This window comes from Adiantum capillus-veneris, chromosome 2 (assembly GCF_014529385.1).
Source record: "Adiantum capillus-veneris isolate H3 chromosome 2, ASM1452938v2, whole genome shotgun sequence".
In the NCBI taxonomy this organism is placed as follows: Eukaryota; Viridiplantae; Streptophyta; class Polypodiopsida; order Polypodiales; family Pteridaceae; genus Adiantum; species Adiantum capillus-veneris.
This window is the reverse complement of record NC_140932.1, coordinates 102,249,064-102,393,242: the sequence shown is the minus strand read 5'-3', so window position 1 is coordinate 102,393,242 and position 144,179 is coordinate 102,249,064. Positions and strand designations below refer to the sequence as shown.

General features: G+C 40.6%; 1 pseudogene; it reads left to right on the top strand.

Moving 5' to 3' along the window:
* Window positions 1-24,281: 24,281 nt before the first annotated feature.
* LOC147463295 (4-hydroxy-tetrahydrodipicolinate synthase 2, chloroplastic pseudogene) lies at window positions 24,282-119,660 on the top strand (annotated as a pseudogene).
* Window positions 119,661-144,179: the final 24,519 nt, after the last annotated feature.

The window sequence follows — 144,179 nt, the reverse complement described above, 5'->3', positions numbered from 1 at the left end:
ACTTGTAAATACATCATGATCTCTCTCATGGTTATGTTAATGATCATTAAATCATCTTCAAAAAACTTTCAAGTGTCGCAATTCGTGATGGTTAACCAGCGTCTGTCCTCCCCTTAAAAGGTGTGCGAGAAATCAAGTAAGTGTTCTATTCTCAATTTACCATTGGTTTGTTTCTCCACACTTATTCAATTGGTTTAAATAAATTTCTCACTCCAACTCTCTTTTGTTTCATTACATATGCATGTGGCTACCTCTCATGGTGATTTTATTTGTGTCACGGCATTGCATAGATGGAGATGAGCTCGCTATGCAAAGTGTGTTAGTTTGATGTAAGTGATTCTCTTGTGTGTTTGAGAGGCAAGTCTTGTGCGCATGATTTTTTGATGAGTGCTTGAGAGAGGAGTTTGGATGTATTATGGGTATTCTTATGGGGAGAAGGTGAATGCTATTCCACAAATTGCATATTTCATTTGATGCACGGCATTGGGTTGCATAATGGTTGATGGTGTTCAAGTGTCCAAAGTGTAAATAGAGTAAGGGGGTTTTCAAAGTGTGTTGCTTGAGTGGGTGAGTGCAAGTGTTATTTTGATTGGTTTCCTTCTTCACTCCCAAAAGAAGGTGGTGCCCCAAGTAGTGTGCGTACCTCTTTACGAACATTTTGTGAGGGTAGGCCCATTGGTTTGGGTTTAGAGGCCCCATTTCAAAAATCTTGCCCTCACTAATAACTGGCATCTAGCTCAGCTACACTCAAGTGACTGAAATCACCAAAAGCCAATCGCTCATCGGCAAACAAATCACATCGATAAGCATCAAATGACATCCAAACATAACGATACTTCTAGGACATGTTTATAAGATCTAAGCACACATGCTTACGGTCTCAAACCCCACTTTAGGTCAAGTTCTAAAATTGCGATGATTAACAGCAGTGGATTTTTGACCTAGTTGTTTTCAACCTAGAATGCATCTAAATCCTGAGCAATGATGCCCCAATATCCCACCTATGCTTAGTTTTTTATTTGAGAGTATAAATTCCTAGTTATGATGAAATTAATCTAGGAGTCGACGATGCCAAAAGCTACAAAATATTTTGATGTGTTTATGTCAATTCGTAGAGCTCTTACCTGCGATTGCAATGCAATGAACTCGACTGCAATGTGACAACCGGTGAGGGAGTAGGAAGTGCGAGAAGGAGATGAGTGAGCGTCGTTAGCTCACGCTGTGTATTTCATTATCCAAAACTTAATAATAACTTACAAAAATTGGCTTTTATATCTTAGCCAAGGTTTTTGGTGGTCAAAACTAATAATATGAGAGTTCTACCAACGATGGGTAATGACAGGTTGATACAATCTGGAGGCTTGTAGCTCCGACTCATTAATTACAGAGTTTATCTGAGAAAATAGGAGTTATAATATTCTCGATTTATCAAAATAATAAGTGTTTTACAAAGAGAACTTCGAAAAATGTTATCAGTGTTAGCTTGGTGCTAAAATTCTCCCCCTCCTCGCCTATGTCGTCCCTTGACACAACTTTATGGGCTGAAGTAATCTTTGGGCTGGTGGTGGCTGGGGAGGCGGTCTTTAAGCGCACTTAGTGCCTTTTGGTATCTGATCTTCCTTTCTTTATCTGGAACTTGCAAAAATTTCATAGTTACTCTGCTCTTCAACTCCACTGTTGAGTAGACTACAAATCTTGATGTGAGGTTGTTGATCACTGGTGCAAATTTCTTCGTTCGCAAATTGAAGAATCTCGTGTAGAACTCTTTCTCAAACGCTAGCATATTGTGTGAAGGTAGAAACATGCATCTGGCATAGAAGCCATAGAGGAATTCTTTGGAAGATTGGCCATTGAGATCATAGCACAAACCCTTATTACCCTCAAGGAATGAAATCCAAGGGGTGCCTGCTTGCTCTGGCTCATTGAACACTTTGATGCATGTGAACAGCATTCGGCAGATCTTATATAGCATAGCACATGACAAATCAGGTAGACTTTTAAAGAATGACATGGCACCCTTTAGGGTTTTCACCATGTATTCTTCAGTCGCTGGTCCCTTTTCTGGAGGAGGAAATCTGGGGTACTTTAGCCAAGTTTTCCGCTTCTTGAGTAGTACCTCATTTGCTATCCATGTCCTTACTCTTGGTACCGGACAAAAACTCGGATCTTTTGTAGGGCAGGAGGTGCTCTTGTGAACAAAATTAAGTATCTTGGGTTTTTATTCAGCCATCTCAACCTCCACTTTAGGTGGTCTTTATCTACGCCCTCGACTTGCATGTCTGCATAAAGCCTTTCTTTTATCTGTAGTAACTCAAATTTTATCATAGGGTACGACAGGGACTGTTGATGCATTTGCGCATTGATTTGATTGGAAGTGAGTTGTGTAACTTCAGTGCATCTTCTTCAGCCTTTGAGAGCTGGACCATGGGCAATGTGTCTTTGTCTGTAATGGCTACTTGAAAATCTTCCTCACCAGTTAGCTCTACTGTGGACTGTGTCTCCAGTTCAGCAAATGACAATGAGGGTATTTCTATTTGAGGCTACTCTAAAGTGCCTGCCTCTTCTTGCGTTTCAGGCTTTCCCTCTCTCAGTAGCTGGTTGACTCTTTTGAGTTCAGATATCTCCTTCAACAATTCATCTTCTCTTTGGACCCGCATCAAGGCCCGGTCTCTGTGCTAAGATTTCTCTAACTTTAGTTCCAACTTGAGGTCCTTGTTCTCTTTTTCCAATGCTTCGTAGACCTCATCTGCTCCTTTGAACAAGGCTACGACTAGATTTTTGCGTATTTGCCGCAAGAAAATTTCCTGATCATTTACTCTTTGTTCTGAGTATTGTAGAGAAGCATTCACGACATCCAACTGCACTTGAGTCTTTTGAGCTTACAGGGTTGTCGTTAGAAGTTCGTTTGTAACTTCTCTCACCTATTCATCTTTTGCTTTGCAAGCATCTGACAACTTTGTAAGTAGGTCACCTAACTCCTCCATCTCCTTCTGCTCTTTATCTCTTGCTAGCTGATGTTGTTCAGCTTCAGCTTTAATTTCCTGCACTTGCTTTTGTAGATCGTTGATGACAGTTAATCTATCTTCTAAATCTCCTTGGAGAGAGTCAATCACCATCTCTAGTTCTTTGGCCTTTGTGCTGCGGCTAAGTGCTACTGATCGGAGTCTTTTCATTATATCCTACATTGCCTTCCATATTCGTTGACTTGCACGATTACCTCATCATTTGATTACCAGTCTTCATTTCTTGTTATCTTGCTAGATGTCTCAACAGTCTCTTGTGTCTCTCTCAGCTGCGTCATGGTGGCTGGTTGTTCTTGCCCTTGAGGCTGTGGCTGGCCTTCTTCTGCTTTGTCATCCTGAGGCTTTGTGGATGCCTCAGCCTTTTCTTGTTGTGTTGAGGTAGAAGGTGTTGACTTGGAATTTGTTGTGTCTTCTTGTGTAGTACTTGTTTCCTTTTCTGACTCGGGTTCTTTCTCTTTTTGTTGCTCTTGTGTAGCAATAGCCTCTTGTGCAGATTATTCTGCTTCTTTTGATTTAGATTTTGTCTCTTCGGTGGGCTCAGCTTCTATGGCTCTTGTTGCTGGTGATGATGGTGGTCTTGGAATAGGGTTATCCTGCTGTTCCGTACGCAGTGAAGTGGGTCGGGGAGGCTCGTGACCTTGGTTGTGTTGTGCCTCTTCCATTGCCATTTCCTCGGCTTGTCTCTGGTCCTCCACCTCTTTTGCTTTCCTCGCCTCTTCTTGGGCTTTCGATCAGCTTCAGGACTTCTGCTTCTTGATACATTTTTTCCAAGAACTCTGTTGGATCTTCAGCTTCTTTCCTTGTGTGATGCTTGATCCTTGGTCCCTTAAGTCTAGCAGGAACCCATTTGTTTGGGTCCTTTCCTTGTGCATTTTTCTCTCTTTCAAACCGGGCTTGCTTTGCACGGGCTCTTCTTGGTGTGCTGCCATGGATTTTCTCTTCATTTCCTCTCTTCATGCTCTCTTTTCCTCATTATCTGAGCTTTCCCTGCTGTGTCTTTCCGGAGAGCTTTCATTCGACTCTTCATCAGATTTGTAGGATCTCTTGAGTGATCTTGTAGCTCAAGGATATGGTTGAGCTGGCAATATCCAAGTGTTTTGGTCTGGGACAGGTGGTAGGTTGTCGGCCATGCCGATGGCATGGTATGTAATCCTTGTCAATACCTCTCGTGCACCCAGGTAAGTAATCTTTCCTTCTTTCTTTGTACCTTTCAGAGTGGTCAAGACATATTGTGCGTGGTCCACTGGCTGCCTGGTTGTTGACTTGAGGACTTGCATGAAAGTGGTGGAAATCGCATGATTTGGCGTGGTATACCTTGGTGGCCTTTTAGCCAAGAAGTGGAAGTGTTAGTGGTATAACCTGGTCAGCTCTTCCACTTGCTTGTGAATTAGGTTTGCAAAGGTGGGTACAACAGTTTCTTTGGTGAAAGTACCTGCCGTTTTCCTGTCTCTTGCCCTCATCGTCATTCCTTCTATGGGCAGTCTGAGTGCTTTTGCCACTTTTTCCTTGGTTATTACCACTTCGAATTTATTCCCCCGAGGGCCAAAAATCTGGGCAGTTCCATCTTCTTTAATCATGGATAAAAGCTCATAAGATTTTTGGAAATCCACACCGCACGGCTCTTGTTCATAGAAATCTCTGAGTCCTACCCTGTGATTGGCTTCTTTGGTCTTAGGCTTCGCGACGACATCATACAATTATTTTGGTAGGAGTTGCAACTCTACCTAATGTCCCTCCTCGTTCTTGAATCTATCCGTGAACATTGTGGTGTGATGCTCTTCTAGTTGTTCATTTGAAAGATAGGCTTCCTTGGTGGCTTTGAGTGAATCTGGATCCAGTTGGTATGCGAGCAGCTCTTGCAACTTTTCTTTCTGGTTGAGCTTCTTTGTGGCCCTCTCTGCTACTTGCATGGATCCTCTTAAGTGAATAGAAAGTCAAAGTTAGCAGATTTGTTGGATTTTTATCTGAAATGTTCTTGAGTCTAAAATGCTGACAATTTTGGTCCAATTTTCTTCAAATCAATTTTTGAGCAAGCATAGATGCATAAAAACATGCAAGGAACAAAATTGTAAAGTCCAAACAAAATTTTGCAACCAAAGTTAATAACCGCGATTATTTACAGATGAGTAAATTTTTCAAAATTTTGCAAACTTGGCATCACAGGCTTGAAGTATATACCAAATACATACTATGAGTGCAATATGGGCTATTTGGATGCATAGGGTGAAAATGGTACCAGATTTTGACTTTAGGTCTCAGAAACAGTAGATAGAATGGAAATTTGAGATTTTGAGCTCCAAATTGGTTCAAACTTGGCTACTGGGCTTAACACATCATGTACTTTGGATGTATGATGGAAAAATATCAAAATTCTCCCATTTTGGCTAGAAAGTAAATAATCACGATTATTAATATTCTTACCAAAATCAACATTTTTTGGTACAAATTGACTCTAAGCATTGTATAGACCCTGTGTATGTGATATGAGGTGATTTGGATCAAGAATTGTGGTCCATAACCCAAAAATTTGCTTGCAAAGACTTCTTGGCGTTTTCTGACAATTTTCCAAGTTACAGATGCTCATTTTGGTTCATACTTGATTTTTGGCATGTAATAGGTGTGTACACATGATAGGTGAGGTGATGATACAATTTCCAAGCAAAAATAGTGCAAAAGTAAATAATCGTGATGTGTACAACAGTCACAATTTTTTTACAGAACTTAAAATCTTTGACCTAAACATATTCTATACACCTAAAACAAGTCCTAAATTGAATTTGATCAAGTTTGGTCTTGCCGGCATGACTTTGTGCTTTGTCGACTCTGAAATCACCGATTTCTGTGACTACACTGCCTGTTGAGTTGGTCAGTCAATTTTGAGGCTTTGGACTTGTCCGCAACATAGTCATGAATCAACTCATCCAATTCGGGCTCATTTGGAGTCACTTTGACTCCGTATGTCAAATTTAACGCTTTGTAGCCTTCGAGCCATTTTTTGCTTTTCGAGGGGTTTGCTTGATTGATTTCGCTAAACCAATCATATACATTGCACATGAACCTCATAGGCAAGCTGTTTGTGGAGTCAGATTGGAATTCTGGCATCTTCCAAAAACCTAGCTTTTCTACCGGGGACCCCCTTGACCCTTGTCGAATGGTCAACTAATGATATAGAAAGGTTTGAGATTTTTGTACACTAACTGTCAAACTCTACACCAACTTGCCCCTAACTAGTACTAGAATAATACTAGCCACTACCATAAGGGAGGTAACCAACAGAAAAGTGATGACGAGTAGTACCAAAACTTTTATTGTAGCTTTCTTTGCATAAGCTCATGTACCAAAAGGGAGCTAACGAATACCAAAAGGGAGATAGCTAGTACCAAAGTGATGACAAGTAGTATCAAGCTCAATACTTTATAGCTGGAGTTTGATCTTGAATAGTACCAAGTTTGGCATTGTGCTAGCACCAAATTTTGTACACTTTCACCATTTTATTTACACCAATGCATATTTTCACCACTATATTTACACCAATATCAGGGATTTCAAAAAGTATGCTTCAAGACTACAAACTACTAGACATCACAAGAAAAGACACTAGAGATCAAGATCCTAAGGTAGTGTACCAAAAAAGTGGGTTTCCATTATATATTATGTGTCGTGATACAAAATTTCACCGAGTACAAGAGTTCAAGAGTCTCCTAGGTCAGGGAGATCAAATTTGTAAGGGTAACCCTCCATTTGTATGAAGTAATCAAACAACATATCCAGAAATATCATCAGATTCTATGTCAAAGCTTGGGTTCTTACAAGTGTACGCTGTCGGGTACTGATTGCGTATCCATCCAAGCAACCATGGTAAATTGAGGTTCACCAAAAGGGTATTCTTGGACTACCACCACAAGGTAGTATGATCAGATTTCTATTATGAAATAGGATGCAGCTAAGTAGATGTTAGAGTAGTTTATTTTATGGAGAGAGATAATTTTCACACATGAGAGATTATAGATCGAGAGAGAGAGAGAGAGAGAGAGAGAGAGAGAGAGAGAGAGAGAGAGAGAGAGAGAGAGAGAGAGAAAGAGAGAGAGAGAGAGAGAGATCACAATATACATGGTTCACCCAATATGGGCCACGTGCACAAGAAAGTAGCCACTCAATGGTTTTAGTACTTGAAACTAGAAGTAGGTTACAAAAGGATTATACCCTTAATGAAGCTCCCACCTTCATTTACTCTTACCAACTCACATACACCTTGTTTCATCAACTTCACATTGATTTTTGTGTGTCAAAGAGGCCTCCTTTTATAGTCCAAAAGGGTTTCCCTCTCTCATGAGAGACAACTGTGTGTAGCCGCCCCTGTGTAGACAAGTCCAACTTGGACTCTCCCACGTGCCCATGTGTGGCTGCCCTTGAGAAGACAAGTCTACCTAGAAATCACCCAACGACCATTGAATTTGGCCACATGCCATCAGCTTGAATTTCAACCACCACTATCGGCCATTGACTATTGACCGCTGGCCAACTGGCCAACTGATTAAGCTATTTTTTTACCACTTTCTGGCCGCCATTCGACCATAATATTCTGACAAAAAGGGAATATTTTGATGAGTGATTTTTCTTATGTAGGATGGATTCTCATCATAACGGGGGCCTTATAAAATATGAATTTTTAGGCTAAAAATTACAAGGGGTAAATCAGACTCTATGCTTAACAATCTCCCACTTAGAAACTAATCTCCACACCAAACCTGTGACTGATTTTGATCCTAGCTTCTTATCCTTGAATGTCAATTGAAGATGACCGAAGACTCAACTTCTCCTTGTTGACCACCTTTGCAAACATGTATGCAGGATTTTCACTTGTATGCACCTATTTTAGCTTTAGTTGTCCCCCTTCGAGTACGTAGGAAGTGATATCTCACCTTGATGTGATTTGTTCTTGAGTAAAAGGCTAAATTCTTTACAAGATGAATAGATCTTTCACTATCATTGTACAAGACACAATTGTCTTTCTTGTATCCAAGCTCCTCTAAGAATTAGTGAAGCCACATAATTTATTTGCTTGCCTTCATAATTGCTACATATTTGGCTTCCGTGGTAGAAAGTGAGACCACTTTCTATAGCTTTGAAATGCAACTTACTGCTGCTGTGCCTCCAACTCTGAATAAATACATAGTAGTGCCCCTTCAAGTACCTTTTTCACCTACCATATTTGCATCAGCATACCCTTGCAAGAAAATATCAATGCCTCCAAAATACAAAGCATTTGTTGTCGTTCCCTTTAGATACCTAAGTATCCACTTCATAGCTAGCCAGTGCTCTTTACTTGGATTGTGCATGAATCTACTCACAACTCTCACTGCATGTGCAACATCTGGCCTTGTCCAAACCATAGCATACATTAGAGAACCTACCACTGCAATGTATGGAACTTTAGACATATAGGCTATCTCCTCTTTTGTCTTTGGACACTAATACTTGGCTCGTTTAAAATGACTAGCCAAAGGTGTAGAAATTGACTTTTCATCATGCATTGCAAACCTTTCTAGTACCTTCTTGATGTAATCCTATTGAGATAGCTTTAGTATCTTCTTTGTCCTATCCCTTGATATCTTCATACCAAGTAGCCGCTTTGGAGCACCTAAATCTTTGGCATTGAAAAATATTTAGACAACTCCTCTTTTAGGTCTTTGATATCCTGCATGTTAGCACTTGCAATTAGCATGTCATCAACATACAACATTAGGATGATGAACTTCCCACCTCTCAAATTCTCAACCCTTGCTTGAGAGGTTGAGACCTTGTCGTAGCCTTGCTAAGACCTTTATATTGAGAGTGCTCCATGCCAAAAGATATGGCTTTCTCATTGGATTGCTAACGCTGCAATTGCAGGGTATGTGCCTGGGGTGGGCATGCACCCTTAGATAATTTTATGGTAGCCAAGGTTAAGGCCAATGGGCACCCATGTATGAACATGAATCCAAGAATTGGCTATGGCTTTGCGTAGACAATGCACTGAAAGGAAATCCCAAGAGATAAAGAGAGAGAGAGAGAGAGAGAGAGAGAGAGAGAGAGAGAGAGAGAGAGAGAGAGAGAGAGAGAGAGAGAGAGAGAGAGAGAGAGAGAGAGTTGGGTTGCTTTTCGTCCGCCCTCTTCCTTCGCTGTAAGGGATCCTACACATGGTGCTTCCTGACTTTGTCATCCTTGAGTGAGGCAATCCTACCATGCCTTGAAGAGGAGAGAGAGAGAGAGAGAGAGAGAGAGAGAGAGAGAGAGAGAGAGAGAGAGAGAGAGAGAGAGCATGCATCACCATGCACAAGCACCACAACCCTTCTCGTTCCCTGCCATGGCTACCCTGAGCCCCTGAGACCCTAAGCTTTGATACCAATATGAGACTAGAGGGAATTGGACCATGCAACTCACCACCCAACCATGCCCTATATAGGCCCTTGGCCCTACTAATAATAGTACCCCCTTTATCACATGTCCGTCCTAGCGCTCGGCCTACTCGGTCTTACCCTAGCAGTCTTACCCTAGGCCTAACATGAAATCTCTCTTTAGTGACCTCATGTTTCCTATTGGTGTGCAAATAGAGGCAATGAAACCCATCACTCGATCAAGCTCATCTTTGATCAGAATCCATGGGGCTTACGAAAGCACAATCTTCCCATTAGAGGTTTGACATTGTTGGGAAAACAAGAGCCAGGGGCACCTCTATAGAAATGTATTCCAATAGCACTCAAGGAAAAAATCAACACCACAAACCGTATCAAAAGAACTCCCACAGTATTGCAATACAAAGGTAAGTGATCCCTTGGGAGGTTACAAGCACATGCCAACCCAAAAGACCACTATCAAAGCTATGAAGCACCTGCCATGGCATGGATTTACATCACACACTAGCCAATGCACTTGAGAAATAATACTTCCAATTTCACCAAATAACTCTTCAAAGCCACACATTTGAAGTGTAGATGTACCACCAAACAAGAGAGCTTCCACAACCTACCATACATCAAACTACCTATGGGCTTCCATATCCTACCCTGCTGGAAATAGACTGTATCTCTTAAACAACAACTCCAAAAGGGATGATTTAAAGCCTCAAAAATTCTTTGAATGTTTTGCAAAAAAAAAATTCTGGACCACAAAGTTTAAATCTATGCACCTCTATGTGCAAAATTGGTGCGAATAGCAAGCTGCCATGGCCTGACTACACAAAGGCAAGGCTAGTCAAGGGAAAAAAATTACTTGAAAAGGCATGAAGGAGGAACAACAAGAAAAAAATTGAAAATTTGTGATATTTTATTGAGAATTTTTTTAAAGCTTTTACATGAGTTTGAGTTATATACAAGTGACACTTAAAAAAACTCACTTACGAGCACCGAAGGCAACCTGACAACTGACGCTAGACCAATGACTTGCACTGTATGTACACGTGATTCCTAAAGGAAGCTAAAAACAAATCCACACACTATTTTGACATTGGCCATCATGTCCATATGTACAAAGATACAGAAAATGGGGTGTTGAAACATGTGTGCAACATACTTTGCCAAACCCCCAATCTGCTAGAGCATTCATGCTCAACAATAGAGGAGATTTTATATTTGTGAGATTTTGTTTTTGAGCTTTTGGAATTGAAACATTATTTTTGAGATTTTGAACGCTCATATTACACTAATGATATCTTTAAATATCAGTATGGCATGAGAAAAGTATACATTAGATTTTACAATTCTTCAATCACCAAACAATCAAATGTAACATGCACGCATGGCTTTGCTTGTGGGAATGTATGCTCATGCACATCTCTTATTAGCCTAAGATGTAACTTTAAAAAAAGCACCATTTCTAATTAATTTTGATTGAACATCTTAGTTTGAAGAATAGCAAACAACATACTTTAGAGATCATTTTGATCTTGGCAATATTTCAAGTGAATATCATGCTTATTATTTTTTTCAAAAAGAGGGGATATCAGCCGATTAAGAGTTTGAAGTCGTAGGGGAAGGGAGGTCGGGAATGAAGAGGGAGGAGGGATCTAGCACAAAGTGGAGGTATGAGGGCCAAGAGGGCATTGTGAAATTCTAGAAGCCGTGACTCAGCCTTATTCTTGTGTGTATGGTCAAATGTCAATACTGAATGTTTTAAAGAACTACAAGGTGTAAAATGCACATCAGATGTTCCAAAGGGGTAATCTCAATGCATGGAAATGTTTTGAGTAGAAGCTACTAGCTATGACATGAGGGCGGAGTTTGACATGGAGCATTTCTCTTGTTGCGGTTTATTGAAAGATGAATTTTATGAGCAACATGTTTTGGAGATAGCCATATGGTGTGGCAAGACAGATGGAGGGAAAAGGGGTTGTTGCCTGAAGAGGCTACTAGTCTTATATGCTCTAGCAGTCCAGGGGGAGAAAAACCAAAAAAAAATATTCAGATCTCTATAAGAAGCATGTCCATAGTTGGTGTACAAATTAGGGAGGCGGCCTTGTGATGTAAGGTTTTACTTTAATATTATTATATATGGTCTGCCACATAAAAAATCTTACACCAATCATGATGAGGTGTCTCAAAGGCATAGTAAGCTATAGATAAGAACTACTTGGAAGTGATGTAGGGCTGGGCACTTTTTCCAGTTGACATGTATGCCAATTTCCAGTTCATGAATAAATTTTCAGACAAGAATTTCTAGGAAAAAGTTACTATGCTTGGCAACATAATAGTTTATATGTATATGAGATGTCGTTCTCTAATAAAAGCTCAACAACTTTTCAAGGAGCTGCCTAATTGTAATGTGGTCCCTTGGTCTAAAGGGATTGTGGGGTATGCCCAACATGGAAAAAATTAAGATGCTTTAAAATGCTATGTGCAGATGCAGTGCAATTCAAAGAATCTTGATTCAGTCACCTATGTGTCACTTCTGAAAGCTTCATCTAGCATTCAACCATCAAGATCTGTTGGGGGAGGGAACCGTGCTTGGCAATGCTTTAGTGGATATGTATGCCAAATGTGGTGCTATAGTGAAGACAATAAACAATCCTTAATGTCGAGCTTCTTGAGAGAGAGAGAGAGAGAGAGAGAGAGAGAGAGAGAGAGAGAGAGAGAGAGAGAGAGAGAGATGAAATGACATGATATATTAAACGTTGGGATGGGAGAAAAGGGTACAACACCCGGTACACAATATGACTGCCTCTCTATAGCCCAGGGATCTACCCGCACCCCTACCCATACAGAAACACACACACAACTTCCCAATCAGCAAACAACTACTGCACACACCCGGTCTCAAACAACCCCGACGCCCATACCCAACCACCCAGCATGCAATCATCTCAACACACCTCAACCTGTAAGAGCAAACTTCGCCAATATATGCACTTCAAGAATGACCAACACATCTAGCACGCACAACACCCACCAATATGCAATCCCGCTTTTGATAATACCGTTGGATGCTTGAAGATCACCGACTGGCACAATTTGACCAACAAGCTCATATCTTCATGGCACACACCGCTTTCATATAGAAAGCGCCCATTCACTCGACACACCCCATGCCCATGCACACATATCACACTTGCAAAAACACTCGAATCCACGACACACTCATAGACATAAGGGCGAGAGAGCAGATTGACACCAATTCGAGAGTAGAATGGGAAGATATCATAGCGAAATCTTTCAAAAGAAGATGTACAATGAGGATCACTTCTTCTGTATATGCAGCCCAATCTGGCCTGGAGAGTCATCTACCAAGACTCATCGAATGGAATCCTCCCGGCCTTTTGTAGGCCTTCTATCCCTTGCCTTCTTGTATAGCAGGGCAGGATCCTCTTGGCTAGCTCCTTTGCCTTGCGAGGCTCCTTCCTTCTCAAACCCACATGCTCACGGATTGGCTTCTCCAACTCCCCTTGCTACGCTGTGGCACCCCTCTCTCTTTCAACACACGCAGCCGCCTCTCCATTGGCGGGTCTTCTTCAATCACCACCGGCTCCTTCTTCGATGTCCTGCATGCAGGTTCTGCAGCTCGTCTCTTATTGTCTTTGGACACCACCTTGTGGCGATCCTCCTATGCAATTGGCTCGTTCTTCTCATGCAGGCCATCAGCTTCAAGGTCTTTCTTCACTGGCGGCCCCTCTACGCTCTGCAACTCTCTACTGTAGCCGCCACTTCCTGTCTCATGCAAGGCTGGCCGCCCTCAGCCTCTCCACCTCCTGCACTACTCACGCCCCTACTGCAGCCACTCCACCTTACAGCTTCTTTTCTTGTAGCTCCCTTGTCCCGAGCTGCTCTCCTCGTCTGCAGCCCTCTCCTGCTCACCAACAGCTCGCGGCTCTCTCCTTGCTGGCCGGCCTCACGGCTGTCCTCTCCACACCCTGCTCATGCTGCTCTCGGCTTGGTTCGTCTCCGATGCATGCAGCATGCCCTTCTCATTATATGCCACCCCGTGGCCCTGCTTCCACCCTTCTACTGCTCCAATCTTCTGTGTTATTCTGACTTGTAGTCCTCGCAGCTCACAAGCCCCGAGCTCTCCAAATGGCTCGCCCTCTCCAGCTCTATCATACCCTTCTCATCCAGCCCTCGTACTCAAGCTTGCTACCTACCACCCATCCTCCTCATGCAGTTTCTACATCTACTGTCCACTCGGCAATATTTTGATCTTGGCAATATTTCAAGTGAATATCATGCTTATTATTTTTTTCAAAAAGAGGGGATATCAGCCGATTAAGAGTTTGAAGTCATAGGGGAAGGAAGGTCGGGAATGAAGAGGGAGGAGGGATCTAGCACAAAGTGGAGGTATGAGGGCCAAGAGGGCATTGTGAAATTCTAGAAGCCCTGACTCAGCCTTATTCTTGTGTGTATGGTCAAATATCAATACTGAATGTTTTAAAGAACTACAAGGTGTAAAATGCGCATCAGATGTTCCAAAGGGGTAATCTCAATGCATGGAAATGTTTTGAGCAGAAGCTACTAGCTATGACATGAGGGCGGAGTTTGACATGGCATGTGCTTGTAAACTCCCAAGGGATCACTTACCTTTGTATTGCAATATTGTGGGAGTTCTTTTGATATGGTTTGTGGTGTTTATTTTTTCCTTGAGTGCTTTTGGAATACATTGCTATAGAGGTGCCCCTGGCTCTTGTTTTCCCAACAATGTCAAACCTCTAATGGGAAGATTGCACTACAAGAGGTTGTGTGCTCTTGTGACGCTCTTAGCGACGGAAATACACTGGGTTTTTATAACCCCCGGCGTCGCTATAACCGTCGCTAAAAGCGTCGCTACGAGAGCGTCGCTATCTGCGTCGCTATAGGCGTCGCTATATAGCGACGCTCATAGCGACGCCTATAGCGACGCTCTCACAGAAGAGTATAGCGACGCATATAGCGACGCTACAGAGCCATAAATAGCGACGCTTATAGCGACGCCTGAGAGAATATTTTTTTGGTGGCAGGGCATTGAATGCCCTGCCACCCATCAACCATATTGTACTTGATTCACTTTTTAAAAAAAGTGCAAAGGTAAATAATAGACCCAAAATAGTCACCCACAAGACGCATTGTTTGCAAAATTGACAATTGTACACATCATAGACAAACTGAATTGATTGGCAAATGTAATAATGACAATTGTACAACATCATAGGCATAAAGAATTGATTGGCAAAAAGAATTGCGGTGACAAATGTAATAATATACATGGTTCAAAAAGACGTATAAAATCCGTCTCATGATACATAAGCTATGAGAAACCCTAAACTAATGCTATCTAGCTACGGCTAAACTGACGTCGTTTAATCAGATGTCTCATCGCGTCCAAGCGGCGTATCTGTCGGATTCTGCAAAAAAAGACAATAAGACAGTTTTCAGTAAATATAAACATATAACGACATTTATAAAACAATACAAAAAATAAAAAAGAGTAAACCCTAATACTAACCATGCCGCCGCGAGAATTGAGAATGTCCATCAGGGCGTTTAAGCCCTTCCTGCCTGCGTACTCGCGCTCGTACGGTGTGTGATCACGTCCTGTCATCGACCACTGTCAAAACATACAAAGATTTCATTATGTTAGAACTAAAAAACTCATAAACCCTAAACTATCGAACATGCATAAAGAGCAATGTGAAAAGACTTACAAAATCGGCCTCAAATGATGCCCATCCACCGCTCCCCAAGTGGTGCGAGCTCCCTGCCTCTACTCGCGCTCTGGCTGCATCCTTTTGTTGCTTCCACTTGTCGGGATTCTCGCGCGCTGCTTTCTTCGCATTCTTCCAATCTTCTTTGGCCAGCCAATCTGGCCTATTCCACCCATTCTTGATTGCTTTTTGCACTTCGGAACGCTTGTGTTTGCAGTATTCGCGCATTCGAATCTTCATCAGGTCTTCATTGAAGCGTTGATCCCGTGTTGGAACGGGAAACTCATCATGAAGTATGCTGATGACTCTGTTTTTTAAATCACTTGGTACTTCACTCCATTTGTTTAGTATATAGTGTCTAAACAGCTGAGAGCAAAGACCACGCATGCGCGAGATCACCTTCTTGCCGTCATCATCCATGATGATGCCGCCGCTGATGTCGACGGAGTAAGGCAAGCCCTCTGGCCGGTGACGCGTGAACCTGGGTGTCCCGGCAGGGGTCTCTAGCGGCGTGTCGATGGGGGTACGGACGTCAGGTGTCTCCATCGGCGTCTGGGCGCCGAAGTGAGGAGTGTCGAGTGGGGTGGCTCCTGGCGGAGTAGGTAGAGGTGTGTAGCTTCTAGGAACAGTCAGCCGTGCAAAACCTGGCGTAGACGGCGATGCTGTGGCTGGTGTGGGGGCGGGCAAAGAAGGGGAGGGTAAAGAGCCTCGTCGAACACGAGGCGGTGTGGAGGCATCGGTGGCGGAATCCCCACAACAACCGCCACCGCCACCACTAGAGCGCCGGTGTCTAGACGAGTGTGACGCTCGTCTCGTCGACGCCGAAGCTTCGGAGCGCGCCGAATGCTCCGAAAGAGAGGGAGATGCGGATGGTGTAGGAACGCGCGATGATGCGCCAGAGCGATGACGCTCCACGTACCACTGTCTCTGCTGCGGTGACAAAGAAGAAAGAAACTCCTCATCATCCATACCTGCATTAAACACACGAATATTTAAACTTAATATTGAATGAATAGAGTAGACAATGACGCAAAGACCATTAAATACAATGACGTAATGACGCATATAAATACAATGACGCAATGAATCGAGTGATAGAAGAGGCAAGTCGAAAACTCAGAATTTTCAATCAAAAGATGTGAGCGCGAGTAGAAAAGAGCGTTACACACCATGGAAGCTACTTAGAGAGCTAGAGCTTTTACAGCACGGAGCAAAATTGTTCAAATACAATATTTGTGGCTTTAAGAGATCTCTCTCTCATCCTCGCATAACTCAGCATAACTTCCTATATCTATATAGAGCTCTCCGTTTAAACACATATCCTCTGTTTCATTTTGTAGCTCCTCTGCATGCACCCCATATAGAGTAGTAGCATCTTGATGCTCGTCTGGCACCACCGCAGCGGCTTCTGATTGAGCATCTTCTCTGATCTCCTCCATTGATGTCGTTGTGATTGGCACATGGTAGCCTTCATACGTCCTTGCACTACGAGGGGCTACCTCTATGACGTACCACCAGTTTGATGTAGACTTTGTAGGATGAAATACTACCTGCCAGAGCCACATAACTTACATGAGAGCTTTCAAGCACATAACTTGTAAAAGGGGGATGTTAACTATTTATATACTTACTTGTTCACAATGCTCGGGTAGTACGAAAGTGTCTCTTAGGTCAGTCCATTTCTTAGTAGAATCCACCTCAAGAAAACCAGACTCTCCTCTACGCACAGTAGCGTTTCGACCCTCCATGATTATCTTGAACCATTGTACGTCGAACAAGTCGACAAAAAATCCTCTGTAATCGATCCTCAAAATCTCTTGCAGCGTGCCGAAGTAAGTGAGTTCCGCCACCACGGGATCTGCATCAGAGGAACGTCGTCGACTAGACTGTTCAAATTTTGCCATGATTCCACAATCTTGAGTAAAATGCTTTTTGTCGATTCGTTCCACCCTAAAATGTCGACCTTTACACCATGCTGCTGTGTATGACTTATACTACAACGAACAAAGATTATGAGTGGCCGTTCAAACGTTTATAAATAAAGTCACTTGCTAGTCGTACATTGCAAACTTACCTTGGTCGCGCAACCCCGAGAGTACTCCCACTCTTCTTCAGTCACTTCGTCACCGCATTGTTGTGCGCTTTTCAATTGGTTGTGCAACCATCTTAAGCTCATGAAGGTTGGTAGGCTCTCCAAAACCGCTGGATAGTGCATCGGTGGTCGTCTTCCCCGTCTCCACTCGATTCGTGCCCTTTGTCGCTCTTGCTTTGCATCCTCATATTGTGAAATCCACTTTTGCATCACTGGATTGTGAAGCATGAAAAATCGGTTGATTTTAGCCTCTAGATCTTCCGTCATCTTCTTCTCAACACCGAGATTGCACATGACAATCCCAGATATGCGCTCATCATCTATGGTTCGCCATAGCGTGTCCCGGGATTTATCAAATCCGTCTAGCCACTCTCCAATGTACACTAGGGACTCTGATACCAACCAACCTTCTGCCATGCTACCCTCCGGACGTGCCTTTTGACGCACATATCTCTTAAGCGTTTTCATGAAACGCTCTAAGAAGAACATCCATCTGGAATGAACTGTGCTAGCTATTTCCACCTCATCAACTATGTGAATAAGAAGATGCACCTGAATGGTTAGTATTGTAGTAGGAAAATGTTTCTCAAACATGCACACAAGCTCCGCAGCATTTAGTTTGGCGAATGGTATGGAGTCTACGTCGATCTCCTTTTGTGAGATCCATTGCACCAGCTTTGCAAGTTTGTAGATTGTGTTACGGATGTCGAGAGACAAACATCCCTCAATGGCAACCGGTAAAATAAACTGTAAAGTATGTGCAGCAATGATATTAAAGTCCACATTTTATGCAATGATATTAAAGTCCACTATGAACGTACCTGACACATTTTATGCCAATCGTGTGACTTCAAACCGGTAAGCTTTCCTTCTTTAGTAAAACACGTTCGGAGCGAGTGCATTACGCCAGTGGGGGTCCGCAAAGATCGAATGGCCTCTTTTACTTTGCGTTCTTGGGCTCCTGTGAAAATCCATGGTGCTTTAGGAAGTTTTATCGATCCATCAGACGCTGTTTGCGGCCAATATTGCTCCATACGATCCACATTTCTAAGGTCAACTCTGGCTCCCAAAGTATCTTTCTTGCCGGTCAAATGGTCCCATAGTAGATTACCCACATTCTTGAATATGTGCATTGAATCGAGCAAGTGATTGATCACGAGTCGGGGCCAGTATGGTAACTCGTACCATAGAGATAGTCTCTTCATCCCTGGAGGCAATCCGTCATCGCACATCTCCTTCTGCTCTAACCATGCTTGTGCAGACATCCTTGGTGGCTCTCTTCCCAAAAAGCCGTCGCGTAACACATGATTCTCCGGAAGATACGCTTGATGACCTTCGTAGATTTGCTTCTTCAGTGAGGGTGCCCTACGTGCATTCAGTCTAGGTCCACATGTGACACATGCTCTGTATCCGCTTGTTTGAAGCCCTGCATGTATACACATGATAATAGATCAACTATGGGGAAAAACAAGATTTACAGTGTCTGAGAGAGGAGTGTCAATAGATCACCTGAGCATTCTGTTAGCCCGGGATAGTCATGCATGGTCCACATTAGAATACCTCTGATCAAAGCATTCCGTCGTCCTGTGTGTCGGCTCATATCCACCACCTCTATGCCAATCCACAATTGTTGTAGCTCTTCCAATAGTGGACGAAGATACACATCCATATTCCCCACTTTATATCGCCCTGGCACAATCAAGCTTAGCCATAGGTGCCCCTTCTTCGTAGTCAACCACGGGGGAATGTTGTAGTTGACGATGACAACGGGCCATACACTGTAAGATGTTGATCTTTGACCAAATGGATTTACGCCATCCATAGCCAGGCCTAAGCGCAAATTTCGAGCTTCCCTGGCAAAATCCGACCATGTTCCATCTATATGTTTCCAGGCTGCGCAATCTGCAGGAATTCGTAGCACACCATCCGAAGATTTATTCTCCTCATGCCATGATGCTAGGGCGGCCATGGACTTACATTCGAAGAAATGCTTGATGCGAGGAAGCAAAGGAAAATGTCGCAAAACCTTTTGTGGAATTTTTGTCCCGTGGAGATCTACTCGATATCTTTCGGAATCACATTTCGGACACTTCTCCATGTCTGTGTATTCCCCTCTGAAAAGAATGCAGTCATTAGGACAAGCGTGGATAGAATTGTAATCCATCCCCAAGTTTCGCAAAATCTTTCTTGCTTCATCTCGGGAATCTGGCATCACATTGTCAGCTGGTAGAATGTGCTCTTTCAGCAATCTACACAACATAAAAATATGATACAGTCGTGTAAAAATCTATCAGATCATTATACATTTAGAGTTCTATTAAAGTAAACTAATCTTCACTTTTCATATCATCATAGATAAGCCTTTCTGAATCCATGATCGTCTCGATCATTTCATCAATCTCGGGCTCAAACATTGCCTCGTTGGGAATGTGCTCTGCATGATCATCCCCCGAGCTGTCAGAGGCTACATCTTGTGGCCTCACATATGCTGCTTGACCAAAGCGCCTGCGAATACGTCTATTGGGTTGCAAGATTGCTGCTTGTTGGCCAGCGTCAGAGTCCGACGAGTTATAATTGGCAACAACTCGATCTATAATAGATGGATCGAACTCGCCAAATTCACGAACGTGCTGCAAAGAAACACGTCTTGTCCGTCGCACAGCATGCTTGCATTGATTACAAGGACATAAGACCCTCGTTGAGAGATAGGTGTTTCGGTTGGACGGTCCCACATCCTCGTCGCTACTCATAATGAGGATAAAAAACTTATAACCTGGACAACAAATTTAATATTCTATTGGCATTCTTCGTCTTATCTCTCTCTCTCTCTCTCTCTCTCTCTCTCTCTCTCTCTCTCTCTCTCTCTCTCTTTACCTCACATTCTCTAGTCATGTCCAATCCCCGCACACCTCGGTCTAGAGGTGCACGGAGATCAGAACCACCGAGTTATAATCTCGTCTTTATTGGTCAATACCTATATTTGTGGGTACAAGAAATCTAGACACCCACGTCTACATGATACTGCATGTAGTGGACAAAATCCCTTTGCCTCTTCTCTAGCTGTAGCACTTCACTTCATCTTAACATCTTTTCACAGTAGATCTTTTCACTGTTCGTCTAACTCTAAACCCTAAACCGTAAGTAATTCTTGCGTGGACTCGATCTAACGTAAATAAGCGTAAATCTAAATAAACGCAAATCTAACTAAAAATAAAGCTAAATCTAATTTAACGTAAGTCTAATGACTAGAGGTTGTCTAGATGGTCATTGTGTCGGGGATGTAGTGACTCTTGCCGCCCTGAAGATCCACCTTCTTCCCTATCTTCTGAAGACATTTCACCAGTACTTTTGGATCGACGGAGCCCACCATGAGTGAAGGCAGCAATACCCTATATTCCATTGAGGGCTGTCTTCACCCGCTTCATGCAGGCATCGCAGTCTATGGAGACCCGCATCTAATCTAATATAACGTAAATCTAACTCTAGCTTAAATAAACGTAAATCTAGTTAAAAATAAACCTAAATCTAATTTAATGTAAGTCTACATATAACTTAATCTTTAACGTCTTTTAAGATAGTTTCCTACGACGTTATAACTCTCTTCTTCCTGTGTGTGTGCGCGTGTGTGGATGTGTGTGCCAATAAAAAGAGATAAATGGTATAACCTTTCTATCACCCATGCCAAGTATGATAGATTGATTATGCCATTTCTCTCTTGAATAATAGGTCTTCAGTTCAACTCCTCGTCGGCTAGATCTTTAGGTCTTTTAATTTTAATTAGTTTCCTACGACGCTCCCTTAGTTTCTCTTTCTTTCTCTCTCAATGTGTGTGCGTTTTTTTGGATCGTATGCATGTTTTCTTTCTCTTTTCCTCTCTCAATGTGTGCGTTTTTTGTTTATGCATGTTCTCTCTCTCTTTTCCTCTCTCAATGCGTGCGTTTTTTGTTTATGCATGCTCTCTCTCTCTCTTTTTCTCTCTCAATGTGTGTGTGCATTCTTTGTTTATGTATGTGTGTGCGTTTTTGCACTCTCTCTCGCTCTCTCTCTCTCTCTCTCTCTCTCTCTCTCTCTCAAAAACACTATGTGTGTGTGTGTATGTGTGTGTGTGAGAGAGAGAGAGAGGGAGAGAGAAAGAGGGGAAGGGAACATGAGAATGAGGAGAGGGAAGGAGCATACCTGGCTCTCCTTCCTCTCCTCGTGTGTGTGTGTGTGTGCGTGTGTGTGTGTAAAAGAAAAAGAGAGAGAGAGAGAGAGAGAGTGAGGGAGAGCGTTACCTGCTCTTTGCTTGAGGGCGCCGAAAAACTCAGATCTGAGATCTGAGTTTTTGGGCGCGCTCGGTTATTTTTTTTACCCCAGCTGGCGTCGCTATGAGCGTCGCTATAAGCGTCGCTATGAGCGTCGCTATAAGCGTCGCTATGAGCGTCGCAAATTTCTTTGTAAATTTGCGACACTCATAGCGACGCTTATAGCGACGCCGGGAATTCTTTTTTTTGAGCGTCGCTGTGTGAGCGTCGCTAATATGAAGAGCCTCTTGTAGTGTTGTGCTTTCGTAAGCCCCATGGATTCTAATCAAAGATGAGCTTGATCGAGTGATGGGTTTCATTGCATCTATTTGCACACCAATAGGAAACATGAGGTCACTAAAGAGAGATTTCATGTTAGGCTTAGGGTAAGACCGAGTAGGCCGAGCGCTAGGACGGACATGTGATAAAGGGGGTACTATTATTAGTAGGGCCAAGGGTCTATATAGGGCATGGTTGGGTGGTGAGTTGCATGGTCCAATTCCCTCTAGTCTTATATTGGTATCAAAGCTTAGGGTCTGAGGGGATCAGGGTAGCCATGGCAAGGAACGAGAAGGGTTGTGGTGCTTGTGCATGGTGACGCATGCTCTCTCTCTCTCTCTCTCTCTCTCTCTCTCTCTCTCTCTCTCTCTCACTCAAGCATACATGTCGCGGACCAGAAAGAACAAATCAAAGCCCGTACAAAACGAAGATCCGAGTTGCTGGAACGTATCAAAGCCCGTACAAAACGAAGATCCGAGTTGTTGGATTTCTTCATGGAAAAGTCAACAATTGATCTAGGCTGATCAATTTGCAGCTGAGATATCCAAATTGCATCATGTAAATTTTGCATTAGCATGATGTACAAACCTTACGCATGTAGCCTTGCATTCACCGTGAATCTGTATCGCATGGATGCCCTTGTATGACGACATGTCTTATGGGGGCGTGTTGGATGATTAATCCATGTCATCACACAAGTCACCAACCCATGCACCACACACGTGGTCAGATGCCAAACGGGATGGACCTCAATGAATCGCATGAACGTGTAACTGTCTCCATAACTGTATAAAACCACTACCTTGGCAATAAAAAATATATCTCATTGTGGCCTATCGCCTTCTTGGGTGCCTCACGTTTAACAACCTCCTCCTCTCTCTTTCTTGCTCACACCTTTGCATGCTCTCTTTCTCTCTCCCTTTCTCTCGATCACAAGATCATGGCATCTGCAACTCCCCAAGCTCAAGCCCCGAGCTCTCCAAATGGCTCGCCCTCTCCATCTCTATCATGCCCTTCTCATCCAGCCCTCGTACCCTGCTACCTACCACCCGTCCTCCTCATGCAGTTTCTACATCTATTGTGTGTTCTCATGCAGTCGGCGGCTCCCATGCAACTCGGCAAAGACTCGCGGCTCTTTCCCCGGCTTCTGCTCTTCACCTGCTGATCGACATTAGCTTCAAAAAAACCATTTCCTTTTTTTAAAGAAAAACTTTGACTTAGCTACGTTTCCCGCGATCGTCAATGGCCGGCACCTCTCGGCAACCCTTTGTTCTAATGCAGCTTGCTCACCATAGAAATCGACAAATGATCGTATCGAGCATGCTCTTTGAGTATTCATATCACGACAACACGTGACGAGGATATCGACCATACTTCAACATTTTGTCGCAACCCACCTTGGCAAAGCTTCGGAAAGGCCTTCGACCAACGAATAGCCCCATTTTGCATACACATCCTCCAGCCCTTGTTCCAAGTTGCACCTAGTACTGGCCGAAGCACCTTGTCATCACCCTGCATGTCGCCATATTCCTACTTCTGACTCTTTCTCCGGTCGACGTTTGTTGGATGTACCAACGTCTTCAAAAGGACAAAATGACCTATGAGACTAATATGTTACATACTAGTGAATATTATACCATGTATGAGTACAAAAAAAGAGATACTAAATTGAATCTAGAAGTGTTACTAGCTAGAATTATGTGCGGTATGTGTGATCACTCATACAATGGGTGCCCAATACAAGAGAGAGATGCAACGGGTGATAAATCCATCCTCATTTCCAATGGCGATCAATGAGAGTACCACGGGTGTGAGTATGAGGTAAGATTTTCAATGGTGGTTGCTCCTCTATTTTTCCAGTGTTTAGTATGAAGAAATCAATAACCTATCTTTGGGATTGTCTCTCTCCAAATACTCAATAAACTATCTCTATGCCTGTGTAACTCAAGTAGATATAGTCCAAGACATCTCTAATCCTAATAGCTCATGACTCTGGAGAAGGGTCTGAAGCCTTGTCTGAATAGACAATGGAAGCGATCCCGTATGTTGTGATACATTGTGCATTGATATATATATAATACATCTCCATCTCTAGCTCTATATGGAATAGGAGGGAGTCCTACCAAACATCGAGGGAGAACTTTTAAGAAAATCAAAATTGAGCTAGGTTTATATAATGGAATCACAGAGGCATCAATGAATTATTCATGTTACCATATAGAATTATAATGTACACATTATCGTCACCATATGACAAGTTGTGGATGGATTCCTCCGAGATGAGTAGCTTTGAGCTTAAAAATAGTACTCTAGTGGAGGATAAGGAAGCTGAAGCTCATAACTGCAATTGAGACTCCATATCTGTGATTTTATTTGGAGGCATACAACAAGCTCATACACTCTCAAATAGAAAAGTGGGTGAAGGGGTTATAGTAGGTGGAACAACAGGGGATGGCTATATGATGGGCTAGGATGAGCACATAATGCTTATTGGTCACCGTGTTAACTGCTATGGAGGCATCTTGAAGGTGATTGGCAATACTAGCAGCAATTCAATCAAGGAGGCCATGCATGCCACTGAATAGGGTTTTGCAGTAGGGATGCATGCAGTTCTTCATATCAATCCATACTAAACTTCTCATGAGGGCCTACTTTCCTACTTTTAGTGTTCTCTCCATGGGTCCACAACTGTGACTTACAATGTTCCTACAATGACTAGGCAGGATATTCCCCCCCAGTGTGATAGAAAAGCTTAAGGATCTACCCAATTTCATTGGTGTGAAGGAGTGCGTTAGCAACAATCCCATAAAGGGCTATACAGAATGCGATGTGGTTGTTTGGAGTGGAAATGATGATGAGTGCTATGATGCAAGGTGGGAGTTTGGTTCAAGAGTTTTCATTTCTATTTTTAGCAACTTGATTCTTGGGCTAATGCATGATCTCACTATCAAAGGGAAGGACAAGGGACTCAATGGAAATCTATTGCGTGTAATTGATTGGTTGTTTTCTAAACCCAATTACATTGGCCTTAACACAGCTCTTGCAAATTGGGCATTGTGCGGCCAAGTTTTTTTTTTTCGACACACCAGAGGGCCCACAGGGGGAGGTGCTTATCCCTTCCAAATATTAGCCATGTTACATGGTCGGGCAGGGGCCGCGTACCATCGGGCAAGAGCCACGCGTAGGCATCACCATGGACACCTAATTGATGCACCACATGCTGGGAACGACGGAGATAACTCATAGCAACCAGCTAGGAACCTCCTCCTCGGGTGACCCACCCCAGGAGGAGGATGCACTTGAGTGTCCAAGGGCAAGAGCCCTAGCAACGCGAACACCAGGTGAGCACAAGGTGTCCCTCTAGAGTGTGACCCAACAGGGGATTTGAACCCACAACCCGTAGGTTGAGAGGCCAAAGCCTTACCGTTAGACCAACTCTTTGGGGACTGTGCGGCCAAGTTTTAGTTGGAACAATGCCGTATTGATTGCTCATAGCTTCAAAATATGTCCGGCTTCTTTCATAGAGACCCGTGTGATTGCATGCAGTGCACAAAAAGTATTCAGCAAGCTCCAACGTCGAGATGTCATCAAGGAAATGCTGAGGTTTTTCTATCAAATAATGTTAGAGAGTATCACGTAGCTGCCATTAAGAAGCCAACCACTAATTTTGGCATCCATTGTCAATGGTTGGAATGCTTCGCAAGAGCCCACACCTCAATTTCAACATGAATATTTTTGCATTCATGCGTAGCTCTTCAGCAGCAACAAGGTCTTGATCAGCAGACAAGAGACGGTAAACTAAAGCTCTCTCAGCGTGGCCGACTACAATGTATCTTGCAATCAAAGTTGTCCATGCAATTGCATCCTCGAGATGTTCTAAAAGAAATCTTGTGCAGACGTTGTATTGTGCAACGCCTCAAACCAATGCCAAGCAAAAAAAAGGGGGAGGGGCTGGAGCCCCTCCATCATCCGCACGCGCGGATGATGGGAGGGCTCCAGCCCCTCCCCTGTTTTTTTTCAAGACTTTTTTTGTTACGAGTTCTATTCGTTGTTCCCATGCATCAATTAGGTGAGCATCGGATGTCTACGCGTGGCTCATATTTGATGGAGTGTCCCTCTTGCCCGATGATATCCGGCCCTTTCCCAACCATCTTTCATGGCCGACCATTTTTTCATGGCTAAGATTTCAAAGGGATAAGCACCTTCGTCTTATAGCACAATTCAAGACAAGGTTTAGGGTTGCGTTTGAAGAAAATTTATTCCATTCTACTTGCATTTTTTGAAAGTTGTTCAAAAATCATAAACAAAAAGGGGGAGGCAGAGCTCCCCCATCATCCACGCACGTGCAGATGATGGGGGAGCTCTGCCTTCCCCTTTTTGTTTTTGACTTTTGAACAATTTTCAAAAAAATGCAGGTTTCTAATTCAAGCTTTAAGTACTTGCATTCAAGATTTAATGATATACATCAAAAAAAGAGGTGGAGGCAGATGATGGGAGAGCTTTACCTTCTCTTTTCTTTTTGCAAATCCGCCGAGCTCTGCCCAACTTCACCATTTTTTGCAAATCCCTGGAACTTTGCGGAACTTATTTTCCTTAATTATTTTTACTTTTATTATATATATATTTTTTCAATTATATTAATTTAACTTTAGTTAACTGTACAAAATATATGATATTAACTACTATATAGTATATAGTATTTATAATACTATAGTATTTCTAATATATAGTATATATTATTACTTTAGTATAGTATATATAGTACTATATATAATATATATAAATGAGGTGCAAATAGCTTGGTGCCTTAGTTTCTTATTATGCCCACCATTGGTCCACTACCTCCGAATGTGTTAGTTAAGCACGTCTTCTCAGGGCTATGTGTCCTCGAGCTTTGCCAGCTCCATTGTGTTTGCAAGGCCTAGAGTTTGGTGTTGGGGGTAGGAGAATCCTTTCCAGACAAGACAGAGGAGTCATGGTTCTTGATGCTCTCAATGATACTAAATCCCTAGACAATTGAGCGCTCCATGATGCAACATGTATGACAAATGTGGTGTATTTTAGAAAGCACATAAAGCACTTGAGTAGGCTCCTTTCAATGAATGCAAAGAAAGGTCATTTTGCCAGTTGCAATAATTTATTCTTGCATCTTGAAGGCATGTGGGAGTACATAAGATGTTGACTTTAGGAATTGAGGATGATATTGTTAGGCAATTGTTGTTGACAGAGAACGCCTGTTACCATATACATGTGGTAGTGATGTGTGTGAACACACTAGGACCGCCGGGGCATTTTTTCCCTCTTTAGGAGGTTTTTTCCCCCGTGCATTGTATATACGCCCATCACTCTAGGGCTATCTATCTTTCCATTGCACACTAAGCAACACACTCTCTATTGTGTGCCTTGAGATTCCTTCGTCTTCTCCAAGCTGTGTGTGTTTCTCTGCAACCCTAATTCCAACAATTGGTATCAGAGCAGGTCACGTCCTCCCGGGCTTAGTCGCCAGCTGCTCCAGCTCACGCCTGCTCACTTTCTCCGATTTCAGTGAGCTTTGGCGAGCGTTCGCAGGTCGACAAATATTTTGGGACAACTCAAAGAGCTGGGTCTGCTCAGAATTTTGATTTGGGCTCATTTCGGCCTCCGTTTCCACTACGGGCAGTACTGCACAGGCTACTTCGTCATTTTGTGCAGATTTTCTGTCAGTGCCGTTTTCTGCATAACAGGTGCCTTATAGTCTTCTACGGTTTGTGCTATATAGCACAAGTTGTTCCCGCTCCATTTCTCCTATTTTCGGGCAGTTTTCACATCAGGTGCAACATTTACCATGGCTGACAACAACAACACAGATGTGTTCAAGATGTTTGCTGCTGAGGACAGGTTGGATGGGGACAACTACCCTATGTGGGCTTATATGATGCAACATGTTCTTGTGTCAAAAGGTGTCTAGAACATTGTGCAGGGCATTGATGTACGTCCTGGTTCTGAAGATGTAGGCGATGTTGAGGATGTTGCAGGTCTTGCTGCAAGGATTGCAGCTGTTAGAGTTGTTTTGCCTACGGCAGAACAAGCTCGTTGGGATGTTAAGGATGCGCAGGCTCATGCATTGATTGTGTTGTCTGTGAAGCGCACCATTATTCCTCACATCCGTTCAGCAAAATCTGCAAAACAGGCTTGGGATATTCTAGCAGGTCTTTATGCAAGCCGCAATGAGGCTAAAATTGCTTTGCTGCGTAAAGAGCTAGAGTCGAAGATTATGCATGAGGAAGATGATATGGACACTTTCCTTGCTAGTGTCAAGGATATCAATGAGCAACTCATTTCTGCAGGTGAAGTCATTTCGGACAGTTCCCTTGTGCAGACTGTTCTTGATGCCTTACCAGATTCCTACCAGACTTTTGCTAGTACTTGGAGACTGATGACCCAAGGAAATCCTGAAGTTGTCAAGTTTGATGCATTATGCACATTGCTGTTGCAAGAGTCACTTTCTAGAAAAAACAGGACTAGGCAGCGTGCAGTTGAACAGGCTTTTATTGCTTCTCAAAGAAAGGGTGGTAACAGTAATGCAGCCACTTCTTATGGTTCTGCTGCGAGTGGCAAAAATTCTGTTCCTAATGCTTCTGGTGGCAACACTTCGTCTGGCAATTCTGGTGATAAGGGCAAAAAGAAGATGCGTTGCCATTATTGTAAAGCCAATGATCACTTGATCAAGTCGTGTCCTAAGTTGAAGGCCAAAGAGGCTAAGAAGAAAGAGGGTGGTTCCACTGCAAATGCTGGTTCCACTACAAATGCAGCCATTGTTGAGTCTTCTATGAAAGGAGATTGTGATGCTGATGTTGATGTAGAATGGGCTTTTAGCGCAGAGTGCACTTACAATCCTGCTGTCCATGATGCATGCTTGTCAGTTGCTGCAGATTCACATGTGTGGTATTTCGACAGTGGTGCTACAAAGCACATTACCTCACATCGTGAATTGTGTGCCTCTCTCGAGTCTGTCCCTCATGGGAATTCAGTCACTTGTGCCAACAACGCCTCTTATCCAGTTCAGGGAGTTGGAAAGATTGTGCTCACTGCTGCTAATGGCAGTTCCTTCACACTTGTTGATGCACTTTATGTACTTGGGATCAAGAAGAATCTCTTGTCTGTATCCGCACTTGCTAGACTTGGACTTGTAGTCAAATTTGTGGATGACAGATGTACAGTTCATGATCTCAGTTTTGGTGATGAAATTGTTGCATCTTGGCTTTTGTGCCGTGGGCTGTATAAGCTCACTTTGTATGACAAGTGTGGACAAAATTTTGCAAATGCTGTTGCAGATTCAAGGGCTATTTCAGATGCAAAACTTTGGCATGCACGTTTTGGTCATCTGAATTTTGCCAGTTTGCTGCGTTTGCAGAAATCTGATATGGTTGCTTCTTTGCCGCCTCTTGAAGCACCTGTCAAACATGTTTGTGAAGGCTGTATTCTGGGTAAAATGCAGCGTTCTAAGTTTCCAAAGGATGGTTCAGTTAGGGCCACATGCAGGTTGCAACTTTTGCATAGTGATGTTTGTGGGCCCATGCAAACTCCGTCCTTGGGCAATTACCTGCACTTCGTGACTTTCATTGATGATTACTCTAGGCATGCATGGGTATTTCCGCTTAAAGCGAAGTCTGAAGTTTTTATGTGCTTCAAACAATTTTGGCTATGGCTGAAAATGTCTCAAAATGTACTATGGGCACCCTCCGTTCCGATCGAGGGAGGGAGTATATGTCTCATGAATTTAATGCATTTATGGCTAGTCGTGGGATAAAACACCAATGTACAATGCCTTATACACCTCAGCAAAATGGTGTTGCTGAGAGGAAAAACAGGTCACTAACGGAAATGGCACGATGTATGGTCAAAAGTCAAGCTTTGCCGCATTCCCTTTGGCTTGAGGCCATCATGTGTGCCACTTATGTACTTAACAGGTGTCCTACGAAAGCTTTGCAGTCTATTACTCCATATGAAGCATGGCATGATAGAAAACCTCCTATTGAGCACATGCGTGTTTTTGGCTGTTTGGCATATGCTTTGGTGCCACAAGTGCAGCGCAGAAAATTGGATGATAAGGCTGTCAAATGTATTTTTGTTGGTTATAGTGCTAAAAGCAAAGGTTACAAGTTGTATCATCCGCAAACAAAACGTATTCTGGTTTCACGGGATGTAGTGTTTGTGGAAGATTCTGTTCAGCCCTTGCTGTCATGTACTAGAGACAGTAATGTAAGCTCACTGGACATTTATGACACTTTGTTGCCTCTTTTCAGTGGTGGAAATACGAATGTAAGTTCCAATGAGGCAAATGTACAGCCTATGGGGGTTTCTGAAAATGTTTCAGAACAACCTATTATTGATGCAGATGTACATGATGTACTTGATGAGGAAAGGGCTGAAAATGAGCAGGCTAGAGGTATGCCAAAATGGCTGGTGCACACTTTGCGTGACAGTAAATTGGATGCACCTTTATCTAGTCGTACTCGTTCAGGCTCTCGCCATGCATCTTATGCATCAGATTGTTATGCTTTGGTTGTGTCTAGTTTACATGATGTTGAGGAGCCTCTGTCTTTTGATGAAGCGCAGAATTCAGAAAATTGGATTGCTGCCATGAAATCAGAATATGATGCACTTATAGAGAATGACACATGGACTTTATGTGATTTGCCTCCTGGCAAAAAGGCCATTGGTATGAAGTGGGTTTACAAGTTGAAACGCAAGCCGGATGGTGAGATCGATCGCCATAAGGCTCGACTTGTTGCAAAGGGTTATGCACAACAAAAAGGCATAGATTATGAAGAGACTTTTGCTCCCACTTGTCGTATGACTACTGTGCGTTTTCTATGTGCATTGGCAGCTCATTTTGGTTGGGATGTACATCAATCAGACATTGTTACTGCTTTCTTGAATGGTGACATATTTGAGGAAGTTTATGTAACGCAGCCTCGCGGTTTTGTCATAAAAGGACAAGAGGACAAAGTGTGCAAATGTAAGAAGGCTTTGTATGGGTTGAAGCAATCTCCTCGTGCTTGGTATGAGAAAGCTGACACTCATTTGGTTAAACGAGGCTTTCGTAACAGTCCAACAGAAAGTACATTGTATGTAAAGCGTGAGGATGATGTATTTCTCATTGTGGTTCTTTATGTTGATGATTTGCTGATCACTGGACCAAATGAGAGACATATTGCTGAATTTAAGGCTGATTTGAATTCTACTTTCAAGATGAAAGATTTGGGGCTGTTGCATCATTACTTGGGTACACAGTTTAAGCAGTGTGATGGTGGTATTGCCTTGTGTCGGAAAAGTTACATAGAGACATTGCTATGTAAGTTTGGACTTGAGGATTGCAAACCTATTGCCACTCCCATGGAAACAGGTTTGAAGTTGAGTCTACATGATGCTGGCGATCCTGCTGATGTCACTCTTTACCAAACTGCTGTTGGCTGCCTCATTTATGTATGCAACACGAGGCCAGATATTCAGTTTGTAGTCTCGCAGGTCAGCAGATTTATGCATAGCCCAGGGTCTAAGCATTGGCAGGCTGTCAAGAGGATTTTCCACTACCTTAGTGGCACTTTACATCTTGGCTTGTTTTATCCCAAGGGGGGATCATTGCCGCCAGACTTACATGCTTTTTCGGACTCAGATTGGGCTGGTTGTTTTGACACGCGAGTGTCCACAAGTGGTTTTTGTTTCATGCTTGGCAGTTCATGTATATCATGGTTGAGCAAGAAGCAACCTACTGTGGCCACTTCGAGTTGTGAGGCTGAGTACAGGGCAGTCTTCACAGCTACGGTTGAGTGTGTATGGCTCAGACGCCTTATGGCTGACTTGGGTGTTGGACAGGACACTGCCAACACTATCTACACTGACAGTCAGAGCGCATTGGCAGTTGCGAGGAACCCAATTTTTCATGCTCGCACAAAGCACATTGAGGTGCATTACCACTATGTCAGGGAGAGGCTCTCAACAGGAGAGATCAGCTTGGCTTATGTGCCAACACAGGACAACCTTGCAGATCTTTTCACAAAGGCATTGTCTCGTGAGAAGCTTGAAGCTTTCCGCAAAGCTTTGGGCTTACTCCCCTTTGTGGACTGATCCTGTCCTCAGGGCATGGCACTTCCCTTTACTCATGTGCCAGCTCTCGTTCACCGCATCACTCCAGGGGGGATTTGTTACCACATACATGTGGTAGTGATGTGTGTGAACACACTAGGACCGCCGGGGCATTTTTTCCCTCTTTAGGAGGTTTTTTCCCCCGTGCATTGTATACACGCCCATCACTCTAGGGCTATCTATCTTTCCATTCCACACTAAGAAACACACTCTCTATTGTGTGCCTTGAGCTTCCTTCGTCTTCTCCAAGCTGTGTGTGTTTCTCTACAACCCTAATTCCAACAACGCTGTGCTTCACAATGCCTTGATTGACGGGAAACCAAATCATCCACATCACCACTCTATTTGTCATACATACACTCCAAGGTCTCCTTCACAAAGGTGTGAGGGTCATGCGAAGGACAATGGTTGCGCCATCTCCAAATGGATACACCAAGATTCTTGGCATCCGTTCCGCTTGATACCGACACGAAGGCAATACTCCTCCCTCTCTTTGATGCCAACTCAAGGAAGGTGATAAAATCACTTTTCTCACATGGAACCCTTAATCCAAAAATATATTTCCTTATCGATTCAAAATTTTCTAATCAAAGCCATTAGAACTCTATCTTCCAGGGTCAAGTGGTGAGAGTTCTCTAGTTCACCCTTGGTTCAAGGTCATTGACACTTATCCCGTTGGTTATGACCAAGCACTACCATCAATGCATTCCCCTAAGATGAGTGTATTTACTAACTACAAAAATCCCTCATTCCTAGGTTGATCCCCACTCTATAGATCGAAATCTTTTTCACCGTTCTTGACTTAATTTAATGGATAACATAAAATTGGGTTCAACTTTTTCGCAAACAAATTAACCCTATGGAATCCACCCTCCCACCAAACCGTTTGGTAAATTCACCTTTTGAAGGTAGTACTATATTACTAGAAAATAGTATTCCAAACATGTTGAACCAAGAATACATTTCAAGATTTTGAAAGCAGCATGCAAAGTGTTGCATACCCTTACAAGTGTTTATCAGGCCGTTCCCACCTTTTTTCCTTTTAGAATATCTTTATTCCTTTTTCATTTATTATATTAAAGTTATCTATTTATCTTTCAAGCAATCACATATACTTCTCTAGGCATATCCCTATCATCGTCCCAGGACTCAAGTATCCTATCTTCTTTGCCACATATGGAGGCAACACCTTTACATAATTTCCAATTTTTAGTTTTCTTTATCTTGTTTGGGAAAGGCTTACAAAATTAATCTACATTAATTTATTTCTAGATAAATATTTCGAGAAGTAGAGAAAAGGTCTGATTGGTGAGGACAATTGCGGAATGGTCCATTTAGGTTCCTACCTTTTCCAAGGTTCCTTTTTACCAAAACAATTGGAAGAGTTCCTTAATTAAATCACATCCTCCTAGCTCCTTTATCCAATCCGTTCTTGGAATCCCTTTTTCGTTCCTCCTTTTCCCGTTGACATCAAGCCTACTGGACTAGGCCAATTTCCAGATGCATCCGTGGGTCTCACCACCAGATCGGGACACACTCCCATCCAGTCCCAATTCTGGGACTTTGAATGAACTTGTGAAAATATAGAGCAATGATTATCTGTCCTAGCTAGAAGGACCATCCCCTGTTGCATCCCATAGGTAAACACCTGTGCAGACATTTTTCCAAACATGTAAGACAAGTTTCACACTTAAAACTTCTATGTTATGCTAGGGCTATCCACATCAAATCTTCCAGGGAAAAGTTTTAGTCCTAGTTAAAATTTAAAGTGAGTTCCTTGAGTTTTAATCCTTTAGTTCCTATTTCCCTTTAATGTCTACTCAAACAAGACCTTAAGAAATCCAACTAGTCTAAGGTTCTGTCTCAACATAAGTTTTAAGTTAACCTTGTCTTGGGAGAATCCCATTGTTTCTCTTACATCATTTGCCATCCACGGGGCATCTCCATGGAAGATTTGTGAGTTTTATGTTCAAGAAACATGGTAGTCATTTCCATGAAGCTATTCCCTTACTCCCTCCCCCTATCACAATTGCGAAACAAATTTGAAAGAATACAAACTTGAAAACTCTTTATGATGATTTTTTGATTTAGTGTGTGCCATGAATTGCAAACATAGAACTTTAGAGTGCACCAGCTTGCAATCATAAACTTCTTTTGAGTGATTATGCAACCATCAATACTTGATTGTGTAAGAGTAGAACCATTCAATGAATGATAGTGTAAAAGTAAAATGCAAAGTTTTTAAGAGTGGGTATCCTAGTGTAGTGGAAATGCTTATGCAATTGAGTATGAATGGCTAACAAATCCTTCTTTGAGATGGCATACCTGGCTACCATGGAGAGGATTAATTCTGTAGCTAGGAGTGGTTTAAGGGTTTGGAGTTTTCCGATTGACAAGAGGGGAAGGAGGATAACCCTACTTGGAGGGGAGATCCTCTTTCAAAGAAAAACCCTTTAGCTATGATAAAATTTCCCTTCAAAAACTTAGCTCCCTCTTGAGAGAATTAGATATTAACTTAGGCATATCACTAAATCTTTCACACACCTAATTTATGCAAAATCAAGAAAAAGTTGTGAGCCTTTCATGAGAGCATTTCTTTTGAAGCAATTATAATTCCTCTTTTTGAAAAATAAGGTTAGTTCCCAAAACAACTCCATTACTTAGTTGCCTTTGCTTTATGGCCTTTACCTTGTAAGAGTAATTTAAGTAAGAGAATAAAAGTAACTTAAAAATAAATAAAAAGGTTTATGCAAGAGATTAAGGGATAATTAAGGATATTAGTCACCAATCATCATTCATACTATTTAGTTAAATACAATCTCCGATCACCTATGGTTAAAGAGAGTTCTTTCTACTCTCTCAATTCCATATTAGTATGGTAATCTAAAGAAACTTGAAATACCATTGTGGTTAGTTGTTAGCAGTGTGGTTAGTTATGACTAGTAATGAACCATGTTTAGAAAGAAACAACAAAATTAATAAGTTGTTCTTGTTTCCAAGCAAACAAGGGAAATGATTGATTATGGAAATATGAGAACTTAAGCATTAATTTAAGTAAGTATGAAATGTAAATCACTTTCAAGCAAGTGCCATATCATAAAACGAACAAGAAAACATTACCTTTGTGTGTATGGTATAGTATTCTCCTTGCTTTGGATGTAGTAGGCTCTCTCCCTCTTCACCTTCACTTAAAGACCACCAATTTTTCTACTTGGATTGAGAGAAAGGAATGAGCTAAACAAGATTCAAGCTATGGAAATCTTGAGGGTTAGGAGAGATGATAGGGAGAGTGTAATGTGAAGAAGAAGATCAAGTTTTGACAAACTTGAATAGGGTTTTTCCCATGGCTTCTCTTATTTGCCCATGGCTTCTCTTAGAGAGGGGGTGTGTGTGTAGGAGATGTGTGGATGAAAGAGGTTTAGCTATGGATTTCTCATGCTTACTCTCATGTTTGCATCTTGAGAAAATGAAGGAGAGAAGTGTAAAATGAGAAGAGAAGCTCTCTTTTTATGCACATTTTAGATAAGTGTTGTCTCTTACCTTAATAGCTTATATTCTTCATCGATAAGTTCTTTCTACTTATCTTGCTTTTCAAAACTTCTTCAACAAGTTACTTACTCACCTTATCCTTATCTTCTCTTTTATCCTTATCTTTTTCTTTTCCTTTTCCTTATCTTATCTTTTCCCTTTTCCTTATATTTTTCTTTATGCTAATTTTCTCAAAATGAAAATTCAACTTTCCATGCATTGGTCATGCCATTGCTCCCATGGTGTGAATCTAAAGTGTCTTGTGAGTAAATATTGGAGCTTGGATTTAGCCCAAATTCCCTACGAACATTTTTTTTTCATTTTCTTAAAGTCAATGGTTTAGATTTGTCGGTCAAGAGTAAGGGCTAGTAGGAGGCCCTTACAAAAGGTGCTTGCATAGGACTCCTCATTAAGATGTACATTATCAGGAGACAAATCCATATCATATGCATCTAACTCAACCTCACCATTAGTGCTACAATCATCCATAATGACAGAGGGGCTCTCACATGAAACCCATGAAGAAGCAAGAGATTGATTTACATTCTCAAACCATTTTTATTGCTTTAAGAAATCAATATTTCTCCTCACATCCAACAAGTCAGTGAAAGTAACCTCAATGCCTAAACATGCTGGAAGAGTACCAATAAACAAGAACCTCTCTTCCTCTGCGTCTGGAACCACATCCTCAAGAACCTTTAGCTCCTACTTTAGAGAGAAAAACCTCATATAGTGCATGTGTAAATCTGCTATATTACTTAACTTCAACTTATCATATCATTAATCGTCAACAAGGTAGCACTGAGATTGACCATGGCTACACTTCTATGTATGAAGCACCAAGACTAAAGGTAACTTGAAGCAACTCCTCAGTGGTGGGCACCAAAAGCATTTTTGGGAAAACAAGGGGGCACCTCTATAGAAATGACTCCCATAGCTCTCAAGGATTCAAGAGGTGTTATATTTTTAATTTTTTCCAGTATGGAAGCCTTAACTACATGGAGTACCTTGAAATACCTTTTGGTGGAATAGATAGGGGTCACTATTATAGTGCTCTTTCCAAATTCTTGCCTAATATTCCATTTTCACTTTAGAGGTGTCTTCTCATCTGTTGGATCCTTATATTTGCTATGAATTTGGCATAGGAAACAATGGTTGTTTGGATAGACTACCTTGTGTAAGGCATTTGGATGTTCCATTACCAATGATGGCCCACAAGTAGGATAGACGTTATAGACAAATGTGGACAAACTTGCATTTATATCGTTAGAGAAAATCTTGAAAATTCAAATGGTAAAGAGTGAGAAGAATGAACACAACATACCAACAATCTATCCAAGGTTAGTATAGATGCATAGTCCACATAAGGACACCCCTCAAAATGCCCTTCCATAACTCCTCCAAATCATCAATGAGGGCCTCGAGGTAGACATCAATATTTTCCACTTTGTACTTCCATAGAATAGGAAAATAAAGAAGTTTATTTCCCTTCTCAATTATTTCCTATGGTGGAATATTGTAGTTGATGATCACCACATACCAAGTGCTTCATGATGTAGAGTTGGTGCCAAAGAGAGTGACATTGTCACTTGCCAACACAACTCTCAAATGTCAAGGCTCTAGCCGAATCTCTGGCCAATGAGTCTCAATGTGCCTCCATGTAGGTAAATTCATAGGGACACACATCGTTCCATCATTTGAGAGGTGGTTGGTATACCATATCAGAAACTTCACCATAGACCTGCTCTTAAACTTACGTTGAATCCAAGGGATAAGTGAAAAAATCCTCAGTACTTTATGGGGTAGGTAAGCTTCTCTCACAACGGTCTTGTAGTGTGCTTCTACACACACAAAACAAGAGGTAGCATGTGCATGTTCATTGCGGCAAAGTATACAATCATTGATGCATGCATGGATGCGCTCTTACTCCATGCCATATCTGGTGACATACAACCTTGCCCATTGACAACCCGAAGGTATGTGGTGATCTTTACAAAGAATTTTGCCCACCAAATTACAATAAATATAGAGAATCAACAAATGCACGGGGAGACCAAGAAGAAATTGCAATTCACAAAAAGCATAAAATAGAACTTACATGAGGCGGGCATCTATACTTACATTGCTCTAGCCAAATTTTTCTTGCCAGTTGAGGACTTTCCATAATGCTCAGAGCACCAAGTACTATGCACCATTATAAAGAGGTGTTTGAGCACTTGATAACAACTTGTCCTTTGTTGCTCTAGCCCATTTAGTGCATGGTCTACAATCCTCTTTGCACATGTTGGCTTCATGCCTAGCTTCATGTGCCCACAACTCATCACCCATGTTAATTTCAAATTCAAATTGTCCTTGGGAGGCAGATGGAGGAGCTGCCAAAGTAGAGCTAGTGTCACAATCACCACCTGCCATGCCTTCGCTAGCCTGGTCTTCCTGTTATCTTTCAGCCTTGCATGCTAGAGCACCACTACCGTACACATACCAATAGGGAGCACCTCTATTGGAGCTATATATGGCTCACTCTACTGAACTTGGTCTCACCTATATATTTGTATCTTGTCCTCAATATGAATCAGTCTTTGGGAGCGTATATGGTGTGTCTCTTGTCTCGTCTCTCTCTCTCTCTTTCTCTCTACATGTCAACATGGTATCAGAGCAGTAACGATCATGCGCCGATTCAATTCATGGTGACACAACAGTATGTGCATGCGATTCGCATGTAAGATTCAAAATTGCTACAAAATTTATTTTTGAGCGTTGATTCTTGTTAATTGTGGTTGTTTTGTATTAAGAAGAATATGATTAGTGTTTTATGTGGTGTTTATTTCTAATCAATCTAATCGTTGATTATGTTTTCTTGTTGATGACACCCTGAACTTCATCTCAATTTTTCTTGCTATTCTGCTCAAAATTTGGAGAAATGGAAAAAGCGCAATGGAGGGTAGCACAATGGCACTTTCATCCAAAACTTGTTCGTCTCCTCGAGCTCTTCGATTTGAGTTCTAGTTTTGCGTCAATCGAAGTTCGCAACAGAAAGTTATGCTGTTTTTACTGCAATTGAGCTTGACGCAGCTTTCTTCGTCCTACTTCTTCGTGAAGCATCCGCGATCGTTTTTCTTATTTTGGCGTTAACTTTTTTGAGAAGATTTAGCTTTTTGCTATTCGTATTGTGGCCGTCAATCTTGCGTCTCACGCCACTCTATTTTGAGGACTCGTTTATTATTAACGTCTCCTTTACCCTGCCTTTTTTGGGTGACGTCTCTCACATCTTTGGACATTCCTTGAGCATCCTTCTTACGTTTATCGTTGACAGAACGTAGTACTCATATCTCTCTCATTCTCAATTGCGGCCTTCACCATATATGGTGTGCAGATTCTGCGATCTTATCTTATACATCTTCTCGCAACAAGATATGGCTATGAATATTCTCGTCAACAGCTTTCCTTCTGGCCAACGTTCTGTTCCTCCTTTCCAAGGTCAAGGATATCCAGGCTGGAAAGCAAAGATGTTTTTAATTCTTGAAGGCGATGAACTCTCTGATGTTGTTCTTGGAAATCGTGTTTATCCGCCTCAGCCTGTTGATACGGATAATGATAACGTGCTTATCACTGAAGGACCTATATTTGAAGATTGGAATGTTGCCTATACGGATTGGCAAAGACGTGATAAAGTAGCTCGTCGGTATATTCTTTCTGCTCTTACGGATTCCCTTTTTCTTGATATGTATGAACTGCCTACTTCCCACGACGTATGGAAGTACCTTATTGCAAACTTTCAGAAGAAATATGTTACAGAAATACTTTATTTGAGAGGGTTGCTTAACAAGTTACAATATGAAGCTGGTACTGCCATGACGGGACATATTGAATCTTTCAAATCTATTATTAATCAACTTGCTGCTGCCGGTGATCCTGTTCCACAAAAGCAACTGATTACACTTCTCCTTGATACGGTGAAGGACTCTTCTTATGATAACATTGTTACTATTGTCTCTAATAAAGATGGTCTTGATTTCGACCATTTCGACCAAGCCTGCATGTCTTTAATTGAATACTCTCAACGTCAAGAACGTCGGAATGCTGGTCACGATACAGCTATGATTTCACAAGAGGAGACTGAGTCACAACAGATGGAACGTGCTTTTTATGCTCGAAGGCGTCCATTTCAACGAGGAAACCGCAGAGGTGGCCGTCGCGGTAATATTTTCTCTCATCTCAAATTTCCTAATAAGCAACGTTCTTACTACAATAGAAATGGCTATACTGAAGATGATTGTTGGGCACGTCAATATGATGAAGAAAACAATATTACCACAAAACAACCACGTTTATCTAGAGACTGTTCTTCTTCTTCTTATGAATATTGTGGATGATCTGATCATCCCACTCATATGTGCTATAAGCGTCGATTCAACACAGATCGGAATAGAGCATATGCTACTGAACATCGAAACAACATTGTACCAGAAACAAGTTGTGTCCTATGTTCAGTTGCTCCAGACAGAATACTTCATGTACGTGATGGATCACTTTTTATTGTCGATTCTGGTGCTATCATCCACTGCCAGTTCAACGTGTTGTTTATCTTGCTGATGATACTACTTGTCAAGTAAAGGGTATTGGAGACTTATATATTGGTACCTTATCTTCTTCCACTCGAATTTTGCGAGGAGTATTACATGTACCAGATCTTCAACGTAATCTTCTTTCAATTGCTAGACTTGTTGATCTTGGTCTGTTTGTTGGATTTGATCATACCAAATGCCGAATTGAGAAAGATGGACAGACTATAGCCACTGCTCCTCGAAACGGTAATTTTTTTGAACTCTCTCTTAACGATGCTATAGCAAAGATTGTCACTGCTCCAGGTGATCATGATTGCAAAGTATGGCATCACCGTTTTGTTCATGCTGATTTCTCAAAACTCCTTGATCTTCAACGTCATGATCTTGTCCATGGCATGGATCTTAAAGCCCATCCCCATATGGGAATTTGTGAATTTTGTGCTCTTGGGAAACACAATCGTAAACCCCTTTCTCTTTCAAATACAACTCATTTCCATGACATATTGGATCTTGTTCATACTGATATATGTGGACCTCTACCTTCTTCGAGATCACAATATCGCTACTTCATTACTTTCATTGATGATTTCTCAAGGTATACGACTGTATTTCTACTTAGACAAAAATCTGAAGCCTTATCTGTTTTCAAACAATTCCACAAGGCTGCAGAACTTCAAACTGGTCGTCGCCTTAAGAAGCTTCGTAGTGACAATGGAGGCGAATATGTTTCTCGAGAGTTTGTGAGTTACTGTGCTGACAGCAGAATTCATCATGAACACACTATGCCATATTCGCCTCAATAGAACGGTGTTGCTGAATGAAAGAATCGCACTATTCTCAATGTTGTAAGGTGTATGCTGATTCATTCTGGTTTATCTCTTGTTTTCTGGGCTGAAGCTACTTTGACAGTAGCATTTATTCAGAATCATCTTCCTACTACTGCACCCTCTGGTAAGATACCCATCACAGCATGGACAGGTGACATTCCTTCTATATCTCATTTTCGAACCTTTGGATGTATTGCTTATCTTCATATTCCCAAAGAAACACGAACAAATCTTGATGCTCTTGGTCTTAAAGTTATTTTTATTGGATATTCTGACACTTCCAAAGGCTACAAATTCTATGACCCTTCTTCCAAGAAAGTAATTGTGAATTGTGATGCTACTTTTAACGAACAGCTTATGGGAGGCTCATGGTCCATGGACGATTCTGATGATACTAAATCATTGCTTCAAGCTTTTCCATTTCTTTCAGAAGATGAAACTCTTCCTATAGAGCAACTTTCCTCTTCACAACCATCCATTCCAAATGTTGCCAATGATGATATCGATATTTTTGTTGATCTGCCTATTGATTTTGAACATGGCTCATGTCATGTTTATGATGATGATATTGCTGATAATGCTTTTTCTACTTCTGAATATCCCATTACTTATGATGAAGCTATCTCTTCACCACAAAAGGATCAATGGCAAGAGGCTATGGAAGCAGAGTACGATTCTCTTATCTCTAAAGGTACATGGATACTAACTGAATTACCTCCTGGTCGTACAGCTATTAAATGTAAGTGGGTGTATAAGACAAAAGTAAAAGAAGATGGATCTTTTGACAAGTTCAAGGCGCGTTTAGTTGCAAAAGGTTACTCCCAAGTAGCTGGTGTTGATTATCAAGAGACTTTTTCACCAGTTGTTCGCATTACAAGTGTTCGAGTTTTATTGGCATTTACTGTTCAATTTGATTTAGAAGCTCATCAAATGGATGTGCGAACTGCTTTTCTTAATGGTGACTTGGAAGAGGAAATTTTTATGGAACAACCAGAAGGGTTTGTTATTCCAGGTAAAGAAGACCTTGTTGCTCAACTCCATAAGGCACTATATGGTCTCAAAAAAGCTTCGCGAGCCTGGTATACAAAATTTGATCTTTTTCTCACCTCTAAAGGATTCATCTCTTGCTCGTCAGACCCCAACTTATACATAAAATGCCAAGGTAGTAGTTTTGTGATTCTTGCTGTTTATGTGGATGATACAATCCTTGTTTCCAATGATTTGGGATTTCTTCAGCACGTGAAAAAGTTATTGTCTTCTGCATTTGATATGGTGGATCTTGGAGAGATTCACTCTTGTCTTGGCATTGAAATCCAACAGAACCGTACAAAAGGTATTTTATTCCTTCGACAATCAAAGTTTATTGCAGATACTATTCAAAAATTTGGTATGGAATCTGCACATTCAGCCAACACACCTTGCCTTGCGAGCTCTACGAAGAACACTTCTGACAATGGCGGTCAGCTTGTCACAAATCAACCTTATGCTAACTTGATTGGATGTCTTCAGTTTGTTGGCATGAACACTCGTCCTGATATTCTGTTTGCTGCTAATCATCTTGGACAACATCTTGCATGTCCTTCTCTTAAGCATTGGTCTGCTGCAAAGCGTGTATTGAAATACTTGAAAGGCACTACAGATTTTGGTTTAGTCTATCGACGACAACTCACATCGGATTCTATGCAATCTCTTTCTCTTTGGGTTACATAGATGCAGACTGGGCAATCTCACATTTATCTATGCGATCTAGTAGTGGAAATTGCTTCTTTATAAATGGTTGTCTTGTTTCTTAGACTAGCAAGAAACAACGTTGTGTTGCAGCTTCTACGACTAAGTCAGAATATGTTGCAGCATCACTTGCACCTCGTGAGTTGATTTGGCTTCGACAAATTCTGGTTGATATTGGTCACTCTCCTCTTTCTAGCACACCCTTGCAGTGTGACAACCAAAGTGCTATTAGTCTTGCAAAAGACTATGTTCAACATAATAAGTCAAAGCACATTGCTGTCCATTATCATTATGTCAGGTATGAAGTACGCAAAGGAGCCATTATGGTTGAACACTGTCCAAGTGACCAGATGATTGCAGAAATTTTGACCAAAGGCCTCAACGAGTCACGTTTCATCCTCTTGCGCTCGGAGCTTGGAGTTGCTTCGGCCTCACTCTTTCTAGATTAGCTTCTTTGCTATTATAATAGCTTTGTACATATGACATTGTAATCTTTTAGGTATCATGCACTATGCACACTCCACATTTTCACATTGTGATATCTAAGTCACTTTAATATTTTTACATAGATGCACAATTCACTTTCACATCATCACTGCGCTGGTTCATATTTTCACATTGTATAGGGGCTTGAGTTTTTCCCTTGAACTCCCCAAGGGTTTTTTCATCCAAAGCTAGAGACCTTTGTTTGAGTGGGGGTGTTGGAGCTATATATGGCTCACTCTACTGAACTTGGTCTCACCTATATATTTGTATCTTGTCCTCAATATGAATCAGTCTTTGGGAGCGTATATGGTGTGTCTCTTGTCTCGTCTCTCTCTCTCTCTCTTTCTCTCTACATCTCAACAACCTCAAGTGCGGGGGGGGATGATGCTCCCATCTACTCGAGTGTTTTTTAAAGGTATCAAAAGTCCCTTGTTCTCCACATGCTCCAAGGCAATGTAAACAAGAAAGGGATTTCCGTGTTGCACTTAGTGCAAGGGCAAGGAAGTTTGTTCTTGAGCCATTGCTAATGTTCGGGGCCATTCGGAGAGCCACGAGCATCCCAATCTCCCTGCCCATGCGTCTAAATTAGCTAGACATGTACTCTACAAAATAAATAGTTAAGAGAGGAGATGTAAACTAAAATTTCAATAGAGAAAGAAAGGAGAATACTAAAGAAACAAGAAAAAGAAAATGCAAAAAATAAAAAAAGAGAAAATACTAAAGAAACAAGAAAAATAAAACACTTATCTGGTGTTTTTATTTTACACAGACGCACACACACACACACACACACACTATATGGAATACGTACCATTGGCATATCCACTCGAAAAGTAACTAGCATTTGGTGGACAAACACTTTTTGAAGCAAAAATCTCACAAGTAAAAAATACAAAGAAATTTATGATGTTTTACCTTGGATAGGCAACTACGTCACTAGGAGATGAGTGATGGAAGAGACAAGAAACAGAAGCTGACTCCAAGCGAATCTCAATGGTTTTTTTAAATAATAGACGCCATATGGATCTTTTGTAATAAATTCCTAGATAAAATAGCTTTGCCTCTAGGTTTTTCATCAAAGGATGTACCATGATTTTTATGAATAAAAAATCCGCAGTTGTTCAAGAATAATATCATTTCAATTTTTTAATTATGATAATTGATAATCCTATATGGCAAGTGGATAATTTGAGCAATATCCTGCTGGTGGTTCAACTTTCCCAGATAAGCAAAAAATCACGGGTGGTCCATTAAGTGCACCGCATGCATCGTATGGCATATATGTAAGGCTTGCACAAAGGTTGAATGCAGGTTGAAGCCTGCTCTGTAGCACATACACACACACACACACACAATAAATCTTCGCTCTGTAGTACTCTCTCTCTCTCACACACACACACACACACACACACAAGAAATCTTCGCTCTGTAGTACTCACACACACATACACACACACACATAGTGCTAGCGATAAGCACTCACCACCCATTGGGCTGCAGCATGCGCACACTCACGTTCTCCCAACAACAAACGCAAGTGTAAACAAGTTCTACTTGGTGAACCTCCAAGCAAACAAGCATACGATGGATTGGCTTCCTAAATTTTCACAATTTAGGAAGTATTTCTATAATATCACAAGTAAGTAACACTTTGGTTGTTTTTCAAAATGGTAATAAGCACTTGGGTGTAAATACCATAGTAGTAAACATTTGGTGTTATCATAAAAGGATATATGGCTATACTCACAAATACTTGTAAAGTGGGGCAAAAGGTAGGTCTCTAACATAGGATATTAACTAAATGTTTCTAATTGTCTCTGGTAAATAGGTTTATAGATAGCAACTTGGATGAGCATCACTCGGGACACATTTAAGTTACAACAAATCTGAGACAAGCTTATGGCTGCACATAATAGGCAAAAGAAAATCAAGCCAATAGCAATTAGGGACCCTATCTCCAAAACATGTTAACCCATCAAAATTTTCTAAGACTGAAATAGACCCTACTTACATAGACAAGCTACACAAAACATAAGTTACACTTAGGAGTATAGTTGGGTTCTCAGATGTGACAGCGATAACAAGCAGTGGAATTTGCTTGGATACCTGTCACCCATTTCGCACGAGTTAGTTCTAATTAATTGTACTGGTGGTTGGTTGGCAGGTAAAGATTCTCGCTCTCATCTGATAGGAGTTTTGACTAAAACTCCTACTTTGTCATGTATCAAAGTATCTTGTAATGGATTGTTTATGTATCAAGAAATTCTTCAGTTTTTTAAAGAAATTTTTCTTTACACAATATGTTTTTCAAAAAGTATTTAAGTCTCTGAGTATATGATTCTGAATGATGGGATTTTAAATTCAAACACACACACACACACACACATAAGAGTAGAAGTAAAGATCATCTCTTTTTCTTGCAACCAATTTGTTTGTCCTCTTTTCCCTTTGATTTGTTTGCTTACTTTGTGATGTGTGATTAGAGAGGGAGAGGGAGAGAGAGGAAATGAGAGAGAGAGGAGTATATTAGTGTGGCATAAGTATGGTTAGTGTATGATTAGTGAGTGCCAGAGAGAGGAAAAGAGAGAGAGAGAAAATTAGCTGTAGATTTATGTTTAATCAATTGAATGAGAGCTAAGTAAAAAATAACTAAATTAGCTGAAAAAATGAATATGAGTAAATGAGAAAATGACATTAAAATGATTAATTTAAAGTAAAGAAAAAATAAATTATTGAGTAGTTTAAAAGGGGAAAAATAACTAAATGAGTTTGAAAAAAAAGAAAGGAGAAATGAGTGACATTGATATTATGCTACAAGAAAATAAGGATAAAGCTAGAAGGTTTACAATCACCTCACAATTGCATGGCAAAACTAGGTTGTCATACCTCCCCGTGTGATACACACTAGAGTCAGCATGTATGAAAGTGTTGCAGCTTTGACCACATGGAGTTAAAGGAAAGGCACTATACAAGAGAACAAATTATACAATCAATTACAAAGATAAAATCAAAGAAAATGAGTAATATATATATACATATGAGCACAGTATGTACCTTTGGTACACAACATCGTGCATATTCCCATTCTTTGTTGGTGATGTCCTCTCCGCGTGCCTTTGCTTCCGGCATTCTCTCATGATTCACTTGGAAATCTGGGAAACATGTCAGGTGTTAAGGAATTGGGGGTGCCCTGTTGCCTCCACCATGAGCTTGCTTCACAAAGATACACCGTTGGAAATGAGCATACCCATGCTATTACACATGTGTAAATGTGACTTTCCATAGTGATCCAACTCTTTCTCATCCATTAAAGTACTATCATACATTAAGTGAACTTCCTCCAACTCCCTTGAAATGTATGGCATATAAACTTGTTGACTATCATGTTGCAATGTTTTTGTGCAAGCATTCACATCCTAAATACAATAACATCTCCTTCGCCTCTGAAATAAGCAATGTCCTCTTCTAAATCCTAAAATGGTTGATCTCCATCCATGCAAGCATACAAGGGGAAATCGTGATGAGGAATGTAGCAACCAGCTACAAAAATGGGTGCTTTTTTTGGTGTCATAAGTTTCAGCCATACATAACCTTTGTACTTGTCATCTTTTACAATTGATACAAAATCTTCCAATCCTTTCTGAACCATACATGCTACCCTCCTTGCCCTCTTTGTTGCTTGAGATTCTTTGAACACATCAATGAATGTACATTGTAATCCTCCAAGCCATTAGTCCTTTGTGTTTCAATATGCTCCCAAGTTTCAACAAGAAGTACAACATCGGCTTTGCTTGTTAGTTCATCAATGCCAACCCCCGCATTCCATGGGTATCCATTGTAATTTCAAATTAAAGTATATTTTCAATTTTAACTCGGCTTTATAGGTCGCGCATCCCTATTTTCTTGAGGGGCTTCCCTCCTCGTTGGGCAGATTTCCTTTGTGAGAGATATCCTTGTTTTTCTTATTCTTTTCCTCATATGCCTTGCGACACATATTTTGTTGCTTAATAGTGAAATCTTCACATATAAAACATTTTTTATCCCTCAAATAGATCCGACTATTATCAAGGACAATATTTCATTTGGTCTCATTCGGCCATGCAATTGGCCGTTCTCTTGAGCGAGAAGCTCCTTGATTACCCACTCTATGTGCTCCATAGACCATAACTCTAGACATGACAAAGTGGTTTTTGAAGAAATCTTCAATAATAATGGCAAGAGAAGGAGGTGTCTCTAACTTATCTTAGTAAATTCCACAAATAACAATGTTCTTGGAACGTCTCTCCCATTCCTTCAACTTTTCAAAATCCACATTCTCAACATTCTTTGTTTGCACCATAGCTTGCATGAGTGAGGAATTAGGAACCACATTGTTACCACATACATCAACCCAAGACTTGTTTGTGCATACATTTTTCATGACGCATACATCCCGGCTCATGATGTCATATTTCTCTTCTTTCAATACATGGTCATGCTCTACTTTGCTTATGTGCTCCTTCAAAGCATTCAAGTCCACAAGAGAGCGTTTACATTCTTTGACTTCCTCTTCAAGTTGCATCAAAAGTGTTGTTTGCATCTCAAGTGTCCTCTTGAGATTCTCATTATCAACCACCTACAGGCTTAGCATGCCATTCTCCATTGTAGGTGCTCGTAAGTCTTCACCTTGTTTGTTTACGATCTCTTGCAACAAGTGTAATGGATCCCATCTCCCAAACCACTTCTTTATGTCTTGCATCCATCCCATGCTCAAGATCTTGCTTTTACGCGTCTTTTGAAATTTCTTTCTTGCTTCCCATGCAATTGTAGCAAGTCGATGTAAGGGGTTTTGATGCATCTTTATCATATACTCCACAACCCTTTCCATGCCCATAACCTCAATTGGAAGAGATCCCGACACAATAAGTAGGAGCATATATGGTGTTTGTGTCTTAACTTGGAGAAATCTTTTAAGAAAACACTCTTGGACATTCTCAAACTCTTTCCAAGTAGAGTTTGAGATGCTCTCGCCCCACACTTCAACTCTGCCATTTTCAGCTTCCCCAAAAAAAATTTCTTGGAATCGGAATGTGTTTACCTTGCATTGCATTAGCTGTAGTCCTCCCATGGCATCTAACAATGCTGATTCCGCTCCTAACATACCAAGATGACCTAAGTACATTATTTAAACCGATGGTAGAGGTAATTGACAAAAGAGAATTCCTTTCCCTGACAACTTGCTTCATAGGGACTTATGCTGTCCACTGTGTCATTTTGTGCACTCTCACTTGTGTGCTGAAGTGGTGCTTAGTTGGTAAATGGAAGCCCAACAAAGACCTTTCTCCTAGCTCCAACGCGGGATTTTGTCTTTGGTCAGTCCATCGACTTACAACCTCTGCACATACCAAGTTCGCAATGTTTTTGTCAGGAACTGAGGCTCTTTGCATATATATGAGAAGCATGGGATCCAAGGTGCGATCCATGGCGGGGTGAATCCTCTCACTGACCCGGACCTTTTGAATTTGAATGCCAAATGCCACTTGGGCAATTTTGCGAAGATTATCACCAGCGTGATGCACCAAGGAGGCAGTCTATGCTCACTTGAGGTTAGACTAGGAGCCCACAAGTGTTGCAGGTGTTCATAGTGTGATACTTCCTAGCACCACATTTGAAGAGCGAGAACTTCTTGGAGCCATGTCAGTCGCCAAAGGGTAGCACGTTGAAAAAGGAAAGCATCTATGTCAGTGTGCAAAAAACAACAGCTCAATGGATAAATTTCCCAACTCCAAATGGTTGGGTGTAAGAAACCCAGATTCATGCAGATGCGATTTTCCAAAAGGACCTTCCAGATAGAAGAGGAACCACAATTTTTGGGTTTGGGCTCTTTAAAAGTGAAATTGCAGGTGAGCATAAGCTTCCTAAACCTAGCATCTATTCGGGTAATACAGCCCTTGCTTCAATTCTTAGTTCCCATCACCTTGCTAGTGGGCACGATGTATTCCTGTAGCCTATAGGACCAAAAAGCTCCAACCTATAGTAAGCTGCTCGTGTAGGCTGGAGCTTTCTGGTCGTGTCTTCACTGGGCATATATGACAACCATTGCAGTTCAAGCAAGCGTAGGTGCTTGCATATGGAGAGGCCCTGTTCGTTTTACAACAGCTGAAAACAATCTAGACCTTCTTTTCCCTGCCCTTGTTTGGCATATCCTGCATTCAGCGTGTATATTAAGAGAAATACTTTCACTCCGCATTTTGAAAACAGTCGGCTGGAGTTCCGCAGCCCTATCCCTATTGGGTATATCCCGCAATCAACGCACTTCAAGAGATGCCATTATAGATATGCGCGTTGACCAAGGCAACGCTACATGTCTATAAGACAAAAGCATAAGTGATTGTAAGTGGATAGATGTGCTCACTTTGCATCAGTTGAAAATAGTTCAGACCTTTTTTGCCCCAGCCTGCTTGGTATATCCTGTAGTTAGTTCGTACACCAGGTGATTGCATCTGTAGATATGTGTTCACTTCACATTGACTAGAGACAGTTCATGGCTTCCTGCAATGCTACAAAGGAAGTGGAGAGTTAGTGCGATCTCCGCATTGGAGGCGACTATGTTGCCTGCGCTATAGCAAGAGATGACAGAGATGCAGGTGATTGAGATTACCATGGTAGTCAAGCTAGAGTTCAAGGACCAGCAGTGAACCCTTCAGCCAATTAGGCCAATTACGAGGCAAGGATGCCCTAATTGCTAGACCTCGATTCCGACCTAGAGAGAAAGGCAAATAAGTTTCTAAATTGTTTCTGCTGAACCATTACTCTGAAATGGTTCTGTATGCATGATCTTCTTTAAGAACTTGATTTGATATATGTCTAGAGTAGTTTGCTCACTCTTGCGTTATCTTTTGATCGATGTTTCATGCAGGGGGCACCTTGCATGACTGTAACACAGAGTGTTTGGGTTGGTTCTTTTTGTGTGCATTTCTCTATATACGTCCACATACTGATAGCCGTTTTTCGGCTCTCCATAATTGCCATAGTAAGTTACTCCACCCTACCAAATTCACCCAAACGCTATGGCTATCCCTACCATTTCACTGTACATAGGCGTGTGTGAGTTAGGGGGCTTTTCCCATATCTTCTTAAAAACCCTCAGCTAGCTAGTCACTGGGCTAGTTGAGCCACAAAAATAAAAAAAATAAAAAAATAAAAGTATATTATGGCCTCTTTGTGTGTAAATATTTCATTGTATATATGGCCTAAATATGGGGATTTTTTATAATTATTTTGGTATTTTATTTAAATATTTCTACTTAGGTGTGTGTTTTATTAAACCTATGTACACCTTCTTTCATCCTCTTACACCATAATGATATTTTTTGTCAATATGTACATACTCTAACCTCATATTTTTCCTTTATACAAATCACTCCCACATTTTCACCCTCACCCTCGTGAAAACAAAAAATTGATTTCTACTCATTGGTTACTTTTATTATATTATTTACTTGCATACCTTTTCCTCTTTCACCCAAAATAATTCAAGGAGGGACCATATCATATGATTCCAATATCTTTCCATATCCATAACTCCTCCATATTTTTATTATTATTTTTACTCATTATTCTAACACCATGTGCTCATTGAGCTAAAGTCCATGAATAGTCCATACACTAGTCCCACCATGTATATATTTCTTTATTCACCAATAATCCTCCTCCATGCATGGGTCAAGGGCAACTTGGATGCTTTGTATTATAATATGACAAAGGAGGGTCTCACTCTTGGATGCATTGTACAAATTCAACAAAGGAGGGGGCCACTAAAAGACTTTTGCAGGCATAAAAAACAGGCTTTTTGGTGAGAATTTTGGCACCTATCTCCACTCCGAATTTGGAGCGGTGGTCAAAAGAGAAAATGTAGCCCACACTCTGAATAATCACCTCAAATTGTTTTATGATTTTTGGAGCTACTGGTGGTGAGCTATGATTTTTTGAGTGGACCCCAGTCTTCCCACTTTTCTCACAAGTAGCCCTTAGTCTTCTCTCACCCTTCCACACACCTACTCACTCTTACACATCCCTCCCTCTCCTTCCCTCACTCAAACCTGCAATTTCCATGGCTTCTCCCACCCTCTTCACCATTACCCTTCTCTCTCATCCCTATAGTTCTTTTATGAACCTCTACATACATACACCCTCTCCATGTCTCTCTCTATTGCTTCTATGTTACAATTTCATTTACCTCTCCTAAAAATATCTAAAATTCAGCATTTTAACCATGATAACTTCTGCAAATTGAGGATTTTTCATCAACAAATCCTCTTTTCATCGTGGTGGTCAACCGTGGCGGCGGCGTAAAGAAGCGAAGAAGAAGAAGAAGACCAGCGGTCATTTTTTCCACAATCTACACAAGGGTGAGTTCAAGCTTCTTCAAAGCTTCACCATCTCAATGATTCTCTTTTAATTCACCCCTCTTCCTTCATCAAATCAACTCACTCTACCCATTGTAAATGTAACATTAACTTTCTAGTGATTACTAACGACTAACATACTAACACAAAATAGCATTGACCTAACCATAAAAGACACCTCACCTCAAGACATGTGTATAGTAACACACACTCTCTCTCTCTCTTTCTCTCTCCTTACTTACTTTCACCTTATCTACAATCAATAATGCTCTCTTTTGAGCCCACACCCATGACTCAAGCAGACAAAGAAGGCCCGCAATGTTTTGATATTCAAAAAAATCATAATCCTGATTTGTTAGCTTGTAAATTAGGATTTTCAATAGTCTTTATGAGGGGTCTCGAACCTATAAATAGACCCCTCTCCTTCTTGTAAAACAACCTCCAATATCTCACATAGCACCCCAACACTCTATGCGTGAGGAGAGACTTAGGTGTAGCAACCACTTGTGAGCTTCACTCTTGGTGTGAGAGAAACCTTCAAGCTACACATTGTAAGTGAGAGAGCGTGAGTTCCACAAATCTCAAAACCACTATTGTATATGCTCCTTCATCATCAATGAATTGAGGTTTGGTGCATCAAAGGCGTGATTCAACGTTTAAATCTTCGTCCTTCCATTTGTGCAATACGGTTTGGTGAATTCAAGGTGACTTGTGTATTTTGAGTTTTTATCGGTTGATGTTGATTTTAGAAAGTGTTTTAGTGTGTTTTTCATTGCCATTTTTTTGTCCATTGTAAGAGGGTATTGTGGTGAGAGGTCTCCCACACCCTAAGACAGTGTGTGTGTGTTTTGGCAATGTTTAGCAATCACTAAGCATTGAGTGAGTTTTGTACAAGTTCTATGATAGCATCAGAACGAACCATCTCCATTTGCAAGTCACAAATAAGGTATTACGCAAGATCCTTTCCTCTCTCTCTTCCCTTTGCTCTAGCTCTCTCTGGTCCATTTCATGTGTGTCTTGGTGTGAGGTTGCTTGTGTGTGTTGTGTGGTGCATCTTCTTGGTTGTGCCAAAATCTCTCTTGCGTCCTAGTTCTGTTGGGGTAAGCCCAACTTGTGGTGACAAAGTGGTGTCTATCTATGAGGCTTGCATAAATTGGTTAGACCGGAGGTCCCTAACACCTTAAGGTTTTGGGGTCTGGATGGCTAGACCAATTTGTGGAACGTCACAGTTAAGCGCATATGCGCGGGAACAGTACTGGGATGGGTGACCTCCCGGGAAGTTGTTGCCCTTATGACCTTCAACTGGTATCAGAGCCATGGTTCAAAGTCCAACCTCTGAGTCCGTGGAACAGGACATGTTGATGTTGACTTCAACCTCTGAGCTAGCTCCCAGCCACGTTGAAGCTCTCAACCTCTGAGCCTAGAAAAAGGCGGAACACGTTGGTACTCAAGGGGACGGGAAAGTCCCAAGTTTGGCTTAAGGGGGCGATTGTTGGGGTAAGCCCAACTTGTGGTGACAAAGTGGTGTCTATCTATGAGGCTTGCATAAATTGGTTAGACCGGAGGTCCCTAACACCTTAAGGTTTTGGGGTCTGGATGGCTAGACCAATTTGTGGAACGTCACAGTTAAGCGCATATGCGCGGGAACAGTACTGGGATGGGTGACCTCCCGGGAAGTTGTTGCCCTCATGACCTTCAAGTTCGCATACCATAACTAGGTGGTGCCCCTATCTTGTTTGGGTTTGGCTGTGGGTTTGTTGTTGTGTTGTGCTTGTGGTTTCCCCAGCCCCAATTGAGCAGCACGGGAGCCTTGAGGGGTGTTTAGAGGTCGCCTCTCTTGTTGCCCACCCCGGACCGCCTCAATACGTTGAGCATGTCGTTTGTTGCATTTTTTGTCACTATAAAGGGTCTAGTTAGAGTGCTTGCAGCAGGGGCATGTATGGTACTGCAATTTCTAGGCACAATAGACCTATCAATTTTGCGTTCTTGTAAGTATCTCTTATGTTTGTGTATAGGAACACGACTAGAAATCTTTGGGATGGTTTCGGCGGATGTTGAGCAACAATTTCTCTAAATGTATTGTGCTGGACCGTACTTTAAGAGGATATTCATGGCAAGGACTCCCCAGGTAGACAACTCTCAATAGATGTAACTATCAAAATTTGTAATGTGCTTAATGAATGGTGTTATGCAATTCTAGAGGACCAGAGCCAAATGTATGTTACTAACATGAGAAGAAATGTAGTATTGCATCAGACGAAAAACTATACATTTGCATGGTTGATCCCTTTGACAAAGCTATTTGGGTAATATTGCTGACCCGGATTGAAAGACAGATGGATGGATGCAAGAGCTTGCATATCTAGTACCACATTGGAAACAGCCCGCGTTATGGAAACCCTTGAAATAGGTGCTGAGTCGCAAGTGGGGTGATTATCTGAGAGAGAGAGAGAGAGAGAGAGAGAGGTTCATCTGCACTCATAGCCCCACCTCGTCTGCGCTTAAGTAAAATGCATCAGCATCTTCTTTTGCTACCTTTGTTCATGGTGTTCCGCAATGTGTGTGTGTGAGAGAGAGAGAAAGAGATAGATAGATAGAGAGAGAGATGGTACAATCTTTTTTGCACGTTGTTTGGTTGTACATGGTTATTGCTGTTGGGAAGTACGAAGGCCAGAAGTTAATTAGGTGATTTCTCTCTCTCTCCCCTTGAACCATGTTACATTTTTTTCCCAAAGTTTGAAGAATTTGTGTAGTACTGCCATGAAATTTGACAATAGATTGAAAATATGCTTGTGTAGAGTCAGTAACTTTTTCTTGCCTCACTGGGAATTTGTGGCTACTATCTTTGGTCCTACACATGCTAATACTTAGCGGAAAAGGCAGTCTCGAACCAGTCAAGTGCAAGTACTCTTAGAGTTTGCTATTATACAAAAAAATGGAATAAAAGGTCTTTATATATCCGGAGCCGTGCTTGATTCTTGCAATTGGAATGCTCAAAAAGATGTTGGACTTCCAATCTTGAAGAGATGACAGAAGAAACATATCTCGGAGACTGGGAGACGTAGGCAACTTTCTTTATCCCCCCCCCCCCCCCCACCCTCCAACAAGCATGAAACACTTTTTGCTTGAGGTTTACTGGCTTGCCCGACCTCGACGGGTGTAAGAGACTCAAGGGTGGTAAGGGAAACGGTAATGACAGCCACATGATTTAGAGATGTATTTAAGGCTTGAATATGTTGAGACCATTGTCCGGAGACTGTGCACAACTATATCTGGAGCGGCATCGCGGTGCAGAGGGCACTATGCGAAGCCGTTGTTTTCTACGTGCATGCTAGTCGTAGCTACAAACTAGTATGTGCAGTTAGAAACAGAGCTAAAAAGTTCCGATGACACTGGTTGAGGACATGGACTGAATCAAAGGAATCCTCTACAGAAGCCTTGCGCTGCTTCTTGCGAATGGAAATCTGCAGGTAGTCTACAGCTTCTTGCCTCTATTGCTCAGATCAGACCACACATAATCAAAATGTGAGAGAACCTATCACTCTACATTTGATGGAAACAGACCGTAGCATCATCACTCTTGCCTTATATATTCTACGACCACAATGCCAGGTGTAAGCATAAGTGATTGCATATCGAAAAAAGTGCTCGCCTTGTACCTGATGACATCGGCCTAGGAAAATAGTCGTCACATCAGACGAAAACAGCCTAGATCTTTCCCACTCTTCCCATTCCAAAAAAATTTATAATAAAAAAATAATGCATGTAAAGAGGTGACTTCTCTAGCCTCTCTTTTACTTGTTGGACATGTTAAAGAGGTGATGAATGCATTGCAAAGTTCAAATGCGAATCCTAGTTGCAATCATATATGATTATAGCATGAGAGAGTTCATCGCTTTGCATTAATGAAACAACCCACAACTTTCCCATGCATCCCTTGAAAATGGAAAACCATGCAGGTCCACTTACATCACAAGTCTCGCAGAAGCTTGAACAGCAACAACTACAAGAAAGACAATGACTCATGCCTTTTCATGGACTTCAGAAGAAATAGAGGAAGACTCTTTCTCGAAAACTCATGTAGGAAATTTCTTTCTTGAAAGCCTTGGAAGGGAAGACTTCTCTTCATTGGAATACAATCGATGAGATTACGATTGGTAGATACTCAACCTATTGAAACCATCTCCTCAGAAATTTTGTTACCCATGTAGACGTCTTATGCAAGGCCACATACCTTCAAGTGAGAGCAATCACCTCTGAAAGCATCATAGAGTGAAAGGCCTGATTGTTGTTAGGTGATTGCATCTGGTAAAAGGCCCTTTCCTTATTAGATGATTGTGTTTTGTGAAAGACCTTCAAATCTGCGATTCATTGCTGCTCCGCGGGCAGAGAACGGGTGAGGCAAGAAGTGTCTACACACACACACTACTTCAAGGAAATTTAAGGAGCTCCTGAACACAGATTGTGAGGGAGAGTGTGCGTACACGCGTGCGTGCATGTGTGTGTGTCTGTGTGTACGTGCGTGCGGTTTTTTTGTTGTCTACTACGAGCATTTAGTTTTGCAAGGAAGGATTGGGTGAGCTTCACTCTGATGTGCAAAAAGGATTTTAGTTGCTTGATCTCAGTTCCTGAATCATAGACAAAAACTTTGGTTGCACCCTCATCCAAGTGTGATAGCTACGATATCAAATGTGTCATCTCAGCCATGACTTTAATCACAACTAGCTTTGGGAGAGCTCCAAGGCAAGTGAAGAGATTGTTTCAACACTTTCGGGAAATTGAACATTGATTGTTCAGTGTGTAGGTGTAGATGTCAGCCAATAGGAAATTCCAGGCAGTACTTGTGAACAACTGGCTGCAAAAAAGATGCAGGTTTGACATGCAAAATGCAATATATTTACCATGTAAACTAGGATTGAAAACGCGGCTTTTAACGAGGCCGATGATAGAAATCAACGGGAGCACTTAATAATGGCAAAAGAATGGTCACGTAGAGGCTCAATGGGATGCCAAAGTTCTGAATCACAAAAAAAAGAGGCTAGCCAGGCTAGATCCAAGGCAATTCAGTGAGGAAAGAGCTAAAAACTAGAAATGCTAGGGGTATTTACAGTGACGCATAGTGGTAGGGTTGACATGATGATGCAGGGTAAAAGCGCTAGGACTGAATGCTGCTACTTAAACACTAGGCTGATTTGAGTAAAAAAATATTGGGGTTACTCCAAAAGACGTTAGCTAATCCACAAGAAAATACTAGGGCTGATCTGTTTCTGCACCTGGTGCTGCGAACCTTGCTAAGATTGACGAATGGTTGGGCCTCCTTTACAAAAAACGTCGGAGCATGGGCATTACTTGTAAACTTGTGGAATGGCTAGGCTGGGGTCTCTGATCTTTACATGCAAGTTTTCCAGCTACAAACCCTTCAAGGTTTAGGTAGGTACAAAACTATCCATGTCTTGAGCCGCATTCGAGAGTCGTACATAACCATAAAATGGTTGAAAAATCTATAAAATTCCAGCAATGAAAAGCTGAAAATATCATGCACAAGATGCCTGCAAAACCCCCTCAAATGTCTCTACTACCACTGGTGTACATCTGTATGCATCAAAGTGTCAATCCGAACTTGCACATAGACAACCTCCACATGCAAAACACGATTATGAATTCCCTAAATTCTCAGCTATGCAGAGCTGTAAATAACCTGGAAAGAACAGTTGCATATGGCTTGCAATAAGTCTCCCACTCATCGTGTGTAACAACTAGTAGTCGGGCTGCTCACACATGCATATAGCACTTGTCTATGGCTGAATATTTAGCACTCCAAAGCTATGCAAAACCCTGAAGTATACTGATGCCAAAAAAAAAAGCATATTTCAGTTGACACTCGAGCGTCTAAAACTATCAAAACACTAAGGGCTGTGATATCATGTTAGAATAAGTAGTGGAAGATGCAACGAAGACAAAAAAAAAGACTTTCGATCTGGCAAACACCTTGACTCCAAGTTGGCTCAACTTCGAAAGAATCCTCTACAGTCAAGAACAGTGCTCTGCATCTTGTGAGGTTCTCCTCTATAAAGTGAGGTCGGAGTCAATGAGGGTATAAGGCGGAGAAGCCATAAGTGAGGTTGCCCTTTGTAAAGCGAGGTCAGAGACAATAAGGGTAAAGGACGAAAAAGTCGTGAGTGAGATTCCATAGCCTTATGTATGCAGATCAGCCCTGTATCGAAGAAAATGACAAAAAAAAAAAGAACAACAAGATTCTCCTCACTAAATCACGTCCAAAACAGCACTAGGTCAACCTACACTCCAGCATTGAAAATTGTCGAGACACCTAGGGTTGTGATACCATGTCAGAATAGGCAACTGAAAATGCAATGAGGACGAAGAAAGTTTTCTAATTCGGTGAGCACCTCGACTCCAATCTGTCTTAACTTTAAGAATATCCTCTTGTACCCAAGAACAATGCTTCGAATCCTGAATCCTCCACAAGGTTTCCCTTTGAAAAGAGAGATCGCCGTAAACAAAGGTATAAACAGGAAGAGGTCTAAAGAAGGTTCCACAGTCTCCACGTACTCAAATCAACCTGGACTTGAAAAAAGCCCAAAAAAAAACAATAAGCTTATTCTCTCTCAATCAAGCTCAAACATGAACCAGATCAGTCTACTCTTGGATATTATAATGAACATATGTAAGAGATGGGAAAGTTGTAAGCGAGGTTCTACAACCTCTACATATCCAAATCAGCCCCGAATTGGAGAATATGCAAAAAACATAACACCATGCTCCCTCTCTCTCAATCAAGACAAAAATGGTAACAGATTAGCCCACACTCTAGTATCCAAAGCTGTCGATACAGCAAGGATGTGATACTAGGTTAGAATAGGCGGTATGAGATACAATGATAGAAAGAAAGGCTCCAGATTTGTGATTTGCATTACCTTCAAGAGGATCCTCGAATACTTGTTGAATCCTATAGTAGATTCCTCTTTGTACAGAGGTGGGAGTAAACAAGTATTAAGGACGGGAAAGTCGTAAGTGGACGTCCATAACCTCCATATACCCAAATTAGCCTGAAATTGGAGAAGAAGTTGTAAAACAAAAAGCAAGATTCTTCTCTTTGAATCAAGTCTATACCTCACCATATTAGTAAACACTTGAGCGTCCAAGACTCTCGAGACAACAAGAATTGTGATAGAATGTCAAAATAGGCGATAGAAGATGCAATGAAGACAAAGAAAGGCTTCTAATCCAATAAGCACTAATTTGGTTCAATTCAATGTCGAGAGGATCCTCTAGTGCTTGAGGAAAATGCTATGCATTCTTAACTCTCCACACAAGCACCCAAGGCTATCGAGGCACCCAAGATTGTGAAACCATGTCGAAGTAGCCATTGGAAGATGCATTGAAAACAAAGAAAGACTTTGATTGCGATCTGGCTCAACTTTTGAGAGATTCCTATAGCAATTGAGATCAATGCTCCGTACCATAAATCCTATGAGAGATTCCCCTCTATAAAGTGAGGTTAGGGTAAAGGATGGGAAAGTCATAAGCGGGGGTCCATCGCCTCATATACACAAATCAGCCTTGCATTAAAGAAACACCGAAAAAAAGAAAAACAAGCTTCTCCTCTCTCAGCCAAGTTAAAATGGCACCAGATTAGTCTATACTGGAGCATCCAAGGCTCTCAAGATACCAAGGTCTTTGATACCATGTCAGAATAGGTATGAGAGATGCAATACGAACTCCTCCAAAGGCCCACTTTCTATGGTGAAAGCGGTCTACTATTGATTGTAAAAATCTATACAATGCAGTGGACTTATCGACGATGTCGATGATGATGAGGACCATGACAAGCTGGGCTAAAAACTGAAAAAACTAAGGGATGAAATCTGCAAGACTCTACATCGGTGAGGACGGCGATGATGACAATTTGACGGCGATGCGTTGAAAATGCACATGTTGAAATCTACGAATAGCGGGCTGAATATGCAAACGATAGCTAATCTAACCGTGCAGCGAGTATCTGCTGCACAAAGGTGAGATATGCAAAGTTTGGTGATTGCGATGCAGAATCTAGCTACTGAAACTGAAAACTAAAAATGCTAATGCAAGGGACACAAGTACTCCCGTTGTTTTCTATCATCGGCCTCATTGAAAAATTGGATGGTAAATTTGTTTCATTTTGAGTACCAAATTTGCGTTTTTTGTACCTGGTTTTCAATCTTTAAGTCAGAGCTGACGTCGTCGATTATCCGGAATTGCTTATTTCTCCATCACTCTCCTAGTGTAATACCCTGTCACCTTACCTCCAGTAAGGCTGTAAGACACATTACCATCGTCATTACTAGCAGGTAGACGAGCAAAATTACATTGAGAGTCTCCACAATGAGCTTGTTGCTGGAAAGGGAAAAGCTTGATTCTACATCTTCTTAGGGATCACTAGCCATTAATCTAGAGCCAATGTTTGAATCTGAGGTAACCACCACAGGAGTCCGCAAGCATTGTGAGTCTACATTTGGAACCACATCTTTTACAGAGACAAGGATTTATCTAGAGCTTCCATTGACGGGAGCAAAGCGAACCCCGAACCCCGACGGCCTCTAAAACACCGGGGACCGAATGGCGCACCTCGAGCCTGTCACGATAAAGCGAACAGGGGGCACCACTTAGCTTTGAGCGGCTAGGACGGAAACAACACACCACCATAACAAAGTTTTCATCCAAGAGAGATGGATGCTTGGAGTAATGGTGAAGAGGAAGGGGAATGAGATCAAATTAGAGATAGAGATAGAGAGAGAGAGAGAGAGAGTATAGCGGCTTAGTACTTAGGTACCATAGAAGGATAGCAAATCCGCACACCCTTCACACATACACAAGTTCACTCCAAACACAAGACTAGGTGGCGATTCCGCACACCTCACATGGGAAAAACATTGCAAGAAACATACTCACAAAACCTCAATCTTTATTTAGAGAATAAGGTGATGAAATGGGGAGCATAGGGTAGGGGAAAGAGAAGGGAGAGAGTGGTAGAGCACATGGCGGATAGGTGGAAGCTGATGGAGAAGACTCGCACGAGGGTTATGGCCATCATCCTTCATTTAACTGCCCTTCATCTTCCATAGCCCAAGGGTGTAGAGGTCATGCTCAAGTCGAGCATGGTGACTACGGTGATGGTGATGGTGTGTGTGTGTGTGTGTGCGCTAGGCACACACAGTGCATACTGTACTCTCTGGTGATGTTGGTGTGTTTTTAGTGTGATGGTTACCCCTCTTTATATAGGGGAGGAGGGAAGGATTTCTAGAATTTTAGAAATCAAGAAATTATTATCTGCACCGGCCATGTGACTGTGGGCCCCACTTGTCTTGTTGTGTGTATATGCCCCAGAACAACAGTCTCATGAGAGAGAGACTAAGAGAGAGAGATGGGTTGATGAAAAAAGTGAGTGAGATGGAAAATAAGTAATTACAAGAGGGAAGAGAGAGGAGTGTGTACAGAGGTAAATCTCTGTGTAGATGTGTGTGTACACTAGAAAAATCCGGTAGCCATCATGTAAAGGTGGGTCTGTGGGCACCTTTTTCAGTAGAACTGAGTGTGTGTGTGAGTGTGGGGGGAGGCCATGTGGCTACAAGACAAGAGAGATTTCGAATTTTAGAGAGAGGGGGGGGTATTTGGATCATGGGAGAGTGTAGGAGAGAGAAAAAGCGGGTGGGGTATGCTATTTTGGAAGATAGGATAGGTGGCATGTGACAAAGAACGTATTATTGGTGAGGATAGGGGTGGGGTAGCTTGAGGGGAGAGAGAAAGGAGAAAGGACAAGGGGAAGAGAGAGGAGGTTGACCTTTTGAGTGGAAGAGAAGAAAAGAGACACACGGTGGGGCAACAGTGAAGAAAAAGGAGGCAGGGTGGGGATGGGCTACCCCGCAGGCATGAGGTTGCCTATTTTACCTTTCTCACTTATTTACATACTCATACTTTTTTTTTTCTTACTTTTCGAATGCCTTTTATCACTCCCTCCCTAAGAGGGGGTTTCCATGGGGTGGGGAAGAGAGAAGAGGAGTATGGGAACCTGGCTTGTGAAAAGCCCCCATTACCATCTTTTAGCAATCGAGTCAAAACCGCAAAATGAGTCTCTATCTGAGGGGTGCCTACAAAGTGAAACCCCAACGTAGCTATTCCACAAGCTAAAAGATAATGCCCATGCTGTTGTAGCAAGCTTCCTGCTGTTCATTCTGAAGCGCGAGCGGGAGCGTGTGTGTGTGTGCAACGATGGAGAAGAGAGGAGAAGAAGAGACCTTGTGTTTGCAGGGGCTGAAACTCACTATCTACATGTGAGCCCCCTTATTCTATTATGTACATAATGAATAAGTATAGTGGGTGGGCATCTGTCCTAGCCGGCCACATGGGGCTTTACCCCAACAACCTCCTAGTAAAGGCCAATGTGGTCGTGAGAGAGAAAAGAAAACCATACAAAACCTGTACAAGGCCATCACAAGTATGACCTTAGACAATGCCCACTGGCTCACTGAATCTGTGTGCATCTAGCTCTAATTGTAGAGGAAGTACAGAGTGATCGACACTATACTCCTCACCAAAGCTGCACGCATCCTGCAGGTATCTCACCATACACTGCAAAGTACCCCTATGCTCAAGGCTAACGTCAGTCATTGCACGACTAAGTGCTCCCACTGCAAATGCACCTATTGCAAATGAAATGTCGGGTCTCGAGATGAGTATCTCGTACATGAGACTCCCGAATGCTGATGTAATCCTAGCAATATTTGCAAATTTGACCATCTCAGTCAGATCTGGCTCAGAACTCCACTCATGGAAATCACCCTGATATCCGAACTCCGATCCTTGGAATCCATCCTCGTGTCCATCGCATGTCACATGTGCACCAAGAGCATCTATCTATCCTGAACCCTGTGTTGTAAGAGCAATGCGTAGCTCTAACTCACATACATCAGCCTCTGGCCTAAGCATATCCATGAATGACTGAATCACGACTGAATCCTCAACACTCAAGTCATCCATATCCGTCATCGTATCCACGAATGACATGCCCTACTGCAGAATTGTTTGCACAACTGGCTCAACATGCTCACAAACTAGAGCATCATGCAACATATCCGCAAAGGAGACCTGCCTCATCTCTCTGCATGATTGCATACTCACAAAAACTGTGTCGTCTTGCACATGACGTACTCGCATCGCATGAATCGTGTCAACACTAGCACCTCTAGCTATGACTATCTATCCACGATGCAATCTGAAACTGTGCTCATCCAACACTACCTGACATCCACTATCTCGTAAGTGACTCACAGAGATCAAGCTCTGTGTCAAACCTCGCACATGGCGTACATCTCACAACACGTATGATGCACCACTTGTCAATGATAGTCTGACATCTCCTGCACCAACTATTTCATGCTCTGATACCAGTTGAAGTCAAGCATACCACTAGCATATGTGCTACACCACTCACGACTCGGTGTGACGTGAAACCTAGCACTCACATCTAGTATCCAATGCGAAGGTAATGTGTCCTCAAAAACTGACATAAGAAAGTCAAGAGTAAACATGGAAGCAAAGTCGACATCTCCGTCATGCCTAGCCACATACACTACATCTACTCCCACATCATCCAGAGTGATAACATCCCTCTTGTGCTGTCTCCTGCGCTATCTCATCCGTCGAAAACAACACCTATGTACATGTCCTGTATGACGACAATGCCGACACACAACATCTCTATGTCTTCAAGATCGTCCTTTGACTGTAGGCATCTCTCTAGACTCATTTGTGCCAAAAGCATTGCACAATGTTTGCCATAACTCTCTAGCTGTACATGCATCCAAACCAATGCGATAGACAGACTCACCAAGGTGTAACATGATCGTCGAACGTGAAAGCTCATCCAAGTCCTCCCACTCATCGTCAGTCATTAACTCTAGCCTAGCATCCATGCCCTGTAATGGCAACACTTGGCCCAGCTGAGTCAATGCATCATGCATACCTGCTTTCCAGTGCGCTCAAAGTTTGAACCATCAAACTTTGTAAAGAAAATCGCAAACCCTTACAATGATGTACATGCCAAATCCATGGCGATAACCTGCGAGAAGACCAAGCACAAATCGATCAACTGACAATAGCCAAAGCTTCGCTAACTCATACACCACGTATTGTCAAAATACAACATAAGCTGGCATAAGCTGTCTAAGAGAAGTATCAACAAATATGGCGATCAATGTAATGAAACAAGTGAGTAAAACCGCTCAAATGATGCCGTAACACCCGCTCTAATCCAAGAGCACTATGTTGTAATCGATGAAACTATCATCAACAATCTCCCTCCTGAAGAGATTACCACATGTATGTCAAATGACATAATCCGGTTAGCAAACACTCTCACAATGCGATGACAAAACACTATGGCAAAGAAACCATTGAGTGCCAAATGCAATCAAAACACGATTTCAAACCATGCGCATAAACAAATGAACTCGCAAGAAAAATCCGGTAGAGTTTCGACAGTATTTGGCTACCTAACCATAATAACCATACGTGCCATAAACATGCTCAAAACCATGAGCAAATCATGCGCAAAATCCGCACTCAAGTATACATGAGCTACTCCAAAGTCTCAACTCGTAACTTGGAAAACAATCCTGTAATCCGAAACACAAAGTGCATCAACCACACTCTACAAGCGAAGCATATACTAGCATAAACTTGGATGCAAACCAATCAAAATGTGACACAAATTGATGCTCAAAATAGCTGAAAATCAGCCCACATATGCCATTGCAAAGCGAAGAATACCATCCACCGAAAAGCGCACATCGTGTGCATCCACATGGCAATATAAACGAGCATCCAGCATATATGTACCAAATGTGTATCAAACAACATCCAAATTAGCTGAAAATTCAGCTCACAATCATGCTATAAATGCTTGCAAAACTCTCTGCAGATCTATGCACCACACTTTCCGAAATCTGCTCAATCGCATAAGTCAATGCACATAACCTGTGATGAAACCACTTTCGAACTTGAGAGTCCACAAGAATGCATACATCCACGAACTGTTCTCAATGTGTGCGTATAAATGTGTTGAAAATATCAACCCACACTCTCTTCACTAAGAGAAAAACATCAATGCACAAAACAAGAGAATGACAAAAGCTCAATTCGAGCTCTCTGAATGTAGCAAATCACCACAATATGCATACATAATCTTCAACTTTTCGAATACCCTGCAGCCTGCCAGCCCATATCTTCCAAACCACTCAGAATTTACAGAAACTTCCTTCTGCAAAGTTGTAGACCACGCAAAAACGGTTGGAACTATTAGGAATGGACCTGAAATGTGCTTTTTATACATGTCAAAACAGATTTGTAAAATCTGCACCTGTGTATCCTATACGTGCAGGCAGTCTGAGTGACGTATCTCAAACTTGGTGAATATTTTGAGAAAATGTTCTTCTGCAAAGTTGAAGAGGACAAAAAACCGGTCAGGGCACGCGGGAATCGGATTGAATGAAAACGTTTTGGTAGGCCAAAACAGATCTGCAAAAACATGCTGCAATTTTTGCTGCTTCTCTGTCTGCTTCCCCACTGAGCTCCAATGGAGCTCCCAATTCCTGAGCTCTGATACTAGTTGAAGTGCACGAGCGGGAGCATGTGTGTGTGTGTGCAGCGATGGAGAAGAGAGGACCTTGTGTTTGCAGGGGCTGAAACTCACTATCTACATGTGAGCCCCCTTATTCTATTATGTACATAATGAATAAGTATAGTGGGTGGGCACCTGGCCTAACCGGCAACATGGGGCTTTACCCCAACACATTCTAACAAAGCTGACTCTGTAGAGGACTAGTCACCTTAAGGTTGTTAATTTTTTACATAGCGAAAGCAATTCAATCTTTGTGATGAATGTAAATTGTGGGGATATCTAAGAGTACCGCACCAAAATGTTGTCAACCCTTCCTCCGAAGGGACCACTTCCTATGCATGTGAGACCTTACGGTGAGACCAACCTACTACTAATTGCACAAATCTCTACAATGCAGTGGGCTTGTCGACGATGTTGACGACGAGGAGAACGATGACAATACGGGTTGGAAACTGAAAATACTAAGGACTGAAATCTACAAATCTTGTAACTACTGACTCTACGTTGGTGATCACGGCAATGATGATGATGCAACGATGATGATGCAGATACTGAAACCTATGAGCAACAGACTGAATCTACAAACGCTGGATGACCTGACCATGTCGTGAGGATTTGCTGCAAGAAGGTCAGATCTACGAGGTTTGGGGGTTGCGTTACACAATCTAACTACTAAAACAATTGAAAACACTGATACAACGGAGGTAAGTGTTTCCGTTGATTTCTATCATCGGCCTTGAATCTACATCTTCTTAGTGAGCAATAGCCATTAATTTAGAGCAAATGTTTGAATCTGAGGTAACCACCATGGGAGTCTGCAAGCATTGTGAGCCTACATTTGGAACCACATCTTTTATAGAGACAAGGATTTATCTAGAGCTTCCATCTTTTAGTAATCGAGTCAAAACCGCAAAATGGGTCTCTATCTGAGGGGTGCCTACAAAGCGAAACCCCGGCGTAGCTATTTCACAAGCTAACAGATAACGTCCATGCTATTGTAGCAAGCTTTCAGCTGTTCATTCTAAAATAGCTCAGTTTGTAGCATTCAACAAGTTGCCAAAACTAGAGAAGATACACCATCCAATAAGATCCAAAAGAAATCATGATACCAAACAAGAAGGATATTCTGAGGACTAGTCACTTGAAGGTTGTTAATTTTTTACATAGCTAAAGCAATTCAATCTTTGTGATGACTGTAAATTGTGGGGATATCTTAGAGTACCGCACCAAAATGTTGTCAAAACTTCCTCGGAAAGCACCACTTCCTATGGTGGGACCAATCTACTACTAATTGCACAAACCTCGACAATGCAATGGGCTTGTCGACGATGTTGATGACGAGGAGAACGATGATGATGCGGGCTGGAAACTAAAAATACTAAGGATGGAAATCTAAAAATCTTGTAACTACTAAATTTTGACTCTACGTCGGTGACAACGACAATGACGAGGACGCAACGATGACGATGTAGATGCTGAAACCTATGAATAGCAGGCTCAATAGTGAGGTTCCATAGCCTTACGTACGCAGATCAGTCCTGTATCGGAGAAAATGCCAAAAAGAAAGAACAACAAGGTTCTTTTTACTCAATCAAGTTCAAAACAACACCAGATCATCCTACACTCTAGTGTTGAAGATTGTCAAGACACCGAGGGTTGTGATACCATGTTAGAATAGGAAATTGAAGATGCAATGAGGATGAAGAAAGTCTTCTGATTTGGTGAGCGCCTCGATCTCAATCTGGCTTAACTTTAAGAATATCTTCTAGTACTCAAGAACAGTGCTTCGCATCCTGAATCTTCCACAAGGTTTCCATTTGAAAAGAGAGATCGCCGTAAACAAAGGTATGAACAGAAAAAGTTCTAAAGAAGGTTCCACAGTCTCCACGTACTCAAACCAACCTCGACTTGAAAAAAGTGCCAAAAAAAACAATAAGCTTCTTCTCTCTCAATCAAGTTCAAACATGAACCAGATCAGTCTACTCTTGGATATTATAATAAACAAAGGTAAGAGACGGGAAAGTTGTAAGGGAGGTTCTGCAACCTCTATACATCCAAATCAGCCCCGAATTGGAGAATATGACAAAAAAAAAACACCACGCTTCTTCTCTCTCAATCAAGATGAAAATGGTAACAGATTAGCCCACACTCAAGTATCCAAAGCTGTTGATATACCAAGGATGTGATGCTAGGTTAGAATAGGCAGTAAGAGATACAATGACACAAAGAAAGGCTTAAGATTAGATGAATAACTTGACCCTCTGATTTTTTCTTACCTTCAAGAGGATCCTCAAATACTTGAGAAGAGCGCTCTATATCTTGAATCCCCTATTCGATTCCTCTTTGTACAGAGATGGGGGTAAACAAGTATTAAAGATGGGGAAGTCGTAAGTGAACGTCCATAATCTCCATATACCCAAATTAGCCTGAAATTGGAGAAGACGTTGTAAAAAGAAAGCGAGCTTCTTCTCTTTGAATCAAGTCTATACCTCACCATATTAGTAAACATTTGAGCGTCCAACACTTTCGAGACAACAAGAATTGTGATAGAATGTCAAAATAGGCGGTAGACAATGCAACAAAGACAAAGAAAGGATTTTGATCCGATAAACACTAATTTGGTTCAATGTCAAGAGGATCCTCTAGCGCTTGAGGAAAATTCTATGCATTCTCAACCCTCCACTCAAGCACCCAAGGTTATCGAGACACCCAAGATTGTGAAACCATGTTGAAATAGCCAATGGAAGATGCATTGAAAACAAAGAAAGGCTTACGACTTATAACATTGTGACTCCGATCTGGCTCAATTTTGAGAGATTTCTATAGTAATCAAGATCAATGCTCCGTATCATAAACCCTATGCAAGATTCCCCTCTGTAAAGTGAGGTTAGGGTAAAGGATGGGAAAGTCATAAGCTGGGGTCCATAGATTCATATACATAAATCAGCTTTGCATTGAAGAAACACCGAATAAAAGAACAATAAGCATCTCCTCTCTCAACCAAGTTAAAATGGCACTAGATTAGCCTATACTGGAGCATCCAAGGCTCTCAAGACACCAGGGTCTTTGTTACCATGTGAGAGTAGTCTGTGAGAGATGCAATACAAATTCCTGTGCAGGTTCACATTTTGTGGTGAAAGCGGTTTACTATTGATTGTAGAAATCTCTACAATGTAGTGGACTCATTGACGATGTCGACGACGATGAGGACGACGACGAGCCGGGCTGAAAACTGAAAATGCTAAGGGCTGAAATCTGCAAGACTCTTCATCAATGGAGGACGGCGACGACGACCACGTGACAGCGATGCATTGAAAATGCAAATGTTGAAATCTGTGAATAGCACGCTGAATATACAAACGATAGCTAATATAACCGTGCAACGAGGATAAGTTGCACGAAGGTGAGAACTGTGAAGTTTGGGGGTTGCGATGCGGAATCTAACTTCTAGAAACTGAAAACTAAAAATAATGATACAAGGGAGGCACGTACTCCCATTGTTTTCTATCATCGGCCTCATTGAAACACTGGATTTTCAGTCCTGGTTTACATGGTAAATTTTTTGCATTTTGAGTACCAAATCTACGTTTTTTGTACCTAGTTTTTTAGCTCTTTAAGTCAGCGCCACCGTCGATTATCCAGAACTGCTAATTTTTCCACCATTCTCCTAGTGTAATACCCTATTACCTTACCTCCAATAAGATTGTAAGACACAGTACCATCCTCAATACCAGCAGGTAGATGAGCAAAATCACATGCATTGAGAGTCTCCGCAATGAGCTTGTTGCTGAAAAGGGAAAAGCTTGAACCTACATGTTCTTAGCGATCACTAGCGATTAATCCAGACCCAGTGTTCCAATCTGAGGTAACCACCACGGGAATTTGCAGGCATTATGAGCGTACATTTGGAACCACATCTTCTACAGAGACTAAGATTTATCTAGAGATTCCATCGTTTAGCAATCGAGCCAAAACCCCAAGATGAGTCTTTATCTGAGGGGTGCCTACAAAGAGAAACCCCGGCGTAGCTATTCCACAAGCTGGTAGATAACGCCCATGCTGTTGTAGCAAGATTCTAGTTGTTCATTCCAACAAAGCTCAATCTGTAGAACTCAACAAGTCGCCAAAACTAGAGAAGATACTCCATCCGATTAGATGCAAAAGATATGATGATACCAAACAAGAAGGATATTGTGAGGACTAGTCACGTGAAGGTTGTTAATTTTTTACATAGCTAAAGCAATTCAATCTTCACGATGACTGTAAATTGTGGGGATATCTCATAGTACTGCACCAGAATGCTGTCAAACCTTCCTCTAAAGGCAGCACTCTCTACGGTGAGACTAATCTACTACTGATTGCACAAATGTCTAAAATGCAATGGGCTTGTCGACGATGTTGACAACGAGGAGAACGATGATGATACGGGCTAGAAACTGAAAATACTAAGGACTGAAATCTAAAAATCTTGTTACTACTCAATTCTGACTCTAGGTCAGTGACAATAGTAATGACTTCGTCGTAACAATAACGATGCAAATGCTGAAACCTACGAACAATGTGCTGAATCTACAAGCGCTAGCTGATCTAACCATGTCGCGAGGATCTGCTGCAAGAAGGTCAGGTCCACGAGGTTGACTAGTCACTTGAAGGCTGCCAATTTTTTACATAGATAAAGCTATTCCATGTTCGTGATGACTGTAAATTGTGGGGATATCACACAGTACTACACCAAAATGCTGTCAAACCTTCCTCTAAAGACACCACTTCCTATGGTGAGACTAATCTTTTACTAGTTGCACAAATCTCTACAATGCAATGGGCTTGTCAACGATGATGACGATAAGGAGAACGATGATGATACAGGTTGGAAACTGAAAATACTAAGGATTGAAATCTACAAATCTTGTTACTATTGAATTTTGACTCTACGTCGGTGACGATGGCAATAACAACGACGCAACAATGGCGATGCAGATGCTGAAACCTGCGAACAGTGGGCTGAATCTATAAACGCTGACTGACCTGACCATGTCGCGAGGATCTACGGCAAGAAGGTCAGGTCTACGAGGTTTGGGGGTTGCGCTACAGAATCTAACTGCTAAAAAAAACTGAAAACATTGATGCAACGAAGGTAAGTGTTTCCGTTGATTTATATCATCGGCCTTATTGAAAGCTGCATTTTAAGCCCTGGTTTACATGATAATTATATCAGTTGCTTCCAAAATGGATTGGCATCGGCTCGGAGGGTCACTATCTATTGTGAGAGTGGCCTACTATTGACTGCACGAACCTGTACAATGCAATGAGCTTGTCGAGGATATCGACGATGATGAGGACGACGACGAACTGAAAACTAAAAATGCTAAGGGCTGAAATCTGCAAACCTTGTATCTGCTAAATCTTGATTCTACAAGCGATGACAACGATGTGACAACGATGTATCAAAAACGTAGATATTGAAATATATGAATAGCGGGTTGAATGTGCAACTGATAGCTAATCTGACCGTCTGGCAAGGATTTGCCGCGTGAAGGTGAGATATGTAAAGTTTGGGGGCTGCGATACAGAATCTAATTGTTGAAAACTGAAAATGCTGATGCGAGACAGGTAAGTACTCCCGTTGTTTTCTACCATCAGCCTCATTGAAAACTGGATTTACAGTCCTGGTTTACATGGTGATTCTCCATCACTCTCCTAGTGTAATATTCTATCGCCTTACCTGCAGTAAGGCTGTAAGACACAATACCATCATCATTACTAGTAAGTAGATGAGGAAAATCATACTAAAATTCTCTGCGATGAGCTTCTTACTAAAAAGGAAAAGACTTGAATCTACATCTTCTTAGCAATGATTACCCATTAATTCAGAGCTAGTGTTCCAATCTAAGGTAACAACCATGGGAGTCCGCAAGCATCATGAGCCTACATTTGAAACCACATTTTTTATAGAGACAAGGATTTATCTAGAGCTTCCATGTTTTAGCAATCTAGTCAAATCCCCAAGATGAGCCTCTACATGAGGGCTGTCTATAAAGTGAGACCCCGATCTACCTATTCTACAAGCTGATAGACAACGCCCATGCTCACATGTTGCATTTTTTGTAGCAAGCTTTTAGTTGTTCATTCGAACAAAGCTAAGTCTATAGCATTCAACAAGTCGCCAAAACTAGAGAGGATAATCCATCCAATTACATCCAAAAGAAATCATGATACCAAACAAGAAAGATATTTTGAGGGCTAGTCACCTGAAGGTTGTTAATTATTTATATAGCTAAAGCAATGTATCCTTCGAGATGGTTGTAAATCGTGGGGATATTCCAGAGTACAACACCAAAATGTTGTCAAATCTTTCTTTGAAGGCCCCACTCGCTATGGTGAGGTCAACCTACTACTAATTGCACAAACCTCTACAATGCAATGGGCTTGTCGACGATGTCAGTGATGATGTGGACAATGATAAGACAGGCTGAAAATTGAAAATACTAAGGACTGAAATTTGCAAATCTTGTAACTACTAAATTTTGACTTTTTGTCGGTGACGACGGCGATGACAACGGCACAACGATGATGACACAGATGTTGAAACTTATGAACAATGGTTGAATTTGCAAACACTGCTGACCTGACCATGTCACAAGGACCTGCTGCGGGAAGATCAGATCTACAAGGTTTAGGGACTACGGTCCGTAATCTAACTACTAAAAAACTGAAAGCGCTAATGCAACGGAGGTAAGTGCCTTCATTGATTTCTACCATTGGCCTCATTGAAAGCTACATTTTCAGCCCTGCTTTACATGATAATTCTGTCACGTTTTGGATGCCAAATCCACGTTTTTTTGTAGCTAAATGGGGCATAGAAAGATAGTACAATTGCAATAGAGGCTATTGGAGAGGTTCTCCATTTGTATCTCCTGTTGAGCTTATATGTGAAGCTACCCAATGTATGGATTCTCTATATATGGCACCCACGTCCCCTCTGTATATACATCATCTCATGTGTGTATTCTACACACTTTGGATTCTAATTCTGTGCTCTTTCTTTCTCTCTCAACATGGTATTAGAGCAGGATGGTTTTGTTTTTAATTTTTCTCCTGATTGAAAACGATTTTGCAGAAACTACACCCCAAACGCACTGGAATCGATGTGGTTCACAACTTCCCATATGAAAGTTTTTTCAAATTCTGCACCGATTTTGAGTTATTGTTCACGGACTGCGTACATGCCTGAAAAGCAACTTTGCTTTTTGTTTTTGATTTTTCTCCCGGTTCAAAACAATTTGCAGAAACTGCTCATCAAAGGAAGGCACTGAAATCGATGTGGTCTACAACTTTGCAGAAGAAAGTTTTTTCAAATTCTGCACCGATTTTGAGTTATCGTTTACGGACTACGTACATGCCTAAAGCAACTTTTGTTTTTTGTTTTTTGATTTTTCTCCTAATTGAAAAGGATTTTGCAGAAACTATTCACTGAAGCCATCGGAATTGATGTGATGTACAAGTTTCCAGAAGAAACTTTCTCTAAATTCTGCACCGATTTTGGGTTTTCGTTCTCAGACTGCGAATATGTTTGAAAGAAAATTTTACTTTTTGCTTTTATTTTTTCTCATAATTGAAAACTTCTCAATTATATTTTCTCTTTATCAATCATATATTTGTTACTGACGTAACTTTGCTGCAGAAGCTAGTTACATATCGTTCCGATTCAATCAAGCCATTGATGATCGTCCAAATTCTATAGAGCTATTGTTGGTACATGATCTTTTATTATATGATATACTCGTTCATTGATTCTCGCATAATTATTCTTCTAGAGATATAGTTTACATCGTTTTATTGATAATCTCTCGTGGATACCATAGTGATTTTGATGATACCATGATGATGTTTTGTTAGTACTTTGGTCATGGTGATTTTTGTTGATACCATGATGATATTTCGTTGATACCATGGTTATTCTCAGTGAGGCCATGATGATATTTCATTGATTCCATGGTTATTCTCGGTGATATCATGATGTTGTTTCATTGATACCATGGTTATTCTCGGTGATACCATGATGTTATTTCATTGATACAATGATTATTCTCGGTGATACCATGATGTTGTTTTGTTGATACCATGGTATCAATGAAAAGAATCATAGAATAATCATTGTATCAACGAAACAATTCTCGGTGATACCATGATGTTGTTTCGTTGATACAATGATTATTCTCGATGACATCATGATGTTGTTTCGTTGATACCCTGGTTATTCTCGGTGATACCATGATGTTGTTTCGTTGATTCCATGGTTATTCTCGATGATACCACGATTTTGTTTTGTTGATACAATGATTATTCTCGGTGATATCATGATGTTGTTTCATTGATACCATGGTTATTCTCGGTGATACCATGATGTTGTTTCGTTGATAGAATGATTATTCTATGATTTTTTCGTTGAAACCATGCTCATATTATTTTTATTGATATAATGATAATATTTTCTTAATACTTTGATGATATTCATTGATATCACTACGTTGATAAATGTCATTTTATGTAGTATATACACATGTCATTTGCATCACGTAATCACGTATCTTGTACTTTTATGTTCATACTTTATGTACCATATGTTGTTGTGCGTATATATGTCGTCAAAAGAGTGGCATCGCGAACCATCTCTTATGGCATTGTAAACGTAATTATTTCACTAACGATGCTAATAATTTTCATGACTATGTTTTTTGAGTCCATGATCTATGTAGATTGATCAAAGAATTGATTTCATGAAGACAAACTTGGTGACAATAAAAGATTTACGAAGACATGTTTGGTGATGCCATATTGATGACAACATGAAGACATGTTTGGTGATGCGATATTGATGACAAGCTACACAACAGATTTACAAAGACACTTCTCATTACGAGCTAATCGATAGCGTTTACACCTCTTTATTGAACCTTTCTATTCATTATTGTATTTAATAGGATAGGAGTAATGTAACTCCTCATAAAACATTCATTGTAAAAGGAGTGATGTAGCTCCTCATAAAATATTCATTGTAAAAGGAATGATGTAGCTCCTCATGAACATTTGTATATTCAATGATTTTTATAATATAGCAGTGGGTGTATATAGAGCTGTGGGTTTTTCCCTTGATACCCCAAGTGTTTTTGCATCCACAGTTAGGGACCCTTATTTGAGCGGGGGTGTTGCTCGCTTATATATGAAGATACTTAATATATGGCTTCTCTATATATGGAACCCAGGTCCCCTCTATATATACATCATCTCATGTGTGTATTCTACACACTTTGGGGTTCTATTTCTGTGCTCTTTCTTTATCTCTCAACATCTCCGAGCTTGCGTAGTTTCAACATACAGACCTCCTTCGTTGTACATGGTTTCTTTATAGTGCAAAAAGATATGTGGCTGTTCTTCATTGGCCAAACACCCTCACCATTACCACAATGGAAAAACAATGAGGAACTATGTGCATCGTGTCTTAGTAAACGGCTGCCATGACGTCTACCTTACGGCAAGCCTATGTAAGATTGCACATGAGAGTACAAAACCAAGATGACTGTTTTGGGTAGCTCTACATTCTTCATAACTTTCAATCCATTAATGCGTGGATTAGTCTTCTCACAAAGGGATGAAATTGTGCAGGGCTCTCATTTAGCAAGACTTGCAATCTCAATGAAAAAATACCTGATGGCCAATGGAGGCAAGAGCAAAGTCTGCATCCACCCGTATATCATGGAATCAATTATCAAATTGGACCCTTCTTCTTGCTAATGTAATAGACCATGCCTGCAGCCTTGTATAATTACGTCACTTTGACCTTTGCTACCTAAAAAACCTAAAATAGTTAAATAAAACCATATTTACTTTTCCTTCCCAATTGTAAGTTCCCACATAGTCCAAGTTCAATTGGATTAATGCAGTCGCAGGTGTCCAATATTGCTTTCTCTGCAGTGAAGGTACTACTAAAGACTAGATAGTGAATATTCGATGCATAAGCAGTGGACTCTGTTGGAATTAGGGTTGCAGAGAAACACACACAGCTTGGAGAAGACGAAGGAAGCTCAAGGAACACAATAGAGAGTGTGTTACTTAGTGTGCAATGGAAAGATAGATAGCCCTAGAGTGATGGGCGTATATACAATGCATGGGGGAAAAAACCTCCTAAAGAGGGAAAAAATGCCCCGGCGGTCCTAGTGTGTTCACACGCATCACTACCACATGTATATGGTAACAAATCCCCCCTGGAGTGATGCGGTGAACGAGAGTTGGCACATGAGTAAAGGGAAGTGCCATGCCCTGAGGACAGGATCAGTCCACAAAGGGGAGTAAGCCCAAAGCTTTGCAGAAAGCTTCAAGCTTCTCACGAGACAATGAGATCTTTGTGAAAAGATCTGCAAGGTTGTCCTGTGTTGGCACATAAGCTAAGATGATCTCTCCTACTGAGAGCCTCTCCCTGACATAGTGGTAATGCACCTCAATGTGCTTTGTGCGAGCATGAGAAACTGGGTTCCTCGAAACTACCAATGCGCTCTGACTGTTAGTGTAGATAGTGTTCGCAGTGTCCTGTCCAACACCCAAATCAGCCATAAGGCGTCTGATCCATACACACTCAACCATAGCTGTGAAGACTGCCCTATACTCAGCCTCACAACTCGAAGTGGCCACAGTAGGTTTCTTCTTGCTAAACCATGATATACATGAACTGCCAAGCATGAAACAAAAACCACTTGTGGACACTCGCGTGTCAAAACAACCAGCCCAATCCTAGTCCGAAAAAGCATGTAAGTCTGGCGGCAATGATCCCCCCTTGGGATAAAATAAGCCAAGATGTAAAGTGCCACTAAGGTAGCGAAAAATCCTCTTGAAAACCTGCCAATGCTTAAACCCTAGGCTATGCATAAATCTGCTGACCTGTGAGACTGCAAACTGAATATCCGGACTCATGTTGCATACATAAATGAGGTAGCCAACAACAGTTTGGTAAAGAGTGACATCAGCAGGATCACCAGCATCATGTAGACTCAACTTCAAACCTGTTTCCATGGGAGTGGCAATAGGTTTGCAATCCTCAAGTCCAAACTTACATAGAAATGTCTCTATGTAACTTTTCTGACACAAGGCAATACCACCATCAGACTGCTTAAACTGTATACCCAAATAATGATGCAACAGCCCCAAATATTTCATTTTGAAAGTAGCATTCAAATCAGCCTTAAATTTAGCAATATGTCTCTCATTTGGTCCAGTGATCAGCAAATCATCAACATAAAGGACCACAATGAGAAGTACATCATCCTCACGCTTTACATACAATGTACTTTCTGTTGGACTGTTACGAAAGCCTCGTTTAACCAAATGAGTGTCATCTTTCTTATACCAAGCACGAGGAGATTGCTTCAACCCATACAAAGCCTTCTTACATCTGCACACTTTGTCCTCTTGTACTTTTATGACAAAACCGCGAGGCTGCGTTACATAAGCTTCCTCAAATATGTCACCATTCAAGAAAGCAGTAACAATGTCTAATTGATGTACATCCCAACCAAAATGAGCTGCCAATGCACATAGAAAATGCACAGTAGTCATACGAGAAGTGGGAGCAAAAATCTCTTCATAATCTATGCCTTTTTGCTGTGCATAACCCTTTGCAACAAGTCGAGCCTTATGGCGATTAATCTCACCATCCGGCTTGCGTTTCAACTTGTAAACCCACTTCGTACCAATGGCCTTTTTGCTAGGAGGAAAATCACCTAAAGTCCATGTGTCATTTTCTATAAGTGCATCATATTCTGATTGCATGGCAGCCATCCAATTTTCTGAATTTTTTGCTTCATCAAAAGTCAGAGACTCCTCAACATCATGTAAGCTAGACACAGCCAAAGCATAACAATCTGATGCATAAGATGCATGGCGAGAGACTGAACGAGTACGACTAGACAAAGGTGCATCGAATTTACTGTCACGCAAAGTGTGCACCAGCCATTTTGGCATACCTCTACCCTGCTCATTTTCAGCCCTTTCCTCATCAAGTACATCATGTACATCTGCATCAGTAATAGGCTGATCTAAAACATTTTCAGAAACCCCCATAGGCTGTACATTTTCCTCATTGGAACTTACATTCGTATTTCCACCACTGAAAAGAGGCAACAAAGTGTCATAAATGTCCTGTGAGCTTACATTATTGTCTCTGGTACATGACAACAAGGGCTGAACAGAATCTTCTATAAACACTACATCCTGTGAAACCAGAATACGGTTTTTTTGCAGATGATACAACCTGTAACCTTTGCTTTCAGCATTATAACCAACAAAAATACATTTGACAGCCTTATCATCCAATTTTCTGCGCTGCACTTGTGGCACCAAAGCATATGCCAAACAGCCTAAACCACGCATGTGCTCAATAGAAGGCTTTCTATCATGCCATGCTTCATATGGAGTAATAGATTGCAAAGCTTTTGTAGGACACCTGTTAAGTACATAAGTGGCACACATGATGGCCTCAAGCCAAAACACTACAAGAGGTTCTTCATATTAGCGACGCTCACACAGCGACGCTCAAAAAAAAATTTCCCGGCGTCGCTATGAGCGTCGCAAATTTATTTGTAAATTTGCGACGCTCATAGCGACGCTTATAGCGACGCTCATAGCGACGCCGGCTAGGGTAAAAAAAATAACCGAGCGCGCCCAAAAACTCAGATCTCAGATCTGAGTTTTTCGACGCCCTCAAGCAAAGAGCAGGTAACGCTCTCCCTCACTCTCTCTTTCTCTCTCTTTTTCTTCTCCACACACACACACACACACACACACACACACACACACACACACGAGGAGAGGAAGGAGAGCCAGGTATGCTCCTTCCCTCTCCTCATTCTCATGTTCCCTTCCCCTCTTTCTCTCTCCCTCTCTTTCTCTCTCACACACACACATACACACACACACACAGTGTTTTGTGAGAGAGAGAGAGAGAGAGAGAGAGAGAGAGAGAGAGAGAGAGAGAGAGAGAGTACAAACAAAAACAAAAACGCACACACACATACATAAACAAAGAATGCACACACATTGAGAGAGAAAAAGAGAGAGAGAGCATGCATAAACAAAAAACGCACGCATTGAGAGAGGAAAAGAGAGAGAGAACATGCATAAACAAAAAACGCACACATTGAGAGAGGAAAAGAGAGAGAAAACATGCATACGATCCAAAAAAACGCACACACATTGAAAGAGAAAGAGAGAGAAACTAATTTAACGTCGTAGGAAACTAATTAAAATTAAAAGACCTAAAGATCTAACCGACGAGGAGTTGAACTGAAGACCTATTATTCAAGAGAGAAATGGCATAATCAATCTATCATACTTGGCATGGGTGATAGAAAGGTTATACCGTTTATCTCTTTTTATTGGCACACACATCCACACACGCGTACACACACAAGAAGAAGAGAGTTATAACGTCGTAGGAAACTATCTTAAAAGACGTTAAAGATTAAGTTATATGTAGACTTACATTAAATTAGATTTAGGTTTATTTTTAACTAGATTTACGTTTATTTAAGCTAGATTTAGATTTACGTTATATTAGATTAGATTTAGGTCTCCATAGACTGCGATGCCTACATGAAGCGGGTGAAGAAAGCCCTCAATGGAATATAGGGTATTGCTGTCTTCACTCATGGTGGGCTCCGTCGATCCAAAAGTACTGGTGAAATGTCTTCAGAAGATAGGGAAGAAGGTGGATCTTCAGGGCGGCAAGAGTCACTACATCCCCGACACAATGACCATCTAGACAACCTCTAGTCATTAGACTTACGTTAAATTAGATTTAGCTTTATTTTTAGTTAGATTTACGTTTATTTAGATTTACGCTTATTTACGTTAGATCGAGTCCACGCAAGAATTACTTACGGTTTAGGGTTTAGAGTTTGACGAATAGTGAAAAGATCTACTGTGAAAAGATGTTAAGATGAAGTGAAGTGCTACAGCTAGAGAAGAGGCAAAGGGATTTTGTCCACTACATGCAGTACCATGTAGACGTGGGTGTGTAGATTTCTTGTACCCACAAATATAGGTATTGACCAATAAAGACGAGATGATAACCCGGTGGTTCTGATCTCCGTGCACCTCTAGACCGAGGTGTGCGGGGATTGGACATGACTAGAGAATGTGAGATAAAGAGAGAGAGAGAGAGAGAGAGAGAGAGAGAGAGAGAGAGAGAGAGAGAGATAAGACGAAGAATGCCAATAGAATATTAAATTTGTTGTCCAGGTTATAAGTTTTTTATCCTCATTATGAGTAGCGACGAGGATGTGGGACCGTCCAATCGAAACACCTATCTCTCAACGAGGGTCTTATGTCCTTGTAATCAATGCAAGCATGCTGTGCGACGGACAAGACGTGTTTCTTTGCAGCACGTTCGCGAATTCGGCGAGTTCGATCCATCTATTATAGATCGAGTTGTTGCCAATTATAACTCGTCGGACTCTGACGCTGGCCAACAAGCAGCAATCTTGCAACCCAATAGACGTGTTCGCAGGCGCTTTGGTCAAGCAGCATATGTGAGGCCACAAGATGTAGCCTCTGACAGCTCGGGGGATGATCATGCAGAGCACATTCCCAACGAGGCAATGTCTGAGCCCGAGATTGATGAAATGATCGAGACGATCATGGATTCAATAAGGCTTATCTATGATGATATGAAAAGTGAAGCCGATACGTCATTGTATAATGGAGCACGTATGTCTAGATTGAAAGCACTTCTGGTTCTTCTCAACATGCAGGCAAAGTTTGGATGGAGTGACACTAGCGTCACAGCGCTTTTCAGGTGATCTATTACAATTAGTTTACTTTAATAGAACTCTAAATGTATAATGATCTGATAGATTTTTACACGACTGTATCATATTTTTATGTTGTGTAGATTGCTGAAAGAGCACATACTACCAGCTGACAATGTGATGCCAGATTCCCGAGATGAAGCAAGAAAGATTTTGCGAAACTTGGGGATGGATTACAATTCTATCCACGCTTGTCCTAATGACTGCATTCTTTTCAGAGGGGAATACACAGACATGGAGAAGTGTCCGAAATGTGATTCCAAAAGATATCGAGTAGATCTCCACGGGACAAAAATTCCACAAAAGGTTTTGCGACATTTTCCTTTGCTTCCTCGCATCAAGCATTTCTTCGAATGTAAGTCCATGGCCACCCTAGCATCATGGCATGAGGAGAATAAATCTTCGGATGGTGTGCTACGAATTCCTGCAGATTGCGCAGCCTGGAAACATATAGATGGAACATGGTCGGATTTTGCCAGGGAATCTCGAAATTTGCACTTAGGCCTGGCTATGGATGGCGTAAATCCATTTGGTCAAAGATCAACATCTTACAGTGTATGGCCCGTTGTCATCGTCAACTACAACATTCCCCCGTGGTTGACTACGAAGAAGGGGCACCTATGGCTAAGCTTGATTGTGCCAGGGCGATATAAAGTGGGGAATATGGATGTGTATCTTCGTCCACTATTGGAAGAGCTACAACAATTGTGGATTGGCATAGAGGTGGTGGATATGAGCCGACACACAGGACGACGGAATGCTTTGATCAGAGGTATTCTAATGTGGACCATGCATGACTATCCCGGGCTAACAGAATGCTCAGGTGATCTATTGACACTCCTCACTCAGACACTGTAAATCTTGTTTTTTCCCATAGTTGATCTATTATCATGTGTATACATGCAGGGCTTCAAACAAGCGGATACAGAGCATGTGTCACATGTGGACCTAGACTGAATGCACGTAGGGCACCCTCACTGAAGAAGCAAATCTACGAAGGTCATCAAGCGTATCTTCCAGAGAATCATGTGTTACGCGACGGCTTTTTGGGAAGAGAGCCACCAAGGATGTCTGCACAAGCATGGTTAGAGCAGAAGGAGATGTGCGATGACGGATTGCCTCCAGGGATGAAGAGACTATCTCTATGGTACGAGTTACCATACTGGCCCCGACTCGTGATCAATCACTTGCTCGATCCAATGCACATATTCAAGAATGTGGGTAATCTACTATGGGACCATTTGACCGGCAAGAAAGATACTTTGGGAGCCAGAGTTGACCTTAGAAATGTGGATCGTATGGAGCAATATTGGCCGCAAACAGCGTCTGATGGATCGATAAAACTCCCTAAAGCACCATGGATTTTCATAGGAGCCCAAGAACGCAAAGTAAAAGAGGCCATTCGATCTTTGCGGACCCCCACTGGCGTAATGCACTCGCTCCGAACGTGTTTTACTAAAGAAGGAAAGATTACCGGTTTGAAGTCACACGATTGGCATAAAATGTGTCAGGTACGTTCATAGTGGACTTTAATATCATTGCATAAAATGTGGAGTTTAATATCATTGCTACACATACTTTACAGTTTATCTTACCGGTTGCCATTGAGGGATGTTTGTCTCTTGACATCCGTAACACAATCTACAAACTTGCAAAGCTGGTGCAATGGATCTCACAAAAGGAGATCGACGTAGACTCCATACCATTCGCCAAACTAAATGCTGCGGAGCTTGTGTGCATGTTTGAGAAACATTTTCCTACTACAATGCTAACCATTCAGGTGCATCTTCTTGTTCACATAGTTGATGAGGTGGAAATAGCTGGCACAGTTCATTCGAGATGGATGTTCTTCTTAGAGCGTTTCATGAAAACGCTTAAGGGATATGTGCGTCAAAAGGCACGTCCGGAGGGTAGCATGGCAGAAGGTTGGTTGGTATCAGAGTCCCTAGTGTACATTGGAGAGTGGCTAGACGGATTTGATAAATCCCGGGACACGCTATGGCGAACCATAGATGATGAGCGCATATCTGGGATTGTCATGTGCAATCTCGGTGTTGAGAAGAAGATGACGGAAGATCTAGAGGCTAAAATCAACCGATTTTGCATGCTTCACAATCCAGTGATGCAAAAGTGGATTTCACAATATGAGGATGCAAAGCAAGAGCGACAAAGGGCACGAATCGAGTGGAGACGGGGAAGACGACCACCGATGCACTATCCAGCGGTTCTGGAGAGCCTATCAACCTTCATGAGCTTAAGATGGTTGCACAACCAATTGAAAAGCGCACAACAATGCGGTGACGAAGTGACTGAAGAAGAGTGGGAGTACTCTCGGGGTTGCGCGACCAAGGTAAGTTTGCAATGTACGACTAGCAAGTGACTTTATTTATAAACGTTTGAACGGCCACTCATAATCTTTGTTCGTTGTAGTATAAGTCATACACAGCAGCATGGTGTAAAGGTCGACATTTTAGGGTGGAACGAATCGACAAAAAGCGTTTTACTCAAGATTGTGGAATCATGGCAAAATTTGAACAGTCTAGTCGACGACGTTCCTATGATGCAGATCCTGTGGTGGCGGAACTCACTTACTTCGGCACGCTGCAAGAGATTTTGAGGATCGATTACAGAGGATTTTTTGTCGACTTATTCGACGTGCAATGGTTCAAGATAATCATGGAGGGTCGCAACGCTACTGTGCGTAGAGGAGAGTCTGGTTTTCTTGAGGTGGATTCTACTAAGAAATGGACTGAACTAAGAGACACTTTCGTACTACCCGAGCATTGTGAACAAGTAAGTATATAAATAGTTAACATCCCCCTTTTACAAGTTATGTGCTTGAAAGCTCTCATGTAAGTTATGTGGCTCTGGCAGGTAGTATTTCATCCTACAAAGTCTACATCAAACTGGTGGTATGTCATAGAGGTAGCCCCTCGTAGTGCAAGGACGTATGAAGGCTACCATGTGCCAATCACAATGACATCAATGGAGGAGATTAGAGAAGATGCTCAATCAGAAGCCGCTGCGGTGGTGCCAGACGAGCATCAAGATGCTACTACTCTATATGGGGTGCATGCAGAGGAGCTACAAAATGAAACAGAGGATATGTGTTTAAACGGAGAGCTCTATATAGATATAGGAAGTTATGCTGAGTTATGCAAGGATGAGAGAGAGATCTCTTAAAGCCACAAATATTGTATTTGAACAATTTTGCTCCGTGCTGTAAAAGCTCTGTTTTTGACTTGCCTCTTCTATCACTCGATTCATTGCGTCATTGTATTTATATGCATCATTACGTCATTGTATTTAATGGTCTTTGCGTCATTGTCTACTCTATTCATTCAATATTAAGTTTAAATATTCGTGTGTTTAATGCAGGTATGGATGATGAGGAGTTTCTTTCTTCTTTGTCACCGCAGCAGAGACAGTGGTACGTGGAGCGTCATCTCTCTGGCGCATCATCGCGCGTTCCTACACCATCCGCATCTCCCTCTCTTTCGGAGCATTCGGTGCGCTCCGAAGCTTCGGCGTCGACGAGACGAGCGTCACACTCGTCTAGACACCGGCGCTCTAGTGGTGGCGGTGGCGGTTGTTGTGGGGATTCCGCCACCGATGCTCTTTACCCTCCCCTTCTTTGCCCGCCCCCACACCAGCCACAGCATCACCGTCTACGCCAGGTTTTGCACGGCTGACCGTTCCTAGAAGCTACACACCTCTACCTACTCCGCCAGGAGCCACCCCACTCGACACTCCTCGCTTCGGGGCCCAGACGCCGGTGGAGACACCTGACGTCCGTACCCCCATCGACACGCCGCTAGAGACCCCTGACGGGACACCCAGGTTCACGCGTCACCGGCCAGAGGGCTTGCCTTACTCCGTCGACATCAGCGGCGGCATCATCATGGATGATGACGGCAAGAAGGTGATCTCGCGCATGCGTGGTCTTTGCTCTCAGCTGTTTAGACACTATATACTAAACAAATGGAGTGAAGTACCAAGTGATTTAAAAAACAGAGTCATCAGCATACTTCATGATGAGTTTCCCGTTCCAACACGGGATCAGCGCTTCAATGAAGACCTGATGAAGATTCGAATGCGCGAATACTGCAAACACAAGCGTTCCGAAGTGCAAAAAGCAATCAAGAATGGGTGGAACAGGCCAGATCGGCTGGCCAAAGAATATTGGAAGAATGCGAAGAAAGCAGCGCGCGAGAATCCCGACAAGTGGAAGCAACAAAAGGATGCAGCCAAAGCGCGAGTAGAGGCAGGGAGCTCGCACCACTTGGGGAGCGGTGGATGGGCATCATTTGAGGCCGATTTTGTAAGTCTTTTCACATTGCTCTTTATGCATGTTCGATAGTTTAGGGTTTATGAGTTTTTTAGTTCTAACATAATGAAATCTTTGTATGTTTTGACAGTGGTCGATGACAGGACGTGATCCCACACCGTACGAGCGCGAGTACGCAGGCAGGAAGGGCTTAAACGCCCTGATGGACATTCTCAGTTCTCGCGGCGGCATGGTTAGTATTAGGGTTTACTCTTTTTTATTTTTTGTATTGTTTTATAAATGTCGTTATATGTTTATATTTACTGAAAACTGTCTTATTGTCTTTTTTTGCAGAATCCGACAGATACGCCGCTTGGACGCGATGAGACGTCTGACTAGACGACGTCAGTTTAGCCGTAGCTAGATAGCATTAGTTTAGGGTTTCTCATAGCTTATGTATCATGAGACGGATTTTATACGTCTTTTTGAACCATGTATATTATTACATTTGTCACCACAGTTCCTTTTGCCAATAAATTCTTTATGCCTATGATGTTGTACAATTGTCATTATTACATTTGCCAATCAATTCATTTTGCTTATGATGTGTACAATTGTCAATTTTGCAAACAATGCATCTTGTGGGTGACTATTTTGGGTCTCTTATTTACCTTTGCACTTTTTTTAAAAAAGTGAATCAAGTACAATATGGTTGATGGGTGGCAGGGCATTCAATGCCCTGCCACCAAAAAAATATTCTCTCGGGCGTCGCTATAAGCGTCGCTATTTATGGCTCTGTAGCGTCGCTATGAGCGTCGCTATAGTCTTCTGTGAGACCGTCGCTATAGGCGTCGCTATATGCGTCGCTATATAGCGACGCTGATAGAGACGTATATAGCGACGCCTATAGCGACGCTCGTAGTGACGGTTTTAGCGACGCCGGGGGTTATAAAAACCCAATGTATTTCCGTCGCTAACAGCGTCACAAGAGCACACAACCTCTTGTAGTGAAAAGAATGCGGTAAAGCTTGACTTTTGACCATACATCGTGCCATTTCCATCAGGGACCTGTTTTTCCTCTCAGCAACACCATTTTGCTGAGGTGTATAAGGCACTGTACATTGGTGTTTTATCCCACGACTAGCGAGAAATGCATTAAATTCATGAGACATATACTCCCCCCCTCGATCGGAACGGAGGGTTCCCATAGTACATTTCGAGACATTTTCAACCATAGCCAGAAATTGTTTGAAGCACATAAAAACTTCGAACTTCGCTTCAAGCAGAAATACCCATGCATACCTGGAGTAATCATGAATGAAAGTCACGAAGTACAGGTAATTTCCCAAGGACGGAGTTTGCATGGGCCCACAAACATTACTATGCACAAGCTGCAACCTGCATGTGGCCCGAACTGAACCATCCTTTGCAAACTTAGAACGCTGCATCTTACCTAAAATACAGCCTTCACAAACATGTTTGAAAGGTGGTTCAAGAGGCGGCAAAGAAGCAACCATATCAGATTTCTGCAAACGCAGCAAACTGGCAAAATTCAGATGACCAAAACGTGCATGCCAAAGTTTTGCATCTGAAATAGCCCTTGAATTTGCAATAGCATTTGCAAAATTTTGTCCACACTTGTCATACAAAGTGAGCTTATACAGCCCACGGCACAAAAGGCCAGATGCAACAATTTCATCACCAAAACTGAGATCATGAACTGTACATCTGTCATCCACAAATTTGACTACAAGTCCAAGTCTAGCAAGTGCAGAAACAGACAAGAGATTCTTCTTGATCCCAGGTACATAAAGTGCATCAACAAGTGTGAAGGAACTGCCATTAGGAGCAGTGAGCACAATCTTTCCAACCCCCTGAACTGGATAAGAGGCGTTGTTGGCACAAGTGACTGAATTCCCATGAGGGACAGACTCGAGAGAGGTAAACAATTCAGGATGTGAGGTAATGTGATTTGTAGCACCACGTACTGTCAAAATACCACACATGTGAATCTGCAGCAAATAACAAGCATGCATCATGGTCAGCAGGATTGTAAGTGCACTCTATGCTAAAAGCCCATTCTGCATCAACATCAGCAACACAATCTCCTTTCACAGAAGACCCAAGAATGGCTGCATTTGTAGTGGAACCAGCATTTGCAGTGGAACCACCCTCTTTCTTCTTAGCCTCTCTGTCCTTCAACTTAGGACACGACTTGATCAAGTGATCATTGGCTTTACAATAATGGCAACGCATCTTCTTTTTTCCCTTATCACCAGAATTGCTAGACGAAGTATTGCCAGCAGAAGCATTAGGAATAGAATTTTTGCCACTCGCAGCAGAACCATAACAAGTGGCTGCATTACTATTACCACCCTTTCTTTGAGAAGCAATAAAAGCCTGTTCAACTGCATGCTACCTAGTCCTGTTTTTCCTAGAAAGTGACTCTTGCAACAGCAATGTGCATAATGCATCAAACTTGACAACTTCAGGATTTCCTTGGGTCATAAGTCTCCAAGTACTAACAAAAGTCTGGTAGGAATCTGGTAAGGCATCAAGAATAGTTTGCACAAGGGAACTGTCTGAAATGACTTCACCTGCAGAAATAAGCTGCTCATTGATATCCTTGACACTAGCAAGGAAAGTGTCCATATCATCTTCCTCATGCATAATCTTCGACTCCAGCTCTTTACGCAGCAAAGCAATTTTAGCCTCATTGCGGCCTGCATAAAGACCTGCTAAAATATCCCAAGCCTGTTTTGTAGATTTTGCTGAACGGATGTGAGGAACAATGGTGCGCTTCACAGACAACGCAATCAATGCATGAGCCTGCGCATCCTTAACATCCCAACGAGCTTGTTTTACGGTAGGAAAACAACTCTAACAGCTGCGATCCTTGCAGCAAGACCTGCAACATCCTCAACATCGCCTACATCCTTAGAACCAGGACGTACATCAATGCCCTGCACAATGTTCCAAACACCCTTTAACACAAGAACATGTTGCATCATATAAGCCCACATAGGGTAGTTGTCCCCATCCAACCTGTCCTTAGGAGCAAACATCTTGAACACATCTGTGTTGTTGTTGTCAGCCATGGTAAATGCTACACCTGATGTGAAAACTGCCCGAAAATAGGAGAAACGGAGTGGGAACAACCTGTGCTATATAGCACTAATCGTAGAAGACTATAAGGCACTTGTTATGCAGAAAATGGCACTAACATAAATTCTGCACTATATGACGAAATAGCCTGTGCAGTACTGCCTGTAGTGGAAACGGAGGCCGAAATGAGCCCAAATCAAAATTCTGAGCAGACCAAGCTCTTCGGATTCTCCCAAAATTTTTGTCGACCTACGAACGCTCGCCAAAGCTCACTAAAATCGGAGAAAGTGAGGAGGCGTGTGCTGGAGCAGCTAGCGACCAAGCCCGGGAGGGCGTGACCTGCTCTGATACCAATTGTTGGAATTAGGGTTGCAGAGAAACACACACAGCTTGGAGAAGACGAAGGAAGCTCAAGGCACACAATAGAGAGTGTGTTGCTTAGTGTGCAATGGAAAGATAGATAGCCCTAGAGTGATGGGCGTATATACAATGCACGGGGGAAAAAACCTCCTAAAGAGGGAAAAAATGCCCCGGCGGTCCTAGTGTGTTCACACACATCACTACCACATGTATATGGTAACAGACTCTCAACATACTAGGCTCCCTACACTACAGAATGATTCATTTTTAATCTCTGTTCGTTGTTTGCATAAAAGACTTGAATTGGACTCCAACATGTATTCTTCCTCTCATACTTTAGCACCGTAGAATTTAAATTAGTAAATATTCTATGTGATCAAAACTTCCAAGGTTTGCTTACTCTATTGAACTATCTTCAAGTCTTCCAATTAAGAGAGAGACAGAGAGAGAGAGAGGGGAAAAAAATAGAAAGAATATTCATCTAAACTATGTAAAGATTGTCTTCATATTAATAACAGTTTCCAGTGAATGGATGCACGTAATGTATTGTGACCTGAATACAAATTTAAATTAGATTTTTATTTGTGAATTTCAAGTTCTTTGTTTGTCCTTGTAGAAAACTTATGGTTCTTTCACGACAAAAAAAGATTGATATTGATAATAGTTCATTGAGACTAAACAAAAGAAATATATATAACAACTTTTAATGTTATATGAGGTAAATTCAATTTTAAATATATATAAATTTAGTTTTTTTTCCCTTGAAATGCACCCTACTGTCCTATTCTTAGGACGTAGTTGTGCGGGTAAAATCTTTTTTTTTAAATATTCAAATACACGTCAATGTCTTCTTCCAAAGACTTGATTGTGTTCTCAAAAGGGAATAAATGTGCATATAAGCGCACTATTATGTCTTCCAAAGACAAAACAGTGCAACAGAGGGGAAAAAAAATTTAACCGCACTCTAACGTCTTCTCCTAAAGACTTGGTAGTGCTTTTAAATTAAGTATGTGCAATCTTTTACATCATATTCAATGTTGCTAATGATCTCAGTTTGCAATGCTCATTTTTCATAGTGTACAATTTAGAAGTGTTGAGATGTAGAGAGAAAGAGAGAGAGATGAGACAAGAGACACACCATATATGCTCCCAAAGACTGATTCATATTGAGGACAAGATACAAATATATAGGTGAGACCAAGTTCAGTAGAGTGAGCCATATATAGCTCCAACACCCCCACTCAAACAAAGGTCTCTAGCTTTGGATGAAAAAACCCTTGGGGAGTTCAAGGGAAAAACCTAATCCCCTATACAATGTGAAAATATGAACCAGCGGTGATGATGTGAAAGTGAATTGTGCATCTATGTACAAATATTCAAGTGACTTAGATATCACAATGTGCAAATGTGGAGTGTGCATAGTGCATGGTACCTAAAAGATTACAATGTCATATGTACAAAGCTATTACAATAGCAAAGAAGATAATCTAGAAAGAGTGAGGCCGAAGCAACTCCAAGCTCCGAGCGCAAGAGGATGAAACGTGACTCATTGAGGCCTTTGGTCAAAATGTCTGCAATCATCTGGTCACTTGGACAATGTTCAACCATAATGGTTCCTTTGCGTACTTCATACCTGACATAATGATAATGGACAGCAATGTGCTTTGACTTATTATGTTGAACATAGTCTTTTGCAAGACTAATAGCACTTTGGTTGTCACACCGCAAGGGTGTGCTAGAAAGAGGAGAGTGACCAATATCAACCAGCATTTGTCGAAGCCAAATCAACTCACGAGATGCAAGTGATGCCGCAACATATTCTTACTCAGTCGTAGAAACTGCAACACAACGTTGTTTCTTACTGGTCCAAGAAACAAGACAACCATTTATAAACAAGAAATTTCCACTAGTAGATCGCATAGATAAATGTGAGCTTGCCCAGTCTGCATCTGTGTAACCCAAAAGAGAAAGAGATTGCATAGAATCCGATGTGAGTTGTCGTCGATAGACTAAACCAAAATCTGTAGTGCCTTTCAAGTATTTCAATACACGCTTTGCAGCAGACTAATTCTTAAGAGAAGGACATGCAAGATGTTGTCCAAGATAATTAGCAGCAAACAGAATATCAGGACGAGTGTTCATGCCAACAAACTGAAGACATCCAATCAAGTTAGCATAAGGTTGATTTGTGACTAGTTGACCGCCATTGTCAGAAGTGTTCTTCGTAGAGCTCACAAGACAAGGTGTGTTGGCTGAATGTGCAGATTCCATACCAAATTTTTGAATAGTATCTGCAATAAACTTTGACTGTCAAAGGAATGAAATACCTTTTGTACGGTTCCGTTGGATTTGAATGCCGAGACAAGAGTGAATCTCTCGAAGATCCACCATATCAAATGCAGAAGACAATAACTTTTTCACTTGCTGAAGAAATCCCAAATCATTGGAAACAAGGATGGTATTAACCACATAAAGAGCAAGAATCACAAAACTGATACCTTGGCGTTTTATGTATAAGTTGGGGTCTGACGAGCAAGAGATGAATCCTTTAGAGGTGAGAAAAAGATCACATTTTGTATACCAGGCTTGCGAAGCTTGTTTGAGACCATATAGTGCCTTATGGAGTTGAGCAACAAGGTCTTCTTTACCTGGAATAACAAACCCTTCTGGTTGTTCCATATAAATTTCTTCTTCCAAGTCACCATTAAGAAAAGCAGTTCGCACATCCATTTGATGAGCTTCTAAATCAAATTGAACAGCAAATGCCAATAAAACTTGAACACTTGTAATGCGAACAACTGGTGAAAAAGTCTCTTGATAATCAACACCAGCTACTTGGGAGTAACCTTTTGCAACTAAACGTGCCTTGAACTTGTCAAAAGATCCATCTGCTTCTACTTTTGTCTTATACACCCACTTACATTTAATAGATGTACGACCAGGAGGTAATTCAGTTAGTATCCATGTACCTTTAGAGATAAGAGAATCGTACTCTGCTTCCATAGGCTCATGCCATTGATCCTTTTGTGGTGAAGAGATAGCTTCATCATAAGTAACGGGATCTTCAGACGTAGAAAAAGCATTATGAGCAATATCGTCATCATAAACATGACATGAGCCATGTTCAAAATCAATAGGTAGATCAACAAAAATATCAATATCATCATTGGCAACATTTGGAATGGATGGTTGTGAAGATGAAAGTTGATCTATAGGAAGAGTTTCATCTTCTGAAAGAAATGGAAAAGCCTGAAGCAATGATTTAGTATCATCAGAATCGTCCATGGACCATGAGCCTCCCATAAGCTGTTCGTTAAAAGTAGCATCACGATTCACAATTACTTTCTTGGAGGAAGGGTCATAGAATTTGTAGCCTTTGGAAGTGTCACAATATCCAATAAAAATAACTTTAAGACCAGGAGCATCAAGCTTTGTTCGTGTTTCTTTGGAAACATGAATATAAGGAATACATCCAAAGGTTCGATAATGAGATACAGAAGGAATGTCACCTGTCATGGTGCAGTAGTAGGAAGATGATTCTGAATAAATGCTGTTGTCAAAGTAGCTTCAGCCCAAAAAACACGAGATAAGCCAGAATGAATCAACATACATCTTACAGCATTGAGAATAGTGCGATTCTTTCGTTCAGAAACACCGTTTTGTTGAGGCGAATATGGAATAGTGTGTTCATGATGAATTCCACTGCCAGCACAGTAACTCACAAACTCTCGAGAAACATATTCGCCTCCATTGTCACTACAAAGCTTCTTAAGGCGACGATCAGTTTGAAGTTCCGCAGCCTTGTGGAATTGTTTGAAAACAGATAAGGCTTCAGATTTTTGTCTAAGTAGAAATACAGTTGTATACCTTGAGAAATCATCAATGAAAGTAATGAAGTAGCGATATTGTGATCGCGAAGAAGGTAGAGGTCCACATATATCAGTATGAACAAGATCCAATATGTCACGAGAATGAGTTGTATTTGAAAGAGGAAAGGGTTTACGATTGTGTTTTCCAAGAGCACAAAATTCAGAAATTCCCATATGGGGATGGGCTTTAAGATCCATGCCATGAACAAGATCACGACGTTGAAGATCAAGGAGTTTTGAGAAATTAGCATGAACAAAACGGTGATGCCATACTTTGCAATCATGATCATCTGGAGCAATGACGATATTTGCTACATCATCGTTGAGAGAGAGTTCAAACAAATTACCGTTTTGAGGAGCAGTGGCTATAGTTTGTCCATCTTCTCAATTCGGCATTTGGTATGATCAAATCCAACAAACAGACCAAGATCAACAAGTGTAGCAACTGAAAGAAGATTACGTTGAAGATCTGGTACATGTAATACTCCTCGCAAAATTCGAGTGGAAGAAGATAAGGTACCAAGATATAAGTCTCCAATACCCTTTACTTGACAAGTAGTATCATCAGCAAGATAAACAACACGTTGAACTGGCAGTGGATGATAGTTATGGAGCCACTTAGACTGATATGTCATATTTCCTGTACCACCAGAATCGACAATAAAAAGTGATCCATCACATACATGAAGTATTCTGTCTGGAGAAACTGAACATAGGACGTAGCTTGTTTCTGGTACAATGTTGTTTCGATGTTCAGTAGCATATGCTCTATTCCGATCCGTGTCGAATCGACGCTTATAACACATATGAGTGGGATGATCAGATCGTCCACAATATTTACGAGAAGAAGAAAAATATTCTCTAGATAAACGTGGTTGTTTTGTGGTAATATTGTGTTCTTCATCATATTGACGTGCCCAACAATCATCTTCAGTATGGCCATTTCTATTCCAGTAAGAACATTGCTTATTAGGAAATTTGAGACGAGAGAAAATATTACCGCGACGGCCACCTCTGCGGTTTGCTCGTTGAAATGAATGCCTTCGAGCATAAAAAGCACATTCCATCTGTTGTGACTCAGTCTCCTCTTGTGAAATCATAACTGTATCGTGACCAGCATTCCGACGTTCTTGACGTTGAGAGTATTCAATTAAAGACATGCAGGCTTGATCGAAATCAAGACCATCTTTATTAGAGAGAATACTAACAATGTTATCATAAGAAGAGTCCTTCACAGTATCAAGGAGAAGTGTAATCAGTTGCTTTTGTGGAACAGGATCACCGGTAGCAGCAAGTTGAATAATAATAGATTTGAAAGATTCAATATGTCCCGTCATGGCAGTACCAACTTCATATTGTAACTTGTTAAGCAACCCTCTCAAATAAAGTATTTCTGTAGCAGATTTCTTCTGAAAGTTTGCAATAAGATACTTCCATACATCGTGGGAAGTAGGCAGTTCATACATATCAAGCAAAAGGGAATCATTAAGAGAAGAAAGAATATACCGACGAGCTGCTTTATCACATCGTTGCCAATCTGTATAGGCAACATTCCAATCTTCATATATAGGTCCTTCAGTGATAAGCACGTTATCATTATCCGTATCAACAGGCTGAGGCGGAAAAACACGATTTCCAAGAACAACATCGGAGAGTTCATCACCTTCGAGAATTAACAACATCTTTGCTTTCCAGCTTAGAAATCCTTGACCTTGGAAAGGAGGAACAGAACGCTGGCTAGAAGGAAAGCCGTTGACGAGAATATTCATAGCCATATCTTGTTGCGAGAAGACGTATAAGATAAGATCGTAGAATGTGCACACCATATATGGTGAAGGCCGCAATTGAGAATGAGAGAGATATGAGTACTGCATTTTGTCAACAATAAACGTAAGAAGGATGCTCAAGGAACGTCCAAAGATGTGAGAGACGTCGACCAAAAAGGCAGGGTAAAGGAGACGTTAATAATAAACGAGTCCTCAAAATAGAGTGGCGTGAGACGCAAGATTGACGGCCACAATACGAATAGCAAAAAGCTAAATCTTCTCGAAAAATTTAACGCCAAAATAAGAAAAATGATCGCGGACTCTTCACGAAGAAGTAGGACGAAGAAAGCTGCGTCAAGCTCAATTGCAGTAAAAACAACATAACTTTCTGTTGCGAACTCCGATTGACGCAAACCTAAAACTCAAATCGAAGAGCTCGAGGAGACAAACAAGTTTTGGATGAAAAGTGCCATTGCGCTACGCTCCATTGCGCTTTTCTCGTTTCTCCAAATTTTGAGCAGAACAGCAAGAAAAATTGAGATGAAGTTCAAGGTGTCATCAACAAGAAAACGTAATCAACAATAAGATTGATTATAAATAAACGCCACATAAAACACTAATCATATTCTTCTTAACACAAAACAACCACAGTTAACAAGAATCAACTCTCAAAAATAAAATTTGTAGCAGTTTTGAATCTTACATGCGAATCGCATACACATACTGTTGTGTCACCATGAATTGAATCGGTGCGTGATCGTTACCGCTCTGATACCATGTTGAGATGTAGAGAGAAAGAGAGAGAGACGAGACAAGAGACACACCATATACGCTCCCAAAGACTGATTCATATTGAGGACAAGATACAAATATATAGGTGAGACCAAGTTCAGTAGAGTGAGCCATATATAGTGATAGCTGTTTTTCGGCTCTCTGTAATTGACATAGTGAGTTATCTCACCCTATCAAATCACTCAAACACTGTGGTTACCCTCACCCTTGCACTGTATATAGGTGCGTGTGAGTTAGGGGACTTTTCCCATATCTCCTTACTGAAATAAAAAACCCTCAATTAGCTAGTCATTGGGCTAGTTGAGCCAAAAAAATAAAAAATATAAAAAATATAAGTATATTATGGCCCATGCGTATGTTAATATTTCTTTGTATATAGGGCCTAAATAAAAGATTTTTTCATAATTATTTTGGTATTTATTTAAATATTTCTACCTAGGTGTGTGTTATTTATGCTCTGTACATTGCCTCACCATTACCACAATTTTTCTTACCATTTCTCATACTCTTTATTCCATATAGAAATATTTTCATGTAAGCTTCTCTTATATTTGGTGTAACTCCACCCCAACAAAAATCCAAAAAAACTAGTTTTATTTATGTGTATATTTTTTCACTATTGTGATTTTTCCCTTCCTACATCTATTTTGTTTTTTTTTAAAAAAAATAGAACACCAAAAATATTTATCTTTTTATGGTAGCCTCATAATGAGAGAGATTTCTTTTGACTCCTTTATATTTTTTCCACTTATATTATTTATATTTGACATGTACATATTTTTTAGACCCCTCAATATTTGATTTTCTTAGTTGTACTATTCACTTATATCATGATCTCAACAATATCTTCAATTATAGATCTACCAAATAAGGTCAAGGGTAGGTGGCATGCATACATGCACTATGGAGGGCTCACTCTTGGAGGTATTCAAAAGAATCATCCAAAGAAGGACCCCACAAGGACCTTGTGCAGTGGAAAAAAACGGTCGGTTTTGCTGAATTTTTAAAGTTCACTTGCTCTCCGAATTGGAAAAGGTGATACAAACAAAAGTTGTAGCTCGTGGGCTGAACTTTAGCCAACTTTAGCCTCACATTTTTTCATATTTTTTTAAGCTACGAGCTGTGAGCTATGATTTTATTAGTGGACCCCAGTTTTCCCATGCTATGCAACCACACTCTCTCTTCCACTTTATCATTTTCCTCTTTCACACACACTTCTCCACTCATCATCCCCACCTCTCTCACCACTCCTCTCTGCACCCTACTCACCTTCTCCTCAACCTTGAAGAATAAGAGAAACCATGGTGAACTCATACCTCCCACACACAATTCCATTCCAAAATTGACAACCTAGTCTCATTTTTCCTCCTCCAAATTACCCATATCTATCAAAAAAACCACAAAATTCAGCCTCTTCTCTGAAAAGATAGCATCATGGTGGTTGATTACTCAGCTTCAATTACCTTGTCTCTCAAGGAAGGTCAAGAGTGGAGAAAAAATGTACCGTCAAAGCTAGTGGACCGTCAACAAGCATCAAAATCGGCCCTACTCAAGACACTTGGAGCATCAACCTTGTAAGAAATCCACCTTTTCTTACCTCTTAAGAGTTTTTCTTCCTTATTTGTATCCTACATGGATACTCCCATTGTAAATATCCAATTCCATTTGTAAATTAATACTAACTTTACTAACACTAACCCACTATGAAAAGTCCTATCACCTCCATTTCTCTCCTCTCTCTTTCCCCACCAACTTCTTGATAATTCCAAGAAAAAGAAATTAGAAAAATTGCTGAAAATCTAACCCAACCATGGTTAGAGGAGTAACCCTAGCCTTCAAAATTTCTATAAAAGGAGGGTGTAGCTAGCACAAAAGGGGGGAGCCATAAGCAAGAGCACTATGCTATAGCTTGAGAAGCCAAGCTCAACCTCTCTAGAAGGAGCTCTTGAGTGGAAGCTCATTGTATTATGCATGTGCATGTGTTGTAATAGGGGATTAGCAAGGGAACTCTATGCCATTGTAAGAGAGCGAGTGATCATTCAATTGAGAGTAGGAAATCTATCATTTCTCCTACTAGTGTAAGCCCAACATTTGCTGAATCAAGGAGGGTGGATTTGGACTAAGCTTGGATACTTTGTCTCCCTTCCAACGTGAAGTAATGGACAACAATGATGCGTAAGTGTCTTGGTGTTTTTTGTTAAGTTCTTGATAGCTTGTCTCTGGTGTTGTCATCAATCTAGCCATAAATCCCACATACTGTAAGAGGGCGACAGGGTGGAGAGGACTCCCCTGGCCTTAAGACAGTGATTGGGGTGGCTTTTCTTGTGATGTGTTGTGGTGAAATTTACGCAAGCACCCCCTCCCCCTTTCTCTCTCTTTCTTAAATATATAGTTGTGTTTGCTTGATCATTGCCGATATGTTTCAAAGCAGCTCGAGCACTATCTCTCTCTCTCTCTCTCTCTCTCTCTCTCTCTCTCTCTCTCTCTCTCTCTCTCTCTCTCTCTCTCTCTCTCTCTCTCTCTCTCTCTCTCTCTCTCTCTCTCTCTCTCTCTCTCTCTCTACGCGTCCTAGTTCGCATCCAAAACTAGGTGGTGCCCCAAATTTGTGTAGGGTTAGGTTGCGGGTTTGTGTGTGTGTTTGTTGTTTTTCCAACCCCAACCCAATTGAGCAGCACGGGAGCGTTGAAGGGTGTCTAGAGGTTGCTCTTCTTGTTGCCCGCCCCGGACCGCCTCAATAGCTCCAGCAAGAAGTGTTTTTTTTTTTGCAATATATATGCTAAAAGTGACAAGATGATTTGTATACAGATGCAACTTTATTTACATAGAGTGAATTTTACATTGAACAGCGAAGTTAAAATACTGTAAGGTGAATGTTCCATTCGAAAGCTATTCTTTCTTCCAATATTCCTTTGCATGTTCTCTTTCCATCTGGTATATTGATGTATATTTCATGGCTATATTTTTTATCCAAAAGAAATTTTTCTATAGTGCTTGAATATACGTTGATTTTTTTGCTTGGCGTCACTTTCACTGCTGTAAAATTTCTACCTTATAGAAATATGTACATTGTATACTCTTCTAAAAATAAGTTGCTTTACGGAACTCTACATTTGTGTATAAGAAGTTTTCTTGAATTCTATAGCCAAAACTGTCATATTCAAAACTTCTGTCTTCAGATAATCTATTTGTAAATTAGTGTGCATTTTGTACTTTTGGATAATATACTTACAGATCAACATGAACTTTGTAGTCTCGTTTCGTTTGTAGACAAAAACTGGATTCTTGAAATGTTCGAGTACATGTTGATATTTGCATTTGGTGTCTGCTTACACTAGCTGTGAAAGATTGCTCAGCAGGGACATTTATATTGCACATTTTTTCAAACAACTTTTAAAAATTCGCATTTGTATATAAGAAATACATATTTTTTATAGCCATGGGTTTTACGTTGACCAGTCATATTTCAATAATAGATTGGTAGATTAATATATGCTTCGCAACTGTGTCTTGATTCTAGACAGGGAAAAAAATGTATTTTACACTAGTTGAACAGATGTTGATATTATCGTTTGATATTTGTTTGCGTTAGAAAATTATTCAATAGGAGCATTGTACATTGTATTAAAATACTCTATAGAATTGCATACTTACATATGAAAAGTCAATTCTTTTATTGGCTATGTTTTTTATATTGGTTAGATATATGTTTTCTTAGAATATCTCAATGTATACTAATGGTGTCATTCGGTATTTACTTATATTAGTTTCAAAATACATATGCGGCAGAAACATTTACATTACACGGTACATTTAGAAAAACAAACTACTCTACAGAATTTTATATCGGTATATGAAGAAAAAAATTCTTGTTGATCAATTAGTACTGCAAACCAACATGTATAATATATTACACTTTTGTAATAATTTTTTCAATGTAAAATTATTTAAAGTTTTAATTTATAATAGTTTTTCTATTGAAGGGAAGATAACTTGCCGCCCCTTCTCTTGTTTAATGTAAATTTTACTGTTTCTATATAGACTATGGAAATTTCAAGAGAGAAAAGAACTTTAGAGAAAGACAAGCGTCCATGTTAGGTAACCACAATTGTCACGAGATGTTTGGCTTTCAGCGACCAAGAGCTTAAAGACTTTTTTGAACCTACCCGCATCGACTTGCAAGAGTTGTTTGTGGTGTTACAGGAGGCAAGTATCACTAGGTTGAAGGCTACGTGGCCTTACTTTGAGCATTGCAATAATTTTATTTCTTCAAAAGCTTTCCTCAACGATATATCTAAAGCTCTTGGTGAAGTTAAAAAGTCATTTTTACAGTTAGTGAAAAATGTACAGACAGATTATGATAGGACATTGAAAGTCAAGAAAATAGAACGAATGTACAAAAAGTTTCAAGAGGCAAAAGGGAAACGGAATTAGAAACATATTTATCATACGCAAAATATAAAAGTCAACTATGGTGAAGGCCCTTCTCAGTTTGTGCACATTGTCTTATTACAGCGTCAACAAATCCATTTTATCGATGACTCACAACGAGTTCATCATGCATACGGTAGTTACTGCTGCATGTGTAAAGTTTTGGAAGACACATTCACAGAGAGTATATACACATCGAAAATCTTCAATGCTGCAGAAACCCTTGCTTTGCCAGAATTACATGCAATTGATGAAGCTACAAATATGTCTATAAGCCACAGTGGTATCATATCTCCGCTCCGACTCTGCCGTAATGAAGAAGAGCCTATTGTAATATACCCTTTCTGGAACGTCCTAGCCCTTACGAATTGGACATGGCTATCTAGTACTACAAGCACGACGCACCTCCTAAGCATTATGTCAGTATTTCTCTTAGGATTGGTACAAAAGAGCGTTTCAAGATACATATTTTTTGATATTATCAATGGACAGGAACAGACTGTAAGTTACATACATTCAAAAGGGTACTTGCATAATGACTTACAACTACAAAATATTTACCTATATTTCTCTGAGAAAACAAAAGACGTTTACGTAGGTATTGCAAATTGGGAGAAAAGTACGAGTACAACTATGAAGAAAGTACATGAACCATTGCCAGATAATAAAAAAGACACCTTTGAAGCATATAGAAGACGATATCCATGGGTCGCTCCTGAATTTTTCAATTCTAAGCCTGTCGCTTACAACTTAGCAGCTAAAATTTATTCTCTGGGAGGCTTTTATAGTTTCTTCCGTTTGAAGGTACTAAACCAAGAAATGACTTTGTAAGAATTTTATACACATTTGTAGAACATTATACTCATGTAAATCCAATCGAGGGACCTGCACTCTATGAGCTATATACTATATTAAGAAATGTTGATCAGTACGTTGTCTATGTAGATACAGATGCTGTCTTATGTCCAAGAAATGAATAAAAAAGCTTTGGATTTTTCTTCTATTTGCTACTGATTCCATTGTATTGTATTGAATATGGTAAAGACCAATACTTGCATATTGACGAGGATTTTTATTTTTTGGTATTTATTATAATGGTAAAATAACTAACACCAACTTTAGAACGCGTTAATTATTTACTGTTTGATGTTTTTTGAATCAATATACGATATGTGAGTTTGAATTCTTCTAATTCATTTTGTAACAATTTAAATGAAAAACCTTTGTACACTAAATATCATTGAGATGCTTTCTACAACTTTATATACTATACACTTCTCTCGCTTTAATTCCCTCTCTTTCTCTCTGTCTTCTCTTTCCCACGGTTTGAAAACTGAATTTTACGTTTATTACAATAAAATTATAGATCTGCATAAAAGCAAGTATGAAAACTGGCTGATTTTTTCTTTAAATATTTTGATGTCAAATGTTTGTGACGAACATGTATATAATGCTTTACAGAATACTTTCAAGAGGAACTCCACTAAATAGAACCAAGAAACACAATTACTCTGTACAAACACATACAAAAAATTCACTGTTTTCAACAGCAAACACAGAGGCTGCTTGATGGAATAAACAGTGTACAGAGAAACACATCCATGCAGATTAACCAGAGAAGGTAACACTTCAGGAATTTCCTCCAGGCTTCGAACCAATAGGACACAACGATGAAATTGTTATTGATGAGCCTGTCCTTCTTCAAAACCATTCCAAAAAAGCAAAGTAAATATTGTTGTAGCTTGAATTTAGACACTTGTATTTCAAAACTTACATTCGAAATAGTGTACAAATTATAGAAGAGGTAAATTTTTAAATATACTATTACATGTTTCACAATAGCTTCTTTCCAATTTAATATATAGCAGACTTGAAAATTTTTTTGTTGATAATGTAATTTCCGTTTTCAAATAATTTTTATAATTTTCAATAATATAATTAGTACTAATAGAATTTAGTACAATGTACTTGGCATTCTTAATTCAATATTAAAATTCTTCTCGTGCTTGATTTTGCTTTATTACAATTCAAAGTGTAATATGTATTAGTACTGGAGCTTAGAATTTACATTTATAGGAGACAGAAAGAAATAAACCTTTATTTCCGATATGTAAAATTGTTGACTTTTACTTTCTAGTTTTACGATTGACGTACATTTACAAAATACATATTTAAAATAATTAAACGAGTTATATTAATTCATATTCAATCAATACATTCAAAACATTACTTCAAACTAACATACAGTTTTAAGACTATCAATTAAAAACATATCTAAATATTTAAAAAAAACCTTATCCTTAATATAAAAAATATTGTTCAACTTAGTAGTTGCCAGAAATAAATAAATTAATACAACTATATAGATTAAAAATAACTTCATGGATTAAATATAGGAAATATAATAATACTTTCTTCAAATATAGTTTGTTTTTTTCCTTCAATTTACAAAACAATTGTAATTACTAGATACAACAATTAATCTACTTACGAACTCCCAGTTTTATTGAATCAAACTAAAAAATATGCAACCAATTCCTGTTAGTAAATAACATTGAAATTGAACTTTCTTCCCTCGGATGCAGATGGAGTTAATGGCATATTTGAATGCGTTGCCTCCTGAATGTACAAAGAATATATTTTCTCGATATACAACTGCAGCATCTTCTTGTTGTGGAATCGAAGTTACACGGGAATTGACAAATACAACGGCCATCGAGTATTTGGTGCCAAACACATTCCTTGCATGGGAGTTTTTCGTAGATGGCGAACTAGAGTTTCATAATGAGCCGTCAATGTTTTTTTCCCAGAATATTGAGTGGACGCATAACTGAAGGAAATATGAAAGTAGCACGTGACGTGCTATATATTGATGCTTACGATTTACTGGTACACCCTTCTAGAGATACTATACGTGTAGAAAAAGATTTAATGATGAATCAAAAACTTGGAGTTTGCCCTATTGTGATTTTTAAGATTTGGATGGAGCATGAACTCCTGTTGAATTTCAGTTACGTACCACATTGGCTATTTAATGAACATTTTAATAAGATTGTCGCTGACAACCCTTTAGGTTTGGATATAAGATTTGATCAATATCATAATCCAAGATGTGTATGCGATAACGCTCGAGTATCAGAAGGAGTAGTGGATCCAGACTCTATCTTCTTTATGGATCACCTTACTGAGAGACAAGCTTACGTCAATAAAATTCGTCGTCTACTACCTTTTGATATTTTGAATACTGAAGAATGGTACAAGGAGCACGATAGGCTTACTGATACAGAGCTCAATATGCGTAGGTTAAGTGAGTTTACACAACAATTTCAAAATGTAAAGACCATAGCGAAATGTTAAAACTGGGAAGCTACTCCTCACTCTATATTGCTTCCCCACTAACCATCTGAACATCTTAATACTAGAATGGTAACCTAACAGGACATAAAAGTGTCCTTTCAAGGTTTTGGGAAAATTTTCCAAAACCGTAGAAGATCCACTCATTTTGAAAAATCCTTTCATGAGCTTATAGTTCAATAACTACTACATATGGAAAAATTGAGAAACTTGTAATTTTTCTCATCACTTGGACACTAGAAGCCTCCAAAGTTGATCGACCAGTGCATTGTGCCCAAAATAGCAATTTCTTACGGTTGATTGCATATAAATAAGAGTGGGGATTTTTGTAGGACATGAGATAAAATGCCCCGTTAACTTCAATGGGTTGGTGACCAAAACATATGGTTGCTTTTACCTCACTAATTTTTTTTTGAGAAAAAACAATAGGTACAAAAAAGTTGCATTTTTGCCATTCTGCGGACCTATCATCAAAGTTTCTATAGTCACGCTCAATAGAGATACTATATACATGTTTTCTTGGTTCCCTTTGGGCCTTTGGATTCAAAAGGATCCATGGAGCATGTCAAAAGGATAATGGATCTCTTAGAATTGGAACCTTGGGGGCAATGATAATGTGCTAAATACAACAAACATGAAAAAATGGGTTTAGCATTATGACCTCTAGAAACCCATAGAAACTACTCAATATCTAGCCAAGTTTGTAGTCTATGATTAGATATGGTCACTACCTACAAAATACACACAATTGGCCTAAGAAACTAGCAATATTGAGAAAGTTATACTTGCTACTCTAAAATGTCTCGTATTCTTCAACAATAAAAAAACTCAACCATCATCATAAACTATGCTATATATCCTATTAGGTCCCCCAAAACTCAAGGAATATTAGCTTTATGTTATACATTACACTTACACAATCAAAATTGAATTTGAGTATCAAGAAAGCCACCAAAAAAATCATAAAAGTGCTAATTTTGGCCAAAAAACAGGATTATGCAATTCTTGTAAATTGGTCATAACTTTCAATTTTATCACTTAGCTGTCCCTACAAGCATCAAAACATGTTGAGAACTACGAAGGCCTAACCTCTAGCCATCTAAACCTCACAAACATGAAGTTTAGAGTGGTATAGTTGCCAAAAATTGAAAAAAAGCCAAAAACAGGACCTGTTTTTTCACACAGTTTAGGTTCAAAAATGTTGTGCAAGAGTAAGGTTAATGGTGAGATCGATACTTCGAAAAAAATGCTAAGTTTTTTTCAGCTTATAAGGCAACTTTGTGGATATATAGCACCTAGAAATTCATTTTCATACTCTTCAAATAATTCAAGCAAAATGGTCACTTAACAGGACACAAAAGTGTCCAAGGACATAAAAGTGTCCTGTTACCATTCTAGTGTTAAAGTAGAAACTTACTAATTTTGTAATTTTTATAGTGTTACAGTTTTTATTGAGTAATAATAGTACGATAATTTAAACGGTTATATTGTTCTCCATCTTATGTAGTACATTGTCGTGGGTGACTTTTAATTTAATACAATGTGAAATGCGTTTACACATAGAACCTACTCTAGTTTGCATGCATTAAACTTAATAAAACATACTCGTCTTTTAAGGCGGAGAAAATGTAACCTACTTGACAAAATAAATAACCTGCTTGACAAGCTTACGTCAATAAAATTTGTCGTCTATTGCCTCCTGATATTTGGAGTACTGAAGAATGGTACAAGGAGCACGACAGGCTTACCGATAGAGAGGTGAATATGTGTAAGTTAAGTGAGTTTGCACAACAATTTCTGAATGCAAAGCCCATAGCTAAATGTAAAAGTTGGGAATCTACTCCTTACTCTATATTGCTTCCCCACTAACCATCTGAACATCTTAAAGTAGAAACTTACTAACTTGTAATTTTTACAGTGCTATAGTTTTTATTGAGTAATAATAGTACGATAATTTAGACGGTTATATTGTTCTCCATCTTATATAGTACATTGTCGTGGGTGACTTTTAATTCAATACAATTTGAAATGTGTTTACACATAGAACCTACTCTAGTTTACATGTATTATACTTAATAAAACATACCCGTCTTTTAAGGCGAGAAAAATATGACCTATTTGACAAAATAAATAATATTCAAAAAAAGATAATTGTATAAAACAAACTACAAATATACCAACTTAAAAAACTTTACTGAGATTTAAATATGGAAAAGGTAATAAATCTTAGTAATAAGCTATTTAGTATTCCTGCAATCTCTTGTTCATACCATCTTCACTACTCCAAAATATTCTTTAATAGCATTATATCCATATATATAGAACCTATTTTAGTTTGCACATAGTACACTTTATAAAATATATTTGTGTTTTAAGGCGGAAAAAACAGAACCTGCTTGACAAAATAAACGATAAAAAAAAAAGATACTTGTAAAAAACAAACTGCAAATATACCAACGTAGAAAGTTTCACTGATAGCTAAATTTGGAAAACATAGTAAATCTTATTGATAAGCTAATCAGTATTTCTGTAATATTTTGTTCATACCATCTTCACTGCTCCAAAATATTCTTTAATAACATTACACCCATATATATTTTACCTTTTCAATAGACATTTACAATGAATTTTTATGTTGGTATATCTTTTAACCGTTCCGTATAGTGATTGCTTACACTTATTAGCTTATAAACGTCTGCTCTCTCTTCGGTTCTAATTTACCTTCATGAAAATACTTATTGCAAAATATATAATGGCCCACTTCAATTTTGTGTTGTCTCTTCCTTCAGTCCAATCCTCTGCCATAGTCTCTATTCTCTACTGTAACTATTGTGAAATAACATTAAAATTTCAGCTGGTATTCTAAGTACACGTCGTCTTGATTTTTATAAAAATCATTCTTGATTTCTGTACGTCTTAAAACCAATGTCAATCACTTACATTTCCTTCTCTGTTTTAATTTATTTATAGATCTCTGAAGGAAAAAAAGAAAAGAGCTAGTTGAAATGGAATCATCCATTATCGAACATGTAAGAACTTACATTGAAAAGAGTTCCATTCATTTTGTAAAAGAAATTGGACACAAAATTATTGGATTATTTAGGCCTAGATTTGTAATCGACCACACCATTCAAAATACATACTACGAGCTAAAAAAATACTCACATTACATTTAGTTGCAACGAGATTACATGCTTGAATACACTACTTTGACTGGTCAAAGTAGTGTATTCAAAGAGATTACGTGCTTGAATACACTACTTTGACTGGTCAAAATATAAATACAGTGTAGAGTAGATATTTAAACAGTGTAAACAAGTAATTCAGTTGCAGAAAACTTTACATGTTTGAATATACTACTTTGGTTGATTAAAATATAAACACAGTGTAGAGTATATACTTAGACAATGGAAACAAGTAAATAACTTAATAAATACTATTGAAAAATTCTTTTCTTTCCTCTTCTTTGACCTCATTTCTTTATGTTTTTTAACAATCACATCGTTCCTAGTAATACACATGTAATGAAGGTTGGAGATTTCACTGAACAAATGAGATCTGGGTTAGTTTTCGAAGGCTACATTCTTAATAGGTACGGAACATATGACCAAGCCCTTGCTACAAGTATGACCCTGTTCCTTCAAGAAAATCTCGTTGATGAAGAAGGATTTACAACAGTTATACTATAAATCAGTAAGTCCCAGAAAAGCAAGTTTGAAACCATTATTCAAAAAAGGACACGGGTTAGAATAGAACGTTTTTTAATCCAGCTGAAGAAACCTTTATACAACAAAGGAAATGCTCCAGTGATCATTGTCCCCAACAAGAATAGAGTAATGCGCAAACTTCCCGCGAAGAGCATAGAAATTATGTTTTTCTTGAATGCAAAAATCGTTGAGCTAACTCATATTCCAGGTCACGTTGAAAAAGAGGACACACCTTCTGCTATAGTAATTCAAGACGGAGGTACAAAATTTACAGGCAAAGATAAGACGATTTTTCACATATAGTTTGCAAATTGTGTAAACAAATATGATCGACCTACTGGAAGTATCTAACTGGCCTTCCTACATAGTACTTGCACAAAATTCTATATACTCGCTAACACTTTTTAAAATACATATGCGTGAAGATTGTTTTTATGACTGGATGCGAAGAAGACTGGAATTTTATTTTGAACGAGTTCTATAACAAATAGTACGCAATGTTCGTACTGAAAAACTTGTTCTCCAGCTCAAACAGAGGCAGACGCTCTTTACAATTTTGAACTTCTTCAATTGCAGTTCCCGTCACTAACGAAGACTGTAAACAACATTTACAAAATGTTGGGAACTTTTGGAAAATACTGAAGAGGTAATATATAGTATTTTATAATATGAATCTCATCTTCGTTAAAAAAAAAAGAAAACTCTGCGTACTTACACTTTCATATACACGTACATAGATACAAGATATAAAAGTTACATTTATTTGTATAGGTCAATGGTTGTTTGGTATTCTCTTCTCCAACTTGATTGTTCTACATAGGCTGTGAGCACTGCAACTCTAGAGTTCAAGATAGTTCTTGCTCTTTATCTACCATCGATACAGTGAAACTATATTGTACACGATGTACCAGAAATACTCATGTGAAACTCATCCAGTGCTTAACGGGAACAATCCAGAGTGATAAAATCTACATGACTGTATCTATTGTAAATGAGTGGGTGACAAAACTCCTTGAAATAAACAAACCGATCCACTTATTTTTTCAGAATCATAAAAAGACTTTTACAAAAAAGTAATTACCGCACATATCCACAGCCATTTCAAAATAGATAGCACGAACACTATTGTTGATTTATGAAGGAGGCTCTTTTAAGAAAGCTAAAATTGGTGAATCGTCACAAGTACGTATTATTCTTAATAAATTTTACAAAAAAGTACTTGCTCCTCTTCATTTTTCTTATTTTTTTATGTCTCCATTTGTAGGAGTCTATCACACGCTCATTGAAAATATAAACTTTGGTACTTACTTTCACGTTCATATAAATTTTGAATTTTTTTATTGCAAAATGACATTTCTAATATTTGTTGCAGCATCTTGATACAAAATTCCGAATATTCCAATTCCCTAAAAATCTATAATTGTAGATGTACTTAGCTCTTCTTTCCAGTATACAAGCGTTTTATATGTACATGTTGTACACATACTTGTAAAAAACAGTAGGGACCTCTTGTATCTTTATAAACCAAAATAAAATATGTCTAACAACTTGTTATGTGTAGATTACACATATCTTAAAGTAGGAATACAATGTCCAGAAGATTATATATATGTACCTGGTGACTGTTTGTTTAATACCTTTAGTTATTTATTGCACAAAAGAACTTCTTCTACTATGATTTGTAAAACTGTCATTGACAACTTCATTTCTTCTTTGCACAATCATGATAATAAGTCTCTAGCATGTTTAAGAATTTTTTTATCGCTCGATATTTTATTTTCTCTACACATGTCCACTCTTTAAATGAGTATTTTGAAAAAATGGGATTGCCAGCTTCGCTTGGAGGTTTATTGGGAGATCACTTCTGCATTTTTTGGTTTGCTCATTTATTTAGGAAAAGTGTCACATTATGGTCTAAAGCAAAAAAAAAAATATATTACTTTCTCGTCTGAGTTTAATGAAACTTTACATATACTGTATGATAATCAGACTGCATATACTAGACATTTTGAACCCTTAATCTTATATCAAACTATATCGACTTCTAGTTGCACAAATGCCACTGTGATTCTCCACAAGTGTCACAAACGTTTTGAAAACATTAAACGCTTCATCCTTGTGCTTGAGAAAGTAAACCCATACTTTCCTCGAGTAATCATCTATAAATGTCATAAAGTAAAAGCTCCCCCTAGAGATAGGTTAGGCATAGGTCCACACAAATCACTATGAACAAGTGCCAACTGTGTATCTCTTCTACTGCTTCTATGCTTATGTGGCTGCTGTGTTTGCTTACCATACAGACAATGTTCACAGAATTCAAAATCATTAAATGACAAGCTAGGCAAATAACAAGAACAAGACAAGATTTCCATTCCCTTCTTGGACATATGTCCTAACCGGCTATGCCACAAAGAAACGTTCGGCTGCTCGGTTACATTGATTACATTTTTAGAGACATTTGATACATTAATCATGTAAAGTCCTCCAGACTTTACTCCATGTGCTACTGTCATAGAACCCTTGGATATCTTCCACATGTTCTGTCCAAAAGTGGTGACGTAGCCAGCATCATCAAGTAAACCTGTGTTGATCAAGCTCTTTGTAATTGTGGGAACATGTCTCACATTCTTCAGCGTGAAAGAAGAGCCATTCTGAAACTTCAATTGAACATCTCCAACACCTAAGATCTCACATGTCTGCCCATTGCCTAGCCGAACATGATCTTTAGTGGTCACATAAGAGGTAAACCACTGCTTGTTTGGAGACACATGAAGTGATGCCTCTGAGTCTATAATCCAGTCACTCAGTGCATTTCCATCAGATGCTGTAAGAAGAGCTGAATCCATTGTATTCTTCAAGAAGTAGATGTCTCTTGACACTAGACTGTCATCTTTTGCAACAGTGTTTGTCACATTTATTTCTTGAATCTTCAGTGAGGACTTGTTCTTCTCACCATGGTCTTCTTCTTTCTCTTTACCTTTTTCTGCTTTCCATTCTCTACAGTCTCTTTTCATGTGACCCTTCTTGCCACAATGGTAGCATTCTATGTCAGTCTTGCCTTGAGCACTGCGGGACTTGCTACGAGACTGATCCCTCTTTCCACCTTTGTACTTTTCTTTGGTCCTTCCCCTGACAACTAAGGTTGTTCCTTTGCCTTTGTCCATTGTCTTTCTGTTGGTTTCTTCAGTAAGCAGACTGCCTTCTACACCTGCTATGGTAAAACCATCTGGAGGTGCAGAATTACTCAAATCTGTGCGAAAAGTGTCCCAACTTTCTGGAAATGTGATCAACAGGAACATAGCTGTAACAGGTTCATCAAACTTGACACCTTGAGCTGAAAACCTACACTGGTGTTGAATTCATTCAGATGATTGGACATAGGTGTCCCTTCTTTCATCTTCAAGTGAACAAGCTTCTTAAGCCAGTATACATGTGAATGTGCACTCTGCTTCTCATAAAGATCACTCAGCTTTGTCCATGCTTGGTAAGCCGACGTCTCGTCTGCTACATTGAAGTAAACGCTTTCTGCCAAAGTCAGCATAATGGTAGAAAGTGCCAATTCATCCATTTTGCTCCATTCATCTTCGTCCATATCTTGTGGTTTTATCCCCTTGAGATTTATAGGTTTTATCTGCTTCTTTTGTACCAACACATGCCAAATCTGCTTCTTCCACAATGCAAAATTGGTTCCATCCAGCTTCTTGATATTGTAAAGAGCAGTGTCCTGTGATCCAGCCATAGCTACACTTCACAGTAGTTTACTTTCCTGGGAAAAATTCGGCGGAGTTTCTCCTATAAACTGACCTCTGAACCAATATCAACCTGTCAAATGAACCAATAAAGCTTTAGATTTTGTAGAAATTTCTGCAGAGTCTCCTTTGTAAAATGGCTCTGGTGTACTCAAAAAATAGCTCAAAAAACCACTGTCTCTCTAACACTGTAAGCTGTGGGTAAACCTGTCCTGCACCTGTACTATCTCTCACTGTCCTGTCACTGTCCTATAGGCATAGACCGTGACAATGCCTCAACGGCAGTAAAGCAAAGATGCAATCCCAACTATCTAACTCATAGTCAATACATCCTAGCTGCCTATCTAAGGGTGCTCGAGGGATCGCTCCAAGACCTGTATCACCGAAAGGATCTCAACATTCGAGAATCCCCCAGCTCAATAAAACCTCACTCGATCCTCAACAAAGGCGGCAGTAAATCTGACAGTACATAGACTTCCCACAAAGTCATACATCCACAAATTTCCTACTGTATGTTGTAACCGCTATGGTAGTTGTTTGCTGCGTGACTCACAGCCATCAAACCCTCAACAGACAAACATCATCTCTCACAATACATCCCATGTGGAAGTACCTGCAATTTCAGGATGAAATCTGGAATATCAAGCAGCAAACACAAGCTACCTGATGAACTAGTGGATGTCGCCTACAGTCTGTGTGTAGATGCGCCCGTGTCGTATGTGACACGCCTCTGGGAGTGCCGATATCCTCAGCACCTGCAGTCGTAGGCCGAAACCCAAAATTTGCAGAGTCGGATCTGCACCCGCCGAGACTACATAATCAAAAATGGCATACGCAGAACTTTGTCGAAGCCGAACGGTGGCCGTGTCTTCGCCTGTCGAATCTCACTCCAATCTGAGCAGGTGACTCTAGTTTCCTGCAGTGCTACCCCGAGCCTCGATCTGAGCTCTGATACCAGTTGAAGGAGATCGAGCGGAAGTGCGACGCGAGAGAGAGTGTGAGAAGAAGAGCACGACGAAATGGTGAACTCGCTCTACTGTAATGTGTAGAGCATAGTGAGTTCTTATTAGGTTTTAACAAAAGAATATGTGTACATACCTGGCGGCCCGCCCACTTACCTGGGCGACCACATTGGGCTTTATACCCCAACACTAGGCCCCTTTTAGCAAGAGAAAATCCCATGCAAAGTATAAAAGAAAAGAGGGGCATCTACTTGAGACTCTCGTGTGATTTTTTTTGGAGCCATCTCCTCTTCTCTAGGAGCTTCCCTTAGCCAAGCTGATCCTTGAGAAGCTTCATTATTCTCCCTACTTAATCTCCTTAGGGCCTTGATGATTAAGAGCTTTAAGCGAGGCCTAAGACTAACCTCATACAAGCTTTGAATCCTATCACGAGCTCTCTAATCTCTTAAGCTCTAAGCCTAATAGCCAAGCATCAACCTTGATCTCGTCTAATATTAATCTCGTAACCCAAAGCCTAACCCTTAATCTCCTTAAGCCAAACCTAAAGCTCCCTAATCTCTCAGGAGCTAAGCCAAGCTGTTTGCCCATTCTCAAACTCATTAGCCATATTCTTAAGCTCTAAGCCTAATCTTAAACCATTAGCTGAGCCTACCCATTCAACTCTAGGATTTAAGCCATAAATCTTAAGCCAAATCAGATTGCCATTGGAAGACAAAGTTCCTATGCCATAGCAGGAAGAAGCAGAAGGCAGTACAAAGCAGTTCATTATTGATTTTCTTGATTAGCACCTCGATTAAGCCAGGTTCCACCTTGTAAGGAGCATAAATCCTCCATTAACAATTGATTAATCATGGATACTGTTGATTAACTAGTATTAAGCGAAGTGTTTGTTTTGAGCTCTATTTTTGTTAATTGTGCCTGTTGCACTTCTTTTTCCCACACCTCTCACAGCCAGGGGCCCGATGCCTTCCCGGCTCACCTTTCGTATACTTATCCCCCGACATTCTTGGTGAACTCGACGTGAAACGAGCCGGGGTGGGAGGTCAGGATGGAAATTCCAGCAGAGTTGATGCAGTTTATTGAAGACTACAATTTCAATAGATTTGATAAAGGCCTAGTAGCTGCAGATCTGCCAAACATATTGGGCTTGGTTCAGAGATGTTTTCAAGAAGTAAAAGCTATGAAGATGAAAGAGAATATTGATGATGTAGTGGAGATGGCACTTGATTTTTCAAGTGCATGATCCATATGGACTCCTTGCATGTTATAAGGCAGAGATGAAGAGCCGAGGTATTCGAGAAGATCGGATGATTTTGACCTTTGAGGAAGTGGTAACCTCTGAGTTTAAAGATAAGGTCCTAGAACTGGCAAAGAGATACCCCACACAGTGGGACTATTTTTCAAAAGGGTTTGTTCATGAAAGCTAAAAAATTATCGAGTTAACAATGAAGGAGATTACTAAACGAAGCCAGATTTTTTTCTATAAAGAAGAAGGGGATCATATGCAGTTCCTTAATTATGATCAATTTTGAGACCATATTTCTGCAAGAAGTAAAGCCAAGGAAAATACAGCTTTTGAGCAACCTAGCAAAGGTACATAATGAAATTAATGCTGAAACACAAATGTATGAATTTTTTTCAAAGATTGCTTGCATGGAAGTTACCTTGAATAATGGTTCTAGTGAAGAGCTAGAGTTTACAACAAAAAAATTTCAAGCTACTGACCTTGGCATGGGATGCTCTCAACAATTCTATCAAGAAGATGAGCGACTACAGGCTTTTAATGGTTCTACAGGCACTATAGTTGAGTAGGGCAACAAATTTATTACAGCTAATTGCATAAACAAACCTATTATATATACAATAGCTGATGAAGTGGACGAGACTATGAACCTAACACAGGATGTACCTGATAATGCCAATAAACCTATGGTTGCTTCTGGCAATATGTTTGTTGATTCTATTATCATAGAAGTAGATTCCATAATTGATGGGTTTTTTGTCGAATATGAAGGAGAAGGTTATAGCAGTATAGCTCAGCTTTGTGATTCATGTACTCCTTCAAAGGGGGTGTCTGATGAACCTTTTCAAATTAATAATGGCTTGCTAAGTAGCATGGATGCAAATGAGGAAGCAGAGGACGATATTGAAGATTGCCTAGAACATGCCGATTGTGAACAGGATATTGACATGGATTTTACATCTATGCTTATATACGGGCTGCAAGAGGAGCCAAATCCTATAGCTTTGATGCATGTTGAGACTTCCAAGGGTGATTTTTCCAAGGATGCTATGGATGAAGATATTCAGGATAAAGCTATTCTCCACTATCAAACTCAAAACCGAGGTAAAAATCTCTCTGATGATACAGGTCCAGAAAGTCCTAAGATTTTTCATAATGGCTATGAAGCTAGAGGGGGTGATGATTCTAAATCATCCTTGATACTGCATAAAGTGCACAGGGCTTTTCATTTCTTTGGAAAATGTGCTAAATATGGCTGGATGTGGATACTATTCCTAATAATTCTTATGTTAGTGATGTCCTGGCTACCAATAAAAGGGAGTCATAATTCTTTAATTCTTGCTAGTAACGACCTTAAGTTACCAAAAGTTTATGAGATGTGGCTGCTGCACTTTGCTTCAAGTGAAGCTCTAGTATATTGCGAAGGCCATCAATGTTCTGTGATCTTAATGGTATTTGATCCAGGTGATTTGAAAGATCTTCAAAAGCAGGTTCACTATATATGGATAAGTATTTTTGGGTCTACATTGTGGTTGCTTTCTGCTAGATCCTTGCATATTTGGATTAGAAATGCTTGAAGTTGATTGATTCAAAATATGTATTCTCATGTGGATATTATGCTGCACCACTATTGGAGCAATTTCTTATTATCACATTTGATCCTGGGAGCTGTTGAAGAGCAACTTGCAGATTCAAAGATATCATTTATTTTCCTGTAGGCTACTTGGCAGTAGATTTGTTTTTGGATGTATGCTAAGACAGAAGTCTTTTTGGTTATATCATCAATAAGCTTACATGGCTAGCTTCCAATTGACATCTTTGGACAATTGGTATAATATTTTCACATCTTTTGAGATGGTTCTACTACCAAAACTTGAAGTAAAGGACTTGACGACCATTCCGTGTGCAGACAGAGTAAGGCATACTTGAGATTGATAGGGTTCCCTAAAGCGAGCTGATGGTCAAGCCGTGTGCATAAGTAATTGGCGCACTTGAGTCTGGCGGGGTTCACTAAACAAATTCTTCATAATTGGATGCTTTGGAGATATGACCCCTATGGTTCAAATATTTGGGATGGGACAACTACCATATAATTGAGCTAGACTATTGATGTTATGATTTAAACCTTCTTTTGTTGTAGATGCCTTGACCAACTATGTGAGCTTGATGAAAAGTATCTTAAGGTGTTTATGGTAGATGCAGCTTGAAGACCGATTGGCATAAACCAGAGGCTGTGCAGGTTCAGAGGGGGTGGATGTCGTGCCGCTTCGCTCCCATGACAAGAAAATGAGAAAAGGAAATCCAATCAGGTGTACTTGAATCCAGCATGATTATTCAGCAGTTATAAGGGCAGCTTGCTAACAAGCCAATTTATAAGCTAAAAATGTACTAGATGGGGCTCTAAGGGCCAAAAGATGTCTTGGTAATGCTAAATAGTGAGTATGCTTGAAGCGATCATAGCTGTGATTTTATTAATCAAATTTGAAGTACTTAAGGGGCTCTACGTGTCTGTATTTACGGCTCGTCAATCGGAGCTACGGATAAGAAGGTATGACAGTTTTAAGTTGAGTCAGTAACAGATACGTACCGGATTGAGCACCTGCTGATAAAAGTGGATGTTTACTGCGCTTAACGTTGCTACAAAATCTTGGTTTTGTTTCAAAAATATACTACATTTTTTTTTTTTGAATGTATGTTATTGTCAAAGGTTTCTAGCAAGTTTTGTTCCAAGTTTTTATTTCTTTTTTTTTTGTATTTGTTTGTCTTTTTCCATTTTGAGGAGTAAAATTATATTTTTTGCTATTCTTATTTTTAGGCAGTTTATTATTTTTCTCCAAATGCTATTTTTTGTCTTAATATCTAGTATTCTGAGTTAATTTTCTCTTGTTCTTATTTCTATTTATAAATAGCTGAGGTTCATAGTGTCCGTCTTTTCCGCACTCGTCGTGGAAAAGTAGATTTAGTGTTTCACTGTTACTTACCAAATTTGTATTAAATAGTACTATATGATGGGAAGAACCCCATACATTAATATTTAAATTAAAAGCTCGTGCAACCCAATATAAACTAATTGCATCTCCCCATAAACCACCTAGAGCTGATGGCAGTATCATCCGCTGAATATATTCTTTTGTAGTATTAATATTCTGAGTTTCTTGTAAGAAAGACTGTGTTAGATGAATTTGTACAGTTTCAATAGCTATAGAATCGTTTTCATAGAAGTTTTCAATTAGTGTAGTAATACTTTTTTGTCTCAGTTCTTCACTTGTAGTAATTGTTTGTCCTTCTATATTTTGGTTATTGAAGAGAAATAAAATGGAGTCAAACATACAATCACCAATATTAAAATTAAATTTTTTAATTGTTTGGAAGTCATGAAATTGTGGGAATTGTGTATTAGTATTATTTAAGAAGCTTAAATGCTTACGCATTGACAATGGTGGAGAGTATGTTTCAAAGGCCTTTCAGGACTTTTGTGAGTCAAAAGGTATAAAACGTGAACTTACTGCTCCTTACAATCCTCCTCAAAATGGTGTTGCTGAGAGGATGAATAGGACCATACAAGAGAAGGTCAGAAGTATGTTGTCTAATGCACAACTGCTAAATGGGTTTTGGGCTGAAGCTGTATCAACAACTGTTCATCTTATAAATAGATCTCCTAGCAAGGTTTTGCAGAAGGATTCAGTGGCAGAGATGGTATGGTCAGGCAAAATTCCCTCATACAAGCATCTCACAGTCTTTGGCTGTGAAGCATATACTCATGTTCCAAAGGAATTTAGGAGCAAACTTGAGCCAAAGAGTAGAAAGTGCATCTTTCTAGGCTATGGTAATTATGGTGAGATGGGGTACAGACTTTGGGATCCCGAATCCAGAAAGGTTATCTGCAGGAATGATGTTCACTTTAATGAAGCCAAATATCATTCTAAACCAGAGAGGGTTGAGGAGATTAGAAGAGTTGTCTTCCAAGAAGATGGACTTGCACGTACAAGACAAAATTTCAGGGCTCAAGAGGAGCAAGGACAGAATAGAGTGGAACCATAGGTTGTGGCTGAGCCTGAGCCACCTACTTTGCATAGATCTGGACGTATCACGCGACCTTATGATAGGTTTGTTCCATCTATGACCTATGTCATGTTGACTGATTGCAATGAGCCTTCATGTTACAAGGAAGCAGTGCAAATGAAGGACTCCGGGAATTGGAAATTGGCCATGCAGTCAGAGATGACAGCTCTGCATAAAAACCAGACATGGAAGCTAGTTAAATTACCACAGGGCAAAAAGGCTCTACCTTGTAAATGGGTTTATAGGTATAAGATCACCGCTCATGATAGTCAGCCAAAGTAGAAAGAAAGGCTTGTTGCCAAGGGCTTTAAGCAAGAACAATGCATTGACTTTGATGAAGTCTTCTCTCCAGTGGTCAAGATGACTACATTGAGATGCTTTCTTGCATTGGTTTCCATATTAGATTTGGTGTTGCACCAAATGGATGTCAAGACAACGTTCTTGCATCGTGATTTAGATGTGGAAATTTACATGCAACAGCGAGAAGGGTTTGTTGAGAAAGGCAAGGAAGATTTGGTATGCCAGTTGTTAAAGAGTCTTTATGGCTTAAAACAATCACCAAGGGCATGGTACCATAAGTTCCACAAGTTTATGCTTTCTCAAGGCTACAAACGTAGTGAGTTCGATCACTGTCTATATACAAAGAAGGCTAAGGATGGCAATTGGCTGATCCTTATTTTGTATGTGGATGACATGTTGATTGCTGGCAAGCACTTGGAAGAAATTTCAGCTTTGAAGTCAAAGATGGCAAAATCGTTTGACATGAAAGACATGGGTGAGGCAAGTCATATACTTGGTATGCGCATTGAGAGAGACAGATCAAAGAAGTTGATTTGGTTATCTCAAACAGAGTATATTGACAAGGTTTTGCAACGTTTCAATATGGAGAAGGGCAAGGCATTGAGTGTTCCATTGCCACCATATGTAAAACTAAGCAAACAAGTTGTCCTGTGTCTGAGGAAGAACGGGCTGAAGTGGATAAGATTCCATATGCGTCTGCAGTGGGTAGTTTGATGTATGAAATGATTGCTACTCGCCCAGACATTGCATTTGCAGTGGGAGTAGTAAGTCGATACATGTCAAACCCAGGCAAGAAACATTGGGAGGCAGTGAAAGGAATATTGAGATACATGAAAGCTACAAAGAGTATGCACATATCCTATGGGATTCAGGAGCTAAGTGTAACGGGTTTTACAGACTCTGATTATGCAGGTGACTTAGACAACCGAAGGTCTACATCAGGGTATGTCTTTACATTGGCTGGTGGAGAAGTATCATGGTGTTCTAGATTACAAGATTGTTTTACTCAGTCTACTACAGAGGCTGAATATGCTACAGCAGCAGAGGCATGCAAAGAATCAATTTGTCTTAATCGACTAGTAATAGATTTGGGAATCAAAGAAGAGATGCCTGTGTTATATTGTGATAGTCAAAGTGCTATACAATTGGCTCGCAATCCAGTTTATCACTCAAAGACAAAGCATGTGGATGTGAAGTATCATTTCATCAGGGAAATGCTGGAGGATAAGCAACTTCAACTTGTCAAAGTTCACACCACAGAAATTCTTGTTGATCTACTTACAAAAGGACTTCCCTTAGAGAGCTTTGCGCATTTTCGCAAGCAGTTAGGTGTAGGGTAGTACATCACTTCTCTAAATCTCTTGTATATTAGCTTGTATAGTAGCTTCTCTCACACTTAAAGTACCACATTGGACTTTAAGTGGGAGGTTGTTGGGGTATAAAGCCCAATGTGGTCGCCCAGGTAAGTGGGCGGGCCGCCAGGTATGTACACATATTCTTTTGTTAGAACCTAATAAGAACTCACTATGCTCTACACATTACAGTAGAGCGAGTTCACCATATCGTCGTGCTCTTCTTCTCGCACTCTCTCTCGCGTTGCACTTCCGCTCGTACTCCTTCACTTAGGCACCCATTAGCAATGTTGCTAATGGGTACCCCCCGGTGATGTGGCAAGTGGATTCTGCAAGCAAGCCGTTCGCGTTGGTTTTGGTTCCAAATAGAAGCGCCATGGCTTCCTCGTCACTTTTCGCTTCACTAGTTCCCTCATCCAAGCAGCCGATTGGCCGGCGCGAGCAACACAAGCATCCTCCTCGTCGTCTGCAGCTGCTGCCATGGCTTTTTTCCCTTCACTTCACACATAAAAAAAACCCTTTGAATGGGTGGCCTTTGCCTTGCTTGGGCGGGCGCCATTTGGAGTTAAATGGGCGGCCCTTTTCCTTGCTTGGGCGGACGCCCTTTTGAGTTAAATGGGCAGCCCTTTTTCCTTAGTTAGGGCACCACATTTGGAATACAGTACGTCCAAGCAATGCTTGCAAGTAGAAGGCATCTCATTTGGCATGCATATCGGCCAAGCTTGTTAAGCCTTTCCATTGGCGGCCTTCAGATACAGTAAGGGATGACATTGTGGCCCCATAGCCCTTGGGTGCATAAATATCGGGCAAGCATTGTCAAGCACAACATCTTCTCCAGTTGCCATCGATTAACAATATCATCATGAATTTTGATGTCATAAAAAATCTTCCTGCAAGAAGCAAGTGGAAGTGATTGCTTTTGGAGAGTTGTCCCATCAAGGCTAGGTGTATTATGAAAAATGCTTCCGCATCGGCCCACATTTAACATACACATCGGGCACCACACTGCATTAAGACAGATGAATGTGACTTATCAGGACGACCAGGGCGGTTTGAACCCGGCCCCCGGTGAGGGGGATCCCTAACTCCGAGCAATATTTTCCGAGCAATCTCTAAACCGAGCAAAAGAGCAAGCTACAACAACAAAAAATTAAGGAGCTCTCTTAATTTTCAACACACAAACCAAGGGAGCTTTTCACGTGATTTCAATATTTTGTTGTAGCTTATGTATATACAATCATTAATAAGTACACACATAAAGATACTAGCAATTTTGCACAAGCATGAGTTTTACAAACACTTTTAATTGTGTTCATTCTAGATACCTCTTTCTAAATTCTAGACCAATTCGAATTGTGTAAAGTTAGGAAGACCTTTCTTAGAGTAGTGGTAGAACCCTCCCATAAAAAAGAAGGATGGGAAAGGTGGTGGAGAAGGCCCACGTTCCCCAAGTTCACCACCTTCCCCATCTTTCTCCATCTTGTCCTGATAGGAATACTCTTTCTGGCTAATCTCTGACTATCTCTATCACGTGCTCTCTCTTTATGGTACACTCAGGCGCTCGGCAACAACGACAGTTTACCCCTCGACAATAATATCTCTAGTAATGTCTTGATCCTCCAGACATCTGTTTCTATTGCCTGCTCCACCAAAGGGTATCCGCCCTCCAGCCGACCATGACCGGCCCCCGGTCTCCACCATCATCGGCACTCCCATACTGAACCGCACTTACCTTGTCATCCTCTTCAAACATGTCTTTTGCCTTGCCAATTGTTTCTACACTCAACTCTTTGAGTATTTGGCTTCCTCGAGCTACATTGTCATTGCACCTTAGGTCACTACTATTTTGCTCACCATCAACTAATTCATCTTCATATAAGGCCTTTTGGCATTTGTGTGTGTGTGTGTGTGTGTGTGTGTGTGTGTGTGTGTGTGTGTGAGAGAGAGAGAGAGAGAGAGAGAGAGAGAGATCCCTCTAAATTCAAGGGACATGTGCGTGGTGTTGCATAGAACACGTGCATGCTTGAGATGCTATAGGGAATGGCGAAAGACACTTCAGCACTGTTGAGGCATGGACGGTGAGAGCCGGCATGGTTGTCGAGATTGCCGACAAAGTGGTTGGGACCGGGGTTCAAGAGTGTTTCGGGTGTCGAAGCTACGGAAGGTAAAGGCAAGGGTGGAGCATGTCCAGGGTTGGGGATACAGGCTCCAATGAGGGAATATCCCTCACATCACAGCAGGGTTTTATTTTCGAACTCTTGCAAATTTTGTAATGGCAGGTTGATTCTGTTTGCAGCACTGGCAGATTGCCCAATAATTTGTGAATCAGGGTTGCATTGCTGATTTGCTTAACCGAATTCATTAGGTTCAGAGGCATTCTCAGCTTTGCCAAGTACTGGATAACAGGCCTTTGATTCTTTGCCTACAGCAGCTTGCTCACCTTGGCTGGTTGGGGAGTCAGAGGCTACTTGCTTAGTCGCTTGCCCGTGATCATGTGGGTCAGAGGCGGTTTGAGGGTTTGCTTGGCCTGTAGATTTTGCGCAAGGCTCAGAGGCTTGAAAAAGTGTAGCTTGCCCCTCGTCATTGGGGTCAGAGGCGTAATGCACTCCTGAGAACTGCAGAGCTGTGGGGCTTACTGCAGCGTTGGAGGAATTGAGCAGGAGCTCCCACGTTGTGGCATCTACAAAGAAGTGGGAAGCCAGGCGAGGGCCAGCAAACGGATCCTTCTCCCTGATCGAACCTCCTCGTGATACTATGTAGAAATTAGAGGTGCTGCTTTGCGGCTTATTTCTAACATTCACCAATCTACCATGTTGGGATGCTCCATCATCATGGCTGATCTCATAAGATCCATCACTCGTTAGCACCAGCCAATCAAAGTTATCTGTTATAGCGTCTTATAATAAATGCAGCTACTGTTTGTGAGATAGACTCCAAATACCATCGCTGTCAGCAAGACGTAATCTCCCTCTCTCTCTCTCTCTCTCTCTCTCTCTCAGTTTATGGCCGTTCAATGCAGGTTCAACTCTCCTCGTCTTAAGGTCTCCTGGGATAGTTTCCTATGACATTGAAATTCTCTTCTTTTTAGCTTTTCAATCACGCAAGTGTGGTAGATTGGTTATGCCATTTCCCTCATGAATAAAAGGTCTTGAGTTCAACTCTCCTTGTCGATTCCGAAAAATGTCTCTCAACTTAAAATCATGCCGTTTTCAATTTCAAAAATGTTGGTTGAGAGCAAGAGGAAAAAGGAGAAATTCCGTCCCAAAATATAGAAAAATAGTGCAAAAACCCAAAAAGATAACCTAATTTGCTCAAATCTCTTGGCAAATTCAAGGAAACGAATTTTGTATGTTTCAAAAAATGATTTTTTTTTAACACTGATGAGCATCTACAAGCCTACATATGGTGCGTATAGCCATCAAGTCCCTAATAGCTTTGCAAGAAAGTGACCCATTCATCCTTAGTCGATTTGAGAGGATGGATGGGGTAATAAGTTTGTACTTTGGAACCTCAGAAAGAAGCTTATTGTAAGTAACCTCAACAAACAAAACCATAATAGTGTGGACCTTTTCCTTCTGCTTTTCCTTGCTCCATTTCTTCTGCTCCTATTTGCCCAATGCCGCCTCCTCCGTTCTTTCTCTCTGTCTACGGCCACTACACGCTGACGTGCATTCTTGAAGGCAATTTAGATGGCAACCAAGTGTTGCGGCAAAAACGTTGCCGAACACACAAACCGACATGAGAGTCTCTCTCTCTCTCTCTCTCTCTCTCTCTCTCTCTCTCTCTAGCACCGCATATCGACGTGGACCCTTGAGGGCAGTTATTTCAATTATGATGATGTCTTTCTAGAAAATTTAGGCATAGAACTCTATTAATTTTGATTGTTATTTTTATAAACTAATTAAAAAAGGCATATGTTGGTCAATTAAAGAAAAACATGATTTTATTGTAACAAAAAAAGTCTTTCATAATTAATGGTTTTTTTCGGGCATGTGTCGTGTAAAAGGGTGCCCTTGTATGAAGATGACAACCTTGTAGTATGGACAGGGCAAGATGACATGGAAGGGACGATTGGTGTATAAATGAACTAATGAGGTGCAATAAATTGCTATCAAATTGCTGTGGCTAAGAGGAGGAAGGATGCACATGCTCTCAAGTATAAATGACAATCAGGAACCAAAATACTAGACAATGGAGCACTTACCTTACGAAAGGAACATAGGATGATTTGAGCATTAATTAAAGGTCTAGAGATCTTATTAGTCTATCAATCTTACTTCATGCTCAAACATGTGAAGCCCAAGCGAGAAAAATCCAAAACAAAGAAGAGTAGAAGCAGAGGAGATTACAATTAAATAGAGATTGAGCCGAAGATAGTATTTTCAAATATTGTGTTACTTTTTTCAAAAGTAAACTTTGATCTTTTGGAATTTAGGAGGTAGTCTATCCATTGAAAACTCTTTTTGTTGTAGTGCATTAATATATAACAAACAATAAATATATTGTTGATGATAAAATTTACTATATTGCGCACAAACACTTGCTCGGGTTTGTCTTTGCTCGGAAAAACTTGCTCGGTGCATGGTAAGACTCCGCGGTGATACTTAAACTGGCCATATCTTGCCAACCAAAACCCCGATTGACGAACTGAAAAGATCGACATGCTCCTAAAAGTGAGCACTTTGGATTCATGCATTTATTTTATCTTTGACCTTTTATCAGAGTAGGTGCTCAATCTAGTACGGATCTGCTACTGACTGAAATTATAACTGTCATAACTTCTTATCCGTAGCTCCGATTGACGAGCCATAGAGACAAGCACGTAGAGCCCTTCAAGTACTTCAACTCTGATTAATCAAATCCCAGCTATGACCACTTCAAACATACTCACTGTTTAGCATTACCAAGACATCTTTTGGCCCTTAGAGCCGCATCTAGCACACTTTTAGCTTAAAATTGGCTTGTTAGCAAGCCCTTATAGCTGCTAATTAATCATGTAGGATTCAAATACACATGATTGGAATCCCTTTGCTCATTTTGTTGACATGGAAGTGGCACGGCACGACAACCTAAATCCATGATGATAATTACTATTTTACAGTTTTTATTTAATTTGAAGAAAACGTCTCTGATGCCATGGTACGTAAAGCCATGATTGCTATTTCAAAGTTTTTTTGAGCGTCTCTAATGCCATGCTGAATATCGTGATGCCATGGTACATAAATCCATGATGATGACTACTATTTTATGATTTTTATTTGATTTGAAGAAAACCCATCTCTGATGCCATGGTACGTAAAACCATGATGATTGCTATCTCAAAGCTTTTTTTAGCGTCTCTTGTAATGAAAATGGCCTATGAATTTTGAGAGTAGCGGAATTAGGTAGTTAGATGAAGCACTTTTGTGAGATTACTTTGTGAGCATAGGGGGTGAAATTAATTGATGGTAGTAACATAAACATGGTACTTAGTTAACTTGGCATGAACAATACTTTTTCAAGAGAGAGAGATTTTTGAGAACATGATAATAGTTGAGGACCGGATTCATACAGAGCCGGTCCCCCCTCCAATAGGCATTTGTATTATAGTTTCTCCCATCAAAAGAGACTTGTTACAATACAATCTTTGTGTTCCTTGTGACCTAGGTGATGCAATGAAGATGGAAAGCTTCATGCATCACAAACATAACATAAACTTTGTAGAAAGCATTAACTATCTCAAGCCTCAGTCCCAAGGCCTCAACCAGTTGAGATGTAGAGAGAAAGAGAGAGAGAGACGAGACAAGAGACACACCATATACGCTCCCAAAAACTGATTCATATTGAGGACAAGATACAAATATATAGGTGAGACCTAGTTGCGTAGAGTCAGCCATATATAGCTCCAACACCCCCACTCAAACAAAGGTCTCTAGCTTTGGATGAAAAAACCCATGGGGAGTTCAAGGGAAAAACCCAAGCCCCTATACAATGTGAAAATATGAACCAGCGTGACGATGATGATGTGAAAGTGAATTGTGCATCTATGTACAAATATTCGAGTGACTCAGAGATCACAATGTGAAAATGTGGAGTGTGCATAGTGCATGGTACCCAAAAGATTACAATGTCATATGTACAAAGCTATTATATTAGCAAAGAAGCTAATCTAGAAAGAGTGAGGCCGAAGAAACTCCAAGCTCCGAGCGCAAGAGGATGAAACGTGACTCGTTGAGGCCTTTGGTCAAAATGTATGCAATCATCTGGTCACTTGGACAGTGTTCAACCATAATGGTTCCTTTGCGTACTTCATACCTGACATAATGATAATGGACAGCAATATGCTTTGACTTATTATGTTGAACATAGTCTTTTGCAAGACTAATAGCACTTTGGTTGTCACACCGCAAGGGTGTGCTACAAAGAGGAGAGTGAACAATATCAACTAGAATTTGTCGAACTCACGAGCTACAAGTGATGCCGCAACATATTCTGACTCAGTCATAGAAACTGCAACACAACGTTGTTTCTTGCTGGTAGACAACCATTTATAAAGAAGAAATTTTCACTAGTAGATCGCATAGATAAATGTGAGCTTTCCCAGTCTGCATCCGTGTAACTCAAAAGAGAAATATATTCCATAGCATCCGATGTGAGTTGTCGTCGATAGACTAAACCAAAATCTGAAGTGCCTTTCAAGTATTTCAATACACGCTTTGCAACAGACCAATGCTTAAGAGAAGGACATGCAAGATGTTGTCCAAGATAATTAGCAGCAAACAGAATATCAGAACAAGTGTTCATGCCAACAATCCAATCAAGTTAGCATAAGGTTGATTTGTGACAAGTTGACAGCCATTATCAGAAGTGTTCTTCGTAGAGCTCTCAAAACAAGGTGTGTTGGTTGAATGTGCAGATTCCATACCAAATTTTTGAATAGTATCTGCAATAAACTTTGACTGTCGAAGGAATAAAATACCTTTTGTACGGTTCCGTTGGATTTGAATGCCAAGACACGAGTGAATCTCTCCAAGATCCACCATATCAAATGCAGAAGACAATAACTTTTTCACTTGCTGAAGAAATCCCAAATCATTGGAAACAAGGATGGTATCATCCACATAAAGAGCAAGAATCACAAAACTTCTACCTTGGCGTTTTATGTATAAGTTGGGGTCTGAAGAGCAAGAGATGAATCCTTTAGAGGTGAGAAAAAGATCAAATTTTGTATACCAGGCTCGCGAAGCTTGTTTGAGACCATATAGTGCCTTATGGAGTTGAGCAACAAGGTCTTCTTTACCTGGAATAACAAACCCTTCTGGTTGTTCCATATAAATTTCCTCTTCCAAGTCACCATTAAGAAAAGGAGTTCGCACATCCATTTGATGAGCTTCTAAATCAAATTGAACAGCAAATGCCAATAAAACTCAAACACTTGTAATGCGAACAACTGGTGAAAAAGTCTCTTGATAATCAACACCAGCTAATTGAGAGTAACCTTTTGCAACTAAACGCGCCTTGAACTTGTCAAAAGATCCATCTGCTTTTACTTTTGTCTTATACACCCACTTACATTTAATAGTTGTACGACCAGGAGGTAATTCAGTTAGTATCCATGTACCTTAAAAGATAAGAGAATCGTACTCTGCTTCCATAGCCTCTTCCCATTGATCCTTTTGTGGTGAAGAGATAGCTTCATCATAAGTAACGGGATCTTCAGAAGTAGAAAAAGCATTATCAGCAATATCGTCATCATAAACATGACATGAGCCATGTTCAAAATCAATAGGCAGATCAACAAAAATATCAATATCATCATTGGCAACATTCCACTACAACAAAAAAAGGTGTCATCGACGCACCGCGTCGCTATATGCGTCGATATATGCGTCCCTGTAAACCTGTCCCTATTTGCGGCGCAGATATTGACGCAGATATAAGTGCAGATAGCGATGCGGATAGCGACGCGCATAGTGACGCAGATAGTGACGACCATAACAGAAAAAAAATTTCTTGGGCAGAGGGCAGGTAGCCTGGTCTGTGCCCAGTTAAAAGATGGACACAGCCACAGCCAGACTTCCTGCCCTCTCCCCAAGAAAGCGAGCAGCACCAAAATCAACCATGCTCCTGCGCGCAAAAATTTTGGCAGAGTTCCCTTTGTTTTTACATAAACTTTTCAAAAAAAACCATATCATGTATACGCCTCCTACATGCTATCCATGTAGGATCTCACATGAGATTTAAGGCCAATGAAAGACAAGTACCGTACCAACTGAAAAGCATAACCATAACTTAAAAGCATAACCATAACGAACCATAACCATAACTTAAAAGCATAACCATAACGAACCATAACCATAACTTAAAAGCATAACCATAATGCAGATAACCATAACCATAAACAAAATTAACAATAACCATAAGCATAACGAGAAAGTTAAACATAACCATTAACAAAACCTGAACCATAACTATGTCTATACAAGAAATAGCTATAGGCGCGCCATGGTCCACTTAATTTTAAATCAATGTCTTCACAAAAACACTTAGAGGCCTAGGCCTCGACGAGTGAGGCATCATCGATAAGATCTTGCACCGTATCATCGTCTATCTCTAATTGCAAACATAACTCTGCCCCAACTCGTTCTGATAGATTGTCTTCATCCATTGCATCTTCATCTACAAGTGTCAATTCTGGCTCGTCTGCGTCATCCCTCGTATATCTGTCAGCTTCCTCTGTCATACCTTCCTCCATCTCATCTAATGTCACAGTAGTATGGACGTCGTCTGACTGACTTTCCTCCAGGAGATGTTGCCCTTCAAATACTTGTTTATTTCTTGGAGCAACCTGAACCACAAACCACCATTGTCGCTCTCGAGGGTCCGGTACAAAGACCACTTGCTCGCAATGTTCGGGGAGAGAAAATGTGTCGCTCGCATCTGTCCAAATCTTTGTAGAATCTATTTGCACAAGTTTGTTTCCATCTCTGCGTACCGTTGCATTGTGACCAGAAGTAATCACCTTGAACCACTTCACATCCAACAAAAACATCTAAAACCACCTGAAGCTTACTTTCAGGATATCTGATCTCAGACCACAGTAATCCAGGTTGCTAGTGCTTTCATTCGTGTCTCTAGCACTGGACCTGCTCTTTTTCATGAAACTAACCATTACCCCACTGTCAAACGTGTTTCTTCTGCTGTCAATTTGTTGTGTTCTGAAATGCTTTCCATGCAACCACAGTGCCATGTATGTATGATACTTCCAGTCACATCCAATAGCCAGCTCTTCCTCTTCTAGAGATATGGGTTCTCCGATCTGTCAAGCTACTCTCACTGTCTTGTCCAACCATGCCATTGTAGGGAATTCAGGTAGAGGAGCGAGATAGTCTAGCAAGGGTAAGCCTCTAGTCGTTCGACTTCGCCTGAAATCTTGTCGCTCCCTATTGCGTCTCTCTTTCTCTTCTTCGTACCTTTCAAGCCATTTTTGCATCAGCGCTGAATTTAGTATACAGAAATTCATGATCTTTTCTCGCATGGACATGTTCATTTTCTTCGGCACCCCTTGCCCTTGCGGCTCCTCTCCCACCAGTCTTGCATCCTCCTCATCGCTCCACAATCGAGGCATTTCTCGGTCAGAAACAGATAGAAATTCAGTCGTCAATACAAGAGACTCTTGCACCAGCCATCCTTCTGCCATGCTTTCCTTTGGACGCGCTTTTTGGCGAACAAAACCCTTAAGTGTTTTCATGAACCGCTCTAGAAAGAACCTCCAACGGCTGTGGACTGTACCTACCATTGCAACCTCATCTACTACATGGACGAGCAAGTGCATTTGGATAGTTAGGCAGCTCGTGGGTAGATACTTCTCAATCATGCAAACTGCCTCAATGGAGTTAGCCCTTGCGACTGCAATAGATTCCTCCCGTATCTCTTTGGAAGAGATCCACCGCACTAGCTCTGAAATCTTGTATATGCAGGTCCGCACTTCCTCCATTAAACACCCCTTGATCGCAATTGGAAGAATGAACTGCAAGAACTTATACCAGTCGTGCGATTTCAATCCTGACAGCTGATCGTCACGGGTGAATGTTGTCTTGATACATCGCATATATCCTGTTGGCATCCTGAACTCTGAAATCACCCTTTTCACTTGTCGCTCTTCGTTTTTTAGCAATACCCATGGCGCTCTTGGAAGTTTTGTTTGGCCAGCTGCATTGGTGAAAGGCCATAGCTCTGGCATCTTTCCAACCGACTGCAAATCATCTCGTGAAGCTCGATTGTCTTTCATTCCCATGATTGTCTTCTAGAGGAGCTCTCCCACATTCTTGAATATATGCATTGGATCCAGCAAATGGTTAATTAGTAGATCACCCCAGTACGGCAACGTATGGAGAATGGACAAAAGTTTCATTCCTGGAACAGGTTGTCCCTCATGTTGCTCCCATCGGCGACGCCACTCTTGTACATGCATAGGACGACATTCGACGCGACCAAGCTGACCTTCGCGCAAGTGATGGCCATCTGGAAGATAACGGTGGTGGCCTTGATAAATTGTCTTTCGAAGAGAGGAAGAATAGCGCACATCCAAAGACTGCCCGCAAATTGGACATGCATTGTATCCCGAAGTTGTCAGCCCTGCATATATTAAAGCATGAATCAGGCCAAGGCAAAGGGCTTACGAATAGGGAGATTTTTGTAAATCAATAACCATTACCAGAAGCTTCTCCGTATCCTGGCCAATCATGCATAGTCCACATAAGAAGTCCATGGATCCTTGCATGCTGTTGTCCTACTGGTTCAACTTCATCTGCTATGTCGATCCCCTGCCATAACTCCTGGAGCTCGTCAACTAGTGGAGCTAGATAAACATCGATGTTTTTTGCCTTGAACTTACCAGGTACAATCAAGCTTAATATCAAATGACCCTTCTTGATGGCAAGCCACGGCGGGAGGTTGTAATTGATAAGGCACACAGAGCAAGTGATCCATGACGAGCTTCTCAAGCCAAATGGATTGAATCCATCCATTGCCATGCCCAAACGCAAATTGCGTGGTTCACTCTTAAGATGTGGCCAGGTATCTTCAATGTGCCTCCAAGCCTTTTAATTAGCGGGAACCCTAAATGTTGCGTCAGTGGACCTCACAATGTATATACCTCGCAATTCTCTAGTCTTGCCCAATATCCGTACACCTCGGTCCAGAGGTGTACAGAGATCAGGACCACCTGGTCAAAATCTCATCTTTATTGGTCAAATCCTATATGGGTAGACACATACGTGTACTCCCAGGTGTACATGGCAATGCATGTAGCAGGCAAAAACCCTTTGCCTCTTTTAGTTTCATAGTTTCTTCTCTGTCTGCGTACCCTATCTCTCGTTCTTTCTCTCTCGATCTCGCTCTCTCTCTCTCTCTCTCTCTCTCTCTCTCTCTCTCTCTCTCTCTCTCTCTCTCTCTCTCTCTCTCTCTCTCTCTCTCTCTCTCTTGATCTCGCTCTCGCTATCTCTCTTTCTCTCTCTATTTCCCTATTTTCCTATCTCTCTCTCTCTCTGTCTCGCTCTCCACTTCCCTTTCTCTCTCTCTCTCTCTCTCTCTCTCTCTCTATATATATATATATATATATATATATATTATATATATATATATATATTATATATATATATATATAACTCTCTTTCTCTATCTCTCTATTTCTCTCTCTCTCTCTCTCTCTCTCTCTCTCTCTCTCTCTAATGATTGAACGAGCGACTGAGCTAGGGAGATCTAGACGCCCACGACTGCGGAGGACTACACAACATCAACAAAGGCTGCATCAGAGGATCTAGCTAGGTCACTTTGGCTCGACATGCACAACACCCGGTCAGACTACTGACCATGGAGGACATTGATGAGATCCGCCACCGATAGATGCTGGATCTCCTATGATCTACCTATCTCAGCTAGCTAGTTTAGCCGTTTAGTCCACACCCAGCAGTTTATGATTCCATAATATTTTATTTTGTTATCTTCTTACTCTGACTTTGTATCAGATCCATCTCATAGGTCACTTTGGCCTTTCGAAGACCTTAATATAACATTTCATTTCATTTCTCTCTTTAATTTTTTTTCTTTAATTTAATTTCCTAAGCATACATTAATTCTCTCTCTCTCTCTCTCTCTCTCTCTCTCTCTCTCTCTCTCTCTCTCTCTCTCTCTCTCTCTCTATTTCCTACACACACACACACACACACCTCTCTCTCTTTTTCCTACACACACACACACCGCTCTCTCTCTCTCTCTCTCTCTCTCTCTCTCTCTCTCTCTCTCTCTCTCTCTCTCTATCTCTCTCTCTCTCTCTCTCTCTCTCTCTCTCTTTCCTACACACACACACGATGTAGAGAGAGAGAGAGAGAGATAGGGAGGGGTTGGGGGGGGGGGAGATGGACATAATACCTGCGCAACAGGTTTTGGCCAAGATCTGAGCAGGCGAAAATGGCCCCTGCGCGCGGGTTTCGCTTTTGTTCCCCAATTTTTTTTGCGTCGCTATACGCGTGGATATACGCGTGCCTTTCCATGCATATATCGACACATACTTCGACGCGTATATCAACGCGTATATTGACGCACGCTAATCACGTCGATATACACGTGGAAAAGCATGGCCGTCGATATATACGCGTCGATATCTTCATATAGTGTTGTAGTGTTCGGAATGGATGGTTGTGAAGAGGAAAGTTGCTATATAGGAAGAGTTTCATCTTCTGAAAGAAATGGAAAAGCCTGAAGCAATGATTTAGTATCATCAGAATCATCCATGGACCATGAGCCTCCTATAAGCTGTTCGTTAAAAGTAACATCACGATTCACGATTACTTTCTTGAAGGAAGGGAAAAAAATCTTGAAAAATTACTTTGTCACCATTACAAAAGCACAAAAAAGAAATCTCACAAAAAGAAATTGCCTTTTGGACATGGTAAAAACCCAATTGCTGAAAGAAACCATTATGAACTCCTTGAAAGAAAATGGAAAGTGGTAGAAACCATACACCTTGGATGAGTAGAAAGTCCAAGTAGACCTGCTAGAAACTAGAATTGGTTGCACTTTAAACCAGTAAAGGAAAGGTGAAAACCATTGACCTAGTAGAAACCTATTGAAACTGGTAAAAACTTGTTGGGCTTTAAGATTTGTTATTGGGTACCTCAATCCTAGGAGTGGTTGAACCACCAATACAGTGTTTGAAACCACGATTACAATGGTGGAAACCTCAAAAAAGTTGAAACCACCAATACAGTGGTGAAAACCTATGGAAACTAGTCAAAAGTAACTGGGTTTTAAGAATTCTTGGTGGATACTTCATTCCATGGTAGTGCAATTCACCAATATAGTGGTTGAAACCACCAATGCAATGGTGGAATCCCTCAATATAGCGGTGAAAACCACAAATACAGTACTAGAAACCACCTATACAATGTTGGAAACCACTAATAGAGTGTTCGAAGTCTTATTTGTACATTATACAGGTGGTCTTGAAGCTCACAAGCTCGTTCATCACTAAAGACTATCGGCACACGGCATTTTAAGAGAATTCCCAAAGTGCAAGTTGTGATCCATAGTGGCACCACAAGCATTTCTTGAGTGCAAGGTTTGAGTTCCACTGAAGCATCAAGCCTACCAACTAGTAAAGCCTTCGATAAGAGCAACATGAAGGTTGGTGAGAAATATTTAAATGTTGTTGTTGATGGCATTGAGAAGTCAATAACATGTGATGACAAAGAGTCTCTCATTGGGGTGACTATCCAGAGCTTCTTGTCTTCCAAGAAGAAGTGCACTATTGAAAGGGAGAGGCCAGATGTGGACATTGTTCGAGAAGTTGTCTCAAGAGGTTGATGTGGATGTTTTTGCCAACAAAGTTGAGAAGTTGATACAACAAACAACATGTGAGAATGCCCAAGAATCTCTGGTTGATGTGACCCTATAGAGCTTCATGTCTTCCAAGAAGGAGTGCACTACCCGAGTGCAGCATAGAGATACTATTAGTGCTCCACCCTTCCTTAACCTTACAAATTTACAAATTGCATTATGTACTTACTGCTGTCTTTTTTGTCCATGTAGAGCCAGAAAAGAAGAGATAGCGCTTGGAAACGGGACACTCAAAAAGATTCATGGAAGGAGATCTCAAAGAAAGGGAGGGGTCATATGTGGAGATGGTTGAGAAGTCAACACCAAACCACAAAAAAGGAAAATCCAAATCACACGAGACCCGTGTATGCAAAAAGCTATCCTCTTGAGTATGAAATGCTTGTCAAAAATTGTACAGAGAAATGTGTGTAGATGTGCAAGGAAAAGGCCCTAGAATCACATTGTGCATTAGCATATGTAATAGTAATGCGTAGTTTTGTATTCCGTTGTGCAACTGAACAACCTTGTAATTCCAATGTGCATTAGCTTGTAATTTCTTTTGGAACTGAATAGAACAACTACTTTTTATCCATTTCCTTTGTTTGACTCAACTGTTGTTAAATTGTTTTGAGAGTCCAAAATTTCCCTAATGAAAATTGAAGAGTACTCCAATTACGTACATCCCTCTAAGGATGTCATTTTGTTTAGTGGTACCCTCTATCGGACAGAATACGGTTTCCAAATCTAAAGGAATACGATCTACATGCACTCATACTTGATTTGAATGGCCTTTTAGTTACTATTGTAGAGACCCGATTTGGTGAAAATCCTCCTGGATATGTAGGAGAAACAAAAGCACACATGTAATCTTCCCTCCCAAAAAGTGTATTATCGCAAAAGACAGTCAACAGGTTCTTGGATTGGTGTATCAAAATTTTCAGTGTGTGTAAGATCCCCAATTTTTGGGTCTCTTCTAAAAATAAGAAAAATAGATTTCAATATCTATTTTGCCAAATTTTGACTTAAGATGCTTGATTGGGAGTATTGGAAGGTTCTAAAGTAAAAAGCTAAGTCGTTTCCATGTTCTAATAGGTTAGAAGGACGTTTGGTTCAGTTTTGGAAAAAATTGCTATTTTTAGTTTTCTCATGCTTTTAGATGTTTTTTTGTAAAAAGCAAGGTCGGATCCTTAATCTACGTGTTCCATGGAAGCTATGATTCAATTTTGTAAAAATTTGTTGTTTGAGTGCTTTCCACGCTATTTATAGCTTTCCATGATTTTTTGTGCTTTTTAGTAAAAAGGGAGTCCGCTTTCTTATTCTAGTGGATGAGGGGAACCCGTGGTTCAATTTAAGAAAATTTTGCTTTTTTGTTGCTTTTTATGTTATTTTTAGCTTTTCGTGCTTCTCGATGTTTTTGAAAAGCAAAAGAGCGAAATAATGGATGAATATTCATATTCTATTATGAATACAGCGTGCAGTTCTATTGGCTTTACAGGATACTGGCGAGGGCATTTTGGTGCAGTTGTTCTAGGATGGTGTTTCTTGTATGGTGCATGCTAAAAGATTTACACTAAAAAATATAGATCTAGCTCTAGCGATCAATCTGAGGAATGAAGGGTGCCTCCACAAGAATTAGCTTCCCATGTAACTCTATTTATGATATTTGTAACCTTTCCATATAATATGAATGAGTCAAGTTTCTACCATTCTGTGTAACTATAATTAATTGTCTATTTTCTGTTCTTGAAGTATTTGAAGTAATCAAGTTGTTGGATTTCACACGAGGAAATCGATACACCGAGTATGTCATTTTTTTGAGCAAAAGTAAAGAGAATTGTAACACAAATTGCTTTTTTTATTAAGCCTTGCCATAATGTCAAATATAGGCAATCCAACAAAATGGTAATAAATCCATAAAGGATTGAAATTTCTAGCACATGAAGGTGATCGCTACTACAATATAAAATCGTATTTGATCAAGTAACATAAGCTATCGAAACTCCAAGAAACCCTCATGCAATGACAATTACACGGGCAGAAAACTGCTCTTTATTGGGGTTGCAATGGAAACAATGAGCAGCATGCGCAGGTCTGCATTGGCTTCGGCCAAGAGCCACCTTCTTACCAGTTGCAACTCTTGCATCATTAGTTAATTTCAGAGTCTAGAGACGCAAAGGCACATCCATGCATGTTCTATACACCGAGCATCTTGCTCCAAGAAGACAAATTGTAGGAGCTTCAAAGAAGCCTAGCGTAGTACTGGGACTTGGTCCTAATTAGTACCGCGTTGGCGTAGGAGGGATAAGGGTGAGAAACATGCCATCTGTTGAGCCCTGTTGTATGTGCCGGTCCACCTCTCCTTTGCCTATATTCGATCCCCATGAGCTTATATGGACGCCAATCATATTACGCCTTTGCGTGCAGCTTGTAGCTGTACACCACTACTATACACCATGGCTTCCTCTTGCAAAGTCTCCATGTGCGCAATGTATTCAAACACCACTGCGCCGGTGCGGCATACCCTTGGACAAAGTACGGACAGAGATCAGCATAGCTGCCTTGTTTTGTGCTTGAACCACCACCGCGCCGGCGCTGCATACCTTCCGAGAGAGTACAGGGGGTTCAAATCTGCCTCCTGTTGTGCTTCAAACTCACCACGCAGGCACGACATACCTTCAGATTGAGTACGGGCACATCAGATTAGCGCAAAGGAGTCCGGTTCAAAGCTGCCTTGTTTTGCGCATCAATAAAAATGCACTTTGAATGTCTACACCCGTTCTTGGCCCTTCAACCTCCTGCGCCAGCGTGGAAGGGCAAGCAGCAGAGTTCGAAGTGCTCTAAGATCATGTCTCATCAAGAAATTGTTTAAAAAACCATAAGTCTGTAACTGTCTATTTACCAGTTCTTGGGCCTTCAACATACCGCGCTGACACGGAATGTATTACAGGAGATTCATCGGAGATTTTAAATGTTATCTAATGAAGAAATCGACCCACTATGTAGCTACGATTAATAATTAGAGTCATGCAATATAAAAGATATTAAATGAAGAAAAAACTAACACTCCATGGAGAAAAGGATACAAATTCTGACCTAGAGCTAGCCTAGAGCCTTTCGCGTAGACACATGACAAATTTAGCATTCTTTTTTTCTATTCTATGGGCAATATCCACGGTTGTCATCTTCTCTCTCTCTCTCTCTCTCTAGGGTATACCTCACTTAGCTGTACTCATAGGAAAGCTGGGCCGACAGTTTTCAGTGGGAATGTAATTAAGAGTGATGAAGACTAGTTCCTCCTTTACTTTGAGCCCATGGACTCTGATGCTTGAGTTGTCGATTGACTGTCTGTTGCACATGATCTAGCACTGCAAGGCTCAAATTCTAGCTGCAAGCTTGCTCGAACGAACACTTTTTCCCTTCCGAATGCACTTTTGGAACCATGATCTTCGAGGGTCCCTGCTCCATGTAATGCTAATGTAACTCTAGCAGTGTCTTTCCTGATTGTAGGCTGGGCTACAACTCCACCTATTTTTGCTGATGTTTGGGTGGGGCATCTCTCTCTCTCTCTCTCTCTCTCTCTCTCTCTCTCTCTCTCTCTCTCTCTCTCTCTCTCTCTCTCTCTCTCTCTCTCTCTCCCTCTCTCTCTCTCTCTCTCTCTCTCGTTTTACCTAGATTTCGATCGGTTTTTGTGTTCGTTCGATAAAGTTTGCTTGGTGCTTAGTAAGACTCATTTCACACCTCCTCCACCATCCGAGCACCCGTTGGATGTTGGACGCCTATCGATGAACCTTTTTCAAAATGGAGCCATTTTTGGTGCACATGAAGGCCATGGGACTGCCAAATTGCACTACGATGCTTGATGGTGGTGCAGAGGCCAAAACAAGGCCCTATGCACCATGGCACGTAGGGACTAGTTTTGACCTGCTCATGCAATTTGGCGGTCCCACAGCCTCCGTGCGTACCCAAAATGTCTTTGTTTTGCAGAATATTCATCCATAGCCATCCCACGTCTGTCGGGTGCTTGGATGGTCAAGGAGGTGTGAATGCATTGGTGAAACCAAAGTTGGTCCGCGCTGGGAAGTGTACTATGCAATGCAAAGGGTGCTAGTAGGCGCATGGCAAAGGGCTATAGTAGGTATGAAGTCCCTGGGCAAGATAGTCCCAGCAGAGATGCATGCTTAAACTGGTTTTTTAGGCCAGGGAGACCTACAAAGTGGGATAATTGGGACAATAGGTGGAGCATCAAGCTTTGTTCGTGTTTCTTTGGAAATATGAATATAAGCAATACATCCAAAGGTTCGAAAATGAGGTATAGAAGGAATGTCACTTGTCCATGCTGTGATGGGTATCTTACCAGAGGGTGCAGTAGTAGGAAGATGATTCTGAATAAATACTGCTGTCAAAGTAGCTTCAGCCCAAAAAACACGAGATAAGCCAGAATGAATCAGCATACATCTTACAACATTGAGAATAGTGCGATTCTTTCGTTCAGCAACGCCGTTCTGTTGAGGCAAATATGGAATAGTGTGTTCATGATGAATTCCACTATAAACACGGTAACTCACAAACTCTCCAGAAACATATTCGCCTCCATTGTCACTACGAAGCTTCTTAAGGCGACGACCAGTTTGAAGTTTCGCAGCCTTGTGGAATTGTTTGAAAAGAGATAAGGCTTCAAATTTTGGTCTAAGTAGAAATACAGTCGTATACCTTGAGAAATCATCAATGAACGTAATGAAGTAGCGATATTCTGATCTCGAAGAAGGTAGAGGTCCACATATATCAGTATGAACAAGATTCAATATGTCATGAGAATGAGTTGTATTTGAAAGAGGAAAGGGTTTACGATTGTGTTTCCCAAGAGCACAAAATTCACAAATTCCCATATGGGGATGGGCTTTAAGATCCATGCCATGAACAAGATCACGACATTGAAGATCAAGGAGTTTTGAGAAATCAGCATGAACAAAACGGTGATGCCACACTTTGCAATCATGATCACCTGGAGCAGTGACAATATTTGCTACAACATCGTTGAGAGAGAGTTCAAACAAATTTCCGTTTCTAGGAGCAGTGGCTATAGTCTTTCCATCTTTGTCAATTCGGCATTTGGTATGATCAAATTCAACAAACAGACCAAAATCAACAAGTCTAGCAACTGAAAGAAGATTACGTTGAAGATCTGGTACATGTTATACTCCTCGCAAAATTCAAGTGGAAGAAGATAAGGTACCAAGATATAAGTCTCCAATATCCTTTACTTGACAAGTAGTATCATCAGCAAGATAAACAACACGTTGAACTGGTAGTGGATGATAGTTATGGAGCCACTTAGACTGATATGACATATTTCCTGTAGCACCAGAATCGACAATAAAAAGTGATCCATCACGTACATGAAGTATTCTGTCTCGAGCAATTGAACATAGGACGCAGCTTGTTTTTGGTACAATGTTGTTTCGATGTTCAGTAGCATATGCTCTATTACGATCTGTGTCGAATCGACGTTTATAGCACATATGAGTGGGATGATCAGATCGTCCACAATATTCACAAGAAGAAGAAGAAGAGTCTCTAGATAAACGTGGTTGTTTCATGGTAATATTGTGTTCTTCATCATATTGACGTGCCCAACAATCATCTTCAGTATGGCCATTTCTGTTGCAGTAAGAACATTGCTTATTTGAGACAAGAGAAAATATTACCGTGATGGCCACCTTTGCGGTTTCCTCGTTGAAATGGACGCCTTCAAGCATAAAAAGCACGCTCCATCTGTTGTGACTCAGTCTCCTCTTGTGAAATCATAGCTGTATCGTGACCAGCATTACGACGTTCTTGACGTTGAGAGTATTCAATTAAAGACATGCAGGCTTGGTCGAAATCAAGACCATCTTTATTAGAGAGAATACTAACAATGTTATCATAAGAAGAGTCCTTCACCGTATCAAGGAGAAGTGTAATCAGTTGCTTTTGCGGAACAGGATCACTGGCAGCAGCAAGTTGATTAATAATAGATTTGAAAGATTCAATATGTCCCGTCATGGTAGTACCAACTTCATATTGTAACTTGTTAAGAAACCCTCTCAAATAAAGTATTTCTGTAGCAGATTTCTTCTCAAAGTTTGCAATAAGGTACTTCCATACGTCGTGGGAAGTAGACAGTTCGCACATATCAAGCAAAAGGGAATCAATAAGAGCAGAAATAATATGCCGACGAGCTGCTTTTTCACGTCGTTTCCAATCCGTATAGGCAACATTCCAATCTTCAAATATAGGTCCTTCAGTGATAAGCACGTTATCATTATCCGTATCAACAGGCTGAGGCGGACAAACATGATTTCCAAGAACAACATCGGAGAGTTCATCGCCTTCAAGAATTAACAACATCTTTGATTTCTAGCCTGGAAATCCTTGCCCTTGGAAAGGAGGAACAGAACGCTGGCCAGAAGGAAAGCGGTTGATGACGAGAATATTCAAAGCCATATCTAGTTGCGAGAAGACGTATAAGATAAGATCGCAGAATCTGCACACCATATATGGTGAAGGCCACAATTGAGAATGAGAGAAATATGAGGACTGCCTTCAGTCAACGATAAACGCAAAAAGGATGCTCAAGGAACGTCCAAAGATGTGAGAGACGTCACCCAAAAAAGGCAAGGTAAAGGAGACGTTAATAATAAAAGAGTCCTCAAAATAGAGTGGCGTGAGACGCAAGATTGACGACCACAATATGAATAGAAAAAAGATAAATTTTCTTGAAAAAGTTAACGCCAAAATAAGAAAAATTATCGCGGACGCTTCACGAAGAAGTAGGACGAAGAAAGCTGCGTCAAGCTCAATTGCAGTAAAAACAACATAACTTTCTGTTGCGAACTCCGATTGACGCAAACCTAGAACTCAAATCAAAGAGCTCGAGGAGACGAACAAGTTTTGGAGGAAAATTGCCATTGCGCTTTTTCCATTTCTCCAAATTTTGAGAAGAAGACCCCCAAAAATTGATATGAAGTTGAGGGTGTCATCAACAAGAAAATGTAATCAATGATTAGATTGATTAGTAATAAATACCATGCAAAACACTAATCATATTCTTCTTAGCACAAAACAACCATAGTTAACAAGAATCAACGCTCAAAAATAAAATTTGTATCAATTTTGAATCTTACATGCGAATCGCATACACATATTGTTTTGTCACCATGAATTGAATCGGCGCGTGATCGTTACCGCTCTGATACCATGTTGAGATGTAGAGAGAAAGAGAGAGAGACGAGACAACAGACACACCATATACGCTCCGAAAGACTGATTCATATTGAGGACAAGATACAAATATATAGGTGAGACCAAGTTGAGTAGAGTCGGCCATATATAGCTCCAACACAAACACCTTTGAAGGTGGAGAGAGCTAGCGAGGAATGAGGATAGGGAAGAGGAAGAAGAAACATTCCATAGGAGAAAGAAATAGTTTCTCACTTATCATTACTCTTCTTGCCAGTATACATAAGCATTGAAGCATGGCTCTTTGTTGGATTTGCATTCCATAGCCAAGATTGTTGGTGTAGGCTCTCACTTCTCACAAGCTTGGAGAAGGAGGTGGAGTTCCTCAACTTTTTGCAAGTGAGAATAGTTCCACAAAATGAGTGTGTGTGTGGTGTATATCTTCCTATCACCCCCCTTGCTTTCTTGGGGGGAGTTGTTGCTTTTCCACATGCTTCAAGATCATTGGACCCCTCTCCCCTTAGCCAATCACATGCAGCATGCAGTCAAGTACATGGGTAGTCTTTTGACAAGTGTCCTCCTTACCCCTTAGAGAGAGAGAGAGAGAGAGAGAGAGAGAGAGAGAGAGAGAGAGCTTGAAAATATCTACATATTTGTTGGATGGAACTAGAAGATCATTGGACCCCTCTTTAGCCCAACCAATAGCATTCAAGCACACCATGTGGTTAAGCTTAGGGAGAGTCTGACATGTGTCCCATGTGTTCTTTGAGAAAAGGGGTGCCCTTTGGGTGAGTGGAAGGTTAGGTCATAGATTCCCCTAACTTTGGGACTTTCATGCATAGGAAGCCTCTCAAGAACCTTCCTTATTAAGTTTGTAGGGTCTCTTTTTGACTCAAGCACCTTACCTCCCATGCATGGGAAGCTTCTCAAGCATCTTCTTCACTAAGTATGACAAGTAACTCAAGTACCTTGGTCATAAAGCATGACAAGCACCTTAGCTGGAGTTACCACCTCAAGCTCAGTCCTAGATTCCTAAGGTCAAAGGGAAAGTTTAGGTCGGGTTCCATCAGCCCTAGCTTGCCTTAGGTCAAAGGTAAGTTTAGATCGGGTTTCCACCTCAAGCTCAACCCTAGCTTGCCTAAGGTCAAAGGACTTTTAACACTAACCATTGGAGGTCTTTAATGAATCTAACCCTAAGGTCTTTTAAGATCCATTAGTTAACCTTGCTCTTTGACATACCATCTCTCATTTGGGTCCCTTTACCATTGGCCGCGTGTTGAAATAGATCCGTAAGCACATGTCTATATTCTAACCCTTGTTCCTATATATTATCCCACATTAAATGATCATTTTAATATGAGAAAATCATTTGGGTTGGTTAGATATTAGATTTAATGACATCTCTTATGCCATGGTACGTAAAGCCATGATGATGACAACTGTCAGCTGTTGAGATCTTGGGGACCCCAATATGTTCAGTACATTTGAACTTTGTTTATATGTGTGCACATGTGATTACATTGATACTACATTTGTTTCTATGTCGTCTCCAGATGTGATTGCATTGGCATTACGTTTGTTTCTATGTGTCTTCAGAGCGGCGTCGCGAACTGCTCTAACGACAATGTGATGTGATTATTTCTAACCTTCACATTTTGATATGTTTCTTGAGTTGGTATTGATTACAGGATGAAAATAACATTAAGCAGCATATACAAGGGATCAAAGACGCTGAAGCTGCTCTACCAAAACATATGCAGTGGCACAAGAGTGGTGTAGCTCTTGCAGTTAAAACTTTTAATTTGTGTCCATTAGAATTTTTATGAACCTTCGTGGCGATTGTTGTATATTATGGAGTGATTTAGCTCCTCGAAAACATATTTTGTAAATTTGAGAATTTATTAATACAATAGTGCATGTATATGGTGCTATGTGTTTTTCCCTTGTACCCCAAAGGGTTTTTTCATCCACAGTTAGGGACTCCTATTTGAGTGAGGGTGTTGGCGCTATATAGAGAGCTCACACTTATGCTATATTTAGCTAGGAGTCCCCACTATATATGTGTAGTCAATGTGTGATCTACACACACTTTGGGGATTGCATATGACGGTGTCATCTCGATTCAATAGTTGCTTGGGAGGTATACTCTCCCACATACGCACACACATTGTTGGAGCTATATATACCAACCCCTATGATGTATATAGCTAGGAGTCCCCAATATATATGTGTACTAAGTGTGTGATCTCCACATACTTTTGGGGATTGCATATGATGGTGTTGTCTTTATCTCTTCTCGTCTACCTACTCTCTCTCCCTCCAGTTCAATATGGTATCAGAGCCATGGATGTCAAAAGTAGCACTGCCAAGGCTACCTATCAACACAGTTATATTTTCTTAGACTTTTTCCTTTGAAAAGTTGATTGCCATCACTTTTTTTCTACGTATACTATTTTGTTTTGATTTCTTTGTATGCGCAAGAGGAAGAGAGTACCTCTTGGCCATGACGTCTTGCTATGCATTCCTTTGTCATGGTTGGCTCTTCATTGTTGGGCGAGGCAAAGACGCCCTCTTCCTCCCAACAAAGGGTTCCTTTAATCAAGTAGATGTTCCCCGAACACATCCACGCAAAGCTTTGACTGAAATTAGCATGCGCTCGTTCTGAATAAAGCGTGGCCAGATGCAACCGCCTACGTGTAGTAAAGTGCCATCACCTACAACGTGCATCACCTACGTGCACATAAGTGACATTTCCTACTAATTGAAGAGCCAATGATCGTAGTATCCCTTGCAAGGTACAGCTGCAAAAGCTTCTCATCATGAGGCGCTGCCGCTCTACGACATGCTCCCACCAATGTTGTCTAGGATATGGAAGTTGGCTGGAATCGAAGGGCATGCTCAACTTTCTGCCTCATAGGGACTCTGACCCCTCAATCACATGCAGAGTTATCACTGCCTGGTCATCGATCAGTTTGCTACGCCTCTCTCTCTGAGAATGATCAACATATTGACATTAGTCTCTTTGATCATCCATGGGGGCAGGAATAAAACTTATCAAGCAAACTTTGCCCATAGAGGAGGAGAGAAGGTTTTTCCTTGTCTTTTGGCACTCGCAAGTTTTTCCAGTTTGCGATTTTTCTAGGGTTTGATGGATCCTGCTGCGCTAGACAATTGTACATCGTCTTTTGGAAGTATGGGATGCACGGCCTGGTAAGCACATGCAGCGCCTATCCGACACCTATGCTTCACTTCCAAGGCCATCTTCATGAAAGCGTGAAGCCACTATTATGTGGTAACATTCATGGCCACTATTCTGACTTGTTGCAACGTTTTAAGTTTGGGGGATTTCCACCAGATGCGAATTATCTCTTTTTAGGAGAACACAGTCTTGAAACTATCTATCTCCTGCTAGCTTACAACATCAAATATCCAGATAGTTTATTTCTTTTAGCAGGCAATCATGAGTGCACGATTCCATCAGTCATGAGTGTGCTTGGATACACAACGACTCTATCCAGTTGGCATAGTTTTCATTCAAAAGCAAGGCCGTTTTCACCCTATTGTTCAGTGTGCCAATGGCCAGCTTCTTCCTAGTCGTCTTGTCAACACGTTGCTCGATGGCTCTACTACAAGACACAAGCCTAAAATCTTTCTTTAATTCCGCTCTGCAATTCAATGATTGCCATACATCATTTTTTTTTTTCTAAGCTAGTGCAGTTGCTGTCCATGTCCTGACGCCATACTTAGGTATTGCTGCCAAGATGATGATTATTTGAAAAGTGAATTTTTGGGGTTGTTTCTCATAGTGATGTGGAAGTAAGCAGTAGACTTGGTTGATAGGTTTTTCTTCCTATTGTCGATCAAGTTCCAATTCGCTTCTATAAATAGCTGGCTTATAGTTCTTTATCATGGAACACGATAGCTAGCCTTACCTTCTGTTCGCTTTTCCAAATATTTGGCTTAATAGTTTACATTATCAAGCTTTCAAATAAATAAATTGTTGATGAAACTTGGTGATTTGTAGTCGACCTGCGACATGTTTATGATTAGGTGACATGTAAAATAACATTCGTAAAAAGCTTAGTATATTCAAATCGTCTTGATTGTATGGGTGATACCTCATCATTGGTGGAGTTTGTCGCTTATTCCCAATCAATTGAGAATTCTAGATCATGACTTTACTAATGCTTTGCTTAATTCTATAGACATCATGACTTTACTAATGATTTTCTTGATGACGTGATAGATTACCTCCCATTATTGACAAAGTTTATGCGTATTTGGAAGCTTGGTGTTGAGCTCGGTGCTACTATTGTTATCATCATATCGTACCTTTGTTGGTATTAGTGCCTCAATATTTCATGGCACTATGGTTATCATCTTATTGCACCCTCGTTGTCATGGGTGCTATGGTTCTTATCGTCTCATTTTACCCTTGTCGACAGTGGTGCTATGGTTGTTATTATCTTATTGCACCCTCGTCGTCAGTGGTGCTATGGTTGTTATCGTCTCATTGCACCCTCGTCGTCTTCTTGCTGTATGTACTTGTCGCATCATTATTTGTTTCTCTGTCGTCTCTAGAGCGGCGTCGCGGACCGTCTCACGTCTCAATATGTTTCTTGAGTTGATGTTTTTTAAAGGATAAAGTCAAGTCAAGCAGCATGCAGTGCAGGGGCTCAAAGATATTGAAGTTCCTCTGCAAAGATATTGAAGCTATTCAAAGATATTGAAGACTTTGCATCAATTTAATTGTATATATATAAAGGATTATGAAACTTCTAAAGATGCTTGAAAGTACACATTGTATATTATGGAGTGATCTAGCTCCTAGAAAATAAATTTTGTAAACTTTGATAATTGTTAATATAACAATGCATGTATATGGTGCTTTGGGGTTTTCCCTTCTACCCTCAAGGGTTTTTTCATCCACAATTAATGACTCCTATTTCAGTGGGGGTGTTGGAGCTATATATACCAACCCCTATGCAATATATAGCTTGGAGTCCCCACTATATATGTGTACTAAGTATGTGCTCTGCACATACTTTTGGGGATTGTATATGATGGTGTCGTCTCTGTCTCTTCTCGTCTACCTACTCTCTCTCCCTCCAGTTTACCACACCCTCTCATTGTGTGAAGTGCAAAGTGCAAAGTGCAAGAGCTCTATCTCCTTCTCCAAGCTAGTAGAGAAGTTGCATGAGAGCCTACACCAACACTCTTGGCTATGGAATGCAAATCCAACCAAGAGCCATGCTTCAATGCTTAAGCTTGCCATCTTCTCCATATTTGTTACTATGCTATTATGTACGCTAGCAAGAAGAGTGATGATAAGTGAGGAACTACTTCTTTCTTATATTACCATGTGAGTTCAAATGAATTGGTTTTTCAATTGTCAAAATTTCAAAATTTTAACAGGATTATATTAACAAAACGGGGTTTTAATTGATTTTAGAGAAAAATGTGAATGTATAAATAAAAAGAGGTCATTTTATTACCTTGAGCATATGAATAAAGGGGTTTTTTTCATACCCTTTGAACGCACGTTATATAAATACTTTCTGAAAGGTGCACCCCCCGAGTTCTCATTGGATGCATGTTCCAAGCAACATACTCATAGCCCAATCATAGATGAAACAAATTAGTTAGTTTATGTACCATGCTTTATGCTTCTATTATTATAATGCATGTTCTATTTGCATTGTAAATGGTAGATACATAATTGATATGGTAGATAGCATAGTTGACATGGTACTTAGTATGGTTGATGTGCTAGATATGCTCATTAAC